General features: G+C 33.8%; 13 protein-coding genes, 1 long non-coding RNA gene, 5 other non-coding genes and 4 pseudogenes across 21 annotated transcripts; 10 read left to right on the top strand and 13 right to left on the bottom strand.

The window, feature by feature from the left end:
- Positions 1–12,104: 12,104 nt before the first annotated feature.
- Positions 12,105–12,177, top strand: TRNAK-CUU. Its single transcript has one exon. It is a non-coding gene; the product is annotated as a tRNA-Lys (tRNA).
- Positions 12,178–16,157: 3,980 nt separating this feature from the next.
- LOC120214076 lies at positions 16,158–16,318 on the bottom strand. The gene has a single exon (XR_005524835.1). It is a non-coding gene; the product is annotated as a U1 spliceosomal RNA (small nuclear RNA).
- A 16,866-nt stretch (positions 16,319–33,184) lies between these two features.
- Positions 33,185–33,257, top strand: TRNAK-CUU. Its single transcript has one exon. It is a non-coding gene; the product is annotated as a tRNA-Lys (tRNA).
- Positions 33,258–34,144: 887 nt separating this feature from the next.
- Positions 34,145–35,637, bottom strand: LOC120213897 (annotated as a pseudogene).
- Positions 35,638–40,780: 5,143 nt separating this feature from the next.
- On the top strand, positions 40,781–40,853 carry TRNAK-CUU. The gene has a single exon. It is a non-coding gene; the product is annotated as a tRNA-Lys (tRNA).
- Positions 40,854–41,661: 808 nt separating this feature from the next.
- LOC120212595 lies at positions 41,662–43,285 on the bottom strand (annotated as a pseudogene).
- A 1,283-nt stretch (positions 43,286–44,568) lies between these two features.
- Positions 44,569–44,729, bottom strand: LOC120214068. Its single transcript, XR_005524834.1, has one exon. It is a non-coding gene; the product is annotated as a U1 spliceosomal RNA (small nuclear RNA).
- Positions 44,730–47,787: 3,058 nt separating this feature from the next.
- On the bottom strand, positions 47,788–48,860 carry LOC120213280 (probable ribose-5-phosphate isomerase 3, chloroplastic). Its single transcript, XM_039211451.1, has one exon. The coding sequence runs from the start codon at positions 48,714–48,716 to the stop codon at positions 47,892–47,894; it is 825 nt and encodes a 274-aa protein (XP_039067382.1). The 5' UTR covers positions 48,717–48,860; the 3' UTR covers positions 47,788–47,891.
- Positions 48,861–49,299: 439 nt separating this feature from the next.
- LOC120212585 (PITH domain-containing protein At3g04780-like) lies at positions 49,300–51,691 on the top strand. The gene is made up of 8 exons (XM_039210849.1): positions 49,300–49,415; positions 49,668–49,754; positions 49,936–50,059; positions 50,236–50,284; positions 50,373–50,430; positions 50,545–50,591; positions 50,683–50,760; positions 51,372–51,691. Exons 1-8 carry the CDS (start codon positions 49,374–49,376, stop codon positions 51,418–51,420), a joined length of 534 nt encoding a protein of 177 aa, XP_039066780.1. The 5' UTR covers positions 49,300–49,373; the 3' UTR covers positions 51,421–51,691.
- A 13,681-nt stretch (positions 51,692–65,372) lies between these two features.
- LOC120213271 (probable aldo-keto reductase 1) lies at positions 65,373–67,335 on the bottom strand. Its single transcript, XM_039211442.1, has 7 exons — positions 67,193–67,335; positions 66,926–67,093; positions 66,644–66,847; positions 66,390–66,562; positions 66,176–66,272; positions 65,941–66,094; positions 65,373–65,779 (listed from the first exon to the last, which is right to left on the bottom strand). Exons 1-7 carry the CDS (start codon positions 67,253–67,255, stop codon positions 65,586–65,588), a joined length of 1,053 nt encoding a protein of 350 aa, XP_039067373.1. The 5' UTR covers positions 67,256–67,335; the 3' UTR covers positions 65,373–65,585.
- A 2,209-nt stretch (positions 67,336–69,544) lies between these two features.
- On the bottom strand, positions 69,545–69,952 carry LOC120213888. The gene has a single exon (XM_039211936.1). It carries the CDS (start codon positions 69,950–69,952, stop codon positions 69,545–69,547), a length of 408 nt encoding a protein of 135 aa, XP_039067867.1.
- Positions 69,953–73,157: 3,205 nt separating this feature from the next.
- Positions 73,158–75,958, top strand: LOC120213264 (light-inducible protein CPRF2-like). Its single transcript, XM_039211429.1, has 6 exons — positions 73,158–73,574; positions 74,328–74,424; positions 74,572–74,761; positions 74,952–75,027; positions 75,130–75,255; positions 75,337–75,958. Exons 1-6 carry the CDS (start codon positions 73,245–73,247, stop codon positions 75,661–75,663), a joined length of 1,146 nt encoding a protein of 381 aa, XP_039067360.1. The 5' UTR covers positions 73,158–73,244; the 3' UTR covers positions 75,664–75,958.
- LOC120213256 (pentatricopeptide repeat-containing protein At3g18970-like) lies at positions 75,768–77,465 on the bottom strand. The gene has a single exon (XM_039211419.1). The coding sequence runs from the start codon at positions 77,437–77,439 to the stop codon at positions 76,024–76,026; it is 1,416 nt and encodes a 471-aa protein (XP_039067350.1). The 5' UTR covers positions 77,440–77,465; the 3' UTR covers positions 75,768–76,023.
- Positions 77,466–81,630: 4,165 nt separating this feature from the next.
- LOC120213247 (auxin-responsive protein IAA16-like) lies at positions 81,631–84,004 on the top strand. Its single transcript, XM_039211407.1, has 4 exons — positions 81,631–82,042; positions 82,636–83,034; positions 83,646–83,707; positions 83,907–84,004. The coding sequence occupies exons 1-4, from the start codon at positions 81,801–81,803 to the stop codon at positions 83,945–83,947; spliced, it is 744 nt and encodes a 247-aa protein (XP_039067338.1). The 5' UTR covers positions 81,631–81,800; the 3' UTR covers positions 83,948–84,004.
- A 2,011-nt stretch (positions 84,005–86,015) lies between these two features.
- LOC120212573 lies at positions 86,016–86,836 on the bottom strand (annotated as a pseudogene).
- A 2,698-nt stretch (positions 86,837–89,534) lies between these two features.
- Positions 89,535–91,086, bottom strand: LOC120213242. Its single transcript, XR_005524778.1, has 3 exons — positions 90,181–91,086; positions 90,107–90,112; positions 89,535–89,716 (listed from the first exon to the last, which is right to left on the bottom strand). It is a non-coding gene; the product is annotated as an uncharacterized LOC120213242 (long non-coding RNA).
- Positions 91,087–91,625: 539 nt separating this feature from the next.
- LOC120213197 (26S proteasome non-ATPase regulatory subunit 10-like) lies at positions 91,626–95,321 on the bottom strand. 3 transcript variants are annotated; one of them, XM_039211347.1, is made up of 13 exons: positions 95,178–95,321; positions 94,903–94,965; positions 94,636–94,806; positions 94,395–94,526; positions 94,160–94,299; positions 93,920–94,006; positions 93,723–93,848; positions 93,362–93,499; positions 92,875–92,946; positions 92,614–92,715; positions 92,231–92,401; positions 92,060–92,139; positions 91,626–91,768 (listed from the first exon to the last, which is right to left on the bottom strand). In XM_039211347.1, exons 1-13 carry the CDS (start codon positions 95,206–95,208, stop codon positions 91,714–91,716), a joined length of 1,368 nt encoding a protein of 455 aa, XP_039067278.1. In that variant the 5' UTR covers positions 95,209–95,321; the 3' UTR covers positions 91,626–91,713. The 3 variants fall into 3 exon arrangements, with proteins under 3 accessions (XP_039067278.1, XP_039067271.1, XP_039067285.1); XM_039211340.1 differs by having other exon boundaries at positions 91,628–91,768; positions 93,347–93,499; XM_039211354.1 differs by lacking the exons at positions 91,626–91,768; positions 92,060–92,139 and having other exon boundaries at positions 92,268–92,357; positions 93,347–93,499.
- Positions 95,322–96,178: 857 nt separating this feature from the next.
- LOC120213233 lies at positions 96,179–105,500 on the bottom strand. Its single transcript, XM_039211388.1, has 3 exons — positions 105,487–105,500; positions 96,417–96,907; positions 96,179–96,258 (listed from the first exon to the last, which is right to left on the bottom strand). The coding sequence occupies exons 1-3, from the start codon at positions 105,498–105,500 to the stop codon at positions 96,179–96,181; spliced, it is 585 nt and encodes a 194-aa protein (XP_039067319.1).
- On the top strand, positions 97,747–100,158 carry LOC120212643 (receptor-like protein kinase ANXUR1). Its single transcript, XM_039210877.1, has one exon. The coding sequence runs from the start codon at positions 97,747–97,749 to the stop codon at positions 100,156–100,158; it is 2,412 nt and encodes an 803-aa protein (XP_039066808.1).
- LOC120213225 (histone H1-like) lies at positions 104,027–104,985 on the top strand. Its single transcript, XM_039211378.1, has 2 exons — positions 104,027–104,210; positions 104,301–104,985. The coding sequence occupies exons 1-2, from the start codon at positions 104,109–104,111 to the stop codon at positions 104,814–104,816; spliced, it is 618 nt and encodes a 205-aa protein (XP_039067309.1). The 5' UTR covers positions 104,027–104,108; the 3' UTR covers positions 104,817–104,985.
- Positions 105,501–106,882: 1,382 nt separating the features above from the next.
- LOC120213218 (protein WAVE-DAMPENED 2-like) lies at positions 106,883–109,473 on the bottom strand. Its single transcript, XM_039211367.1, has 6 exons — positions 109,227–109,473; positions 108,122–108,353; positions 107,877–107,950; positions 107,613–107,706; positions 107,347–107,529; positions 106,883–107,250 (listed from the first exon to the last, which is right to left on the bottom strand). The coding sequence occupies exons 2-6, from the start codon at positions 108,347–108,349 to the stop codon at positions 106,972–106,974; spliced, it is 858 nt and encodes a 285-aa protein (XP_039067298.1). The 5' UTR covers positions 108,350–108,353; positions 109,227–109,473; the 3' UTR covers positions 106,883–106,971.
- A 752-nt stretch (positions 109,474–110,225) lies between these two features.
- Positions 110,226–111,159, top strand: LOC120213878 (uncharacterized protein At2g34160-like). Its single transcript, XM_039211927.1, has 5 exons — positions 110,226–110,291; positions 110,409–110,478; positions 110,654–110,716; positions 110,786–110,850; positions 110,940–111,159. Exons 1-5 carry the CDS (start codon positions 110,226–110,228, stop codon positions 111,030–111,032), a joined length of 357 nt encoding a protein of 118 aa, XP_039067858.1. The 3' UTR covers positions 111,033–111,159.
- A 4,709-nt stretch (positions 111,160–115,868) lies between these two features.
- LOC120213190 lies at positions 115,869–120,032 on the top strand (annotated as a pseudogene).
- The last annotated feature ends 10,009 nt before the right edge of the window (positions 120,033–130,041 follow it).

The following is a 130,041-nucleotide window of genomic DNA, read 5'->3' as shown; positions in this document are numbered from 1 at the left end:
AGCCATTGTTACCTTCAGCCGTCGTTCGATCTCCTTGTATTTTACCAACTGGTCGTGATTGATGTTCTTATGTAGTGGAGAATGGCTCTCACCCTCCCAACGCAAGAATAACAATAGGTAAAATTTGAAGTGTAGTAAGTGGAAATAATTGAAGTTGACACTTTTGGGTAGGCGGAAGACATTGGCTTGAAATTATGAAGCATATAGTATTTTGAGGATGTATTATGAGTCAACTGGAATTTGAGAACTGACAAAAATCATCAGAAGTTGGTATGATATCAATATAATTTCATTCATTTTCTTTTTTTTCCTAAAATTAAATATTTTATTAAGACGTACTGATTACAACTCTACCACCTTTGCTGCTTTGGTTCGTCATACCACACAATTAAATGTACAAGGAGTTTTCAATTTGAGATAAAGAACAATTTGGATGGAGTTGCACAGCTACACCATATTTGTTAGATTCGGGTGTGGGTGCCGGACTCGGTAATAATCCGACATGAGTATCTAAAACATCTACACCCCATTGGTGCCTCACATTGTCCATAACGTCGCTGCTATTGTAATGAGCCATGCACTTCTTTGTAAACTGAAAACGAAATATATAATAATGTAAACGAGCTTCATTTTTCTTAAGTACGGTATCTGAACTTCTTACGAATATCTTCAAGCTTTTACAAGTATTTAGGGGTCTTAAGAAGCTTAGATATGAGCTTCTTACGAATAAATAGTACCTTAACACATGACTCAACAACATTCCCAAATTTATCAACTCTTTTTATCAACTCCTTCCTTTCCACGAGTCCTCTGATGGACTAGAGGAAGTTATTCGGCTGCTCAGAAGGACAAAATCTCGATTTCTATCCTCCGAAGTCTCTCGAAGGTAAACTGGTCGTCCTCCCTCCTCCTGAGATTTTAGAAGCCGGTATTTCCGAATGGAAACTATCGCTAGTGGGACAGATTCTCGAGGTTTCTCCTAGCTTTGCCACAATCCAAAGAATCTTAAACAATTTATGGAGCAAAGCACTTAAGGGTTCCCGATTACAAGTAAGTATAATAGGTAACAATCTGTTCATATTTTCCTTCTCTTCTGAAAATGCTACGAATTGGGTGATTGAGAATGGCCCGTTGCATGTGCATAATAATCCCTTAATTCTAAGGAAATGGGAACCAAATCAAAAAACCCTAAGCTTTAATCTGTCAAAAATTCCAGTTTGGATTCATTTGTTCAATATCCCCCTCGAGCTTTTTTCTAAAACTGGACTTAGCTATGTCGCCAGTGCCATAGGCGTTCCCATTTTCATGGACAATATAACTGCGTCTAAATCCAGATTGGAATTTGCTAAAGTATGTGTCGAAATTGGGGCTAATGATAAAATTCATAAATATGTTGATGTTATGCTTAAAGATGGACAAACTTCATCGGTTCTAGTTGAGGTTCCTTGGCTACCTCAAGATTGTAGAAAGTGTAATGTTTTTGGTCACAGTGAAAAAGGGTACGTGAAACCAAACCCTTCATCTATTGTTAGCCAAGTATAGAAACAAAAAGAATCTATTGTTTCTAACTCTAAAGCCCCTGTAGTGGAAGGCATTGAAGCTTTACAGGATCCTGATATTACTAACAATGTCTCTGCTGTCAACACTGCCATAGTTGTTGAAAATTCTTCTATTCATATAGAAGAATGTTCTGTTATTGCAGCAGCAAATAAGGGTTCTGATCTCCCCTCTGCTGTTACTACTGTCTTTAGTGAAGTAGCAGCCCAGAAAGAACCATGCCCTGTTAACTCTACTACTGCTAATTCCTCTAGTAATATTCAGTACTCTGAAGTTAAAGTTTCAAAGTCCTTTATAACTGTTGGGTTTAATAGTGATAAAAGTAGCACTAGCACTGAGACACAACCTGCTATTACTGAAAATGACTTTACTTCTAATATTTCCAATGTCTCTGCTGTTGTAAATCCTAAAAACATTTCTGAAAACACTTAAAATTTAGAAGTTGTTTCTACTCAATCTGCTCCTATTAAAAAGGGTAGAGGAAGACCTCCAAAGGTTAACTCTAAAGTCCCTCTCGCCGGTTCAAAGAAAAGATTCGAACTATTAAACTCAGTTGATGATATCCTTACTTTCTTAGATAACCAACAAAGAAAAGTAAGAACTTCTTCTTTGGGAGTAACAACTCTGGTAAATGAAATAAAATCAAAAAAAAGAAAGACCTAGTTGAAAAATCTAAAAGTCTAAATGTAGGGGGTGAAATGGAATCTTCTCCTTCCCAATGAATTTAAGCTTTTGGAACATAAGAGGATTTAACAATCCTCTCAAACAAGAAAAAGTGATCCATAGAGCTACTCAGAATAAAGTAGACGTTTTATGCTTATTGGAGACTAGAGTTAAAGTTGAAAATTCTGAGAAAATTTTAAATTCTAAATTCCCTAAGTGGAATATCAGTTCAAATTACGACTATGCTATTAATGGTATAATTTGTTTGCTTTGGAAAAAAGGTCTTGATTTCAATGTTATTTTTGTTTCTGACCAAATTATCACTGTTAAGGGCTCCTACAATGGCTCTCCTTTTTTCTTATCTGCTATTTATGGTAGCAACAATGGAATTGTTAGGAGGCATTTATGGCACCAATTAAAACATGTAAATTCTTCTGTTTGTCAATTCCCCTGGATAATTGGTGATGATTTTAATACTTTCTTACATTCTTATGAAAGTTCTGATCATGATTTTCTCGGTCACTATATTACTGCTGATATGAAAGATTTCCAAGATTCTATTCAAGAGTTAGATCTTCTTGAGCACCCTTTCTTTGGTCCTACTTTCACTTGGAGTAACAAGCAGAAAGATTTTTTCCTTGCTAGGAAGCTTGATAGGGTTCTTATTAATTCTTACTGGGCTTCTTACTTTCCTCTCTCTTTTGTGGAATTCCTAGCTCCTGGTATCTCTGACCACTGTATGGCTATTGTCAACCTTTCCAAAGAGTCTCCTTTTAATAAACCAAAACAATTCAAATTTTTTAATTTCTGGTCTGGTCACCCTTGCTTCTTGAATGTTGTGAGGAACTTGTGGCTCCCTAATGCTCCTGGTAATCTTATGTGTGTCCTCTTTACTAAGCTTAAAAGACTCAAAGCTGCCCTTAAAGAGTTTAACAATGAAAACTTCAATAATCTCCCTAATCAAGTGAAAGTTAAAAGAGCGGAGCTGGAATTGAAACAACTCCGTACCTTAAAAGGTGAGAATGGTACTGAAAAGGAGATTATCATTCAAGATGAGCTGAAGACTCTTGAAGAAGCTGAAAATTTATTCCTTAAACAAAAGGCAAAAATTCAGTGGATTAAAAATGGTGATAAGAACACTAAATTCTTCCATTATATTCTTGCTTTTAAGAATAAGAGAGACAACATTCGGGCTCTTATTGATGATAACGACAATCGTTTGGAATCTTACGATGATATGGCTAAGGAAGTTACTTCATCTTTTTCTAACTTGCTTGGTTCTGTTGACAACAGAGTTAAAAGCATTGATCCTTCTTCCCTTAAAGAGCTGTTGAATTTTTCTCTCCCTTCTGAAGCTGCTTCTGCTCTTGTTAAGGATATTACTAATAAAGAAATTCAAGATGATTTTTTCAGTCAAGGGAACGATAAAGCCCATGGACCTGATGGTTATTCTCCCTGTTTCTTCAAGAAGGCTTGGTCTATTGTGAGAGACGAAGTCTTGGCTGCTGTTAAGTATTTTTTCCATAACAACTTCATGTACTCTGGATTTAATTCCATTGTCATTGCCCTTGTTCCCAAAGTTCCAAATCCTCGATTTGTTAAAGATTACAAACCTATCTCTTGTTGTTCAGTTTTTTACAAAGCCATCACTAAAATTTTAGTTAAACGATTGGCGGAATTTCTCCCTGATATTATCTCTTTAAACCAAACTGCATTCTTCAAGGGTAGGAGCATTATTGATAATAACCTTCTCGCCCAAGAATTGGTCAAAGGTTATGGTAGGAATTATATTTCTCCTAGATGTTCCATGAAGATTGACCTTCATAAGGCTTTTGACTCCCTCCATTGGGACTTTATTTCCTCTATTCTCAAAGCCCTCAATCTTCCTCCAAGATTTATTGCTTGGATTGAGACTTGTTTCACTCAAGCTAGGTATTCCATCTCTTTTAACGGCTCTCTTATTGGTTATTTCAAGGGAGCTAGGGGTTTAAGGCAGGGTGATCCTCTCTCCCCTACTCTTTTTGTTCTTGTCATGCATGTTTTATCTAAGATGCCTAATTTGGCTGCTGCCAAAGGAGTGTTTGGTTACCACCCTAAATGCAAAAGGATTGGCCTAACCCATATTTCTTTTGCTGATGACTTAATGATCTTCTGTAAGGGTAATGTTGACTCTATTATGGGTGTCTTAAGTGTTCTTGAACTTTTTTATGAAATCTATGGGATCCACCTAAATTCCTCCAAATGTGAATTATTTTCTGCTGGTTGTTCTCCAAGATCAGTGGATTTATTTCAACATATTTCTGGTTTCAAAAAAGGCAGCTTACCTGTGAGATACTTAGGTATTTCTCTTGTTACTCGTAAACTTACTGAGAAGGATTGTGTCGTGCTTATTGAAAAAATTAAACAGAGGCTTTACCATTGGTCTGCTAGAAATTTGAGCTACGCTAGTAGACTTGAACTAATCCACTCTGTCCTTTTCAGCGTCTCGAATTATTGGTGCAGACAGCTTATCCTTCCTAATTCTATTCTTGCCAAAGTGGTCCAACTCTGCTCTAGATTTTTCTGGAAATGTGACGACAAGCCTGCCAAAGGTGCTCGAGTAAGCTGGGATTTTATCTGCTTCTCTAAAGCCGAAGGTGGCCTTGGCCTAAAAAACTCTAAAATCTATAACAGAGCGTGTTCTATTGATCTTATTAGGAAAATCTTAGCGGGTCATGACTCGCTTTGGGTGGCTTGGTTAAATACTTATGTTTTCAAAGATCAAGATTTTTGGAATTTTGTTGCAGGTTCTAATGTGAGCTGGAGTATTAATAGACTTCTTAAATTGCGTCCTACTGCCCTCAGCATCTTCTCCTCTTCAAGTTCTCATAGACTAAGAGATATTTGGGAATCTATCCGTATCAAAAGGGAGAAAGTTCCTTGGCAGAATCTTATTTGGTTTCCAATGCACATTCCTAAATTCAGTTTGATTGCTTGGATGTCTTTGTTAAACATATTACCAACTAGAGATCGGCTGCTCAAAATGGGAATTTCAACTGATGAGACCTGTGTTAACTGCAGAGACGAACAAGAAACAAGAAACCATATTTTTTGCCAATGCACTCTTGTTGCTCGACTTTGGAGCTCAGTCTTATCGCTTAATGGTATGAAGAATACTTCCTCAACTTGGGAAGAAATGGTTAATCGGGCTTCTTCAACTTGGAAAGGGAAATCCTTACTCATCACAATTCTGAAGATTTCTTGGACAACCTATATTTACACATTGTGGGAGGAAATGAATCACAGAATCTTCCAAGGCCGTCACAGATCTACAGATGAATTGCTCAACGTTATTATTGAAGCTGTGCGAATCCAACTTAAGGGTAAAAATATTAATAGAGCTGATATAATTAATTCAAACCTATGTATTGCTTGGGGTATTACTTAATTAATCTTTGCTATTATAATAGTTGTGTATAATTCTTTTGTATTGATTGGTTGATTTTATTTTGTAGTAGAACACTGCTCTTTGGATAATAAAATTTTGATTTATCCAAAAAAAACATAAAGTAAATAAAAGAGAACAAGAAGAAAAATAACAAGATAGGTAAAAAATAGAGATACAGGTTTATCGAAACCGAGAGATAAAAGAAATTCGAACCTAAGAAAAATTAAAAGAAAAAGTACTACCGGAAAGGTGGATCATCACCACCGTTTCTGTTTGATGATTCCCACAACAAATGCGAGAATCATTTTGTTTACTGGTGAATTGAAATATAGATTTTTCAAAAATGACTGCAATTTTACCAGTCTTTTATTGTAATGTCAACTGGAGACGACAAAGAAAACAACACCATGACCATTCTTTGCGTTTTCTAACGAACCAAACATTTCACTAGAATCTGCAACAAACAGAACAACACCATTCATCATTTCTAATCTGTTGAAGCAAAAGATAACACACTACAGTTGATTCCATCGATGCATAAAAGATAGGTATATCTATTTATACCTTTCTTGTTCTTCTTCTTGTTTTTGTTGGAGCTGAAATCTTTACCATGATTCATAAGCTTAAATGCAATACGAAAATGAAGACGAGCATCAACAATGGTCTTAAATTAAGTTCGTCTCTCTTCATCCCTTTAACCGTCAACTTGTTCTAATCCATGACATTCTTTATATAATTGGATCATGAGGCTGTAAAACTCTTGAAATGATTAAAGTTCAAAGATTAGTGTCTAGATTTATAATTTGTAAAAAATAATAATAAATGTTCAACAAAGGTTAATTACATTGACGATCCTTTATATTTTTGGTCTGTTTTATTTTTGTTTCTATTTTTTAAAAAGTAACAATTTAGTCACATATATTGTAAATTTATTATATTTTGATCATTGAATCGTTAAATCTTGATAATTTAATGATCTAACACGTTAAAAGAATATCAATTTTAAATTTAACCTCTATACTTTTAAAATTTTATTTTTTTCACCCTCATCATAAAAAACCTAAAAATATATTTTTTCTCCTAAAAGATCACTCTTCTCTAACCCTAACTTGCATCCTTGTCGGTGTCACCATCGCATTTAGACATCGCCACCGTTTCATTTAGTCATTGCTGCCTTCAGACGTCTTTCAATCTCCTTGTAATTTGCAGGTTTCATGTCCTGCGTTGGAGATGTTGTGATTGTACGAAGTGAGTGGCATTGAAAAGATATAGAATGATGATAAGCTTTCTGTAATGTCTTTTGGTGTTCAAAGTTTAACACATTTCACCGTGGATAAATTCAATGCATTGAAGTATGTATTCACTCCATCCATGGTTAAAAGCTTTGTTCAACTCAAACCACTTAATGTTGATCATTGTGATGAATTTGAAGAGGTAATACAAGGAGTATTAGGAGAAGAAGAAATGATTAGCAGTTTGTTCCCTAAACTTGACTCGTTGGTGCTCTCTCAACTTCCCAAACTAAAAAGATTTTGCTATGGAAATAATATTTCAATTGAATTTCCCTCTCTAAGGAAATTGAAGATAGGGTCATGTCCTGCTTTGAAGACATTGCTTTATGATGATACAAATATTGCTGTAAAGAGCAGTGCCAATATCTCATTTGATCAGCCACAATATATTTTCAATGAGAAGGTATGTATTAATCTTCAGTTTTTAGTTAAACATATTTTATGGTAAGAAATCCAATTTTCTTAACCTAAATATCTTGGTGTTATGTTTTCTTCTCTCTTCTATGTTAATATATATTAACTAATACATTGGAATGAATTATTCATGCACACATGTAGGTGATATTTCCTGTGCTAGAGGAATTGCATATTGCATACATGGACTACTTGGAAAGGCTATGGCCCAACCAACTTGTTCACTAATCCTTTTCCAAATTAACTTCCATTACGTTGATGGGTTGTCCTAAGCTATTGAATGTTTTTCCGTTGGGTATGTTGATGAGACTTCATGGGCTTAACCAACTGAAGATATTTGATTGTACAACAATGGAATACATAATATCTGAATCCCTACACCAAGAAGAAGGCAACAGCAGCAATATGCAATTATTTTCTCCACAATTCACTCAATCGAATGTTATTTCAATGAAGTTTTGGTATAATTGATATATATATATATATATATATATATAATATATATATGAATCATAAGTAAAACTGTGATTGTTGTCCTAAAAATGTTCCTTCAGCGTTGGGACGTTGGATTTCCTTCACAACTTATTGTTAGGTTTGGACCGAGACGAATACAAAATTGTATGTTAAGAGGTATAAATTTAATGAATCATATTAACATTTTTTATGATCCAAAATTATAAAATTTTAAGAAAATGTGAAATTATATTATTTATAAAGCACATAAAAATAAATAAATTATATATAAATTTAAAATTTCTAGAGATGCGATAATATATCTTTGAATAGCTGAAGTTTGGGTATCAAAACCGAGGCCTTTCCTCAAGGTTGAAAACGGGCCAAAACTAATTACCCTTATATTGGCTGACTACATAGGTCGATTAGTCGATGCTTATATATCTCCACTCCTTACCCTATAAACATGTCACAATATCAGCCTTTATATTCGACCCAATACGCCCATACTACTACGTAACTCATTTAAAAAACAAGGGTAAACTATCTAATTGGTCACGAAATTATTATTAAGTTCTTAGTTTATCACTATCTTTTAATAGACGTTGATGTTACGTTTTTTTATTGCGGTCACCGGATGTTAAAAATTTAACAAAAATAGTAACATGATTCAGTATAATGATAATTTTAACTCCTTATATCTATGCAATATATTAATTTAATTTTAAATTTAAATAATTTAATAAATTTAACCCTGATTCAAAATAGTCATCAAATATTTGAATAAAAACTCAAAAATTTCAATCTCTCGTCCTATTTCTCTTACAATTCATCTTCTTCGTTTATTTAAATAACTCTGCCCAATGACGATACGTGGAACGGTGGGAGGTGGTGGGGCAATTGTACCCTCTCAAGTACGAAATTAGATAGTTAAAAAATATAAATAACAACAACAACAACAACAACAACAAAACCCAATTCCCATATGTATGGGGTAAGGGGGAGGTAGGGTAGTAGGCTGCCCCCAACGCCAAGTTGGGAGTAGTTTCCGTGAAAGACCTCCGACAGTCAGAAAATTAAAAATATAGATAAAATGCAATGCATGTATAAATAAATACATAGCTAAACAGTATTCATATGCAGTCATTAAAATCATATGTGCGTTTGTAATGGGAATTAATCCCTGTAAAATAATCCCTGCGAAAGAATCTCTGCATATAGACAGAAACATAAGACCCAGCTAAATTTAAAAGAGGAAACATGAAGAGAATGATAAACAAACGTCAACGATATCAAGCCCAGTTCCAATCCTTCATAAATACCAATAACAGAAACGTATAAAAAGTAGAAGTCATGGAAATTACTACAAAGGCATTAAAAGAAGACAGAGATGATACACCCTATAGATGTGACCCACACTACTCGACTACCCTAGTTTTTAGCCTCCATATTTTCCTATGAGAGGTCATGTCTTCGGTAAGGGCTAACTCCATCAAATCAGATCTCAAGCAGTCTTCCCACTTCCTCCTTGGTCGTCCTTTCCTTCTGGCACCGTCGACTGTAATCGACTCTACCCTCCTGACCGCATCCGACGGTAGTCGCCTAAGGATGAAAATATAAATAAAATACCTAAAATATAAGAAAATTAAATTTTTTTTAGAGGTATGTCAGTACCCAACCCTCTCCATCCATTCATGAATATTTTGATATTTAAACTCAGATTTTAAAGGATGAAAATTCAATGTTAGGATTATTTTTTTTTGTTGATCATGAATATTTGAGAATTGACAAGATGGTTTGAAAAATTGAATGACATAAAAAAAATTAGATAAGAAAGCATAATAGAACATTGAATCGCATAGATTCAATGTCCCCTAGATCTAGAGTTATAAGTATTTAAGTGACCAATGTTTGAATGATTTTTGTCCCAATTTGCTTTCTTTTGTTTTCTTTCAATCAGAGGGACACACATGTCACTCTTTAATTGGTGGAAATAAATATATTAAATTAAAATAAAGTTAGTTCCTCAATCGAATGGTGACACATGACATGATATGTGACATCATTCGATTGGAAAATTAATTTTATTTTAATTTATTAAAAATATGACTAAATTGAGAGAATATGTAAATAACAAGGACCAAATGTGTAATTATATCAAAATATTTAACTGTTGTTAATTGCAGTTAACTCAAGGTGACCACATCTTGATTAAATAAAAATGAAAGTAAACATATCTTATGTTTTTTTTAAATAAGAGATTAAAAATAAACAAAATATAAACATAAGTGATCATCCGTATAATTAATAAATAAAGACTCTAACTGTAGTTAAGAGGTTAATTTAATATATACGTCCTTTTAAAGTTACAATTTACAAGTGTAATTACAAATATAATATATATTTACATAACTATCACGAAAATTAACCATTACAAAGTACAATCATACTAATAATGAGAATATATTCAGAAAGGGCCCAAGTGAATTTTTTTTTTTGTTGTTGAATGAAATTAGAAATACAATAATGAAATTGGATGGGGTTACAAATTGATAAGTTTGACTTAGCCTTGTGATGATCAAATTATTTCTGAGCCATCCGATGAGTGGGCCTCCACAAGATGCACGTGCGTCAGCGCATTTTTCTTGGTTGCATATGAGACCATCACATGTGACACTGATGTCAGATGCAATGGATTCTATCTATGCAATTTCTCTAACAAAGAAATCTTATTTAATCATAACAAAAAAAATTTAACTATCAAGTAAATATATAATTTTCCATAATTATATTATAATAAATAATGGTTGTGATGATTGTGATCAATGAAAAATGATAAATTTAAAATTTAAAATTAATATTATCTAAAAGTTAATTAAAAAGTTTGAAAATTAACAATAAAATAAATTTAAAAAATATTAAAAATATATATATTTGATTTGATTTTTGAAGAAAAAATTTATATTTGACCTAACAATCTGAGACAATGTCTAATTATGTTTTTAAATATTAATTAAATTTATATACTTTTAAATTATGCATATAAATATTAATTAAATTTATATACTTTTAAAATATTTTATTAATAATAACGTAATATGGTATTATAACAATTTCAAAATTTTGCAAACATCATAATCATTGATTAAAAAAACCAAGGAAACCCAAGAGTAGACATCTCAGAAACAACCTGCCCACATTCTTCTTGAAAGTGAACATCTCTGCACTGTGAGTAGCAATCACCAACTAATGAATTCAGTGAATGTAAATGGTATTAACCAAATTTGACGAAGCAAAAAATGAATTCGTGGACGTGCATCTTCAGGGAACTGGGGCTCTTGTGATCGCCCTTTAGCCATGGTAACGAAGAATCCTACAACACACTGATTTTTTTTTCTACAAACCTAACAAATAACATGCAAAAGTAGTACCTTTTGCCAAAAGTTTAATGGTATTTGGTGTAGGTTACCCTACTTTAAGAAAAGTAAACACTTTGATTAAATCAAGTAGAGGAATATATTGAGATTGGAATGGAAGTAGGAGAGTTGATACCTTTTCAACCAAGAGAAGTGGTGAGGAGTCAAGTTGTCCATTGTTAGTGGTGATAACTTGTGTACCAAACATCTTCATTTTCCTAAACACTCGAATGATGCTAAGTCTTTTAACATAGGCCACTTTTTGGTATGCTTACTACTCGAGTTCCGGTGGACTTCAAAGCACAAAGGATCAGCTGATCGAACTCGAAGGTGAGAATCATTTCCAATTCCGATCCTAATTTCCTCTAGTCTGGAAACAATCTCCTACACTCCACAGCAAGCTATTGCTACATCACTAAGTCGTGGAAGGTCTCATGTTACTGAGACTGGAAGTACATTCTTCAGGCTAGAATTCCCTATAGGATCGTTTTTCCAAATATATTTCAATTTTGATAAATTGGTATTGGCTCGATATTGAAGACTCTTCGTTGAGCGCTTACGGGTAAGGCCGTAAGGAAGTTGTTTCTTTTTCTCCATGCATGTTTAAACTTTCCACTTCGGTTTCAAATACTTGTTGTAAACAACCACTAGGATTGTTATATATATATATATATATATATATATATATTTATATAGGAGGAAAATGAAAGAACTTTAAGCTAGGCTCTCATTATGCACTGAACCTCCAAAGAGAGTCAAGATGGAAGCTAACCTAGCATCGGATGTCTAATAGTAGCATAGATGAAAGGATACTGCTATACACTTTGTGCCTGGACTCTCTTATCTCTTATTTACCTAACAACAAAACTGTCTGAGCAAATAGCCCGTCTAGCTCAGTCGGTAGAGCGCAAGGCTCTTAACCTTGTGGTTGTGGGTTCGAGCCCCACGGTGGGCGATTTAATTTTTTTTGAAAAAGCCACAGAACTCAAGTACTTTTTGCAGTAGCTGAACTGGAGGAGTTGTGGCATCGTATCTAAGATCCAACTTGAAGTGACCATCTTAAGAACGAGTGGTAAAGTTTTAATAAAGTTTCTACAATTACATAGAGAATCTGGTCTGGTTTCCAATGGTCAAGCTTTAACTTTTCGATGGATTAGGAACGTAGCAAGGGGTAAATTATGTTGATATTTGTGGCTTAAATATACAAGGAAGGGCTAAACCACTTGCCTAAAACATATTCCTCACTTAATCATTTATATCTTCAGTTCATTTCAGTGTTTTTTTTTTTACTTTTAAATTGCCTTTGGCCACCAAACTAGAACGCCGAAGTTTTAGGTTGTAGTTGAGAGTTGAGGTTTTAGGTATCTTGACACAACAAAGATTATACTTGGCCAAATAACAACAGCTTGTGGAGCTTCAAAAAAAATTGCACTACTGATAAAAAATAATATACATAGGTGAAATGATTCTGATATATGTCATTTTCATTTCATTAGTTTAACCAAATATAGATCATCAACAAAAAATAATTTGTGTTCCAAACATCTTCATGGAGTTCCGGTGGACTCCAAAGTACAAGGGAGGATAGCTGATCGAATTCAAAGGTGAGAGTCGTTTCGGATTCGGGTTCAGGAGTGTTGGAGCCTGAAGAATGTATTTCCAGCCTCAATAGACATATACCTCCCACGACTTAGTGATCTTTAAATAAAACTAAAAGTATCTAAAGAATTGAAGATGGGATTTTCAAGAATAAAAGGATAAAAACAAATTTATTGCTGAAATTTTGGCCAATATTTCCTTCTACCATACAACTTTAGCTTGGGAAGGGAGAGAACAAATGTAGTGATAGGGTTAGAATGAGCTCATACTGAACATCTCTATGTCACTCATTTTACAACACACAGATGCAACCAATGATTTCCATATTGAAATGTCCGGCAGCATCCCCTGACTTACCATCTCTTCTAACCACATCACAGCTTCATATTGCCTACCTATTAAGCAAAGCCCCTTTATAAGTCCATTATAAGTTTCGGCACCCGGCCGATGTGATTTGATCAGCATCTCCTCCAAAACCCGACTTGCTTCGACATATTTACCATCTTTGCACAACCCATTAACCAAAATGCTATAACTTTCTTTGCTGGCTACACAACCAACCTGCTTGGTCATTTTCTTCAAGTATCGAACGGCTAACTCCGAATCCCCCGCATCACAAAGACATTTCAATATGGTGTTATACAATCTGACACTCGGAACACAAGTTCCTTCCTTGATATCCTCTTCGATTACTCTGATTACTTTGATTACTTCAAGCTTTGTACATTGGCAATGATGGGAAGAACCCTCTCTTACGCATTTCATCGAGAACTTTATCACCCTCATCGATACTACCTTCATTATATAAATCAATGGCCATAGCACTATAGCTTAAAGGGTTCTTTTGGGTTGATATAATCTGAGAGAGATGCGTTGGGGTTAAAATTCTCGGCCGTCTGATTCCCATCGCCAGCACAACTATCTTCAACCTTGTTTTTTGCAGTTCAATGCTTGCAATTTTTTTTATATCAGTGAGACATTTAATCAAACAGCTGGAGGGCTTGCCGTGATTTCATTTGATTTCAACTCAACGTGAGGAGCTCGCCTTATTTCGGCCTGAGCTTCAAAGATCGGAGAACCTTGGTGTGGGTGTGGTGGTTGGCAGACCTCAAAATCAATCAGATTTCAAAGAAAGAGTAACTTCGTGCTTTCAAAATTGAACCAAAATGAATCTAAATTCAAACATTGGGCAAAATTTGATATCCAGACTTTTAGATAAAAGTGAAAAACATTTAAAATACTGGTGACATGAAAGAAAGAAATAATATTATTTTACATTAATCAATAGATGAAAAATAGGGTATATTAATCTGTTGGCGTGTTTGATTCAAGTCATTTCATATTACTAGGAGAATGGAATGTTTTTCCCCGTTTAGTTGGCAACCATTCCTAACATCCGATAATTTTTTATTCCTAACAGTAGTATTTTGGGGGTATATTATCAGGAATGTGATTACACATTCTCTTAAATATTTTTGAAAAATATCTTTCTTCTGTCGTTGAATAAAAAAAATTCTACGAAAATTAAATTATAATTTTATCCTTAAACTATTTTAGATTTACAAAAAAAGTCTATAATTAGAATTTTATATTAAGTTCGTGGGTTAAAATAAAATTTTACCCTTTCGTTAAACCTATTTATCTTTTCAATTTTGTAAAAAAAAATTATATAAATTTTATGAATTTAAATTTTTTTAAGAAAATATATAAATTAATTATACTAAAATTATAGTAGAATTCAACTTGTTAAAAAACAAATATATAATAAGGATAATTTGATAAAATATGCATTCCAATAATCTTTTATTCCTTTAACCAAACACTGTAATCTTACATTCATGCTAAACGAATCAAACACAAAATACAACATTCCTAGTAATCTTATTCCCACCGATAATCTTATTCCCGCTGGTAATCTTATATTCCGTGAACCAAACGCACCCTAAGATCACTAAATCATGGGTAGGTTCTATTTTAACTATTGAACAAAACATTTTATCGATTAAGTCACTAAACTATCAAATTGGTTTAATCAAGCTATAGTCCATTAACGTCTAATAAAATTGTATTAAATACACTTAAATTATGTTATAAATTCTAAAGTACTATTCAAATTTTAAAATATTCTACTTGAATCCTTAAAGTATTAGTATTATATATTGTTCTGTCAATCTAGCCATTGGTTTGGGTGTCATATGTCAACTCAAGTATGACATAAAACACATATAAAACATATAACATAAATAGGAATTTATAAAAAGAAATATCTTGCATTTAAACAACTACACATTGGAATCATTGAAGTATGTGGAAGTTATATGTCTCGACAAACTCAGTTACTGGCGATGTTAGTCGCAGTATGAATAATTCAGAAGTACGTTGTTTTTCAGAAGACAACTATGTCTATGATGGTGGTTTGGTTTTTATGCTCTTACATTTTGTTCCCAAATGCTGACTTGAAGATAAGCTTGGTATTGGTACAAACTTTTGGCCCATCTAATCTAATTGGTTGGCATTTTTTCCAAACATTTTAGGCAACCGTTAAGCAACGCTTAATTTGTTGTGTATATGTTTGTCGTTTATCCTCTTAGAAGTTGTATTACTATCTCCCGGATTAAAACATTCCGACATGCATGGTTTCTGATCAGAGAGTTAACATTGTCCTAACACCAAAGGTATCAATTTTTGAAACATTTGTGTGCATATACCGGTGTTTGAAACTACATGGAAGTTGTCATGACTTGATAATATTTCTTGTTTCAGATCCAACTGGACCAGAGATGTGTGATGTGAATAATATTACCATTTGATACGTAATTGAGATTCTGCAGATATGAATTTGGTCTAACAAAACTAATTTACCAACCCATGCTTGCACCGACACTATCTATGTATCAGGGACGGAGCTCCCAAAGAATAATTTGAGGTTGAGTTACCTCCGTTCTAGTCATAAGAATTCGAGTATCAAGATGTCTTTACCCTAACAAAAAAATGCAACTTCAAGGCTTACATATATGCCTCAACTCAACTTTGGGACGGAATTATATAAAGAATTCAATTCCATCCTCATGTACTAGTCAATTTCCATTTGAACCTTCATTTCATTGTTTTTTAATTTTTACTGTGTTCCATTACCACTGTCGTATTCTTCAGCACCGACCATCAGTGTTAGGTTCCCAAAGTGATTCATCGGCAGATTCAACATTCTGGATGAGGTTAGCAATGTATCAATTTTAATTTTTAAATGTATTAAAGAAGGAAAAAGCGGCGGATTATCATACAAAATCGAGCATTTATTAGCCCATGATCGAAGCAAAATGTTCAAACTAACATTGGACGAGGGCTGCGCGAACGCAAGCCCCCACTGCCACAAATTATGATGTAGGCTCTCCCACATGTGGAGACCTTAGGCGAGCACCTCTCCCAAGTGCAGTGGAGATCACTGACCTAGGTCATGGGCCTTATTGATCTCCCATAGACCCCATCCAGGTAAGTATGTTTAAATGGAGCTATGTGCCTCTTATTTATTAACTCCAGCTCATGGTCCCTCCTATTTCTCACTTGATATGGGATTGAGCTTCATCCTGATTCTCCACTTCCCAACGACTATAATTTTATTCCTTCTTTATTTCTTTTTATCTCACTAATTAAAAATGGCTGCAAATCATACATTTATCATCTTTCGATTCATCATAATCTAAGTGAGACATTAGAGTTTACAAAAGCTTTCATCAATGGTATTGGGGGGAACCAACTTGTTCAGTATTCCTTTTCCAAACTAACTTCCATTATGTTGATGGGTTGCCCTAAGCTATTGAATATTTTTCGGTTGAGTATGTTGATTGTACATCACTGGAATATATAAGATTTGAGTCCCTACCCCAAGAAGAGGGCAACAACAGTATACATTTATTTTCTCCACAATTCAGTCAATCGGATGTTATTTCATTCGAACTTCCACGTATGACATCCTTAACTCCTATATAACTGCCAAATCTAAGGGTATCCATCAGAAAATGCTTACTATAAATTGGATTTCGTTGAAGAAGATAAGAGTGGGTGAATGTCAACAATCCCTGTTTTGAGTGAATAAGGTATATTCATCCAAGGCAATTAACCGTGTTTCCATCCTACTTGTTCCCCTTGCTATCCTTACCAAATCTTCAAACACTTGAAATACTGTGGTATGAATTTTAAAGAGATATATTATCTTGTAATCACCTTAAATTATTTAAAAACTACTTGATATTAATAAACTGATCAAGAAGTGGTTCCAATGAAAAAGAAATGATCTTCCCTTAGGTGGCTCGAGTCGAACAATATTACTTAAGGTACACTATCTGGTTAGTACTTAAACTATAAGTTTTGGTCCGTTTTAGTACCTAAACTTTTATTTTTTTTCAAATACATACATAATATTTAATTTTTGTTTTATTTTAGTATCATGCCGTTAAAAACTTAATGGATGAGCTTATTGGCCATCTAGTCTACAGTTGTCAATCATCACATTCGTCGGCTGATGATAGGGGTGTTCAAACGGTTAATTCGGCCACCGGCCGAATTTCCATTAATCGAATTAACCAAACTTTTTTTCTCTAACCGTTAACCAAACCGAATTTTTTTTTGAAAATATTAACCAAACCGAATAAAGTTTGGTTATTTCGGTCAGTTAACCGAATTAACCCGAATATTTTTAATAATTTGTAATTAGATTAATTTGAATATAATAGAAGTTTTTTTATTTGAGTTAAAATTTAATTAGGTATTGATAATTTAATGAGTATAGTGTGGTTAAAAAATTTTATGAGTTAAAATTTGAACTTAAAATATGTATTTAATATATATAATAATTTAATATTTAATAAATTTGGTTAATTCCGTTAATTAACTTATTTTGAACCGAATTAACCGAGTATTGAAAAAAGTATTAACCGTTCCTTGACCGAACTAATTCGGTGGCCGACCGAATTAACCGAACTAATTCGGTTCGATCGGTTAATTCGATAAAAACTAAAAAATAAACCCCCTAATTGATGAAGCCCAAACTTTTCAGCCCACACCTTTTCGACCTGAACGTGATTTTGGCATCTGTTTCATTAAGTAACGCCTCAATCTCCCCAAATTGATGAGGGACTCTTCAGTGATCTAGCACGCTAAAAGAATATTAATTTTGAATTTAACCACTGAAACTTTTAAAATTTTATTTTTTTAACCCTCATCATAAAAAACCTAAGTATATTTGTCTCCTAAAAAACAACTTCTTCTCTAACCCTAACTTGCATCATTAGCCATCGTCGCAATTGCATTTAGCCATTGTTACCTTCAGCCGTCGTTCGATCTCCTTGTATTTTACCAACTGGTCGTGATCGATGTTCTTATGTAGTGGAGAATGGCTCTCACCCTCCCAACGCAAGAATAACAATAGGTAAAATTTGAAGTGTAGTAAGTGGAAATAATTGAAGTTGACACTTTTGGGTAGGCGGAAGACATTGGCTTGAAATTATGAAGCATATAGTATTTTGAGGATGTATTATGAGTCAACTGGAATTTGAGAACTGACAAAAATCATCAGAAGTTGGTATGATATCAGTATAATTTCATTCATTTTCTTTTTTCTCCTAAAATTAAATATTTTATTAAGACGTACTGATTACAACTCTACCACCTTTGCTGCTTTGGTTCGTTATACCACACAATTAAATGTACAAGGAGTTTGCAATTTGAGAGAAAGAACAATTTGGATGGAGTTGCATAGCTACACCATATTTGTCAGATTCGGGTGTGGGTGCCGGACTCGGTAATAATCCGACACGAGTATCTAAAACATCTACACCCCCTTGGTGCCTCACATTGTTCATAACGTCGCTGCTATTGTAATGAGCCATGCACTTCTTTGTGAACTGAAAACGAAATATATAATAATGTAAACGAGCTTCATTTTTCTTAAGTACGGTATCTGAACTTCTTACGAATATCTTTAAGCTTTTACAAGTATTTAGGGGTCCTAAGAAGCTTAGATCTGAGCTTCTTACGAATAAATAGTGCCTTAACACATGACTCAACAACATTCCCAAATTTATCAACTCTTTTTATCAACTCCTTCCTTTCCACGAGTCCTCTGATGGACTGGAGGAAGTTATTCGGCTGCTCAGAAGGCCAAAATCTCGATTTCTATCCTCCGAAGTCTCTCGAAGGTAAACTGGTCGTCCTCCCTCCTCCTGAGATTTTAGAAGCCGGTATTTCCGAATGGAAACTATCGCTAGTGGGACAGATTCTCGGGGTTTCTCCTAGCTTTGCCACAATCCAAAGAATCTTAAACAATTTATGGAGCAAAGCACTTAAGGGTTCCCGATTACAAGTAAGTATAATAGGTAACAATCTGTTCATATTTTCCTTCTCTTCTGAAAATGCTACGAATTGGGTGATTGAGAATGGCCCGTGGCATGTGCATAATAATCCCTAAATTCTAAGGAAATGGGAACCAAATCAAAAAAACCCTAAGCTTTAATCTGTCAAAAATTCCAGTTTGGATTCATTTGTTCAATATCCCCCTCGAGCTTTTTTCTAAAACTGGACTTAGCTATGTCGCCAGTGCCATAGGCGTTCCCATTTCCATGGACACTATAACTGCGTCTAAATCCAGATTGGAATTTGCTAAAGTATGTGTCGAAATTGGGGCTAATGATAAAATTCCTAAATATGTTGATGTTATGTTTAAAGATGGACAAACTTCATCGGTTCTAGTTGAGGTTCCTTGGCTACCTCAAGATTGTAGAAAGTGTAATATTTTCGATCACAGTGAAAAAGGGTACGTGAAACCAAACCCTTCATCTACTGTTAGCCAAGTATGGAAACGAAAAGAATCTATTGTTTCTAACTCTAAATCCCCTGTAGTGGAAGGCATTGAAGCTTTACAGGATCCTGATATTACTAACAATGTCTCTGCTGTCAACACTGCCATAGTTGTTGAAAATTCTTCTATTCATATAGAAGAATGTTCTGTTATTGCAGCAGCAAATAAGGGTTCTGATCTCCCCTCTGCTGTTACTACTGTCTTTAGTGAAGTAGCAGCCCAGAAAGAACCATGCCCTGTTAACTCTACTACTGCTAATTCCTCTAGTAATATTCAGTACTCTGAAGTTAAAGTTTCAAAGTCCTTTATAACTGTTGGGTTTAATAGTGATAAAAGTAGCACTAGCATTGAGACACAACCTGCTATTACTGAAAATGAATTTACTTCTAATATTTCCAATGGCTCTGCTGTTGTAAATCCTAAAAACATTTCTGAAAACACTTAAAATTTAGAAGTTGTTTCTACTCAATCTGCTCATATTAAAAAGGGTAGAGGAATACCTCCAAAGGTTAACTCTAAAGTCCCTCTCGCTGGTTCAAAGAAAAGATTCGAACTATTAAACTCAGTTGATGATATCCCTACTTTCTTAGATAACCAACAAAGAAAAGTAAGAACTTCTTCTTTGGGAGTAGCAACTCTGGTAAATGAAATAAAATCAAAAAAGAAAGACCTAGTTGAAAAATCTAAAAGTCTAAATGTGGGGGGTGAAATGGGATCTTCTCCTTCCCAATGAATTTAAGCTTTTGGAACATAAGAGGACTTAACAATCCTCTCAAACAAGAAAAAGTGATCCATAGAGCTACTCAGAATAAAGTAGACGTTTTATGCTTATTGGAGACTAGAGTTAAAGTTGAAAATTCTGAGAAAATTTTAAATTCTAAATTCCCTAAGTGGAATATCAGTTCAAATTACGACTATGCTATTAATGGTAGAATTTGGTTGCTTTGGAAAAAAGGTCTTAATTTCAATGTTATTTTTGTTTCTGACCAAATTATCACTGTTAAGGGCTCCTACAATGGCTCCCCTTTTTTCTTATCTGCTATTTATGGTAGCAACAATGGAATTGTTAGGAGGCATTTATGGCACCAATTAAAACATGTAAATTCTTCTGTTTGTCAGTTCCCCTGGATAATTGGTGATGATTTTAATACTTTCTTACATTCTTATGAAAGTTCTGATCATGATTTTCTCAGTCACTATATTACTGCTGATATGAAAGATTTCCAAGATTCTATTCAATAGTTAGATCTTCTTGATCACCCTTTCTTTGGTCCTACTTTCACTTGGAGTAACAAGCAGAAAGATTTTTTCCTTGCTAGGAAGCTTGATAGGGTTCTTATTAATTCTTACTGGGCTTCTTCCTTTCCTCTCTCTTTTGTGGAATTCCTAGCTCCTGGTATCTCTGACCACTGTATGGCTATTGTCAACCTTGCCAAAGAGTCTCCTTTTAATAAACCAAAACAGTTCAAATTTTTTAATTTCTGGTCTGGTCACCCTTACTTCTTGAATATTGTGAGGAACTTGTGGCTCCCTAATGCTCCTGGTAATCTTATGTGTGTCCTCTTTACTAAGCTTAAAAGACTCAAAGTTGCCCTTAAAGAGTTTAACAATAAAAACTTCAATAATCTCCCTAATCAAGTGAAAGTTAAAAGAGCGGAGCTGAAATTGCAACAACTCCGTACCTTAAAAGGTGAGAATGGTACTGAAAAGGAGATTATCATTCAAGATGAGCTGAAGACTCTTGAAGAAGCTGAAAATTTGTTCCTTAAACAAAAGGCAAAAATTCAGTGGATTAAAAATGGTGATAAGAACACTAAATTCTTCTATTAAATTCTTGCTTTTAAGAACAAGAGAGACAACATTCGGGCTCTTATTGATGATAACGACAATCGTTTGGAATCTTAGGATGATATGGCTAAGGAAGTTACTTCATCTTTTTCTAACTTGCTTGGTTCTGTTGACAACAGAGTTAAAAGCATTGATCCTTCTTCCCTTAAAGAGCTGTTGAATTTTTCTCTCCCTTCTGAAGCTGCTTCTGCTCTTGTTAAGGATATTACTAATAAAGAAATTCAAGATGATTTTTTCAGTCAAGGGAACGATAAAGCCCCTGGACCTGATGGTTATTCTCCCTGTTTCTTCAAGAAGGCTTGGTCTATTGTGAGAGACGAAGTCTTGGCTGCTGTTAAGTATTTTTTCCATAACATTTTCATGTACTCTGGATTTAATTCCATTGTCATTGCCCTTGTTCCCAAAGTTCCAAATCCTCGAGTTGTTAAAGATTACAAACCTATCTCTTGTTGTTCAGTTTTTTACAAAGCCATCACTAAAATTTTAGTTAAACGATTGGCGAAATTTCTCCCTGATATTATCTCTTTAAACCAAACTGCATTCTTCAAGGGTAGGAGCATTGTTGATAATAACCTTCTCGCCCAAGAATTGGTCAAAGGTTATTATAGGAATTATATTTCTCCTAGATGTTCTATGAAGATTGACCTTCATAAGGCTTTTGACTCCCTCCATTGGGACTTTATTTCCTCTATTCTCATAGCCCTCAATCTTCCTCCAAGATTTATTGCTTGGATTGAGACTTGTTTCACTCAAGCTAGGTATTCCATCTCTTTTAACAGCTCTCTTATTGGTTATTTCAAGGGAGATAGGGGTTTAAGGCAGGGTGATCCTCTCTCCCCTACTCTTTTTGTTCTTGTCATGCATGTTTTATCTAAGATGCTTAATTTGGCTGCTGCCAAAGGAGTGTTTGGTTACCACCCTAAATGCAAAAGGATTGGCCTAACCCATATTTCTTTTGCTGATGACTTAATGATCTTCTGTAAGGGTAATGTTGACTCTATTATGGGTGTCTTAAGTGTTCTTGAACTTTTTTATGAAATCTATGGGATCCACCTAAATTCCTCCAAATGTGAATTATTTTCTGCTGGTTGTTCTCTAAGATCAGTGGATTTATTTCAACATATTTCTGGTTTCAAAAAAGGTAGCTTACCTGTGAGATACTTAGGTATTTCTCTTGTTACTCGTAAACTTACTGAGAAGGATTGTGTCGTGCTTATTGAAAAAAATTAAACAGAGGCTTTACCATTGGTCTGCTAGAAATTTGAGCTACGCTAGCAGACTTGAACTAATCCACTCTGTCCTTTTCAGCGTCTCGAATTATTGGTGCAGACAGCTTATCCTTCCTAATTCTATTCTTGCTAAAGTGGACCAACTCTGCTCTAGATTTTTCTGGAAATGTGACGACAAGCCTGCCAAAGGTGCTCGAGTAAGTTGGGATTTTATCTGCTTCTCTAACGCCGAAGGTGGCCTTGTCCTAAAAAACTCTAAAATCTGGAACATAGCGTGTTCTATTAATCTTATTAGGAAAATCTTAGCGGGTCATGACTCGCTTTGGGTGGCTTGGTTAAATACTTATGTTTTCAAAGATCAAGATTTTTGGATTTTTTTTGCAGGTTCTAATGTGAGCTGGAGTATTAATAGACTTCTTAAATTGCGTCCTACTGCCCTCAGCATCTTCTCCTCTTCAAGTTCTCTTAGACTAAGAGATATTTGGGAATCTATCCGTATCAAAAGGGAGAAAGTTCCTTGGCAGAATCTTATTTGGTTTCCAATGCACATTCCTAAATTCAGTTTGATTGCTTGGATGTCTTTGTTAAACATATTACCAACTAGAGATCGGCTGCTCAAAATGGGAATTTCAACTGATGAGACCTGTGTTAACTGCAGAGACGAATAAGAAACAAGAAACCATATTTTTTGCCAATGCACTCTTGCTGCTTGACTTTGGAGCTCAGTCTTATCGCTTAATGGTATGAAGAATACTTCCTCAACTTGGGAAGAAATGGTTAATTGGGCTTCTTCAACTTGGAAAGGGAAATCCTTACTCATCACAATTCTGAAGATTTCTTGGACAACCTATATTTACACATTGTGGGAGGAAAGGAATCACAGAATCTTCCAAGGCCGTCACAGATCTACAGATGAATTGCTCAACGTTATTATTGAAGCTGTGCGAATCCAACTTAAGGGTAAAAGTATTAATAGAGCTGATATAATTAATTCAAACCTATGTATTGCTTGGGGTATTACTTAATTAATCTTTGCTTTTGTAATAGCTGTGTATAATTCTTTTGTATTGATTGGTTGATTTTATTTTGTAGTTGAACACTGCTCTTTGGATAATAAAATTTTGATTTATCCAAAAAAAAACATAAAGTAAATAAAAGAGAACAAGAAGAAAAATAACAAGATAGGTAAAAAATAGAGATACAGGTTTATCGAACCCGAGAGATAAAAGAAATTCGAACCTAAGAAAAATTAAAAGGAAAAGTACTACCGGAAAGGTGGATCATCACCACCGTTTCTGTTTGATGATTCCCACAACAAATGCGAGAATCATTTTGTTTACTGGTGAATTGAAATATAGATTTTTCAAATATGACTGCAATTTTACCAGTCTTGTATTGTAATGTCAACTGGAGACGACAAAGAAAACAACACCATGACCATTCTTTGCGTTTTCTAACGAACCAAACATTTCACTAAAATCTGCAACAAACAGAACAACACCATTCATCATTTCTAATCTGTTGAAGCAAAAGATAACACACTACAGTTGATTCCATCGATGCATAAAAGATAGGTATATCTATTTATACCTTTCTTGTTCTTCTTCTTGTTTTTGTTGGAGCTGAAATCTTTACCATGATTCATAAGCTTAAATGCAATACAAAAATGAAGACGAGCATCAACAATGGTCTTAAATTAAGTTCGTCTCTCTTCATCCCTTTAACCGTCAACTTGTTCTAATCCATGACATTCTTTATATAATTGGATCATGAGGCTGCAAAACTCTTGAAATGATTAAAGTTCAAAGATTAGTGTCTAGATTTATAATTTGTAAAAAATAATAATAAATGTTCAACAAAGGTTAATTACATTGATGATCATTTATATTTTTGGTCTGTTTTATTTTTGTTTCTATTTTTGAAAAAGTAACAATTTAGTCACATATATTGTAAATTTATTATATTTTGATCATTGAATCGTTAAATCTTGATAATTTAATGATCTAACACGTTAAAAGAATATCAATTTTAAATTTAACCTCTATACTTTTAAAATTTTATTTTTTCACCCTCATCATAAAAAGCCTAAAAATATATTTTTCTCCTGAAAGATCACTCTTCTCTAACCCTAACTTGCATCCTTGTCGGTGTCACCATCGCATTTAGACATCGCCACCGTTTCATTTAGTCATTGCTGCCTTCAGACGTCTTTCAATCTCCTTGTAATTTGCAGGTTTCATGTCCTGCGTTGGAGATGTTGTGATTGTACGAAGTGAGTGGCATTGAAAAGATATGGAATGATGATAAGCTTTCTGTAATGTCTTTTGGTGTTCAAAGTTTAACACATTTCACCGTGGATAAATTCAATGAATTGAAGTATGTATTCACTCCATCCATGGTTAAAAGCTTTGTTCAACTCAAACCACTTAATGTTGATCATTGTGATGAATTTGAAGAGGTAATACAAGGAGTATTAGGAGAAGAAGAAATGATTAGCAGTCTGTTCCCTAAACTTGACTCGTCGGTGCTCTCTCAACTTCCCAAACTAAAAAGATTTTGCTATGGAAATAATATTTCAATTGAATTTCCCTCTCTAAGGAAATTGAAGATAGGGTCATGTCCTGCTTTGAAGACATTGCTTTATGATGATACAAATATTGCTGTAAAGAGCAGTGGCAATATCTCATTTGATCAGCCACAATATCTTTTCAATGAGAAGGTATGTATTAATCTTCAGTTTTTAGTTAAACATATTTTATGGTAAGAAATCCAATTTTCTTAACCTAAATATCTTGGTGTTATGTTTTCTTCTCTCTTCTATGTTAATATATATTAACTAATACATTGGAATGAATTATTCATGCACACATGTAGGTGATATTTCCTGTGCTAGAGGAATTGCATATTGCATACATGGACTACTTGGAAAGGCTATGGCCCAACCAACTTGTTCACTAATCCTTTTCCAAATTAACTTCCATTACGTTGATGGGTTGTCCTAAGCTATTGAATGTTTTTCCGTTGGGTATGTTGATGAGACTTCATGGGCTTAACCAACTGAAGATATTTGATTGTACATCAATGGAATACATAATATCTGAATCCCTACACCAAGAAGAAGGCAACAGCAGCAATATGCAATTATTTTCTCCACAATTCACTCAATCGGATGTTATTTCAATGAAGTTTTGGTATAATTGATATATATATATATATATGAATCATAAGTAAAACTGTGATTGTTGTCCTAAAAATGTTCCTTCAGCGTTGGGACGTTGGATTTCCTTCACAACTTATTGTTAGGTTTGGACCGAGACGAATACAAAATTGTATGTTAAGAGGTATAAATTTAATGAATCATATTAACATTTTTTATGATCCAAATTATAAAATTTTAAGAAAATGTGAAATTATATTATTTATAAAGCACATAAAAAATAAATAAATTATATATAAATTTAAAATTTCTAGAGATACGATAATATATCTTTGAATAGCTGAAGTTTGGGTATCAAAACCGAGGCCTTTCCTCAAGGTTGAAAACGGGCCAAAACTAATTACCCTTATATTGGCTGACTACATAGGTCGATTAGTCGATGCTTATATATCTCCACTCCTTACCCTATAAACATGTCACAAGATCAGCCTTTATATTCGACCCAATACGCCCATACTACTACATAACTCATTTAAAAAACAAGGGTAAACTATCTAATTGGTCACGAAATTATTATTAAGTTCTTAGTTTATCACTATCTTTTAATAGACGTTGATGTTACGTTTTTTTATTGCGGTCACCGGATGTTAAAAATTTAACGAAAATAGTAACATGATTCAGTATAATGATAATTTTAACTCCTTATATCTATGCAATATATTAATTTAATTTCAATTTTAAATAATTTAATAAATTTAACCCTGATTCGAAATAATCATCAAATATTTGAATAAAAACTCAAAAATTTCAATCTCTCGTCCTATTTCTCTTACAATTCATCTTCTTCGTTTATTTAAATAACTCTGCCCAATGATGATACGTGGAACGGTGGGAGGTGGTGGGGCAATTGTACCCTCTCAAGTACGAAATTAGATAGTTAAAAAATATAAATAAAATACCTAAAATATAAGAAAATTAAAATTTTTTAGAGGTATGTCAGTACCCAACCCTCTCCATCCATTCATGAATATTTTGATATTTAAACTCAGATTTTAAAGGATGAAAATTCAATGTTAGGATTATTTTTTTGTTGATCATGAATATTTGAGAATTGACAAGATGGTTTGAAAAATTGAATGACATAAAAAAAATTAGATAAGAAAATTTTTGTCCCAATTTGCTTTCTTATGTTTTCTTTCAATCAGAGGGTCACACATGTCACTCTTTAATTGGTGGAAATAAATATATTAAATTAAAATAAAGTTAGTCCTTCAATCGAATGGTGACAACAACAACAACAACAAAACCCAATTCCCATATGCAATGGGGACATCATTCGATTGGAAAATTAATTTTATTTTAATTTATTAAAAATATGATTAAATTGAAAGAATATGTAAATAACAAGGACCAAATGTGCAATTATATCAAAATATTTAACTGTTGTTAATTGCAGCTAACTCAGGGTGACCACATCTTGATTAAATAAAAATGAAAGTAAACATATCTTATGTTTTTTTAAATAAGAGATTAAAAGTAAACAAAATATAAACATAAGTGATCATCCGTGTAATTAATAAATAAAGACTCTAACTGTAGTTAAGAGGTTAATTTAATATATACGTCCTTTTAAAGTTACAATTTACAAGTGTAATTACAAATATAATATATATTTACATAACTATCACGAAAATTAACCATTACAAAGTACAATCATACTAATAATGAGAATATATTCAGAAAGGGCCCAAGTGAATGTTTTTTTTTTTGTTGAATGAAATTAGAAATACAATAATGAAATTGGATGGGGTTACAAATTGATAAGTTTGACTTAGCCTTGTGATGATCAAATTATTTCTGAGCCATCCGATGAGTGGGCCTCCACAAGATGCACGTGTGCCAGCGCATTTTCTTGGTTGCATATGAGACCATCACATGTGATACTGATGTCAGATGCAATGGATTCTATCTATGCAATTTCTCTAACAAAGAAATCTTATTTAATTATAACAAAAAAATTTAACTATCAAGTAAATATATAATTTTTCATAATTATATTTTAATAAATAATGGTTGTGATGATTGTGATCAATGAAAAATGAAAAATGAAAAATTTAAATTTTAAATTAATATTATCTAAAAGTTAATTAAAAAGTTTGAAAATTAACAATAAAATAAATTTAAAAAATATTAAAAATATATATATTTGATTTGATTTTTGAAGAAAAAATTTATATTTGATCTAACAATCTCAGACAATGTCTAATTATGTTTTTAAATATTAATTAAATTTATATACTTTTAAATTATGCATATAAATATTAATTAAATTTATATACTTTTAAAATATTTTATTAATAATAACGTAATATGGTATTATAACAATTTCAAAATTTTGCAAACATCATAATCATTGATTAAAAAAACCAAGGAAACCCAAGAGTAGACATCTCAGAAACAACCTGCCCACATTCTTCTTGAAAGTGAACATCTCTGCACTGTGAGTAGCAATCACCAACTAATGAATTCAGTGAATGTAAATGGTATTAACCAAATTTCACGAAGCAAAAAATGAATTCGTGGACGTGCATCTTCAGGGAACTGGGGCTCTTGTGATCGCCCTTTAGCCATGGTAACGAAGAATCCTACAACACACTGATTTTTTTTTCTACAAACCTAACAAATAACATGCAAAAGTAGTACCTTTTGCCAAAAGTTTAATGGTATTTGGTGTAGGTTACCCTACTTTAAGAAAAGTAAACACTTTGATTAAATCAAGTAGAGGATATATTGAGATTGGAATGGAAGTAGGAGAGTTGATACCTTTTCAACCAAGAGAAGTGGTGAGGAGTCAAGTTGTCCATTGTTAGTGGTGATAACTTGTGTACCAAACATCTTCATTTTCCTAAACACTCGAATGATGCTAAGTCTTTTAACATAGGCCACTTTTTGGTATGCTTACTACTCGAGTTCCGGTGGACTTCAAAGCACAAAGGATCAGCTGATCGAACTCGAAGGTGAGAATCATTTCCAATTCCGATCCTAATTTCCTCTAGTCTGGAAACAATCTCCTACACTCCACAGCAAGCTATTGCTACATCACTAAGTCGTGGAAGGTCTCATGTTACTGAGACTGGAAGTACATTCTTCAGGCTGGAATTCCCTATAGGATCGTTTTTCCAAATATATTTCAATTTTGATAAATTGGTATTGGCTCGATATTGAAGACTCTTCGTTGAGCGCTTACGGGTAAGGCCGTAATGAAGTTGTTTCTTTTTCTCCATGCATGTTTAAACTTTCCACTTCGGTTTCAAATACTTGTTGTAAACAACCACTAGGATTGTTATATATATATATATATATATATATTTATATAGGAGGAAAATGAAAGAACTTTAAGCTAGGCTCTCCTTATGCACTGAACCTCCAAAGAGGTTTCAATTATGAAGCATATAGTATTTTGAGGATGTATTATGAGTCAATTGGAATTTGAGAACTGACAAAAATCATCAGAAGTTGGTATGATATCAGTATAATTTCATTCATTTTCTTTTTTCTCCTAAAATTAAATATTTTATTAAGACGTACTGATTACAACTCTACCACCTTTGCTGCTTTGGTTCGTCATACCACACAATTAAATGTACAAGGAGTTTGCAATTTGAGATAAAGAACAATTTGGATGGAGTTGCACAGCTACACCATATTTGTCAGATTCGGGTGTGGGTGCCGGACTCGGTAATAATCCGACACGAGTATCTAAAACATCTACACCCCCTTGGTGCCTCACATTGTCCATAACGTCGCTGCTATTGTAATGAGCCATGCACTTCTTTGTGAACTGAAAACGAAATATATAATAATGTAAACGAGCTTCATTTTTCTTAAGTACGGTATCTGAACTTCTTACGAATATCTTCAAGCTTTTACAAGTATTTAGGGGTCCTAAGAAGCTTAGATCTGAGCTTCTTACGAATAAATAGTACCTTAACACATGACTCAACAGCATTCCCAAATTTATCAACTCTTTTTATCAACTCCTTCCTTTCCAATAGTCCTCTGATGGACTGGAGGAAGTTATTCGGCTGCTCAGAAGGCCAAAATCTCGATTTCTATCCTCCGAAGTCTCTCGAAGGTAAACTGGTCGTCCTCCCTCCTCCTGAGATTTTAGAAGCAGGTATTTCCTAATGGAAACTATCGCTAGTGGGACAGATTCTCGGGGTTTCTCCTAGCTTTGCCACAATCCAAAGAATCTTAAACAATTTATGGAGCAAAGCACTTAAGGGTTCCCCATTACAAGTAAGTATAATAGGTAACAATCTGTTCATATTTTCTTTCTCTTCTGAAAATGCTACGAATTGGGTGATTGAGAATGGCCCGTGGCATGTGCATAATAATCCCTTAATTCTAAGGAAATGGGAACCAAATCAAAAAACCCTAAGCTTTAATCTGTCAAAAATTCCAGTTTGGATTCATTTGTTCAATATCCTCCTCGAGCTTTTTTTCTAAAACTGGACTTAGCTATGTCGCCAGTGCCATAGGCGTTCCCATTTCCATGGACACTATAACTGCGTCTAAATCCAGATTGGAATTTGCTAAAGTATGTGTCGAAATTGGGGCTAATGATAAAATTCCTAAATATGTTGATGTTATGCTTAAAGATGGACAAACTTCATCGGTTCTAGTTGAGGTTCCTTGGCTACCTCAAGATTGTAGAAAGTGTAATGTTTTCGGTCACAGTGAAAAAGGGTACGTGAAACCAAACCCTTCATCTACTGTTAGCCAAGTATGGAAACGAAAAGAATCTATTGTTTCTAACTCTAAAGCCCCTGTAGTGGAAGGCATTGAAGCTTTACAGGATCCTGATATTACTAACAATGTCTCTGCTGTCAACACTGCCATAGTTGTTGAAAATTCTTCTATTCATATAGAAGAATGTTCTGTTATTGCAGCAGCAAATAAGGGTTTTGATCTCCCCTCTGCTGTTACTACTGTCTTTAGTGAAGTAGCAGCCCAGAAAGAACCATGCCCTGTTAACTCTACTACTGCTAATTATATGTAAATAACAGGGACCAAATGTGCAATTATATCAAAATATTTAACTGTTGTTAATTGCAGTTAACTCAGGGTGACCACATCTTGATTAAATAAAAATGAAAGTAAACATATCTTATGTTTTTTTTAAATAAGAGATTAAAAGTAAACAAAATATAAACATAAGTGATCATCCGTGTAATTAATAAATAAAGACTCTAACTGTAGTTAAGAGGTTAATTTAATATATACGTCCTTTTAAAGTTACAATTTACAAGTTTAATTACAAATATAATATATATTTACATAACTATCACGAAAATTAACCATTACAAAGTACAATCATACTAATAATGAGAATATATTCAGAAAGGGCCCAAGTGAATGTTTTTTTTTTGTTGAATGAAATTAGAAATACAATAATGAAATTGGATGGGGTTACAAATTGATAAGTTTGACTTAGCCTTGTGATGATCAAATTATTTCTGAGCCATCCGATGAGTGGGCCTCCACAAGATGCACGTGCGCCAGCGCATTTTTCTTGGTTGCATATGAGACCATCACATGTGACACTGATGTCAGATGCAATGGATTCTATCTATGTAATTTCTCTAACAAAGAAATCTTATTTAATTATAACAAAAAAAAATTTAACTATCAAGTAAATATATAATTTTTCATAATTATATTATAATAAATAATGGTTGTGATGATTGTGATCAATGAAAAATGATAAATTTAAATTTTAAAATTAATATTATCTAAAAGTTAATTAAAAAGTTTGAAATTAACAATAAAATAAATTTAAAAAATATTAAATATATATATATATATATATATATATATTTGATTTGATTTTTGAAGAAAAAATTTATATTTGATCTAACAATCTCAGACAATGTCTAATTATGTTTTTAAATATTAATTAAATTTATATACTTTTAAATTATGCATATAAATATTAATTAAATTTATATACTTTTAAAATATTTTATTAATAATAACGTAATATGGTATTATAACAATTTCAAAATTTTGCAAACATCATAATCATTGATTAAAAAAACCAAGGAAACCCAAGAGCAGACATCTCAGAAACAACCTGCCCACATTCTTCTTGAAAGTGAACATCTCTGCACTGTGAGTAGCAATCACCAACTAATGAATTCAGTGAATGTAAATGGTATTAACCAAATTTGACGAAGCACAAAATGAATGCGTGGACGTGCATCTTCAGGGAACTGGGGCTCTTGTGATCGCCCTTTAGCCATGGTAACGAAGAATCCTACAACACACTGATTTTTTTTTCTACAAACCTAACAAATAACATGCAAAAGTAGTACCTTTTGCCAAAAGTTTAATGGTATTTGGTGTAGGTTACCCTACTTTAAGAAAAGTAAACACTTTGATTAAATCAAGTAGAGGAATATATTGAGATTGGAATGGAAGTAGGAGAGTTGATACCTTTTCAACCAAGAGAAGTGGTGAGGAGTCAAGTTGTCCATTGTTAGTGGTGATAACTTGTGTACCAAACATCTTCATTTTCCTAAACACTCGAATGATGCTAATTCTTTTAACATAGGCCACTTTTTGGTATGCTTACTACTCGAGTTCCGGTGGACTTCAAAGCACAAAGGATCAGCTGATCGAACTCGAAGGTGAGAATCATTTCCAATTCCGATCCTAATTCCCTCTAGTCTGGAAACAATCTCCTACACTCCACAGCAAGCTATTGCTACATCACTAAGTCGTGGAAGGTCTCATGTTACTGAGACTGGAAGTACATTCTTCAGGCTCGAATTCCCTATAGGATCGTTTTTCCAAATATATTTCAATTTTGATAAATTGGTATTGGCTCGATATTGAAGACTCTTCATTGAGCGCTTACGGGTAAGGAAGTTGTTTCTTTTTCTCCATGCATGTTTAAACTTTCCACTTCGGTTTCAAATACTTGTTGTAAACAACCACTAGGCTTTATGATTAGAGTTTGCAGCCCTTGAGTTTTCGGATTGTTAGAAAGAATATATATATATATATATATATTTTTTTTATATAGGAGGAAAATGAAAGAACTTTAAGCTAGGCTCTCCTTATGCACTGAACCTCCAAAGAGAGTCAAGATGGAAGCTAACCTAGCATCGGATGTCTAATAGTAGCATAGATGAAAGGATACTGCTATACACTTTGTGCCTGGACTCTCTTATCTCTTATTTACCTAACAACAAAACTGTCTGAGCAAATAGCCCGTCTAGCTCAGTCGGTAGAGCGCAAGGCTCTTAACCTTGTGGTCGTGGGTTCGAGCCCCACGGTGGGCGTTTATTTTAATTTTTTTGAAAAAGCCACAGAACTCAAGTACTTTTTGCAGTAGCTGAACTGGAGGAGTTGTGGCATCGTATCTAATATCCAACTTGAAATGCCCATCTTAAGAACGAGTGGTAAAGTTTTAATAAAGTTTCTACAATTACATAGAGAATCTGCTCTGGTTTTCCAATGGTCAAGCTTTAACTTTTCGATGGATTAGGAACGTAGCAAGGGGTAAATTATGTTGATATTTGTGGCTTAAATATACAAGGAAGGGCTAAACCACTTGCCTAAAACATATTCCTCACTTAATCATCTATCTTCAGTTCATTTCAGTGTTTTTTTTTTACTTTTAAATTGCCTTTGGCCACCAAACTAGAACGCCGAAGTTTTAGGTTGTAGTTGAGAGTTGTGGTTTTAGGTATCTTGACACAACAAAGATTATACATGGCCAAATAACAATAGCTTGTGGAAAATTGCACTACTGATAAAAAATAATATACATAGGTGAAATGATTCTGATATATGTCATTTTCATTTCATTAGTTTAACCAAATATAGATCATCAACAAAAAATAATTTGTGTACCAAACATCTTCATGGAGTTCCGGTGGACTCCAAAGTACAAGGGAGGATAGCTGATCGAATTCAAAGGTGAGAGTCGTTTCGGATTTGGGTTCAGGAGTGTTGGAGCCTGAAGAATGTATTTCCAGCCTCAATAGACATATACCTCCCACAACTTGGTGATCTTTAAATAAAACTAAAAGTATCTAAAGAATTGAAGATGGGATTTTCAAGAATAAAAGGATAAAAACAAAGTAATTGCTGAAATTTTGGCCAATATTTCCTTATACCATACAACTTTAGCATGGGAAGGGAGAGAACAAATGCAGTGATAGGGTTAGAATGAGCTCATACTGAACATCTCTATGTCACTCATTTTACAACACACAGATGCAACCAATGATTTCCATATTGAAATGTCCGGCAGCATCCCCTGACTTACCATCTCTTCTAACCACATTACAGCTTCATATTGCCTACCTATTAAGCAAAGCCCCTTTATAAGTCCATTATAAGTTTCGGCACCCGGCCGATGTGATTTGATCAGCATCTCCTCCAAAACCCGACTTGCTTCGACATATTTACCATCTTTGCACAACCCATTAACCAAAATGCTACAACTTTCTTTGCTGGCTACACAACCAACCTGCTTGGTCATTTTCTTCAAGTATCCAACGGCTAACTCCGAATCCCCCGCATCACAAAGACATTTCAATATGGTGTTATACAATCTGACACTCGGAACACAAGTTCCTTCCTTGATATCCTCTTCGATTACTTTGATTACTTCACAAACTCTCCCTTTCTTACTCAAAGCTTCTGCCTTTGCTTCGTACATTGGCAATGATGGGAAGAACCCCTCTTACGCATTTCATCGAGAACTTTATCACCCTCATCGACCCTACCTTCATTATATAAATCAATGGCCATAGCACTATAGCTACCCATACTAGGAACTCCACCTCTTACTAAAGCTTCATGAATCAAGCGTTTAGTAGCTTCTGTATCTTCCCCATCTCTGCATTTTTTTAAATCGAGTCGTCGTCGAATACTCTTCGGAGCTTTTAAACCCTTCCTCAAAACCTTCCCAAGGATTTCTAAAGCTTCTTCAACCTTCCCGTCATCGCATAAAGCATCCAATAAAATCCGATAAATCACAATATCTTCACCACTACCCTTTTGGGAGATCCTCCAGAACATTGAATATAACAAATGATTAGCCTCAACTAACATCCCATCATCACATAAACCCTTCATTAAAATTCTGTATCTTTCTCTATCAGGGTAACAACCTTAATCCATTTCCTGGAAAATATTCAAGGCGAAATCGGATTTTTTGAATCGACAAAGCCCTTCCATTAACAAATTCAATGATTTCACCCTGGATTTCACTTCCAACCTCCAACAATTATCCGAGAAGAGCTGATAAGCAGCTTTGAAATCAGACTCTTTCAGCACTGTCCCCAAAATGGTATTAAAAGATTCAGTAAAGTTTACGCAATTGAATTGAAGAATGGTGTTAAAGAGATTCAAAGCCTCATTTACCATCCCAGCACTTGCAAAAGTTATGATTGCAGCAACAAAAACTGAATCTTTGCACTCACAAGAATCGTTTTTCATTTGATGGATCACTTGTTTCATCTCTAGAATTCGACCGGAGTTGCCCAGAATGTTGATCATGGTGGCATAAACGGGACCATTGTGACGATAGTTGGGGTATTTTTGATGGGCTTGGTTGAAGATTTGGAGCGCAGTTAAAGGGTTCTTTTGGGTTGATATAATCTGAGAGAGATGCGTTGGGGTTAAAATTCTCGGCCGTCTGATTCCCATCGCCTGCACACTATCTTCAACCTTGTTTTTTGCAGTTCAATGCTTGCAATTTAAGTTTTTTTTTTTTTTTATATCAGTGAGACATTTAATCAAACAGCTGGAGGGCTTGCCGTGATTTCATTTAATTTCATTTGAATGTTCAAATACTCTGTAGTCACTGGTGCTTGAACTAATGACCTTTAAAGATAATTATCATCTCTTTAATCACTAAGTCGCTTAATTGGTTATGATAAATTGAAATTTTAAGTGTTAAACATAATTACAATTTTTTTATTTTTTTTATGAAAATTATGTTATTTTTGTAAAAGATTTGGAGATGAATTGGCTAAAATCAAATTCGGAATTATGTGTCAACCATGACTAAAGTAATATGCTTTGTCATTACACAACAAACTTGATTAAATCCATTGTTAACATCGTTACGCTGAGATGATTATAAAGTAGTATATATTCTAAATACTTTCAGCTATTTGAAAATGAAAGTTCAACCGTTCTGTTGTAGTGACTGATGCTCGCACTCGTGACCTCTAAGATCAATAACAATTTATTTAACCACTGAAGTAAGTTGGTTCGTGTAAAAACTCAAGCATTGAACGTTGAACTCAAAACTCAATTTATATTTTCATCTAATTAAATTATTATTATTATTTAATTGTGCATTTAATATTTTTATTTCATCTTTCTAAAATATATAATCAAGATTCAAATCTGATTGAATAACCCAATTTTTGAATCAATCTTAAGAAAATGTACTCTCTTTATTACTTTTAAATAAGTTTTGGATGTTAATTTGTTTTTTACAAAAGGAAGGAAGGGCAGAGGAATTGGGCAAATAATATAGGGTAAACTACTTATTTGGTCACCTATATATTATTTAGTATTTATTTTGGTCATTTAATTATTAATTTTTTTAAATTTACATCTAATGTTTTTTTTGTTTTGTTTTGTCACTTATTGTTAAAAAACCAATAGTGATGTTAATGTGTCATCATAAGATAATATTATCTCAATATTGAAAAAATAAAAAGTATCACATCAACATCATCATTTAATTTTTAACGACAGATGATCAAAATATAACATTATATATAATTGTTAAAAAATAATAATTAAATGATAAAAAATAAATTAAATAATAAAAGTGACAATAAATAATTACCCTATAATATGTAATATAATTACATTTTTCTATGATGAGATGGCCACTAGAAACAACGAGAGGGAGAAGTCAAATCAATGGTCAAAGGAAAAGGGTGTTTGATTTAATTTAAAAGAAGCATTGGCTTAGAACTCGGATATAGTTCCCGCTTTGTATGCCATTAGGCATGACCCGTCTTAATCATTGCCATTATCATTTCCTCCTTTTGTTTTTAAATAATCATTCACTCTCCATATAGTTGGTATTAAGCACAATTTGCTTATTTATTTATTGTTGGACCATCCAATCTTTTTAGTTTGATTAATATATAAATAGCGGTCATAATCTTATGTCTGACACACGTAAAAATTCATTATAAATACTCGTAATTAAGATTAAAAACGGAGCAAACACATTTTATGACTACCCTTCTTATTACTCTATTTCTTTCCCATGATCTATCATTTTCTTCACCTAAACAATGATTAACAATCGTCCTCTCACTAATCTCGATTCTCTATTCGAATTGAAAAAGGTGAATTGTTCAAGATCGATGAGTTTTTAATTCAAAATTAAATTTGGATCATATCTTTTCACTATTTAACAAGTATTTGTATGATTTAATTTATCTGGCAAATATAATATTATTATTTATTTCAAAAAATTAAATAAAATTTGTTTGATGTTACTTGTAATATTAGAAGTTGAGTAAACTTAATTCAACATGTACGAACGCAGCGGTGATGTTAGTGTTGAACATTTTGTTTTTTGGATATCATTAGTGGCGTTAATTAATTGGACAGCAAGTGCATGTATGTGACCAAATCATGTTTGTGAGTGAGTATCAGACAAAGATTGAGTTTTCAGTGCACGTTATAGGTGGTGGGTATGTTGGGATATCATACGACACTAAGGGAGATTTCTTATTACATGGTCAAAGTGTTGTCGTCATCTCGATTCAAAGTGATCCAACTATACATATAATTATATATTAAAATTCATATTAAATGAATTTTAGTTCAACCCTCAATATTATGGTGAAAATTTAATGGAGATTTGGATTATATTTTAGAGGATTTAATTCTGATTATTCTCAATGAAGTTTTGGTATAATTGATATATATATATAGTAATCATAAGTAAAACTGTGATTGTTGTCCTAAAATGTTCCTAAAGTGTTGGGACGTTGGAATTCCTTCAAACCTTATTGCTAGGTTTGGACGGAGACGAATACAAAATTGTATGTTAAAAGGTATAAATTTAATGAATCATATAAAAAATTATGATCCGTTATAAAATTTTAAAAAATATATGAAATTATATTATTTATAAAGAACATAAAAAATAAATAAATTATATATAGATTTAAAATTTCTAGAGATACGATAATATATCTTTGATTTTGGGGTGGGATTGCAAGAGAAAAGTGAAATGAATAGCTTAAGTTTGGGTATCAAAACTGAGGCCTTTCCTCAAGGTTGAAAACGGCCCAAAATCAGCCTTTAAATTCGACCCAATACGGCCATACTAATACGTAATGCATTAAAAAACAAGGGTAAACCATCTAATTGGTCACGAAATTATTATTAATTTATTAGTTTATCACTATCTTTTAATAGACGTTGATGTTACGTTTTTTTATTGCGGTCACCGGATGTTAAAAATTTAACGAAAATAGTAACATGATTCAGTATAATGATAATTTTAACTCCTTATATCTATGCAATATATTAATTTAATTTTAAATTTAAATAATTTCATAAATTTAACCCTAATTCAAAATAGTCATAAAATATTTGAATAAAACCTCAAAATTTTCAATCTCTTGTCCTATTTCTCTTACAATTCATCTTCTTCGTTTATTTAAATAACTCTGTCCAAGGACGAAGATACGTGGAACGGTGGGAGGTGGGTGGGGCAATTGTACCCTCTCAATTTTGATGGTTTAATTAGTTCTAGATCGTTAATATTTTTTAAATTATTGTAATTAAACTATTGCCCCTCCAACTTTGATAGTTTAATTGGTTTTAGGTCAAATAACAACTTCTTTAAATTTTATGGTCTATTCAATTTTAAAGATTCAATTTATTTCGAAATCAAACAATTTATCCTCTTATAGTTCAATCCGAACTCCAAGCGTTATATCCTAAAAACAAGTTTTCTTAAATAATTCACTTCGAAAATATAATTCTTAGAAAATTAGATAGATTAAGGTAAACTAAACCATTAGTTTGAATGTTTTCAGGACGAGCACTAGCGATTGTACATGATACGCATTCATTGTCATATGGTCGAGAGTTTTTAGAACATATACTACCACTTGTACGCACCCTAGATTTATCGACAAAAAGTGTTTGGAATTAAATAATTCATCTAGGGATCTCAATGGTAAAAGAGAATGTTATTTTCCCTAGAAGTCAAATGTTCAAGTAATTATGTTTATAAGATATGTATATTATCAATTGATTAAGAAATATTTGAACAAATGCTACATTATAATCACCTTATACTATTAAAAATGTTTAGAATTAAAATTAATATGATATCTAATTAGAGGAAGTAGTACGTAGGGACGGGGTTGGTTTTTTTATCTGATCGGAACTTAGATTTGAATTTTATATATTTTATTCATCATTTGATCTGATATGGATTTAAAAAAAATTATTTGATTTTATTTTTGAAGTAAAAAATTATATTTGATCTAACAATCTCAGACAATGTTTAATTATGCATATAAATATTAATTGGATTTATATATTTTTAAAATATTTTATTAATAATAACGTAATATGGTATTATAACAATTTCAAAATTTAGCCAACATCATAATCATTGATTAAAAAAACCAAGGAAACCCAAGAGTAGACATTTCAGAAACAACCTGCCCACATTCTTCTTGAAAGTGAACATCTCTGCACTGTGAGTAGCAATCACCAACTAATGAATTCAGTGAATGTAAATGGTATTAACCAAATTTGACGAAGCACAAAATGAATGCGTGGACGTGCATCTTCAGGAAACTGGGGCTCTTGTGATCGCCCTTTAGCCATGGTAACGAAGAATCCTACAACACACTGAATTTTTTTTCTACAAACTAAACAAACCTAACAAACCTAACAAATAACATGCAAAAGTAGTACCTTTTGCCAAAAGTTCAATGATATTTGGTGTAGGTTACCCTACTTTAAGAAAAGTAAACACTTTAATTAAATCAAGTAGAGGAATATATTGAGATTGGAATGGAAGTAGGAGAGTTGATACATTTTCAACCAAGAGAAGTGGTGAGGAGTCAAGTTGTCCATTGTTAGTGGTGATAACTTGTGTACCAAACATCTTCATTTTCCTAAACATTCGAATGATGCTAAGTCGTTTAACATAGGCCACTTTTTGGTATGCTTACTACTCGAGTTCCGGTGGACTTCAAAGCACAAAGGATCAGCTGATCGAACTCGAAGGTGAAAGTCATTTCTGATTCCGATCCTAATTTCCTCTAGTCTGGAAACAATCTCCTCCACTCCACGGCAAGCTATTGCTACATCACTAAGTCGTGGAAGGTCTCAATTCTTCAGGCTGGAATTCCCTATAGGATCGTTTTTCCATATATATTTCAATTTTGATAAATTGGTAATGGCTCGATATCGAAATCTCTTCGTTGAGCGCTTACGGGTAAAGAAGTTGTTTCTTTTTCTCCATGCATGTTTAAACTTTCCACTTCGGTTTCAAATACTTGTTGTAAAGAACCACTAGGCTTTGTGGTTAGAGTTTGCAGCCCTTGAGTTTTCGGAATATTAGAAAGAATATATATATATATATATATGGGTGGAAAATGAAAGAACTTTAAGCTAGGCTCTCCTTATGCACTGAACCTCCAAAGAGAGTCAAGATGGAAGCTAACCTAGCATCGGATGTCTAATAGTAACATAGATGAAAGGATACTGCTATACACTTTGTGCCTGGACTCTTTTATCTTTTATTTATCTAACAACAAAACTGTCTTAGCAAATAGCCCGTCTAGCTCAGTTGGTAGAGCGCAAGGCTCTTAACTTTGTGGTCGTGGGTTCGAGCCCCACGGTGGGCGATTATTTTAATTTTTTTGAAAAAGCCACAGAACTCAAGTACTTTTTGCAGTAGCTGAACTGGAGGAGTTGTGGCATCGTATCTAAGATCCAACTTGAAGTGACCATCTTAAGAACGAGTGGTAAAGTTTTAATAAAGTTTCTACAATTACATAGAGAATCTGGTCTGGTTTTCCAATGGTCAAGCTTTAACTTTTCGATGGATTAGGAACGTAGCAAGGGGTAAATTATGTTGATATTTGTGGCTTAAATATACAAGGAAGGGCTAAACCACTTGCCTAAAACATATTCCTCACTTAATCATCTATCTTCAGTTCATTTCAGTGTTTTTTTTACTTTTAAATTGCCTTTGGCCACCAAACTAGAACGCCGAAGTTTTAGGTTGTAGTTGAGAGTTGAGGTTTTAGGTATCTTGACACAACAAAGATTATACATGGCCAAATAACAATAGCTTGTGGAAAATTGCACTACTGATAAAAAATAATATACATAGGTGAAATGATTCTGATATATGTCATTTTCATTTCATTAGTTTAACCAAATATAGATCATCAATAAAAAATAATTTGTGTACCAAACATCTTCATGGAGTTCCGGTGGACTCCAAAGTACAAGGGAGGATAGCTGATCGAATTCAAAGGTGAGAGTCGTTTCGGATTTGGGTTCAGGAGTGTTGGAGCCTGAAGAATGTATTTCCAGCCTCAATAGACATATACCTCCCACAACTTGGTGATCTTTAAATAAAACTAAAAGTATCTAAAGAATTGAAGATGGGATTTTCAAGAATAAAAGGATAAAAACAAAGTTATTGCTGAAATTTTGGCCAATATTTCCTTCTACCATACAACTTTAGCTTGGGAAGGAGAGAACAAATATAGTGATAATGAGCTCATACTGAACATCTCTATGTCACTCATTTTACAACACACAGATGCAACCAATGATTTCCTTATTGAAAGGTCATGCAGCATCCCCTGACTTACCATCTCTTCTAACCACATCACAGCTTCATATTGCCTACCTATTAAGCAAAGCCCCTTTATAAGTCCATTATAAGTTTCGGCACCCGGCCGATGTGATTTGATCAGAATCTCCTCCAAAACCCGACTTGCTTTGACATATTTACCATCTTTGCACAACCCATTAACCAAAATGCTATAACTTTCTTTGTTGGCTACACAACCAACCTGCTTGGTCATTTTCTTCAAGTATCCAACGGCTAACACCGAATCCCCCGCATCACAAAGACATTTCAATATGGTGTTATACAATCTGACACTCGGAACACAAGTTCCTTCCTTGATATCCTCTTCGATTACTTTGATTACTTCACAAACTCTCCCTTTCTTGCTCAAAGCTTCTGCCTTTGCTTCGTACATTGGCAATGATGGGAAGAACCCTCTCTTATGCATTTAATCGAGCTCTTTATCACCCTTATCGACCCTACCTTCGTTATATAAACCAATGGCCATAGCACTATAGCTACCCATACTAGGAATTCCACCTCTTACTAAAGCTTCATTAATCAAGCGTTTAGTAGCTTATGTATCTTCCCCATCTCTGCATTTACATAAATTGAGTCGTTGTCGACAACTCTTTGGAGCCTTTAAACCCTTCCTCAAAACCTTCCCAAGGATTTCTAAAGCTTCTTTAACTTTCCCGTCATCGCATAAAGCATCCAATAAAATCCGATAAATCACAATATCTTCACCACTACCCTTTTGGGAGATCATCCAAAACATTGAATATAACAAATGAACATCTAACCTCCCATCATCACATAAACCCTTCATTAAAATTCTGTAACTTTCTCTATCAGGGTAACAACCTTGAAAATCCATTTCCGGGAAAATATTAAAGGCGAAATCGATTTTTTGAATCGACAAAGCCCTTCCATTAACAAATTCAATGATTTCACCCTGGATTTCACTTCCAACCTCCAACAATTATCCGAGAAGAGCTGATAAGCAGCTTTGAAATCAGACTCTTTCAGCACTGTCCCCAAAATGGTATTAAATGATTCAGTAAAGTTCACGCAATTGAATTGAGGAATGGTGTTAAAGAGATTCAAAGCCTCATTTACCATCCCAGCACTTGCAAAAGTTCTGATTGCAGCAACAAAAACTGAATCTTTGCACTCACAGAAATCGTTTTTCATTTGATGGATCACTTGTTTCATCTCTAGAATTCGGCCGGAGTTGCCCAGAATGTTGATCATGGTGGCATAAACGGGACAATTGTGACGATAGTTGGGGTATTTTTGATGGGCTTGGTTGAAGATTTGGAGCGCGGTTAAAGGGTTCTTTTGGGTTGATATAATCTGAGAGAGATGAGTTGGGGTTAAAACTCTCGGCCGTCTGATTCCCATCGCCAGCACAACTATCTTCAACCTTGTTTTTTGCAGTTCAATGCTTGCAATTTGAGTTTTTTTATATATCAGTGAGACATTTAATCAAACAGCTGAAGGGCATGCCGTGATTTCATTTGATTTCAACTCAGCGTGACGAGCTCGCCCTATTCCGGCCGGAGCTTCAAAGATCGGAGAACCTTGGTGTGGGTGTGGTGGTTGGCAGACCTCAAAATCAATCAGATTTCAAAGAAAGAGTAACTTCGTGCTTTCAAAATTGAACCAAAATGAATCTAAATTCAAACATTGGGCAAAATTTGATATCCACACTTCTAGATAAAAGTGTGAACATTTAAAATACTGGTGACATGAAAGAAAGAAATAATGTTATTTTACATTAATCAATAGATGAAAAATAATAGGGTATATTACTCTAAGGTCACTAAATCATGGGTAGGTTCTATTTTAACTAAAACACCAGATAAGTAACATAAATAGGAATTTAGGAAAATAAATATCTTGCATTTAAACAACTACACATTGGAATCATTGAAGTATGCGGAAGTTATATGTCTCGACAAACTCAGTTACTGGCGATGTTAGTCGCAGTATGAATAATTCAGAAGTATGTTGTTTTTTAGAAGACAACTATGTCTATGATGGTGGTTTGGTTTTTATGCTCTTACATTTGTTCCCAAATGCTGACTTGAAGATAAGCTTGGTATTGGTACAAACTTTTGGCCCATCTAATCTAATTGGTTGGCATTTTTTCCAAACATTTTAGGCAACCGTTAAGCAACGCTTAATTTTTTGTGCATATGTTTGTCGTTTATCCTCTTAGAAGTTGTACTAGGTTTCTGAAAATTCTTAAAATTGAGATTTCAGCTGCGTATTACTATCTCCCGGATTAAAACATTCCGACATGCATGGTTTCTGATCAGAGAGTTAACATTGTCCTAACACCAAAGGTATCAATTTTTGAAACATTTGTGTGCATATACCGGTGTTTGAAACTACATGGAAGTTACCTCCGTTCTAGTAATAAGAATTCGAGTATCAAGATGTCTTTACCCTAACCAAAAAAAAAATGCAACTTCAAGGCTTACATAGATGCCTCAACTCAATTTCCATCATTTCATTGTTTTTTAATTTTTACTGTGTTCCATTACCACTGTCGTATTCTTCAGCACCGACCATCGGTGTTAGGTTCCCAAAGTGATTCATCGGCAGATTCAACATTCTGGATGAGGTTAGCAATGTATCAATTTTAATTTTTAAATGTATTAAAGAAGGAAAAAGCGGCGGATTATCATACAAAATCGAGCATTTATTAGCCCATGATCGAAGCAAAATGTTCAAACTAACATTGGACGAGGGCTGCGCGAACGCAAGCCCCCACTGCCACAAATTATGATGTAGGCTCTCCCACATGTGGAGACCTTAGGCGAGCACCTCTCCCAAGTGCAGTGGAGATCACTGACCTAGGTCATGGGCCTTATTGATCTCCCATAGACCCCATCCAGGTAAGTATGTTTAAATGGAGCTATGTGCCTCTTATTTATTAACTCCAGCTCCTGGTCCCTCCTATTTCTCACTTGATATGGGATTGAGCTTCATCCTGATTCTCCACTTCCCAACGACTATAATTTTATTCCTTCTTTATTTCTTTTTATCTCACTAATTAAAAATGGCTGCAAATCATACATTTATCATCTTTCGATTCATCATAATCTAAGTGAGACATTAGAGTTTACAAAAGCTTTCATCAATGGTATTGGGGGCTTTTGTAACAAAGTGTGCTGGCTCAATTACCATCGAAATAATCAAGCTCCGCTTAACTTGAAAATGAATGGTTATAGAATGTTGAGAATTTGGACAAATTGTTTTCAATATTTTCTTGCTTTTCGCAGTGAACCAGTTCAATATTTAGCATCTCAGCTCGGTTCATCCATTTTGCTTCAAAAAACATGCGTTGAAAAATACTGTCTTTCTTTGATAAAATTGCAAGCTTAATATTTAGCAGTCTATTTCCTAAACTTGACTCGCTGGAGCTCTCTCATCTTCCCAAAATAAAAAGATTTTGCCATGGAATTGGATATTGTATGCATGGACAACTTGGAAAGGCTATGGCCCAACCAACTTGTTCAGTAATCCTTTTCCAAACTAACTTCCATTATGTTGATGGGTTGTCCTAAGCTATTGAATGTTTTCGGTTGAGTATGTTGATTGTACATCACTGGAATATATAATATTTGAGTCCCTACCCCAAGAAGAAGGCAACAGCAGACAGCAGTATACATTTATTTTCTCCACAATTCAGTCAATCGGATGTTATTTCATTCCAACTTCCACGTATGACATCCTTAACTCTTATAAGACTGCCAAATCTAAGGGTATCCATCAGAAAATGCTTAATATAAATTGGACTTCGTTGAAGAAGATAAGAGTGGGTGAATGTCAACAACCCCTGTTTTGAGTGAACAAGGTATATTCATCCTAATTCCTACACTGTTTATTACTGCATGTCCTCGTTATTGTTGTTAATAAATAAATGGGAATTGTGCAGTTTACGTTTCCAAAGCTGCATGAATTGGCTTTGGGATGGAATTATAGAATGAAGGAGATATGGCATTGTCATGGTCAACAATTTGTATCTCACTGCTTTCCCAACCTGAAAGATGTCAGTGTTCAGTTTTATCCTAGGCAAGTAACTGTGTTTCCATCTTACTTGTTCCCCTTGTTATTCTTACCCAATCTTCAAACGCTCGAAATATGGCACTGTGACTTTAAAGAGATGATATTCCAAAGTGAACAAGGTGGTGAGGAAATGTCTGCAATGGGTGTTACTCTCTCTTGTAACTGAATTAAGGCTGCGAGATCTTGATGAATTGATGCATCTATGGAAGGGAAAGGAAGGATTCCAGAACCTAAGGATTTTGGTTGTGGAGTCTTGTCCCAAATTAATCAATCTGGTTCCATCCTCGGTATCTTTCCGAAATCTGGTGACTTTGAAAGTAGAGAAATGTCATGGAATCATTAAATTAGTTACGCATTCCACAGCCAAAAGTCTAGTGCAGCTCAGAGAAATGAGTATAGAAAATTGCAGAAATATAGAAGAAATAATACAAGGAGGGGATGATGATGAAAATGATGTATATCTACCAAAGCTGGAGAGCTTCTGCTCATCAGGGACTTATAACTTCGGGTTCCCATCCTTACAAACTGTACGTGTGGAAGGTTGCCCAAAGATGAAGATGTTCTCTCAAGGACACTCAAACACCCCAATGTTGCATGAAGTAGTACCATATTAGGGGGCAAATGAAGGGCATTGGGAAGACAGCCTTAATCGCACAATACAACTCTTCTGAGAAAAAGATATATTTATATTTTTCTAAATTTAATTTCCTTATTATTTACTAGTATTTTACAAACTGGTTTGCAAGGGGAGGAATGACTTCTTAAGATTTTATTGAACGGATTAATTGAGGAGGATGTAATTACATGTATCATCTAGAATTTAGACAAACGTTCATTATTCTAATTAAATTCAAGTTGTTGGCTATGGGTGTACATGATAACCTAGAAACTTACATTTAAATTTTGTTTTTATCTACTGATCATTCCAGAATGACATGGGAAGAAGAATATGAAAACTCTGGAGAATATCAAAAGCATATCCTTCAACTTCTAATACCCAAGTAACCCTAAATTCCTTCTAATTAATTGTTCTTCTCTTCTCTTTCATGACTAATATTAATATTTTAAGATAATGAATGTATGCAGAATCTCTTACAGGAATTTTCAAATTTCATCAGAGATGAAAACAAATTTTCAACTTTTAACTTCCAATGACTTGAACCAAGTAAGCTCATAAAAATACATGTAATGCAAATGGTATTTCTTACCTTCAATAAGATAGTTTCATATGCTATACTTATTCTGAATTGAAGGGTAAGATGACTTTTGAAATGGTGGATTTCAAGGATTGTGAAATTGACGATCTCAAAAATACTAAAGAAGATTAAGGTGATCCTTATAAACTTCTTACTGTTTGAGTTAACTCTGTCTTCTACTTGTATGGGAAAAAATAGCCCTTACATCTTCATTTTGGCTCAAATATTTCAGGCCTTGAAAGTTCCTTTCATAGAAGCAGTCATTGGTGACTGTTTTTTGTCTCAATATATCTAACAGTGACTCTTCAAAGAGTTGTAACTATTTTTTTATTACCCCTTACTTTTAGTTGTATCACCTAATGTAATGTTTGGTTTGTTTTGATGAAGTATGATGATTTAGAAGTTATCCATTTCTTATTTCTAAGTTTTGACTGTTAATTTGCTGTAGGACATTAATGAAACTGGTAGAGATGATTAACTTAGCCTAAAGTTTGACAGTCATATGCAGTGATGAGTTGCTTGGATCCCCTTTTTCTGCCTTGATTAAAAATTTGTTGGCTTGCGAAGAACGAATAGTTTGAAGGTAAAAATATGGATTGTTAAAAGTTGATCCCTTCACCAGCTTAAAGCTTTTGACGATGGGATTGTTTTATATTAGCCAATTGTTATACGAAAAAAATATTGCATCTAAAAGAATGATAAAACTACATATTCATTAACAATTCAATTCAGTTCCAAAATCCCCCTCAATTATTCAACATTTTGCAACAAATTCCCCAGAAATCTCTACCTATATAAAATCACTTGGTCATGACCTCGACACCAGTTTTCCCAGCAATGATAACAGAGGTAGCCATCCCCAGAAACAACCCATGTTCCACCACACCTTCCAAGGCAGAGATCTCTTTCCCAGCTCCAAACCCATCTTTAATCGGATTCTGGAAATACAAATCCACAATGTAGTTCCCATTATCAGTCACATAAGGTTTTTCACTTCCATCTAACCTCAAATTTGCTTCACAACCCAGCTCTTTAAACAGCCCTTGGAGTCTAACCAGATTGTATTTCCAGCAGAACTGCACGACTTCAACCGGCATGGCTAAACCGCTCCCTCCGAGCCCCGAAACAAGCTTGCTATCGTCGGCCACGACGATGAACGAAGACGAAGCCGCTTCGACCATTTTCTCACGCAAAAGTGCGCCTCCTCGGCCTTTAACCAGGTCGAGGTTGGGGTCGACTTCGTCGGCGCCGTCGATGGCGAGGTCGATGTGTGGATGAGAGTCGAGGGTCGATAAGGGGATGTTGAGCGACGCGGCTTGTTCTTGTGTTCTTTTCGAGGTTGGGATTCCTATGATGTTGGAGAGTTGGCCCGTGGAAAGGAGTTGGCCTAGTTTGTCGACCACGAAAGCCGCCGTCGAGCCTGTTCCGAGGCCAAGGATCATGCCGGACTTGACTGACTCGACTGCCTTGTCGGCCGCCAGTTTCTTGAGTTCATCTTGGGAAAGCACCGGGGCGGCTTGGGACTTAACGGAGAATGGTTTATAGGTTGGGGTGCGTAGGTTAACAGGGGTGCGGTGCAGGATAAGAGGGTTGGTGAAGGTCTGGTGGTGGGATAAGGAAGCCATTTTTGCCTTTTTTTCTGGTGAATTGAAAGGAAAAGACTCAAAAGAATGAAAATGGGGCTTTTGGAATTTGGATTGTTTGTGGTCAGTGGCTGTTGTATTGCTCTGATCTTCGGTGTTTGGTGAAAAAAGGTTGAAGCTTGAAGGATAAGGGAAAAGGGGTTGATGAGATTTGGTTGGTTTACTTTGTTAAATGAATTCTATTGGGTAAATTAAAGTATGACTAAATTGATTAAATATATAAATATTGAGAACTAAATATATAATTATATCAAATATCTTAATTCACACGTCACATATTCTTTGTTAAAAGTTAATTGTCGATAGCTTAATGGTTAAGTGATCTGATTGATAAAATTAAAATATCAGTGATCAAAATAAAATGGGATAATAGTTAAATGGTCTCTCATGTCGTTTACTCAATTTGTTTTTTTGTTGGTGGGGAGTTCCTCTTGGCTTGGGCTTTGGCCGGGCTTGGGAATTTGGGTTGGATATCTATACTGAATATGTTTCAATAAAAGAGCCTTCTTTCTTCTCTAAAATTCTCCCTTGAATATAAAGGTCTCGTCTCCAACTTTCTCTCCAATTATTTTCTTTGGTACTTCTTTTTCTTTGAAAAGGCAGTTTTTATATCAGCACTCTCATTAACCTCTTAGACCAATGGCAACCGCTGAATCAGCTTCTGCAATTCAAAGAAACCAAGTGAGTGTTCCAATCTTGGAAGTTTCTGCCTTTCTGGATACCCTTTGTTTGGTTTCTGAGAAAACTTGAGAAAATTGGGGGGAAAGCAAGGAATCTTGGCAACTGATTATCGTTTGGATGGTTTTCCTTTTTCTTAGCTTGAAAAGATCCGTTTGTTACTATGTATCATGAAACTTTTCATCACAGATTTTTTTGGTGTAACTGTAAGAAATATTCTTTGAAACCTTGATTGTGATTTTTTTTTATGATTAGGTTGATCTCTTGGACTTCATTGATTGGTCTGGAGTTGAATGCCTTAACCAAAGCTCTGGTCACCTTCTGGCCAATGCTCTCAAGCAGGTAACTCTCTTCTAGAAATTCTTGTTTGCTATTGAATTATTTAGGCAGATTTTTGTACTTTTTTGCTGGAAAATTCATGGTTTTACTTCACTATTTTAGGGTTTACTTTATATTTCAATGTATTTATCTTGTCAAACTTCGTGGGATTATGAAATAATTAAGTTTGATGGTCATAAATTAGGGTTATAGAGAAGATGAAGGATTGAATCTAGAGAGTGATGCAGACGAACAGCTTTTGATATATATCCCTTTCACTCAAGTCGTTAAACTACATTCCATTGTTGTTAAGGGATCCGAAGAGGAAGGTAATGTATCTTTCAACTTGTACATTTATGCATCTGAATATCTTAACCATGAATTTGATCTCATTGAACCCAAGTTCTATGGCTTATGACGAGTTCTCAAATTGTGCCCTACAAACTTTTCTTCAGAGGTTGTTGATTGTTGTATAGTATTTAACCATTAAGATTGTCTTTTGCAGGACCTAAGACGGTGAAACTTTTTACAAACAGGCAGCATATGGGGTTTAGGTAATTTCAAGGAATTATCACATTTTCCGAATCGGTTTATTATGCTTAAGAACATTTCATTGATGATATTGCACTGTACTTAATGCAGCAACGTCAATGACTTCCCTCCAAGTGACACTGTCGTTTTATCGCCAGATAATCTTAAGGTAGCTCTTTTTCTGGCCGTCTTTCCATTCTCAGGAGCTACAATGTAGTAAGGGTATTTTAAGAAATCGTCGTGAATCGAGAAACCTTATAACATTCTCTCTCTTTTTTTGAAGGGAAAACCGGTAGTCGTGAAGTACGTCAAGTTTCAGAATGTCCGTAGGTATGTTTATAGTTTACACACTAAGTACCGTGTTTAGTCTTTATCTTCATTAAGTAAAATAATGTTAGTTTTACTTTATTATGTTTATCAGCTTGACCATATTTATCGAGGACAATCAGTCGGGTTCTGAAATCACTAAAGTTCAGAAGATCGCTTTGTATGGATCAACGTAAGTTCTTAATAATTACAATCGCTGTTCTCTGCATTTTTTGATGTCATTTTCATCTTTAATGTTGTCGAACTTTGATAAATTCTAGTTTACTAGTTCCTCCTTAGTATCAACATATTGTTCAAGGCATGGACTTATGCTTTAGTCACATTGTCTTTCGTTTGCATGAGGAATAATAGTAATTTGTTTGTATCCTTTCGATTTCCGAAACAATTTGAACCAAGAGCTTTCCTGCATTACCTAAAACTAGTAAAGCAAAGGGAAGCAGATGTAGAATAATTTACAACATATCCTCTCCTTTCTTCTTATTAGCAACTAGTTTTGGATTTTTTTTTTGTCCGAGTTTCTAATCATCTCAAAGCTACGATGTAAGTCCTAAAGAAATGTCCCCCGTCATGTGGTTTCAACCCCTCTATGTTCCCTGATTTATCACAATTGGTTAATGACATAAATTTATTATCGTTGCACAAAATAATGATTGGGTTAGGGTATATTATGTCATTTGCATTTTCTCTCGTTGTTGCAGCGGTAACGAGATCCGACTTACTCATACATATATGTGCGTATACATAATGAGTGTAAAATATGTTGAAATTTTGTTGGTAATTCAGGGTGGAAACGACAGACATGAAGGGGTTGAAGAAGATCGAGGAACATTGACCCTGAATGGAAAATTAAGAACATGGATGAACCCTTATGGCTTTGGGACACTAGTAGCATTTGTTTTCATTTTCTTGTTTTAGTTTTCATCACTAAATTACTTTGATGGAAAAAGAAAAGAATATAAGAGAGCACCCGAACTGTGAAAATACTAAATTATGTGACAGCATCAACACTTTCACATGGAATTGTACATGTTTAAAGTGGATGTGAACTTCTTTGATTGATAACTCCTGCCTTAAAAATTTTGAGTTTGATTCATATTGTTCAAGCATACAATGTTATCTCTTCAAGCTTTTCCAAGGGTAAATATTCATTTTGGTACTTGCACTTATTTTTAAGTTCAATATTTTTCTATCCAATCGAATACCCAAGATATTTTTTTTGGTCCCTTGATTTGACATTGTATGTTTTCCGCTGAAAACGTTTATCAAGCATCTGGGATCTCCGTTCATCCAGAACATGCCAGTTCGATCCTCTGTCGTCACTTCCTTCCACAACCCTGTTAAGATAATGACTAAAACGTTAATCAGATCAAAGATCCGCATGATCCGCATAAAGATTTGTACCTATTAAAGGTAAAACCGCAGTTCAGGGAAAAAACAGAACTTCAAAACTAAAAATGATATTTCACTAAACCTAAATGTTGTACTTAAAGGTAAAGAGAATGCTTAGAGACCTAAGCAGATCATTCCAATTCATTGGATCTCGTTCCGGGGCATCATTGGCAGACATTAACTCATAGGACACAAGTTCCTGCAAGTTGCCCGATAATTTGTACATAATCCAACAACCTACAAGACGAAATTCAAATACTAGGAGATATGATATTTAATGAAAACATATCTGCAGATTAGATGCCTGAGAGCATGCTAGTATTGCATGGCATTAAGCATTAAAACCTCAGGTCATATACAAATAATAACTGCAAGAAACTATGCTCTTTGTTCATAGTACCTTTAGCACCATTAGGTTCCTCCCATTTAGACATGCGAGTTTCATCAAATGCTGATGTGGCCTGAAAATTTTCAGTGGAAATTTTAAGATAATTTCTATAGCACGGGTGAACACTTCATATTCAAATGTTAGATATAGCCATTATTACTTGCAATCCCAAAAGGAAGCTCCTCGCCACTCGCAAGGACTGCTCCAGAACATATTCTATTCAATCTTAGAAGCGGAAAGGTTAGTGAACCTTCACTAAAGTTGTCACATTTGCTAAGATCGCTGATCAGTTCATCCAAAGCGTGCAAGGCAGCAGGCAATGCTAAAGCAGTTGGAACAGAGTCAACGGCTAAGCATACGGTGACAGTGCCATTACTATCCAGTTCACTCTTCAGTGAAAGAGCATTAAAAATTCCTTAAAGGAGGGCAGCAACCGATGCAACAAAGATGTGCCAACAATCAAGTTCGACTTTAAAGAAGCTCTCCTTTTTTTATATGTAATTTCTTGAGATCTACAACGGTTGCTCTAATAACCTTGAGAACTTCAACACCTTTTGATGCAATTACAGATTCGACAAGCTTATGAAGTACAGAAGAAAAAGCATTATGGATTTTTGTGACGTGCTCGTCTCTGCATATGCAAACTTCACAAGCAGATGAACTCAGAGAGTCGGTCCCAAATTCTGATCTGCAATGCGCCATATAATAGCACAACTTCGAATACCCTTTTTCATATAATAGCGGTCTGTCATATATTGCTTCACATGGATCAAGATGCATCCACCTGTACAAAAATGAATGAATAATTAGTTCGTGAAATGGCCACATATTTTAGCCTCTTTGTTACATAGGCATCAACTTCTCCAGTACTCGAACAATTTGTTAGGCAGGCAAAAAGAAAACCAAAAGAAATGCACCAGCCGGGAATCGAACCCGGGTCTGTACCGTGGCTGTATGTTGATAGGATTTAATAAATTATTTTAATTTATAAAACAAATTAGAAAGATTACTTCTCAATTTTCATTAAAGATGAAAGAAATAGCTGCTCCAAAAGAAATTGGACAATTTATGACAAAAATGAACAAATAAAGGACTAATCGTTGATCTGCACATGACAATAAATTATGTTAATAATTTATGTTTACAATATTTAGAGAGAAATACTAATCAAAACCAGATTTTGATTCTATAATTTTTTTTATTGAGTCAATTTATAAATTGGAGAGAATAACTTACATGATCATACAACCCTTCGCTATTGTATCCAGAATTTACTACTAATATGTCCAGTACCAAGTTATGAACTTCTTCTAGTCTTTCAATGGTTTCAATTGTCGGAGAGTCCGATCAATCAAACCTCATTATGTTGCTGCAGACTTTGCATCCATGTTCCTTCAAGTTGAAACCTTGCGCTCCTTTGGTGGTGTATTACCAAAATTCTAGTGGAACTGACTTAAGCTCACCCGCCACCTCATTTATCGGAACCACAACGGAGATTTCTTTCAAATCTTCTTTGGTGAGCTTTACTTTCAGTGAATCGTTGTTACTGTCAAGACTCGATTTCGTTGTTACTGTCAAGACTCGATTTTGTCCAAGTCCTCTGCTTGAAACCTTGGGAAATGTGGCTTCAAAGTAAAAGTTGGCAATCAATTTAGTATGCAAAGGTTCGAGGACAGGTTAAAGACAAATAAGTTAGTTTCCCATACCAGAAAACTATTTGCAGGCAAGGTTTCCACCACTCCTTTTCCACTAAAGAAACCGCGACCGAGGGGCTATATGGAACAATCCCAGTTCCAAGTTGCCTGCATAAACGAACACATTTAGATTGGCATTCACAAATTAATTTAGACCACTGGTGCTTTTTTGATGAAATTAATTTAACATATTTTATATTTCCTGTTTGATATATATGTTAACAATTTAGATTTAGTATTTAGATGAAAGAAAAGAGACTAATTTACATTGCTAGTCACTCAAGTTAATATCCGTTTGTATAATGTTCATAAAACGTTAATTTAATTTCAATTTTCATGTGAATAACAAAATTTTAATTGATCGAATTACAACTTTAAATATTATATTATGAATAAGTTATGTCATTTAAATCGACTATATTAAATAATTATAATATAAAAACTATCATGCTTAAATAAAATTGAAAAAAAGCTTCAAAGGTTCCTATATTTTTGGAGAAAAAAATTAATGTGACCATCGTATTATTTTTCTTTCAATGTGACCCTCCAATTGAAAAAAAAAAATCAATATGACCTTTTGATCAACGATTTTCATCGTTGACTGTTATGATGTTGAAGTAGCATTTCAAGGTGCTGATGTAATAATCCATGGTGCTGACATGGCAATTCATGGTGGTTGATAACGTGACAAATGACATGACAGATAGACTACCACGTCAGCACTATAGACCGCAATGTCAGTATCGTGAACCGTCACATTAGCATTATACGGTCAATGATGAAAAACGTTGGTCAAAAAGATAACATTGAGTTTGTTTTATGAGTTGGAGAGTCTCATTGAGAGAAAAAATAATACGAATACCGCATTAGTTTTTTTTCCAAAAGTGTTGGAATCTCCAATGCCTTTTTGCCAACAAAATTTACGTAATTGTTAACCATGAGATCAGAGATGCGTAATGACCCTACCATCACAAGAGCACAGTTATACTCATGGTTGCATCATATGGGAATCAAACCCAGTCTGTACCTTGGCAAGGTACTATTCAATCACTAAATGATCGATGCTTTCTCGGACATATGTTTTAATAAAAGTTATATGTTTGATTAAAGTGTTATTTTCCTTTTTCGTTTTAATAAAAGTTTTTTTTTTTCCATTTTCCTTTTCACTTTATTTTACTTAGCTAATTTCTTTATACCTGAGATCTAGTAATGAATCAATTTTATGCGTGAGAATTGAACATCACTTAATTTCCTTCGGGATATATTCTCATTTTTATGGTTTATTAGTTTGGCAATCAGTCTTACTTATAAATTTTAAACACTTTTAAATAAAAAAGAGTTGTTGGTCTGGATTTGTTTAAATATATAGTTGGGAGGAAGGATCGACTTCTAGTGAACAATGTTGTGTGTTGTGTGTGCTTAATATTAAACGCAAATGATGTGCAAGTATACACAATCACACAAGTGATGAGTGAGTATCGTATCCACAAGGATTGGTGGAAATTTATAAGTTTAGTCAAAGCAAATAACAACTTTATCTAAGTATAGTTAAGATGATAATATATACAAATGATTATGCCTAGCAAATGAAATGTTTAAGAGTGGAATTAGAATGGTGGTACGATGGGTAGCAAATGGAAATGTCATGGCAAAGGAAATGTTTATAGTTTGAATAGGTGAAAATGTCAAGGCAATGCAGAATGGTAAATACGCAGAATAAATTAAATAACTTGATAATCCTCAAACAGGAAGCTTCTACAGGAATAAATGGTGGGAAATCACTTAGGAAACTTAAAACTTATCTCTTAAGCTGATTTAGTCTTCTAGTGTCTTACTTGTTCGATGGAGTTTACTAAATATGTTCTATGATATCTCTAGTCTAAGAACCTAACAGAATAGGATGCAACGACATCTCTTCTCGACCTGAGCAGTGACACAATAAACCATTGATTACGCTTTACCCCTCTTAGTCATTGAAATCATAGCTTAGTTTCTCTCGAATACTAAGGTATTAGGTTATAGTAATTAACTACAACCCATTGTTTATGTTAATCTTACTTTAGTTTCTCTCGAAAACTAAAGAATTAATTATTATGTTTCTCTCGAACATCTAGTCTTCTACTTAAGAAATGGACACTCTTATGCCTTCTACAATATTAAGAGATAAAACACTCATAAGAAAAACAAGTAATAAGCAAAAGAGAACATTAATCAACCATTCAAAACAAAGCTTAAAGCATCCATCAATGAACTACATCAAATATAGTCTAGTTCATGGTGGGGTTAGAATAAACCATGGAAAGTCCCAATTTGTTCATTCGTTCCTTGCAAGCCAATCGAAGATCAATCATAAAATGGAGCAATGGTTGGAGAAGAAAACAATAGATGGGCACGACCGATACTTCTTTCGAACCACCACGAACGACCACAACGCCTCACCCCTCTCGGATGCAAGCTTCACTCCCTCGAGCTTCACTAATGGAGGAACGCCACTAAAAACGGACGAGAAAAGGGAAGAAGTTGAGCTCGTCAATTGAGGAAGAGAGAGTTGGAGATGATGATGAATTTTGATCCCCTTTTCTAAAATGATGTCATTTTCTTTATAAATATAAGGAATGTACTTGGGGATTTTTTTCCAAATTTCCCATCATACCCCCAAGTACACTCCAAATGCATGAAGATTGATTCCATAGGTGGCAGTGGGTCCTATTCAGGTGGTTACCAGCACAAAACACGTGTTAATAATAGTTTTCATTTGTGAAAATAACTTTTTATCCTTTTCTGCACCAGAAATGCCAAGGCATTGTAGTCTACTTCAACAACTTGTGATGCCGCGGCATTCTTCTATGTTTGCCTTATGCTCCTTGTTTCCTATACATCACCAAATAGCCACACCTTTTCCATCATATAGAAAATTCATAAGTAAAATGCAATGGCAAAGTACAACCACCAAAATGCAACTATATGAAACTACATGCACCTATAATGACCTATATGAGCTTTTAGACAATCAATAACTTAAGTGAAAAAGTTCTTAAAAGTATCCTTTTTACGGAGTCATCAAAGACACTTACGACGGTCCATTAAGGAAAAACGAGATCATATTTGATTCTCATCGAGATAACATAATACGAGTTGGGCCTTTCTAGTACTTAATTCTGATTATTTTAACGACAATAATTGTGGTTAATCGAATCAAGAATCATATATCGAATATAGACTTGGGAAGATCGGTTACATGAGAGAAGGGCAAGTTACAATGGGTTGGGCCTTTTGGACTGTAACCGACATGAATCCCGGAGAAAAAAATCCATTTTGATGATCAATAGAATTGAAACAAAGCTAGCTCTAGGTGATTTTCTTATTATTATTTTTAATATTTATTTACGCTTCCATTTATTTTACATTGATCGTTATTTTTTTACTTTCATTTTCTTCATCTCATTCACGCCAATCCCCATTTATTTATATTTATTTTTGTTACAGTTTCCTGGATTGAAACTGACACAGAATTGCATTAGAAATTACTAAGTCCCTGTGGATCGACCCTCTTTACTATACTATTTTTTTATTTTATTTGAAGAGGATTATTTTATTTTGACGAGTAAAACGACGCTTGTCAAAATTGGCGCCATTGTCGGAGACTTCAGTAAGTTATTGATATTGTTTTGTTTTGATCTATGACCAGGTCGTCGAGCTAAACGACGTTAAACAAAGCGTTTTCATGGGAGGCAACTTATTTTTAATTTCGTTTCTTTTATTTTTCTCGAATTTTAAGTTTTCTTCTTTGATTTTATTGAGTATTTCTCTTATGTTAATTTCTATTTTAATTATTCAGGTGACCTGATGAATTTATTCAAGCTTAATCAGAGTCAAAAGTGGTGTTTTCAATCGAATCAGACATTTTATTCGGACCCCAAATAGCAGTAAATAAAAAAAAAGTAGAATGCAACGTTTCATTAAACGACGCACATTAGAAAAGCTATGTGGGGCATGGCGCACGTTAGCAAACCCCCCCCCCCAATTTCATCACTTTTCTATCGCCCATTTCAACACAATTTCCCCCCAATTTAAAACATTTCCTCAACATGTTTGACCAGCGAACCTTTTCCTTATTTTTCAAATACCTTTAGACCCTACCTTATCACCTCCCATAAATCCCAAACTCACTCAACTTTTTTCCCTTTTTATTTTTCTTTATTCCACACGTGACTTAACACTTTTACATTTTTTCTTCTTATTTTCCTTTCCTCATCCGATTCTTCCTTTCTTCCACCATATCTTTTCTTTTTCTTTCTTTCCCTATAGCCACCGTCGATTACTAACATCGCTGCCCCCACCGACGTCGATTCACTGATCCAATATTTGTGCAAGTTCCGAGCAATTTCGAACCGACCCCACCTCTTCCTCCTCGTTGTGGTGGGCATCGAGAGCAAGCACACATGCCTCCACCTCCCACACCCGTTCACGCCCCATCGAGAGCAAGTACGTACATTCTTGATAGTTGAATTGCATGAGTAGGAATTTAATTTGACTACATTGTGACGTTGTTTGATTTTGTCGATTGAATTTCGCCTAACTTGACTGATGAACACACTTTGTTAAGATTTGAGCCTTGAGAATGTTTCTTAATTTTTATGCTTGTTTTATTTTTTGAGTGTGTTGAACTAAATTTGAAATTCTAGAACTTGTGGCATGATACATTTTGAGACTACACAAGAAATTTGGTGCTTTGATTTGATTTGGGCATTAGGATTCACCCCATTTTTACCTGATAAAAAGCTTACCATTTTCTTCTCCATTCGTGTACTATTTTGAGCCTATATATGCTTCTTTGTTTTCAGCTCAATCTAAAACCTGAGCCTTTCGTTTATCCCTCTCTTCCACCCTTGTCAAGACAAAGAGTATGAATTGAAAGTTGTATGAACATGTTCCACGAAGAAAAAAATAGAAAAAAAAGAAAAAACCCCAAAAAACCTAAAAGGAAAAAAGAAAAAAAAATACTTGTTTGATTTTTTTGTTGTAAATATTTGGTTGTTTCATTTGCCTTGTTGTTGTTTCATTTATTTTGTTTTGCTCGTGGACTTGGTTGAATTATTTGAAGCATTCTTTGTCTCGATTATGAACCTCATTTTTAGTATTTTTCCCCTTACCTTTACATATGCCCCATTACACCCTTTTTCTTAAGACCCAATGATCTTTGCATCTTATTTCTTCTAACTAGTGGATAATTGATTATGTTACAAACCTATGGAAATTGAATCCTAGTAAGGATTTGAGTTAGGTTGAATTTTAATTGATGAATGATTGGAAGTTGTAATGTTGTTTGATTTACTCCTACTTGTATTCATTCACTTGAGTGGTGTTTTGATTCAAATGGTTATTGTGAGCTTGATTTTTATAATTTGCTTTAGTATGAAACAGATTGGAGGAAAGTAGATCGAGTTCTTAACTAGTTTGATCAAAGCATGCTTAAGGACAAACATGGGACAAGTGAGGGGAACTTGATGAGCGTTTTAAATTGTCACTTTTTACTTGTTAATTTCCCCATTTAATGAATTTATTACTGCTGATTTAGGTTCTTTTTTTTATTTCGTGCATAGGATTGCTTTCTAGAATCAACAGGTGTTATTCGTATTTTTTATTATCTGATCGCGGTTGAAGACATTGGCACAATACTGGACACGATACGGTCTGACGTGACAGTTTTTAGAAGGTCCAGTCAGCATTCTGGAATTAAGTTTGAATTTAAACATTTGGAATTATCTTCCAAATTTTTAGGATTATATTTTTTTAATTTCCATGTTATCTTTAGGATTTAGAACCCTATAAATACCCTAATTGGGGTATGGCTTAGACATCTTCATCTTTATCATCATCTTGGTTACTTCGTTTTCGTTTTAATAAAAGTTTTTTTTTCCTTTTCACTTTCTTTTACTTAGCTAATTTCTTTATAGCCGAGAGTTAGTAATGAACCAATTCCATGTGTGAGAATTCAACATCACTTAATTCCCTTCGGGATACATTATCATTTTTTTGGTTTATTAGTTTGGCAATCAACCTTACTTACAAATTTTAAACATTTTCAAATAAAAAAAGCTAGTTGGTGTAGTTGTTGTTTAGATATATAGTTTGGGAGGAAGGATTAGCCTGTGGCAATTCGACTTCCTATGAACACATTTAGCGGTGATCCGCTAAGGAAAAACGAGATCAGATTTGATTATCGTCGATGGCATAATTCGAGTTGGGTCTTTCCAGTACTTAATTCTGATTGTTTTAACAGCAATAGTTGTGGTTAAACCACTCAAGAATCATCTTTCGAAGATAGACTTGGAAAGATCGGTTACATGAAAGGAGGACAAGTTACAATGGGTTGGACCTTGTAGACTATAACCGACATGAATCCCGGAGCAAAAATCCATTTCGATGATCAATGGAATTGAAACAAAGCTAGCTCGAGGTGTTTTTCTCATTATTATTTTTAATATTTATTTATGCTTCCATTTATTTTACCTTGATCGTTATTTTTTTTACTTTCATTTTCTTTATCTTATTCACGCCAACCCCCTTTATTTTTATTTATTTTTGTTACAGTTTCCTGGATTGAAATCGACACGAAATTGCATCATAAATTACTAAGTTCCTGTGGATCGACCCTCTTTACTATACTACCTATTTATTTTATTAATTTGAAGAGGATTATTTTATTTTTGATGAATAAACCGACGCATGTCACTAAGAGACTAAGGTAACACATTCACAACTCTTTCATACCAATTGTGAGTCATTAGAATGCATTCTAGTTAGAGAATTGAGTTATGAAGCATGATTGAGCATCTATGGTAGATTCCATGTTTTTCCCTTTTTAGCATGTCCTAAAGCCTTTTTATGACCTTTGTATCACACATAAGATTTTAATAATGTTTGGGGACGTCAGTATGGTATCTTGGGTAACTTTGGAAGTCAAATTCGTGCCAAAATAGGGCATTTCTAGGTTTGGGTATGGGTACTAGAAGAACATTACTAATATTATTCTTGCGAGGAACAAAATGAGGGAACTTTAGTATAGGATTATCGATACTCTTTCATTGAGTATGGATACCGTAGGGCCAATTTCGAGACTCACGAGAGGGGTATTGAGATAGATTTTCCAGTAGCCAATTTTGGTATTCATACTAACGAAGAGTATCGATACTAAGGGTAGAGTATTGATACTCCCAATAAGAGTATCAATACCAAGGTATTTTTCAAAAACATCGATCCCAAATTTAGTATTGATATTCGGAATGGTATCGATATCGTAACTTGGGAGTATCAATACACTATTTGAGAGTGTTGATACTATCATTTTTACTCCAGTTGAAATTAGCCGTAGAGTATCGATACAAGGTGGAGTATCGATACTCAAGAGTTAGTATCATTACCGAGAGGCCTAGTATCGGTACCATCGTACATTTTAGGGCAATAATTTCAAGGGATTTACAAAAAGTATTGAGGTACCCAAGGACTTCATAATTACTCTCAAATAAAACTACAAGTGAGAAACATGATAATAATCAATTAAAGCTATAAACAAGGATCATCTAGGATGATATAAAACTAGCATTGGTTGATGCTCGGGAAACAATCAGGACACCCGAGTTACTTTAGTAAATGATATTGGTTTTGAGAAATATAATTGTCCGGATATCCTTAGGTAGTGCGCGAGGCACTTTAAAATGACTAACTAGGGCACAAGGCCCGAACACTTACGAGGGGTGGGTTAGTCGGGTGTTGTGTCTGATGTAGAGATTTCAGATCTCACCCTAATTAGACTAGAGGTGTGTGTCTTGAGATGTGTAACCCTCTAGCCACACCATGATTTACCCTAGAGTGCACTCGATAGCATAAGCATTTAATGAACATTCTTAGTATGATTTAGTTGTTAGTGTGACACTAGACTAATGAGCTCAGTATTCGAAATTTGTTTCCTTGTGCAGGTATTTAGGAATTTCCAATTCCGAATTCCCTGCATATATGAACACATTTAGATAGACATTCACACGGTTTGGCTTGCACCGGTGAAGTTAGTAATGGTTGGTAAAATGAGTCTCAAAACTAGGAGATGAAAAAGGACTAGTAGGGTTATAGTTTGGATTTGAAGTTAGTTTTTTATTCTTTTCAATTCTACCATAGGATATCTTCATCGCTCCGATAGATACACCAGCCAAGAATCGAATCTGGATATGTATTGTCGTAGGATACTATTCTATCACTAGACCACTAGTGCTTCATTAAAGCAGAAGTTTAACATATTCTATTTCTCCTTTTTTGTGAATGCGTTATCAATTTTGAGTATCGCCTTAGATTTAGATGAAAGAAAATAGAGTAATTTACATTGCGAGTCACTGGAGTTAATATCCGTTTTTATATTGGCCATAAACCTTTAATTTAATTTAATTTTATTTTGATTTTCATGTAAAATAAGAAAATTTTAATTGATCGAATTACAACTTTAAAGATAATACCATGAATAAATTATGTCATCTAAACTGGGGATGTCTAAGGTACGACAGAGCTAATATACGGTTAAGAAAAGGTTCTACCGGAAATGTTAATGTTTTTTTAACATTTCCGGTAAATCGCTACCTAAAACATTATTTTTTTACCGGAAATGTTAATATTGGACGCTACCTAAATTGTTATTTTTTCTACCGGTTTTTCTACCATAAATTAGGTAGCGAAATTAACATTTCGGTAGAAAAAATAATATTTTAAGTAGCGTTTTATCGGAAATATTAAAAAAACATTAACATTTCTGGTAGTGCATTTTTTTAGCCGTATATTAGGCTGCCGTATGGCATAACTATCCTCTAAACTGAATCCATTAAATAATTATAATATGAAAAATGATATATCATGCTTAAGCAAAATTTTATGTTATTGTTCACTATGGTACTATTCTATCACTAGCGACTCGTGCTTCTTTGATCACGTTTTTTAATAAGAAATTTACGTTCAATTAATATGTTATTTATTTTAGATTGATATTCTGTACAGATTTCAAAGGATATAACATAAATTTTCTAGCAAAATTTTAATGATTTACTTCTTCAATTAAAGCAGCTGATAACAAGCAGAAACCTGCAACAATGATACTGCTCTTAGTAGAAGAAACAACAGTGTTCAGCTGATAAACAGCCTGTTTGATAATCGCACAGCCCTAATGATTTGCTTTTATTTTGGTAATGCAGGCTTCTGCTTTCACTGATCTCTTTATGTATGTATCCGAAACTTAATACTACTCACCGATACGGACTTATAGCTATGGTTTTAGTTGTTGGAGAGTCCAATCACCCAAAGCCTCATATTCTGCTTCAGACTTCGCCTTCATGGCTAATTCAAGTTGAAACCTTGCTTCCCTTTGGTGGTGTGTTACCAAGCTTCCAGTGCATTTGACTTCAACCCTGTGGCAGAAGATAGCCAGACACCTCATTTCTGGGAACCGCGTCCGAGATTTCTTTCAAATATAAACTCTTGTTTTCATCCAAGTTCTTTACTTGAAACATTGGGAAATGTGGCTTCAAAGTAGTTGGCAATCAGTTTACTATGCAAAGGTTTAAGGATCCTAAAGACAAATAAGTTAGTCCCCATACCATAAAACTATTTGCAAGCCAAGTTTCCACCAAAGAGATAATGGTTGATAATCGAAGATGAAAATAATGGTTTCACTGATCGATGAATTCCTTTAACAAGACAATAACAATAACAAAAGCATGAAATCATATCAATGTGATCCGCAAAACCGGGAAGCAGCTGCCATTGAGATTGAAAATATAAAGAGTTTGTCCAAGCATGTACCTTTCCAACCAAAATTTTATTAGTTTTGGGTCCATAGATATCTGATGTATCAAAGGATGTGGTTCATCTATCGAAATTGTTCTCGATAATCGATATGCCAACATCTTCAGGAACAGGATCATTTTATGCTCCACTAGGCCCCATACAGCCATACCCCAACTTTGAAACCTACCCAAAAGAAAAATCATGGATCTTAATCCAAAATCTACAGTGCAAATCATCAGTTGAACCAAAAAAGGAGGATCAGTTGTAAAAATGATAAGAATTAAGGGCATATGTGCAACTCAGAAATAATTTTTCCCTCGACTACTATAAGAAGAGAAAAATCTAAATTAAGTCCTTGACTTTCCTGTTTCACACTAGGAATCTCAATACTCTAGTGCTCTTCAGCCATCTTTTGATCTTTTTTTTTTTTTGTTCTTTCTTTTGTTAATGACCGAGGACGACTATTGTAAGTGTTATCAGGCTTATTAAATCCAGAATCTTCATCCTAGTTGTCTTAAACTCTTGATTTTTCAAGTTGTTTCTATAGTAGGTTTAAGTATAGATTAAGGTCATAACTGGTTGAGTTGCCATACCAGAGTCCAGAAAACTAATTTCAGGCACCTTTTGGAAATTGCCTTACTGTCAAAGAAACCACAACACAGACATCTCAAGACATCTCAAGACAGAAAGGTAAACCAGTTACAGTATGAAACAAGGAAAATATATGACTATGGTATTATGCATGTGCGGAAATAATTTTATGATCCTTTGAATTGCAGCAGTACGTAAATAAAAAAAGTAGCTCAGAGTAATTCGATTATGATCAATAGATCAGTTACAGTGATAACCCTACACACAACATCTTTTCATCATAGCTACACAAACATGCACCAGCCGGTAATCGAACCCGGGTCTGTGCCGTGGCAGGATACTATTCTACCACTAGACCACTGGTGCTTCGTTGGAGATGTAATTTAACATGGTGTATATGTCGTTTTCTATATTCGTGTTATCAATGTTGATATAACCCTGGGATTTAGATGAAAGAAAATAGAGTAATTTACATTGCGTAGTTAATATCCGTTTTTACATTGTCCGTAAACCATTAAATTTAATTACCAAGTTTAATTTCAATTATAACGTAAATTAAGAAAAATTTAATTGATTGAATTACAACTTTAAAGATTATATCATGAATAAATTATGTCATCTAAATTGATTCCATTAAATAATTATAATATAAAAACTGATTTATTGTGATTAAACAAAATTTTATGTAATTATTCACCATGGTACTATTCTACAACTAGGCTACCGATGCTTCCTTTACCATATGTTTTGATGAAAATTATATGTTCGATTAATGATTAATTTTCTTACAAAATTAATCATTTATTTCTTCAATTAAAGCAGCTGATCACAAGTAGAAACCTGCTACAATGATACTGCAGGTGGTAGCAGAAACAACAGTGTTCAGCTGATAAACAACCTGTTTGATTATCACTCACAAAAATCATACAACCCTACTTATTCGTTTTTATTTTGGTAATGCAGGTTTCAGCTCTCACGGATCCCTTTATTAAGGTATCCAAAGCTTACTACTACTCGTCGATGCGAACTTCTAGCTATGGTTTCAGTTGTTGGAGAATCCAATCACCCAAAACCTCATATTCTGCTTCAGACTTTGCATTCATGGCTATTTCAAGTTGAAACCTTGCTTCCTTTTGGTGGTGTATTAGCAAACTTCCAGTGCATTTGACTTAAACTCTGTGGCAAAAGATCGCCAGACACCTCATTTATCGGAACAGCGTTGGAGATTTCTTTCAAATCTTCTTCGGTGAGCTTTACTTTCAGTGAATCGATGTTACTATCAAGGTTCTTGATCTTGGTTGTTCCTATAAAACAAAGTGGAAGAACTAGTCAAAACTTTAGTCCTGGTGCTATTATCTAAACAAGGCGACATTTAGTATATATGCAAGTGTTTGGCACAAGATTTTCAGGCCAATTATGCTACTTCTGCAGTGACTTTCAGTTGAAATGTCCGCACGTAACTCACCAGGAATCGGTACTACGTCGTCCCCTTGATGAAGAACCCAAGCAAGTGCTAATTGTGCAGGGGTACATCCATGCTTCTCAGCCAACTTCTCGATTTTTGCATATAAGATCTTGTTTTTGTCTAAGTTTTCTCCTTGAAACCTTGGGAGCATAGACTTCAAAGTAGATGTTGGCAATCAATTTCCCATACAAAGATTAAGGATAGGTTAAAGACATAAACTCATTAGTTTCCATACCAGAAAACTATTTGCAGGCAATGTTTCCACCACTCCTCTGCCGCCAAAGAAACCGCGACCTATAGGACTATATGTAACGATTCCAATTCCAAGTTCCCTGCATGGATGAACACATTTAGATTGGCATTTATCGAACTTAGGAAACGAACAGAACATCGAAACTTAGTAAACTCTGCTTTGACTAAGTCTAAATGGTTCAAATACACAAACAAACCTGCAAAGGGGGACTATTTGTTCCTCGATATCACGAGTCCACAGCGACCACTCTATCTGCACAGCGGTTATCGGATGAACCGCATGTGCTCTCTTTATCGTCTCAGGGCTAGCTTCAGATAATCCTATGTACTTTATTTTCCCCTCTTCCACCAACTTCTTGAGTTCAGACATCTAAAGACATAAAGGCCCGCTATATGAGTATGGAACAAATTGAAGAGCTAATCATATGATGCTTTCAACTGCAGCACTTACTGTATCCTCTATAGGAGTATTGGTGTCAACTCTATGCTGGTAGTAGAGATCAATATAGTCCACATCCAGGCGCTCCAGGCTAGCCTCGATACAGGAACGAACATATTCGGGAGTACCGTTTATTACGACACCGGTTGCATCGAATTTTGCGATACCGAATTTCGTAGCTAACTGTACCTTCTCTCTTGGTAGCTGCTTCAATGCCTGGAAAAAAGGATATTGGTTACACAAGAACCATGATAGAAACATGAAACTACAAAGAAATTGTCCAAGCAAGTTTACCTTTCCAAGCAATATTTCATTAGTTTTGGGTCCATAGAAATCAGATGTATCAAAGAAAGTGACTCCTCGATCGAACGCATGCTTGATAATCGATATGCCGAGATCATCAGCAACAGGATCATTGTAAGCTCCACTGAGCCCCATACAGCCATACCCCAACTTTGAGACCTACACAAAAGAGAAAGAAAATGATTTTACAGATGAACTTAGACAAGCAGATCATGTATCTTAAGCCACAATTCAACAGAAAGACGAACAAAATCAAACCTCAAGTCCCTGAGTTCCCAGTTTCACTCTGGGAATCTGAATCTTCTGCTGCTGCTCGGCCATCTTTTGTTCTTTTTTCTTATTTCTTGTGTTAATGAACTGAGTTTTACTTGTTAGCAGAAGGGTATTATAAATATTAGGAGGCTTTACTTGATGATGACACGACTGTATATGTCATCCCATAGGTAATCCTCTTGACTATTTTTTTCGAGAAAATGTTCAAACTTATGCTTTGAAGAACTTAAAATATTAATAAGGACAAAAATTAGGCCAAAGTGGCGGAATAATCAAGTTATAAGATGGACGCCATTCAGCATTGTCAATAATGGCTGGCTGCTATATTTTACTTTATGTTGCTTCCACTTGGTGTGAATTTTAAAACATACATGGGTATATTTAATATTTTCCCAAATTTTCATAAGATATTGGGATTTTTTTATTACATTACTATTTAAAATGAAAAGTAGAATATATATATATATATATATATTCGTATATGTTCGTCCATTTATGTTCGATCGTTTATGTTCATTCATTTATGTTCGTTCGTTTATATTTGTTCATTTATGTTCGTTCGTTTATGTTCGTTCATTTATATTTAGTCAAATTTCTCTAGACTCATTTAAAATATTAAAACTCAATAAATTTTAATATGATACCCATAAATATTTTAAAATTCAATTAATTTTAAATACAAATAAAAAAAACTCAAAACAATTAAATAAAATATAATCCTAAATTTGTTAGGAAAGAAAAAAAATCTATTTTCATTTATGTTCATTTATTGTTTTCGTTTACGTTAATTTATTCTGTTCGTTTACATCCGTTCGTTTGTGTTCGTTCATTTATGTTCGTTTATCATTTACATGAACGAACACGAACAAGCTACATTCCTTAACGAACGAACATGAACAAGAAATTTTTTGTTTGTTTATATCCGTGTTCGTTCATTTGTTCAATTAAAGTTAAACGAACAAACATGAACATACCCCGTTCGTGTTCGTTCAGTTCGTTTATAGACCTATATATTATACATTCACTTATTGAATGTATTAAATTTTATATAAATAGTCATTAACATTGATACTACATTCAAAACTTTAAGTTCCGCCTCAGCTTTGAAGGAGACTCCAATATTGTCGTCAAGAAGCTTTTTTTCGAGTCATCGGATTTTTCAGAAATCGAGGCGATCATTGTTGAGATTCGAGGTCAAGCAAGGAGTTTGCATGTTTGTTCCTTCTGTTTCATTCTTAGAGATGGTAATCGGGTGGCACACTTTCTGGCGTCAGAGGCTTCGCTTGGAGATGCGGATCAGTTATGGATTGAGAAAGCCCTAGGGGAGCAGAGATGTTAGCCGCGGAGGACCGTCGATGGCTAGACCCCCTTAATCCCTTTCCGAGTTGGTTGTGCTTGGTTAAGGATCGATTTCTTTTCTTCTTTTCTCTTCCTGCGCAGAACTTTCATCGCTTCATCTTCCGTGACTTGTAGGAGAGTGAAAGACCCACCCTTTGTTTGCTCTCTTTGAGAGGACTCTTTTCTTTTTTATTTTTTTATTTTGCTTTAATAACTTATAGTTGGAACCCTTTAGCTTCTTTATTGTTTGTTTTGTTTTTCCAGACTGTTGTGGACCTTTGGTTTTTTCACGTGTTGCTTTATTTTTCTTGTGGAATAAAGTGTCGGCATTTCATGCAACTATCTTCCAATATAAAATTTTCTAATTCCATACTGATTTAGGATCATTTAATGAATTCAAATTGATCTTAATCATTAATTTATATGTATCTAACTATCTTCCAATAATGTAAAATTTAATATTTTTATACCATATAAATAGACACTAAAAGAATATAAAGAAATTCTTCTATTATACTGCAATTTGCAGAGAAATATAATATCTGCAAATTGCCAAATTGCAGCATCATCGAAGAACTTTGTATACTTTTGTCTTTTACAACTGGAGAATACAACCAATCCAATAACCATTTAGAATTGCCACGTTGACAACAGGATGGCCCTGGGCCCCAATTTTTGGAGTGTACTTCTTTTTGGTCCCTAATAATATTAAAAGTGAACAAATTGAACATTGCCCTTAAATTTATGGCTTAGATCTCTCTCTAAATTTCCAACAAATTCAAAATTAAATAAATTATACATCTTCTAATTTTTAAAAATTTAAATTGATAATTTAATTATCAAGACTTACAAAATTCCTTGTGTATTACATCTTTCATATCTGGTTTTCAGCTATAATTTTTTCTTTTGGATGAATTTACTACAAACTACCCTCAGAGGCCACAACACCTTAAAATGCCTATTATTTTGCTTCATCCAAATCATCGCAGTGTAACAATTTCAAACAAGGCGAAGCAAAGTTGATGACAAAGATCTCCCTTTCAACTGTCGATAAGCCCAAAAAAATTCCTCACTCCAATCTAGAGCACCTCTCGACAAATTGCACAGCCTCAACACACCAGCCCGAACAGCTTTAGTGAAACAACAAGTAAAGAACAAGTGATCCCTTGACTCCAACTCATTAGAACAAAACTCACACATCCCATCAATATGCAAACCGAAAGACAAAAGTCGAGCCTTGGTTGGCAGCCTATCTAGAACCGCCATCCAAGCAATCACAGAAAATTTAGGGACATGACCCAAGTGCCAAACGAGTCTATCCCAAGAAACTTTCTCACGATGCACTGTTAACTCATCCCAAATCATACGTAAGGAAGAAAAAGAATCTCCTAGCAAACCATGAATCATACTTGCCCTAACCCGAAGCTGTAAAAGACACCTCCAAGTCTAGTGACAACGCGACGTTTTCACTGTCAAATAAATTTATACTTAATCTCATTAAAAATAAATATAATAGTATAGGTAGAGTATGGGTCGATCCATATGGACTAAGGAAGATGCTGAAACGATTGTTCTTGATCTCTTATCTAGGCGAAAAATGCAAGTAAAGTAAAAAGGGGAGTTTGTTGAGAAATTGAATAAGCAAATAATGATTCAAAGGAAGATAAAGAATTGAAGAAAGTAAAATTAAAAACCAATATGATGAAATTAGCCTATTTTTCCTCCAGTTAAATGTCGGTTTGAGTCCGCAAGGTTCAATCCTTGTAGCTCATTTTCCTCTTTGGTGATTGACTTTCTCAAATCTATTTTAGGAATCACAATCATTGTTTGGATTAACTTCGACTATCGTTGTTAACTCAAAATAGTTTAAAAGTGTTTGGAAAACCCCGACTCGAATTATGTTTTTCTCTATGAAAGTTGAACTCGATCCCAATTTCCCTTGGCGTACCATTCGCTAAGTGTGTTCAAGGGAATTCAAATCAATTGATTCTATAATCTCAACGGTAAACCATAACGTCATCCAAGTCAAAATATATTTTTGAAGTGAAAGCGTTTTGATTTTAAGAAAGACTATCCGCCAATCTAATTTCCAGAAAATTGAGAATTTAACCCAAGAGGGTATGAGGTATTTTTTTATTCTCACGATTCAGAATCGAGTCGTCACTTTATCCTTTGACTATGGAAAACTTAGCTAAGTATGATAAAAATCATACTTAGCATTTTTTAAAAAGAAAACTTATAAAGAAAAATAAAAGAAGTAAACTTTCTAAAACTAAAGGAAAAAAAAAACAAGAGAATTGAAGATTGATTGATCTCAATGATGAATTGAGGCTTACCCTAATGGGGTATTTATAGTCCTCAAAAATCCTAAAAAATACATTTAAAATTAAAAAGATAATTCCTAAAATATAAATAAAATAAATCCTAATTTGAATTCAAAAATGCAGCTCAGTCTTTGGTCTTCACACTACTGCTGACTAGACATTCTAGAAGCTGCTGACTAGATGTCATATCAGCGAAGTCGTGCCCCAAGTCATGCCCACTAATCAGTCATGATTATAGAAAATAAAAAAATTGCACAATTTCATCAGTTTTAGCAACTTTTATGAAATATACTGTCATACATTGAAAATGAATGAAAAATCCAAGTTAAAAACTTAAAATAACTTATCAAGAAGTAATTAATCACAAAATAATGTATAATTTAAACACTAATCATCTAACTACATCCTTGGGAGCATGAAATCTGCCAAAAAGAATTCTTCACAACATACGCATGCACCCAAGCCACCCAAATAGACCCCTCTTTTAACAGCAACTTCTGAATCGAAAGAATACAGCAAGAATGATTCCAAACATTAAGATCCTTGAGGCTCAAACCGCCCTCGGACTTGGGACTACAAATAGACGACCAACTCACCCTTGCCCCCTTCATCGGCATATCATCACCCTTCCCAAAAAAACTGAATTGAGTGTTATACCCTATATTTATCATTAATGTTACACGTTGTAATCCATCACTATTTTAAAATTATTTCAACAATAAATTATATTACATTTTATTAAATTTTATTAATTTATGTTTGATTCTCTAACTATTCATCTTGGTTTTTGTTCATATATAGAGATAGAAATAAGATATGTAAATTTTTTTAAATTTTACAAGCTTTTGGATTGTCTGCGAGTAAAATTTGATAATAAATATTAACAGTAAAAATTAAGTAGATTTTTATGAGAAAAATGAATAAATTATTTTTAAATTCAAAATTCTAATTTTAACCATTAAACTCTGTTAACCTAACAATTTAATAGATATGTAAATTTGAAATATTTGATGTGTTTAAATAGATCTTGAACCATGTAATTACAGTTACCAGTCTTGGAAGATTTTTATACTTTTATAATTTACGACGGAGACAATACAAATTGTTTTTAGTTACAGGTGCAGATTAAATAATTAGAATTTCTTTTCTATTGAATATATTAACTAACTATATTTATTAAGATAACAATTTTTTATGAAATAACAATTCAAAAAATTATCGTTATTAATTTACGAAATGTATAGGAAAAACAAATGTTTTTCTTTTCAAAATCTATAAAAAAAAAAAAAGGGAAAATTTGTACGAACCAACTTACTTCAGTAGTTAAAGAAATGTTATTGTTCCTAGAGATTATGGGTTCGGGTATCAATGGATGTAACAAAATGATTGAGTGTTAATTGTCAAATGATTGAGAATATTTAGAACATATACTAATTTGTAATCACCTTAGCTTAATAAAAAAAGAAAAATTAAATTCTTCTATTAGTACCTACAATATATTTAAATTGTGGATTTAGTGTCTAATTTCTTGAAGTTTTGTAATTTTAATTCATATCTAATTATTAAATTGGCTAATGTACACAAATAGTCCCTGACTATAGTACATTGCTTTCTCCCGACTATTAAAAGTTATAAAATGATCCTACAACTATAGAAAGTTGCTTTTTCAAGTCCCTCAACTATTAAAAATTACAAAATAATCACTAAATTATTCATATGTTACAAACTCACCATTCTCTGTTAAAAAACAATCGTCTGAGCTAGTTAACACATTGATTGTAATACAATAGTCGTTTGAGATTCTGAAATCAGATTTTACTATATCTCAATCAGCAGATTAACGTTAAGCTCAGATTGTCGTCAATTTTCTAACGAAAAATGATAAGTTTGGAGCATATGAATAGTCAAGTGACCATTTTATAACTTTGATATTCGAATGACTCAACAAAGTATTATTCTAGAGTTAGAGGAGCACCTTTTAACTTTTAATGGTCGAGAGATTTAACAAAGCAACGGCCTATGGTTAGGGGACATTTGCGTATTTTACCCTATTAAATTTGATAAGTCAAATCATGTTATTAATCTATGTATTATATGTAAGATGTAAATTTAATTTAATTATTCTAAATTTATATAATTCAATCATATTTGTTTCCGTAACTTATCCGGACAGAAGATAAATTTTGACGAAAAAAAAAAAAAGGAATACCATATCCATTTAGAGAATTTTAATAGGCCCACGTTTCAATATATTAATTAAAAGTAAACAAAAATTCTGACAGAAACTCTGAATGCCAATCTATTTGACGCGAATCTGAATCAGCAGGTGCATAAAACGACCAAAAAACAACCCCCGAACCACCAAACCAATCACAATGGATAGAGTTTTCTCTGTCGAAGACATGTCCGACTACTTCTGGTCTTCATCCGCCGCCGCAGCCGACGACGATAGAGATAACAAACCCGGTTCTAAAATGAACCGCAGTGCTTCCGAGTGGGCTTTTCAGCAGTTCCTTAGAGAAGAAGTTGATAACAAAGGTGGAGATCATAACGAAGAGGAGGCGGCTAAGGAGGAGCTGAAGAACAAAAATGGGTGTTTTGAAAACAATAATAACAGCAACAATGTTTCTGCTGATTTTGAGGATTATCAGGCTGTTCTTAAGAGGAAGCTTAACTTGGCTTGTGCTGCTGTCGCCATGTCAATGGTAAGTCTTTCCCATTCTTCATTTTTACTTTATTTTTTGTATTGTTGGATGATGAGAAAAAGTTTGGATCTCTAATGGTGTTTCTTTTCTTTTGCAAAAGATGTGATTCCTTTTCTGGGTTATGTTTGGTCACTGAGAAAATTAAAAAGGGTGATTTGACATTTTGATTTTGCATTTTGGGTTACTAAATAGCTAGAATTCCTCTCCTTTTTTTAGCATTATTGGAGTCGTTTTCTTTTCTCTTTATTTCATTTATTGTGATTGGTACTGGATTTTCTTTCGTCTCGATTTTGGTTAGAATTTGCCAAATTGGAATAAATTTGCCAATTTGGTTGGACTATATTTTTTTAATGATTTTTTAAGGGTATTTTATTAGAAAAGTGTGTATTTCCTTAAAACTCCTTGTACCACAAAGAGCTGGAGATTAGTCAAGTATGGGCTGTACTTGGCTTGCCTTGTTCCTCATGATACCGTGATACAAGCTATTGACTCTGTAATTAGCTGGAAACTATAAGCATGTTCTAAAACTTGTGTTCATGTATCGGAAGAGTTTTTTCCGATGAACTGAAAGCCGATGCATGCTTGCCACTCTTTTCTCCAACTCAGTCAACCAAGCTCATGGTTATAGTTTTAAATCTTTTGATGCATCTGTTCAATGCATCTTTCATGTTGCTTTGTCATCAGTTTAACATTATGTGAATCCCTTTCGCTCTTTAAACTTTCTACTGAGTATGTTATGCACATTTCAAACAGGCATCTATTGCAAAACACCAAGATTCTGCTTCTAGAGCAGACAGTAGATCACAGGCATCTAATGCTGCACAATTGGGATCCAAAATCGTTTCTAAAGGTAGAAATTCATCTTCGAAGCTTCTTACGAGCAACCGTTCTTCTCTGCTTTCTTATTGGTTTTCGAATTTCATAGCAGCATGTGAATTCGAGTTCTCAAGAGTAATGCAGTCTTATGTGTTGTATTCCTGTTTCACTGAATATATAGGAGTCGGTAACAAGGATGATAATGCTGCAGTTGGAAGTTCTTTTTTGAATGGAGAGAAGAAACTCGGAGCTCAGGTGAGGCCGAGCACAAGTACGGGATCATCGATAGAACAGTCAGAAGACGATGAAGTTGAAGGCGAAAACGGAACAATGGAGAACATGGATCCTGCAGATACAAAACGTGTAAGAAGGTAACCATTGGTTCTTCTTTGAAGTTGCTGATATTTTACTGGGTGATGCATGGCTGAGATGCATTTGGCATAAAAAAATATTTTCATTAAACTTCATGAGAATGTTCTGTTCATTAATAGAACAAATTAATCCTACAATTACTTACTTTGTTGTGTTTTTTTCCTGCCAATTGATCGTATGGTTGTTCAGGATGCTTTCAAATCGAGAGTCTGCTAGGCGTTCTCGAAGAAGAAAGCAGGCTCATTTGACAGAACTCGAGACACAGGTCTTTTGCTTATCCCTGCCCTTTGTTTTGTTTTCTCCGCTTTTTGTCTTGTTTCAATTCCTTCTTCGAGTTATGAATGTCCTAATCCATTACTTGTTGTAGGTTGCTCAACTAAGGGTCGAAAATGCAAACTTATTGAAGCGTTTGAATGACATTAGCCAAAAGTACAATGCAGCAGCTGTTGACAACAGAGTTTTAAAAGCCGATGTTGAAACATTGAGAGCAAAGGTAAGTTAATCATCAGATGTATTCAAGATGTTTTGGAAATCACTTCTTAATACTATGTCCACTGGTAACTTCTTTATATAGGTAAAAATGGCTGAGGAGGCTGTCAAAAGAACAACTGGTTTGAACCATATGTACCTTGCCTCACCCGAGATATCGACAATGGGCGGAAGTCCCTCTGATACATCAACAGATGCTGCTGTCCCAGTGCATGATGGTCCAAAGCATACCCTCTATCATTCAGACAATCCTATCCCCACTCATGACCAGAGAATCAATGATGCACTCGCAGATATTTCTTCAGTTGAAAACATACAATCAAATTCTGGAGGATCTGCTGTAACAGGAAACAAAATCGTACAGGCGGCTTCTTTGCAGCGTGTGGCTAGCTTGGAACATCTGCAAAAGTGAATCCGTGGGGGTGTAATCCCCTGTGGATCCCAGTCAAACGGGAAGCAATAGGAGCAAAGCGCAGAAATAGAGCCTGAAGAGAGTTACTGAAGAATGCCTTGGAATTTGACTAAACTATGCTATTATTTCTGGTTTAACTAGGGGAAACAATGCTATTCTTTAGGTTAATTGTGCAGCAATGGAAACTGCTAGATTAAACCTTTCATTTAATCATGTGATATCTGCTGGAAAGCGACTAATCTATATGGTGGTCGATTCTACCACTGCCATTTCCATAGCATGCTGTGGACTTTTCGATACATCTTGTTAGCCTTTCTTGAAAATATGCTGTGCTATTTTTTTCATTATCGGATTAACTAATCATGGTGATTTGCTGATGGTCTGTATGAAACTACCACCAGGTTTGGTTTCTACCCTCTTCAATTTCATCTTCTTTCTTACCATCTCCACTTGCCGCCACCTTCCACCAGAAGCATAAACATTTGATAAAGCTATATAATCTTCACTAGTAACAGGCACATGAAGAGAACTGTTTGGTGGCTCTAGCCGAAGCAGAATCTTCCCCACTCTCTCAGCCAATGCAAGATCTCCATGAACATTACAGGCACTTAATAAACTCCGCCACAATATGGCATCGGGTTTGATTGGCATCTCTATGATGAAATCGTAGGCTTCGTTTAGATATCCCGCCCTGCCAAGTAGATCAACAATGCAGCCATAATGTTGTATCCGTGGCTTGATACTGAACCTCTTCCTCATATTGCGAAACAAGTGAAGTCCCTCTTCAACTAGCCCAGCATGGCAGCAAGCTTGAAACAAGCTAGTAAAAGTCACTGGATTAGGTTTAATACCAGAATCCTCCATTGCATCCAGAAGCTCCAATGCTTCTTTTCCTCTCCCATGAACAGCCAAGCCAGTTCCCATGGCAGTCCAAGTCAGAACATTTTTCACTGTTATTACCCTAAAAATACATAGAGCAGTATCAATGCACCCACATTTTGCATACATGTCAACAAGACCAGTTCCAATAAAAACATCATTCTCAGGCCTACAGATTGTCTTCACTATAAAACCATGAACACAAGCCCCACTGTACAGCTCTCCTAATTGAGAGCAAGCTGAAAGAACACAAACCATGGTAGTATCAGTAGGATTCTGCCCAGAAACATCATCCAACATGTCTCTAAACAGCACCAAAGCTTCAATGCAACATTTCTTAGCTCTCTCCCTCTGTGAAATATAGCCTTTAATCATCGCATTCCAAGTAACACTGCTTCTCTCAGTCATTTCATCGAACACCTTTCTTGCTGAAAAAATATCCTTATTATTCGCACAGAAATGAATCAGTGTAGTCCTTACCAAAAGATTTGACATGAAACCGGATTTAAAAGCTTTCACATGAACTTGTCTTCCTAACCATAGTGTTGACAACGATTGCGATCTAGCACAAGCTCCAAGCACGAAAATATAAGTGAAATCATCAAAAACTAAGTGCCCTTTTGAAACCCAGTGGGCAAAAGTGAAGATTGAGTCCCTGGGTTTGCTGCATCTTAGCAGAGTGTTGAAAAGGAACAAACTTTGGTCGTGAAAGTGTTGGAATATCGATCGTGCATATTGGGTATTTTGTGGAGAGGGTGAAAAGCAGTAGTTTTCAACTAGTTTGGCAAAAAAGGAGGGATCTTTCAGGCCATTGGTGATTAACTGGGCATGAATTTGTTTAATTTGGTGTGAAGCTATTGGTTTTTTGAGGTTTAAGAGAAGCAGTAAGTTTAACATTGGGAGTAAGTACCTTCTTTAAGGGATTTGAATGACAGATTATTATCATCTTGTTCTTTGGTTTAGAGTTATCACCAAAATAAAATACTACTGATAAATAAAATTAAAACAGATTATGAAAAAAATAATAAAAATGGAAAATTTTTGTTCATTATATCAACACGATTTCCTTAGAAAAATTTATATTTCTTATTAAATATTAATTTTATAATCCCTGATTTTTCATTGGAGATCTTCCACAGTAAAAATATTTTTCAATAATACTAGTACACCATAGTCTCAGAGTATGATAATTTAGTGATGTATCAAGTACCTGATACATCCCTAACATGGGTACAAGATTTTTAAGGGGTACGATTCGTTAGAGAGATTTTTAAGGACATATCAGTGATATTTGATATTCAAGAGCATACCTAAGATTTCGTTTAAGATTTAAATAATAATAAAAAGATATAGATGAATTAGGATGTGATTTTATTTTTTTAATTAGAATGTGAATTAGTATTTAATTTCTCATACAAAAGAATATTCTTCAATCTAAAAAGTTAGTGGAATAACGTTGGTGTCGAAACTTCATTGCTCTAATCTTTGACTTTCAAAATATTAGGACTACATACTTCATCATCTTGTTGTGAAAAAAATTAGAATACTTATTCTTTCATGACTCTTTTTTTCATACACTCTTTTAAAAAGAATAAGTTGAATCCAAGTCATGATGATTTAGTTTACATCCACTCTTACAAGAATTAATGAACATCCTGTATTAAAAAAACATAAAATTTGTAAGCATTTCATGTTAGGTTAAGTTAAAAAAATAATGAATTTAATACATATTATAATAGGGTCAAGAACTTACTCCCATGGTACATCTCCAACCAACATCTTTATCTTCATACGTAGGCACAAATTCTGACCCATTGTATCCTTCCCTTTCTGAATATTTACCAGCTTTGAACTTGAATATGTCTTCCATGGCCTTAAGCAATTCTGGGGTATCCCTTGTAAATTTTTAATATCTATCTTCCTAAGATAAGCAGCTCCATCCATGCTAACTTTGACGTACATTCCACTTGTTTCGGCCTCGGTTTTCTCCGTTCGAAGGCTGTTTTTACGGTAAGATCGGGTCGGTGGCCAACCTACGATTTGAACCCTGCAATGTTAATTATGTAAAAGAAAATGGGATTATTTAATTTTGTACTAGTACAAGGACTAAATTGATCCGTTTAATAGCATAGAATTATTTTGAATCACTCACTATATTGGAGAGACTAAATCAATCACTAATATTAAGACCGACTATAGAATTACTATATCCAATTTATTGATCAACTAATTCAAATCGAATTTTATAGAGATTTATTATGGGAGTGATCCTCCCAATCTAGTTTTCTCCGTACGTAAACACTATGATAAAATAATAATAATAATAATCAAACTAAAATTCAATTTATATATTTTTTTCAATTTAACATAAGGTGGAAAATGCATGGAATATTTATAGGTTTATATACACGTATGTGGACAATGATAGACCGAGGGAACATTTGGAGAGAATCGTTCCTCAAAAATCTCAAATTTTAATATATTTTAGTTTTTTTTTTATTATTAATAATATATTTTTTAATAGTTCTGATTGATTACAATGTAGTATTTGTTTAGAACATTTTTAACCAATTGACAACGCGCATACACTTTACAAACGTAATTGTTTAAACTCATGATCTTGAGAGAATAACAACATTCTTTTTACTACTGAGGTCATTTGATGTGTTCATTAATAATCTATTTTCGTTCTCTCTAAAATTGTATAACTTCGTCATCTCCTAAAATATTTTAAGTTCTTCCTCTAACATAAAATCTCGTGTCGGTGTATCAATACTCTTACTTTATTGTAAGTAAATGAATAGACATCCTAACCATAATTGGAAGAGATGAAAGCAAGTATGCAGGGGTTCAATGCACCTATAATTTCCAATCTCTTTCCCAATAAATACTTGTTAGGGTACGAGGGCGACAATTCACCCGTGAGCATTGCATGGCCACGTTTAGGCCTTAATTGGCAAGATGTGCGTAGGATTCGATGATAGGAACATGATTAGAGAATATATAAACGAATATGTTTATGAAAGTTAAACAAATTGAGCACAAACACATTTAAAAATAGACAAACGAATATAATATTAAAATTTTTAAACAAACATGAATCGAATATTATCTTAAAAATAAACAAACATAAACATTACCTTATTTGTTAAAACTCTACTCATTTACAGCTACTAACCTTTGATTCTATCATATATTTAAGTTCTAAAGTCAAAAAGTGTCTATCGCCTTCCTTGTTATATGTTACTAATATTGACTTTTCTATTTTATTGTTCCCAACAGGACTACATGAGAATGTCTTGGTTAGATAAATAGTCAGCATCTCACCACCTAAACCTAATTGTCGACACCATAATTTCTTCGAAAAATGTTAAATATTCTAATTTATGATGAATGCATTGAATATTATTGACTAAGAAAATAATAGAAAAAAGAGTCCACATAAATAAATGTAAAAAAAATACTGAAAGAGTGAAATTGATTTTTTTATAAAAAGAATAAATTAGAAAGATATAATATTTTCACGGTATTATCGACAAAAAGACCCGTTTGTGGATGAAAATAATTAGTTAACGAATTACTATCACCATAAACAAGAATATTTGTTATCATAAAATGAAACATCAAGGGTTAAAGTGATCAAAAAATAAGAGTCAAAGTAATTATTTAATTAAACGTTAAATATATTTTTAATCTAAAAATGTTGGAGATCAAAATACTCTTAAAAAAAGCTAAAATAATAAATTTCGTGGATATTGGAGTCTAATTTTAGTTATACCTATTATCAAATGGTCACACGTGTGGTGTCTTTGATAGATGTTGACATTGTTTTGGTTATGTGGTTTTAAGGGTGCACACGTGTGAAGCAGAAGGGACGGTGACAGTGGGCTTTGTGGGCCGGACATCCCACACGATTAGCCTTGTAATTACTCATGGTCCCACATGATTAGCCTAAATGAATTTCTTTTAATAGTTTGAGATTATATGGGTGATATATATTTATAATTTTTTATGTATTATATATATATATTATTGACGTGTCTGTTTGAATAACACTCTTTTTAATTAATAAGATCAACTTAGTAAAAGAAAATATTCTTATTCAAAATTTTAAGCTTTATAATTAAGATTGAAATAGTGATACATAATTATAACATGTAGTAAGTAAATAGAATTAGGGGCGGAACTAAAAATTTATTATATCGGGAGTTAAAGTATTTTTTATTTTTCATAAATATAATTTTTTTAATTGAGTGTGGCATGATAAATTTTTATTTATTTATTTTTGAAAAAATATTTTTACTATATTAATTAATAATTAAAAATATAATTGACGGGGCCAAAACTCCCCTTGCCCTCCCCTTGTTCTGCCCATGCATCAGACATTTAATTGATTTTCAATTTTATTTATAAAATTAGAAGTTTTATGGTTAAACTATAAAATATTATTTTTTTTATATTGTGTAATATAATAATTAAGAATGAAAAAAAAATCAATTCAATTCGATAATAATGAACAAAAATTCCTTATTTTTTTACTCAATTAAACTTTTTATGACTATAATTGTATTTTGGATAAGCCCTTTTCATAGCTTAGTCTAGTAGTTGGTGTCTCATTGTATTTTGCATTGGGGAAGTCAAAAGTGCAATTTTCCACATGCAATATATTTAATGCAAGAAAAGGACACTATAGTATGTCAAAAAGGATAAAAAGATCTTTATTTCAACATATTACTTTTTTTATAAATTCTAAATTTAGTTATAATTTTATTTAGAAGAAAATAAATGACTTATAATACCTACTCTCATATATGACCTATATAAAAAAATAAAATAAATATTTTGACAAATATACCTACTCTCATATATGACCTATAATGCAACGATATACAATACATAATACCTTTTCTTAATAATATAAAACTAACGAAAATGTTGATTTTAAATCATGGGTCTTATTTAACATCACTTTCCCGACACATCTTGGACGGTCGAATCAACACTATCTTCCGCTTGGCACAATCTTCACCGTCCATATGCCACAAAAATAACATTCCGAAACCATATATTATCTTTTAGACAAAAACCAAATTTTGGCCTTCTCAACACTTTCATATTATTCCTCCACCAAAACACATCAAGAGAAACAAAGAGAGAGAAAAAGATAACACACACAGAAGAAAGCACAAGGCAAGTAGAGAGACAAGCAAAAGATTGAAGTCGGATCGATTTTGGGTTTTTCACGTATCATTGACATAATGAGTGGCGTTATGGGTTCGAATCGTGACGAGTATAGCACGATTAATTTTGAAGAGACCGAGTTACGTTTAGGGTTGCCCGGAGGCGTTGAAAACGACAACGAAACGGCCAAAAATAATGGGAAAAGAGGCTACTCGGACATGGTTGATTTGAAGCTTAACCTTTCAACAACAACAAAGGAAGCATCGGTTGATGAAGCTGAGAAGATGAAGGAGAAGAACACTGCAAAGCCCTCTGCAAAGTAAGCTACCATTATTATATATTTCCTCTTGCTTCTGGTGATTCAATATGTTCTTGGTTAGTTACTTTTATTTCATAAGAAAATATATGTTCATAACTTTTTTAAATAATTGATAAGACATGTATCTTACTGTAATTGTTCGAACTTAACCTATAGAGAAAACAATATTTTTTTTCACCCACAATTTACAATTTTGAAAGAAGAAAACGTAAAGTGAGCGTGAACAACCATGAGCATATTTTTGGGCGACGAAAAGTTTTAGTCGGTGAAAATTCATTCTGATACTGTTATTGATTGTTGAATGTTAGTTTCAACGTTAAAGAAGATGAGTCTTGAATGAATATTGGCCTTGTAAAGAGGCGTAAGCAGTCTTAAGTGGGATATTTGGTGGCTTTCATAGTTTGTCGGGAAAAAGACGAAAAAAACAAAACAAAACATGTGGAAACTTTTCTTTTTCCCGGCAACCAAACAATAATTCAAAAGTTTAGCTAAGCTACCAAACTTTAGGTAAATGATAATAATAATTTTTCCCAATATTTTTATGTTATTTTCTCGCTAATGATCTTATGGTAAATTTGAATATCTGACTTCAGGACACAAGTAGTCGGATGGCCACCGGTCCGGTCTTTCCGGAAAAACATCATGACGGTTCAGAAGAACAACTCCGGCGAGGGTGAGAAAGCCGGAAGTGGAAGCAGCGGCAGCACGACCGCCAAAGGCGTGCCACCAGCCGCGTTAATTAAGGTCAGCATGGATGGTGCACCATATCTACGCAAGGTAGACTTGAAATTATACAAGAGTTACCAAGAACTATCAGATGCCTTGGGCAAAATGTTCAGCTCCTTCACTATTGGTAACTGTGGAGGATCACAAGGAATGAAAGATTTCATGAACGAAAGCAAATTGATAGATCTCTTGAATGGTTCTGAATATGTTCCTACTTATGAAGATAAAGATGGAGATTGGATGCTTGTAGGTGATGTCCCATGGGAGTAAGTTAATTTCTAACTTCAATTAATATTTTTTTTAAGTTACATAAATGGTCTCCCGATATGACGTTGGTTTGTTGAGTCTTCCAATTATAGAATGTTGCTTTGTTAAGCCCTCGATTATGAAAAGTTACAAAATAATCTCAAACAATAGGACATAGCTTAGTTGAGTCTCTCAACTATTAAAAATTATAAAATAATCAACTGATTATTCAAATGTTCCAAACTCGTCACTTTCTGTTAAAATTTTAGTGGTCTTCTAATTTAGACATTAAGATGTTGACTGAGATATGACAATCTAATCCCATAACAGTTTGAATTGTATAGTCGTTTGAGATTTTGGGATCATATTTTATTATATCTCAAGCAGCAGGTTAACTTCAAGCTCAAACGACTGTCAATCTTATAATGAAAAATAATGAATTTGACTACTTTGTAACTTTAAATAGTCGAGAGATTCAACAAAGTTGAGCCCTATAATCAAAGAATTATGCTGTAACTTTTAATAGTCAATAAATTCAACAAATCAATGCTTTATAGTCAATGTATCATTTATTTACTTTACGTTTTTTTAATTGATTTCATGATACACTCATTTTCTACTATCATTTCAGGATGTTTGTTGATTCATGCAAACGTTTACGAATCATGAAAGGATCTGAAGCAATTGGGCTTGGTTAGTTATTTAATTTTACACAATATCATGATAGTTTGATTTAAATCTATTTAAAGATCGAATCATTTCTTTAATCACTCTGGACTCGATCTGATTATGATCCGATCCATGAATATTACTCTATTTTGAATTGATAAATTTTATATAAATATGCAAAAGTTTATTAGATGATTTGATTAATTTTACATTGGAACTACAGCACCAAGAGCAGTGGAGAAGTACTGCAAGAACAGAAGCTGATGATAGTTTTATGACACAACAATATCAGTTGAGAACCAAGTAAAGCAGAACATCAGACTGGTTATCGAGAAGGATAGAGCAGGGAGTTTGAATGCGTTCATCATCAGCATGAAAAAAGAAGAAGAAACTATTAAGAGACAATAAATCAAACTGTCTATAAGACTTTGTTTTAATTTCTTCTGTCAAGGCATGGCTTGTGTAGTAATTAATAAACCTAAAAATATTATTATTAATGTTTTAAATTAGTTGTCGTGAGCTTTCTTTTATTTTTCTTTTTTAATTCGCTCCTTATTTTGTAATATTTTTGCATGTGGTTTCTTTTCTTTAATGTAATATTATATGAAAAGATTCTTGCAATGTGCATTATTTTATTTAGGATGAATTATATAATGTTTTATTGTAATTAGTTGAGGAGACAAACGAACAAGATCCATGAACAAAGTGATAAGGAAGACAGCAACGCCATGTGCACATGGCTGTAACATTTAAGAATCAATTAGAGGAGATACGTAGAAATTATTGAGAAAAAGACAATGAAAAAGCCATCACAAAAGAAAGTAAAAACATGAGAAGTTGAAGGAGAAATAAATATCTTCTACAAAATTACGATGTATGTACGAATTAAAATTTTGGGTAAAGTACACAAATGGTACCTAACTATAGGATATTACTTTGTTGAGTCCATCGACTATTAAAAGTTACAAAATAATCTCTCGATTATAAGACGTTGTTTTATTGAGTCATCTGACTATTTAAAGTTACAAAGTGGTTACCCAACTATTCATATGACACAAACTCATCATTTTCTGTTAAAAAATTGATGGTCGTCTAAGCTAGACATTAACTTGTTGACTGAGATATGATAAAATCATATTTTTAATGAAGTTGCGTTATTCTTTTTGTTGTTGAACAAAATCCAGCTTCCAGCAGCGATAGTAGCAGAAAGATGTAAGACGATTGAAACAAATTTGGATAAATTTGCATCAGACTAATAACGATCAATCTATAGCAAAAGCAAACCATGATATAGCTTCACAGTTGAAAATACCAACAGCATATCATAGTCCCAATAACAAATCAAAATAGCTTACTGGCATTCAACCCTTTTTTCATACCAGTAGCAGTTCCCCAACATTATCACACCAAACTAGCTAACAACGTACTAAAATGAACAGAGCAACTCGCACCGGTCAATACAGTGTAATAGCCAAACTAGTCATATCAAATAGCTAAATCAGTGAAACACAAACCGACAAACTGTAACAATGGCATCAACGGGAACCAAAGAAAGAAAATAAATCACCTATAAGAGACAGGTCGATTGGACGATAGTCGATGAAGTGCATCTGAAACTAAACAACGGGTGACAAACGAAGAACGACACTCCAAGAAACCAATGTCATTTACACAACGACGAATAACATGAATTGACAAGAGTAATGTCAGTAGTGAACCAGATCTATTCAAAATGATTACTACTCTTGAGCAAAGCAATGATATATACCGACCAAATGTACGAATTAAGGAAAGGAAGAAGTAGAGACTATGATCAAGCCATTAGTGGCTTTCAAGCTTGCAATATTTGTACTACCAGTACACTGTCAAAACATAAATGTGTTGTTGAAATTGTTAACTGATCAAGTGTTCAAGGAATGAAAAAAGTGTAGATATCGATCAAGACATTAACAACTTTTAAAGCTTAAAATCCACAATTGAACAACAAAAAGAAAAGAAGAAAGAAAACTTCAAGAAATTCAAAATCTACCAAGTCACTACCAGTAACCAAGTTTGGATTTCAATGTACAATATCTTTTTCAACTCTTCCTTTTCGATTTATTCCAAATTTGTTATCTTTTGATTCTGATTTCTTATTTGGTTTTCATGGAAATTCAATTTGAATCCGATCATAAATTGTATCTTCATCCACTGGATACGTCTGACACTATGCTCATTTCTCATCAGTTGACTGATATTAAGAATTATAGTATATGAAGTCGATTAATGCAGATCGTCTTCCATGGTATTCTTGTCATGGATCATAGCTTCGATGATAATTTTAACGCACAGATTTGCTACTTTGATAAAATATTTGAAGTACAATTTGGTAAGAAACGAAAACAAACAAAAAGCAGGAACCCAACATTTTTTTTTAGATAATTCATCAAAGGGACAATCCAGACTCTTCATCCTCTTCAAGACTAGAGACGTAGATAAATACAATGCCCAAATTAAACCAAACACTCCAAAAAGGATCCATCCCAGCAGGTTGTTACTTAAACCAAAAGGAAGTCCTGTTCCTTCCGTTGACAGTCTCTCATCCACCAACGCCGTGGCCGGTGCAGCCGCCGTCATCGCCACCGCTGCTGCTACCATCATCGATGCCACCATGCCGGGATCCGTGTTGTGCCCTTTCGAAGATGGCTTCTGCTCTAGGCTGCACCTAACCTTACCCCTTGTAGCCATAACAGGCAATCCTAAACACACAATACCATGCATGACAAGGACAAAATCCAGTTTTAAAGACATAAAATATCCATGCAAGATAGGAACGGATACAAGATTTTACGTTCCAAGCCTCTCGCTCCATCGTTGATTCGAGGCAAAATTTAGACTTGAAAGAACTAGAAACTTACCAAGAACTGGGAATGACAGAACTTTGTTTGAACCTTTCAAAGTTGCCTTAGGCAACACTGCTGCAAAGCTGCAAACTGTTGTGGTGGCCATTTCTTTGAAATCAATTGGATCGAAGGGGAAGACCCAAGGAAATTAAGTGTAGATTTATATTATCTTTACACAAATGTTAATGGAAGCGGCAAATAGTCCCCAGTGGTGAATGTTGTAAGCAACGGTGTAATGGTGGACATAAGGGAACCACACAAAGTGGACGAATAAAAGCTTTGAATTTTATATCCTTAATTTTTAGATGGACCAACCATTTCGCTTCACTTGTCACTCGGATTCAGTGAACAAAACTATTAAATCTTTAATTTTCGAACAACATCAATTATAAGATATTTAAATGAGTATTATAAATTGATTAAAAATCTCTAAAACATATATTATCATTTATAGTCGTCTTAAATTAATAAAATAATAATAACAATAATAAATTAATAAAATAATAATAACAATAATAATTTTATTAAGTAATTAAGCTAAAATTCATATTTATGTATTGTAATTGTTTGATTCATACTCGTGATGATATGTGTTTATGATATAAAATAGGAGTATTTTATTCTTTTAGACAATTTTTTTATTTTTATTTTTAATCTCGTTTTTCCTCATTTTGTTATAAATAATTCTAATTTTGTTCATACTAATACTAAAAAATTAGAACTAAAATCATCTATAATTATTATCAACTATAAAATTCACCCTAAAACCCACAATAAATCTTTAAAAATCCATACTTTTCTATTTTTTTATTAAACTATATCTCCCTAATTTTGCCTGCATTATATAAAACCTATGGTATAACTTTACCAAACTTAATGGAATGTAAATTGCATCTCTTATATATAAATATACATACGATTAAAGGGTGTGTTGTTCTTCCTTAAATTCTCGGGTTCAAATAGTTGCGTATGCAAATGTATGCATTGTTAATGACTAAAAAAAATTATAAACATATATTATCTTTTGATAATCTCCTACCATTAAAAAATAAATATATACATGATTGTATAATAAAGGTATGGTCTAGCCTTATCTGTTAGGGGAAAGTAGAAATTGAATTAAAGATTAAGTGCCCTTGTATTATGTAAAATACTTTATGAAAATATTTTTTCAGTATTTAGTTTAAATAAAATAAATTTATCGATGTTAAATCAATTATAAGTCGATAAAAAAAAACCTGCATATCTCTGTGAAATGACTTACTGAATTGTTTTGGTAACTAATTTCCCTTTCTCAATTAACTTAGACGGTGTAAATAAATTTGAGTAGAAAAAAACTAAATTACATCGATATATATATATATAAGAAATGACCATCCAGCTCAGTTGGTAGAGCACAAGGTTCTTAACCTTGGAGTCGTGGGATCGAGTCCCACGGAAGGTATTTCATAATTCGGAGGTCTCCTACGGAAGCTGTTTTCAATCTTACATTGGGGGCATCCTATTATCTTATCTCTCCCTTACCCCATTACATATGGGAATAAGGGTCAGCTAATTATATATATATATAAGTTAATTATATTTTTTAAATATTTGATACGTTAAACAAAAAAGTTTTAAGAAAAAAATAAACTAACTTACACCCATATAAAATAGTTAATAATATTTCATTAACTAAATTATTGTAATATTTTAAAATAATAATATTAATTTTTTTCATAAATAATATTATTTATCATATTTGGTATAATATTTTTTTTAAATTTTATCAAATAGCAATAAATAATTTACCCACATCATCCAAACTCCAAAAAATATTTTTAAAAAATATTTTTTAGAAAAAATACAATTTATTCTCCAAAAATTATTTTCAATGAAACAAATAAACTTGGAATCTTAAATAAAAAATCAAAAACTATTTTAATTAGTGTTGATGGAAATAAGTTTAACCCATCGACTATTAGTGGTTCACTCCACCTGATTTGGACAAAGAACCGTGAGTAATAGAGAACGGTTATCGACCAATTTCCGATACGGATAGAGTAGATTACCATAAGGAGAATCGACGTCAAACTTGTTCTTGTTAACAATTTGATGCGGTGAGCGTGGACATTTAAAGACGGATCCCCCGATCGAAACAACGAAAAGCCACATCGATACGTCGGTGGCTCAACAGAATACCAAACCTTCCAGGATTTCAGTTTACCCTTACTAAATAAATATGTTTTTCTTAAGGCGACACCCCTGTCCCTACTTCTCATTGTTCATCTTCTTCCAAGCACCGTTCAAAAGTAAATCTCTACATTATCTTAATCAATAGCACTGGAAACAACAATGGCATTTGGGAATCTCGACCCATTTTCGCTTTCAATATTTAACGCAGAATGATCAACATGCAAGCCTACTCCAGCTTGTTCCATGAAGCTGCTCCACTTTAATTCTGACCCCACTTACCTCAAAACCCTAAAGGTCAAATTAATCGAAACTTTTCTCATGCATACTACTTTCTATCAGTTCCACAACTTTGCAAATGCTTACCTTTTTTACAGCCAGCAAAGCAGCCAACACATTCCAGGTGAATCCAACCTTTTTAATTCGATTCTAAAGATAAAAATGTCATGTCGCTTTTAACAGCGGATGTTAGGTATGATTTTAGAAAAAATAGTTGAATGATCAAAATGGAACTAAAGTGATGGTCACTAAACATGTAGTTTACCCTAATAATTAACATAGCCTGCAAGAATTGTAGAACAGGCAAAGCTTATATGCTAAAACAAACCAGTAGCATAATCTGCCAGTGTTTAAGAACTTAAGGTTATCAAAACAAACATTATGAGACATGTTCTGAGACGAGTTGAAAGAAAGTTGATTGATCATTAGATTCATTCTAAACAAGGTTACTTCCAGAATAAGTATAATATGGTAGCAAAGTAATCACCTCAAAGCTCCCATGCCAAAACTGCAAATTTCATTTAACAATCATGTTAATCAGCCAAAATACAGAACCCAACATTACCATCAAATAAGCAGAGCCACACATTCTCCTATATTTCGAGAATATGCAAACTATTGAACCGCAAAATATCGCCACTTTCGAGATTCAATCAATGAGTACAAAACTTGTTATATCCAATTCTAACCCAAGCGCCAACTTTCTTCTTATTATACCTCCGGAGATACTCTTTCACCAGCAACAAATCATCCGCCCATCAAAGCCTCCGGAGGTACTCTCTTGAATTTGACAAAGTCTTCGGGGTCTCGTATCCTCCATCCAGTCATAAACACTTGACAATACCATTGGCAAATCTGAGAGATCTGTCAACACCAAATCTACTATCAAACAATCACATACGTGTACTGTATCAGTCTACCGATAGTCATGAATGATAACTCTAAGCATGACATCAACATTGAGGGTCAGTATATAAATCCTTTGCAAGACTGAAAGTGTGTTCAAACCTTCTCAACTCTGGATCTTCTTCAATACACTTCTTTGGCTTAAGACCTTCTATCCTCTGTTCAAGAACAATCGTCTACGAACCTCCTACTAAACTAGGAGTGAACCACCTGCGGCTGACACACCCCCACATTTTATCATCAACACTTCTAATAAACGTGAAAACTAGAACGATCAAGGGGATCATCTCATGAATGAAACAAGTCATGCATCAAATAGGAACCACTAAAGGGATCATACCAATGCCTCCCACCCTACACCCACAATCTTAAACAATAAACACCAGGATCAAAAGACACCATATGATCCCGTAACACAGTTCAAAACAAACCCCAAAGACCACAACAATGTCAAACCTAAAAACAACAAAATACCAGCTCAAGTTCAATTTCAAACAACCACAAGGAAACTTCATGCACCTCAAAATTTAAACTAATAACACCAAACCACAAGCCATACCTCAACCAAAATCCTAACCACTAATGAAAAGACCAATTCCTCCCCTCCAATCAACCCCCATAACACAACTTTGCAAGAATTCAACACCAAAAAGATCAAATCAAATCCTATTATATCCAGAAGTGGGCCTCAAAGGCATACTTCCAACAACAGAAGGCAACCCATCTTCCTCCTCTTCACCAGGAAGAAGACCCAAACCTTCAGTTACTCTAAAGGCAGCATGAACGCCAATAACAACGGCCGCAATAATCAACCCCACTAACACATTAACAACCACATGCGTCAAAACCAATAAAAGCACAGTAGCAAAACTCAAAGCCCCCAAAACAACATTATCACCCACTGTTCTGTTGAAAACGACAACTGGGTTGTCGTTAAAGAGATACAAGAACCACCAGAGAGATTAATTTAAGCCCTTTAGCTTGGATCTTTGAAAGGTTTCTTCTTTTCTGTGAAGAAAATTATTATTATTATTTTCCCATAAATTCTGACATCAGTTTCTTTTTGTTGAAGACTTTACCTGGGAAACCTGTTCTGCAACTGGAATTAACATATAAAAAGGAAAAAAATTAAAAAATAGGAAATACCTAATAAAATTATTTAATTAAATACATCTATAATAATATTAATTATTCTTGTCTTATTAACGTATAATTCCAATTCAAACAACATTTTAAATATAAAAAATATAATTTTAATAAAATCTCATCATAAAATATTTTCTATAAAAAAATTGACTGAAATTTAAAATTCAAGATGATATATTATTTGATATTTTTTTATCAAAAATATATTATTGGATACTTCTTCATGTTTGCACGATTTAAATTGATATTTATATTTTAATTTAAATTAATACTTTAAACTTAACCTCTTACACATACTTTATTCTTAAAAATATTTTTTTTAGCAAACAGGTACCTAAACTATACCACTCTATTATTTAGGTACTTTAAAAAACACCACATGCTTGTTTTGGTAATAAAGATCTTGATGGAACTATTGGGAGGAAAACAAAAGCAAGCAAACCTCTTTCATTTGTGATAACAAAAGAAAAAGGCATCCGCAATTGTAATAATACATAAAACATTTATAATCATTGATCAAATCAAGATGAATGAAAATATAGAAAAAGCATGCAATTCTGGTGGATAACTCCTAATGTACATTCTCATGTTCATGGTGCATTCATCTTCTCAGTTACCATGGTGCTATTAGCAGCCAAGTGTAAACTAAGATTTTTCCTTATTTTCACCATGAAACTTCCTCCCTGCTTCAACAGCTTCCCTGTAAATTTTGCAAAATTAATCAAAGAAATTTTATATATATATATATATATACAGCCAACACATAAATTAAACTAGAACATTTTAGTTGCCTACGATCCTATATTACTTGGACTTGGGTGTGAGTGTCGGACATGCATGTATCATGTCAGTCAAAGAAATATAGCTACGCATACATACAACAAGAATGTTCCTTTATCGAGATAATTCAAGATGTTCATGTTCATTTGGCATATAGCATTCATATTCTTATTTTTCAGGGTCGAGAAGATAAGGCGATGAGATTACAAACCTAAAAGCAGTTACGAGTTCTTTACTTTCAGGGTTGAGCTGCACACCCTCATAAAAGGCATTGGCTGCTTCATCATATTTCTGCAGTAAAAAGGAATGGCCGAAAATGGTCAGATAACAAGAATGACAATAGTAGAAACTTCGACAAATAGGCTAATTGATAGTAACATGCCTGCAACAAATGCAGGGCGGCACCTTCCCGATAGCAAGCTTTTGGCCAGTCTGGTCTTAATGCTCTGCAAGCCTTTGCATCAGAAAACGCCTGCTCAGGTTGTCCCAAGAGAATCCAACAAAGGCTCCTATTTGAAAACAACCTCGCATCAGTTGGATTGAAATCAATTGCCTGTAAATGCATCAAACAGAATACATTATACCACATGATTAAGACACATAAGATCCACCAAATGCCAGAAAACTCAGTTTCCTTCCTGTAATGTACCAGGCTTAGAAATCAGTGCTAGCATATGTGGTTTCATATCGGTTGATAGGAAAAGAACCGAAAAGCAAAGTGGAAATATTGTTAATGAAATTGCACCGGATGAGATTACGCCTTACTTGTGTATATGCATCTACAGCTGTCTGAGAATCTTTTCTTTTGAAAGCCTCATCTCCTCTTGACTTGGCTTCTGCAGCTTTCTGCTTTGCTTCAGGCGCCACCTAGATATATCGTTTAAGATTTTATGAGAATAATACATATGTTCTTTCATTACTTCAAACTCTCAGATATAATATCAAATATAGATTCGAAACAGGAAAACTACAAAAGCAACGGCTAACCACAAAGAAAAAAACCATAGAATAGAATGAAGAAGACACCTCAGGAAGATCCCTTGTAGGCAATGTGGTGTCCCTTGTTCCCATAGCTTCCTTCAGATTTTTCATTTCCTCCTGCACAATTCACCTCGGAGAAAAACTATGAACAAATACCGTATATAAACATTTGCATTCGAAGAAAAATACGAAAGTTGCACAAAGTAGTACAAGTGGTTGCAATCCACTTAAATTTGATTGATACTAAAAAGTAACTCCAAGCAATACCAGCCAAGTTTTTCATTAGTAAGGGATTTCCTCTTCCATCTGATAAGATATGTAATCAATTTCTTAGCACATCTAGATATCAGCTGAAATGCATTCTTAAGTTCACCGTACAAAGATGTAATTGGTTGAATTTTTTCATGTTGTCCATGTGAGACTTGAAAGGGACATGAAAAGAACAGATGACGAACACTTCCTTAAAAAGCACAATATCAAATGAAAATAGGAGTAAAAAAATAAAGATAAATGGTACCAGTTGTTTGCTAGCTTCAGATTGCATGTATTCAAGAATCCCATCTACTGTCCACTCTGGAATGACGTCAATCCTTGATGTTAAAGGAAAAAGAATCTCGACAGCCTTACGTTGACCTCTGGCTGCAGCAACCTGTATGGGCTTCTCTCCACCCTATTATGAGATGTGCAAATAAGAAATGGAGAATAAAACTTCTGCTCAAGGTTCCAGTTCAAAAAGAAAAGATGAGCTGCTTTAAATAACAGTATGGTACTGCACCAGATACGTAAATGTAACTTCATACTTCCTTACTAGTAAATTCATACAGATCAACAAAGGGTCCTTTAAAGCAAGATGACGATTATTGTCCGAAAAATGAATGCATTAGTGATCTCACCTCATCAGTGACATTAGGATCAGCTCCAGCTTTCAGTAAGCTGTTTATTAATTCCGGGTTTCCATGATCTGCCGCAATGTGCAATGGGGTTGTGCCACCAGCTGTAATATTTACTTTGGCACCGGCCTGAATGTGAGGAAATACAAAAGTTTCATCTTGCAAGCATTACATAGTAGAGAACTAAGAAAACACGAAACCTGAATCAGCAAATCCAAGCATGCAAGTGAACCTGCTGCTACAGCTGACAATAATGGGGTGACATTATCCTCAGTTTCAGCATTAGGCTGCGAAAGCAATCATAATAAACAGAAAAATATTAAATCACATTTAACAAAACTATTAAAAACAAGAGCCTCAAAAGAAAACAAAGAAATTATCTACTTATAATTTCCATAGTATCGTATTAAAGTATTATATAACATGCAAAGGGGACATACATTAGCATTATGCTCTAACAAAACCTTTACAGCATCGTGTTGACCATGGCCAGCAGCCCAAACTAAAGGGGTGCCCGCATCACTTTGAGAATCGACCTCAACGCCCATAGCCAGCATATGCTTCAGCAACTCAATATTCCCTGCAAGAAAAGAAGTAGTGAATTTGAAGTAAGAGTTCACAAAGATTACTTAAGAAGAAAATTATTAAGGAACACACAAGGTAAAAAGAACACACCTATTCCAGCTGAATGATGCAATGCTGTGGCACCTAAGTCACTGGGTATAGAAGGATTCGCACCGCGTTCTAGAAGGTATTTTGCGGTGAGAGTATGACCTTGTCGTGCAGCATGAAGAAGAGGAGTCTCACCTGGATTTTTAAGTAATTTAAGAATGTAAATCAAAACATCTTTAGTTCACAAAAAACAAAGTACTGAGAATATTTTGGCCATGTATGCTGTAAAAATTCAAATGCATACCATCTTCATCTCCGGTGTCAACATCAAGCTTTAATTCTTCCAACAAGAATCTGCACACTTCAGTCTTGCCCTCTCTTGCTGCGAAATGAATTGCCCCTCGTTTGTTCGCATCCTTAATATCCGCCACTGTTTTCGCCAGTCCCTTCCCGTCATCAAGTTGAGCCGCAATCTCTACTCAAAACAATCATCCAAAGATTAAAAAAACATTTTAGATTAACATTTAACTATTGGTATACTAAATTAAAGACAAAACATGAATTGACTTACTCTTGAGCAGATCAAGATTCCCAGTGCAAGCTGCATTCAAAAAGTTTTGAACTTTCTGCCTCACTGCAATAAAAAAAAATTCTCAAATTCAAACTCAAAACTATTGAAATTTTTGCTTTCAGAACACAAAAAACAGAATAAAATTCTTCAACCAAACTACATTTAACCCAGAAAATGAATCCCACTAAATTATGCAATTTTTTTGCCCCAAAAGCCAACAAAGAACAATGCAAAGCTGAGTGCATAAAACACAAATGGCATAATAAAGTGGGAACCTTCAAGGGCAGCTGAAGCATCAGGAGCCATGGCTACTGTTGCCTTTGTAAAACCCTATGCAGAATGCTTTCTATTTTGTATAGCTTTTTGGTGGGTTTACTCTTCAAGTAGAAAAAAGTTGCGAACTTGAAATATTGGCTAGAAAGATGTTGCTGGATCTTATAGGGCAAACACTTCACAAGAGTTCTAATATTTGCCTTTGTTTCGGGTAAAATACAATAGAGATTATAAATTATTCTCAAATGATCATTTTATCTACTAAAAGTTAAAAGGTTATGAAATGGTCATTAAATTTATCAAACTATTATAAAATGATCAATGCATATTATAATATATTGTAAAATTTTAATAAATTCATTGACCATTTTTAAAGTTTTGATAAAATGTAATGATAATTTTATAAAAAAATCGACAAAGTTAATGATTTTTTGTAATCGTTAAAACATTTTAATGATTATTTTATAAAATTTAAAACTTTAATGAGTAAAATGATATTTTAATACAGTTTAATGACCTCAACATACTTTACCCTTTGTTTATAAAAAACTTGTATGGTATGTAAAACAAATATGATTGAAGAACACAGATCTAAAGTTATTATTTCAACTAATGATATCTATCCAACAGTTCATAGTTTTATCTTTCCGGGGCCGAACATGGCCTGGTGTTGTTTTACATATCTTGACACAAAAATTTGGAAGAATTTCCATGGCTAAAAGACCTCGAAATGCTTCACCATTTCCCTTCCTGTTACATCTTCGGCTTTACCCTCGTCTTCTCTGACTATAATCTCTTTTGCTTCCCCGCCCTCCGGATGGACGAGAGATCAGACGGGTTACTTTCTATGTATTTTCTATTGATAATAAATTTTCGTCTTTAAAACCCTATAAATTCGTCATCTCCTAAAATTTTTAAAATCCGTCTCTTGAGGTGTAAAATCTTGGGTCCGTGCCTTCCTTTTTCTTCTGCTTCTATGCAAACAATCCAACCCCCAACATTTTTAATATGATTGCATCACGGAACATGCCACAGCCTGCGCCCAATGCCTTAGCTTTGTCTTCACTAGCTGAGGATCTTCCCCTGCAAAAAACAAATAGCACCACATTTCTTATAATATATATATACAGACACGTATGTATATATGTATGTATATACATATGTACGTATGTATGTATGTATGTATGTACGTACGTACGTACGTACGTATGCATGTATGCATGTGTGCATTGAAACATTACCTGGGCTACAAATCATCCAATCCGACTCACTTCGAGGACTTCCGAAAGAAGATGACCGATCACCGAGTGATACTGTTGACGACGAGCTTTGGCTATGAGGGGTCGAAACTGGACTCGGAGAAAGCTGGCGGTTCACGGCGAAATAAAGGTCTAGAGCAGGCAGTGTGCTCGTTAATTTTTGGCCATCTTCTTCGTTGAATCCAAATCCGAGCTCTATGCACCCTTTTAGTTCTTGCAGGTCTTCACCAGTCAAACTATTATTATCACTGATCCAATTCTTTTCTCTTTCTTGACGAAGAATCTCGAGGCGCCTTCTTTCCCAAGCAATGTCCCGGGACGTCTCGACCATCGATAACTGCTTCGACAGATATATCTTGTTCTTCATCAATGGTGACGGCACCAATGACATCCGTTCCAAATCTTCTGCGTCTGAGTCGCATAAGGACGTTGACAACGATGAAGATGATGACGATGACGATGTGATGGCCTCGCTTCTAAGCTTTCTGTCCACCATTTCCTTATGGAAAAAGAAACAAACGTTGTTTTCTCAAAAGGAAATACAAGTTTTTGTACCGATTTTCTTATCTGCACCAATGGGGATACCAGGCATGCCACTAAAACACAAAACGCTTCTTGTTTCTCGCCCGTAATCGAACGGAACGTGAACGAAAGCCCGTTTTCTCACCCTCTAATCGGCTGCAGAAGCAACTCGAGCTAATGCGGCCGAGCAACAACAGAGAAAAAAAAGTGAAGGGATGAGACCGAGCAAGTTCTGAGTTCTGTGTATTTGTTTGAGGCTTTAATGGATGAACAAAACGTATGGAATTCGTTAAGGAAGATTCAGTTTGTTATTCAACATTCCATTTGTAGCTGTTGGTTGTAACCTCCACAATGTTATATTTGGACCAAAGTTCTTCCATGTCTGTTGCACTGTATTCTACTACAAGTTTCTGTTCTTACTAGCAACAGATTGATACCAGGTAACTAAAAGAAACCATTATGTTCAACAGAATCAAGTAAATTTGTTGAAATAAAAAAAAAGTTCATAAAAACACATCAAGTAAATTTACCAACAGAATAATACATTTTGATACCAGATGACTAAAAAAGCATTATGTCCAACAGAATCAAGTAAATTTAGGGTTCTTTTCTGTTTTCTTTTTTGTAAGAATGTTCAACTTCCTGAATTGTTTGTGTTTCCATGGAAGAATAGAGATTATTTAATGTAATAAACTTTAAGACCAGAGAATGCAAGGGAGAATCAAACTAGGTTAGGGCATAAGGAGAAACATCAAAGATTTGGTGTTTTTCCTTGCCATTTTCTAACACCATGAAAGAAGGACAACATTCTTGGCTATCTATTGTTTGGTTTTGTCTCATCTGCAATGCCTTTGTTCTTGTTTCAAGCCAGCCATTGGCTTTGAACTGCAATTCCAAGGGTGGCAAAGATGAAGATGGAAGAAAGTGGGAACCGGATGAGAAGTACCTTAAATCATCCAATGGTTCAACCCTGGTTCAAGCTGGATATCAAGACCCTTCCCTTCTTTCGAAAATCCCATACATGAATGCTCGAATCTTCACGTCTCTGGCGACGTATGAGTTCCGGATAAAATCGGAGGAACGGTACCTGATCAGGTTTCATTTTTACCCTTCAGGTTACTCCAAATTCAATATCAGTAATTCATATTTCTCTGTGACTGCTGGTGGAGTCACCCTGATGAAGAATTTCAGTGCTGAAATCACATGTAAAGCCCTCACACAGGCTTATCTCGTTAGAGAGTACTCATTGGCACCTTCGGATTCCAAGACTCTAACCATTACCTTCACACCTTCTAAGAACTACACCAACTCTTTCGCATTCATAAACGGGATCGAATTGATCGCCATGCCGAATCTGTTCGGCATGACGGGTATGGTGGGATTGGGATATCTAAAGGAAATCGATGTTTCGCTCGAGAATCTCCAGGCGATGTTCAGGCTGAATGTTTGTGGACAGACTATTCCTCCTAGCAAAGACTCTGGTGCTATGTATAGGATTTGGTATAATGATGACCCTTACATTTTCGGTTCTACATTGGGTATCTGTACTGGGGCGCCAAAAGATTTAAAGATCGATTACGGAAAGTCGTTGCGTTCTACGGCTCCCGAAGATGTTTATCGGACGGCTAGATCGATGGGAGAAGATGCGGGACTGAACACGAAGTTCAACCTGACATGGATATTTCAGGTTGATGCCAATTTCATATACGTTGTAAGATTTCATTTCTGTGAGTTCGTATATGACAGCCCGAATCAAAGAGCTTTCAATGTTTACATCAACAATAAATCTGCACAAGTTGCACCACATCCGGTTGATTTAATTGACTGGACACGCAAAAAAGGTGCTCCAATTTACAAAGATTATGCAGTACATGTTGCTGATGGTCCAGGTGATGCAATGATTCTGATACAAATGACTCCGGCGACCGAAATGAAAACGCAGTTCCATGATTCTCTGCTCAACGGGGTTGAAATATTCAAGTTGAACGACGGAAACAAGAACTTGGCCGGACGCAATCCGCACCCGTCGTCCATGCTTCTTAAAGCGGTGACAGAGCAGGAGAGGTCTTTCGACACCAAATCCGACAACAATAATGCTGTAATTGCAGGTGCTGCAGCAGCTTTTGTGCTGGTTGCATTGACGGTTTTGGCCTCCAGGAAGAGGAAACAAGAGGCTGGAGTCGAGGCGCATACGTCTAGCTGGTTACCGGTTCGTGGGAACTCCCATTCAAATGAAAGCAAAGATGGAAAGAGTCATAATAGCCACGCTTTGGCATTGGCTCAAGGCCTTTCTCGCCATTTCTTCATATCGGAAATCAGACAATCCACGAAGAACTTTGACGACTCTAACGTCATCGGAGTCGGAGGTTTCGGTAATGTGTACAAAGGAGTTATCGACGGAGGCACCAAGGTGGCTATCAAGCGATCCAATCCGACATCTGAACAAGGCATTAACGAGTTCCAAACCGAAGTCGATATGCTTTCGAAGCTGAGACACAAGCATTTGGTCTCGTTGATTGGTTTCTGCGAGGATGGTGGCGAAATGTGCTTGGTTTACGATTACATGGCTCTCGGAACTTTAAGGGAACACCTTTACAGCAACGAGGAAGCTCATCTTTCATGGAAACAGAGGCTGGAAATCTGCATTGGAGCAGCAAGGGGACTTCACTATCTCCACACAGGAGCCAAGTACACCATCATTCACAGGGATGTAAAGACAACAAACATTCTCTTGGACGAAAAATGGGTTGCCAAAGTTTCCGATTTCGGGCTGTCAAAAACTGGTCCCGAAATGAATCAAGGCCATGTAAGTACAGTCGTAAAAGGTAGCTTTGGTTACCTTGACCCCGAATACTTCCGAAGACAACAACTCACGGAGAAATCCGACGTTTACTCCTTCGGCGTCGTCCTATTCGAGGCATTATGCGCTAGGCCAGCTCTGAACCCTAAACTTCCGAAGGAACAAGTCAGTCTTGCAGATTGGGCACGCCATTGTCACAAGAAAGGAACACTAGAAGAGATCATCGACCCTCATCTGAAAGGGAAAATAAAACCGGAATGCCTAAAGATATTCGCAGACACGGCGGTGAAATGCCTATCCGATCAGGGAATCCAGCGGCCTCACATGGGCGACGTCCTGTGGAACCTCGAATTCGCTCTTCAGATGCACGGAACCACAGAAGCATCAACCGAGGCAGAGTGATCTTCAATTGAATCAAAGAACTTAACAATCAAAGTGCCATCTTCTCTCAACTTGTACAAGAATCCTGTGTTGATTAAACTTGTTTAAATTTACAGTACAAGAATCCCCATTGTTCTTCAGTGATGATCAAACAATGTTCAGTGAAGGTTTAGTCTCAACAATAATGCAGAGGTTAAAATCTTTTGTCATTGCAATGTTCATTTCCTCCAACTTTAACAATTATATTGTATTTATATTATGTTTACATCCATACCTAAGAATAGATTAAACTGTTGAGTTGTTTAGCTACTTGAATTGTTTTCCCTTGAAACTTCAACGAGGATGTTATGGTTTGATTATAAAAGTTTATGATTATTAAACAACGGTCCGTTATTAGAATAGAAGATGCTATATGATTGGTGACAGTATCGTCCCAAATTATTATTGCACGGTTGTAATATTTATAATGACCGTAATAACATCCGGTATACAATATATGCAATTGTCTACCCTCGGGTTGTATGATTCTTCTATGAGTGAGTTGTAGGGATGTTTCAAGTTGTAGTTTGGTAATAAGCTGATTTCTGCTACTAGCAGCAGTATATGATTAATGTAACGGGTATATGATCTACATGAACGGCACAAGATATTATATCAAGAGATAACTTATAAAAATTTTAAAAAATAAAAAATATTATCAATAAAAAAATATAAAAATTAATTAAATTAAATAATAATTTGAAATTTCTAAAATACGACCGCACTATGAATTTCCTTGATCCATATATAATCCATATCTGATTATATATTCTGTACCTGAGCAGAAGCATGTGTTCAATTTGAGATAGTCTTGCAAAATATAATTATTAGTGCACGCCTTAATATTGACCAACTCCAACTTCACTTCATCTTCAAGCCTCCATATTTGGCAATATATGTAACACCCTAATTCAGTTAGATCCGAAGATATATTGATTACAATGTTACACGGGACTATCGAAATAATGATCCAAAATTTTCTTTTAAAACTGTTTGTAAATCTCTGAAATTTAGACATTCATAATGTAATATAAAAACATAATAATAAATTAGGTTTACAAATAATGTGGAGCTCCCAAAATACATCCACAAAATAATACAAAATAATAAATTTTAAAAGAGTTACGGCTGAATACATAACAAGGTCCATAACAGTACATGCGCTTTAAAGATGACTCAAGACGTACTCTAAAAGGTCTTTAGAAATCTGAATCGATTGCACCAGAATATTTGATGACGATAGCTCCCCACGATCTGCTCCCTAAGAACCTGCGCACGGAACCACATTTCGAACGCTGAGCTTACGAGCTTAGTGCCTCACTAAAAATTGTACTATACAATATGCATTCACTAAATGAAATGACAAGTGGCATAGGCCTGAATATACAACTACTGGATTGCTAATTTGTGGTTGGCATCATGGTGGGGTTGAGAGATTCTGCATCTCGGAGCTCATGCACCACTCTAACACTATCGAAGCACCATTGGGTACTCTTGGGTCAAAACACATTGAGTTTCGGTTAAATTGCCATCCCTACTCCTTAAGTTGGAACTATGTGAATGAATCCTTATATATATATATATATATATATCAATAAATGAATCAGACTTTTTTGGCCCAATAGGGTTTTAGAATTAAAAAAAAGAGGTTTTTATTTATCCTCAACTTCTAATTAGAGATATACGGCATTTGATTTACTGTCGGGCGAACTGAAAATGTATTTTTTAATGAACTCGGATGAGTGGGTCCCACATGGGTCATTAATTTATTATTTTTAAGCGGACTCGTGGGCAACTATTATAGTCACTTAGAACTCGAGGTGACGAGTTCCATCGGATTTTTGCATTATAGTCGTTGGAGTTGAGGCTATAAATAGGGTTTGGGTTTTGATTTTTCATCAAACCCTAAATCCAAAAAAATATAAAAATCCTACCTTATGTGAAAATCCTGAAAAATGGTTTCTCAAGCAGACATGTTGCACCTCGACAACGTCCATATTTCGTCGATTGAACTCCGACCGGAATAAGAACGGAGTATTCATCAGCGCAGGAAGACTTCGAGAGATTCGCATCAGTGGATGTTGATATATCTTTAGTAATTTGGTCTATTTCCAACCATATTTTTACGTGGCTTCAAGGTGTACCAAACATTGATTGAGGCTCTGATCGAACGTTGGCGACCCGAGACATACACTTTCCATTTCTCGAGTGGTGAAGCGACGATTACTTTGGAAGACATCGCTTACCAACTCGATGTTCCTGTGAATGGAGCTCCCATGTTGAGGTGGAACAATTACGACCCTAGGACGTTGGTTTACCAAGTTTTGGGAAAGTTGTCACCATCCGTGTTCATCGATGACTATCGGGTACGGATGATGTGGTTGGAGTCTGAATTCCAAGTGACAGTCAACTTTATCGAGGACGAGGTTATTTTTGCGTTCTGAGCATATCTTTTCCAACTGATCAGAGGGTATTATTACTGGATAAATTTGGTAATTTGGCGCACACTGTGTATCTCCAAATATCAAATGACATCACTCAATACCAGTTGGGGCTCGACGATTTTAACCTTTTTTGTACCGGGAGATTTGCAAGGCTGTAATTGTCGAGCGGAGTCAAAAAGTTGATGTAGCAAGCTGTCTAATATTGCTATAATCCTGAGCTTGGTATCGATTTTCTTTTTTGACACTGATTACAACAACTCTCTTGTTGAAAGGTAATTTTTTTAACTTTTTTTTTTAAATTTGATTAACTTAATTATTATTTTATTTGTTTTTAATCTTTTTTATTTTTAAATATTTTAGATGATTCTATAAAATAACCGAGACGAAGTTGTTGGGCGCATTGCAAAAGATATACGAATGAAGATTGACATCGTTGGTCAATATATGATAAACATTTGTTCTTTTATTATTTTTTTAAAACTTTTAAACTTTATATATATTAGCTTTGATATTTAATATTTACAATTTTATTGGCTTCTCGTATGCTTACGACGAGGGGTATTATTACCGGATAAATTAGGTAATTTGGCGCACACTGAGTATCTTCTAATATTAAATGACTTCACTGAGTGTCGCAATACCAGTTAGGGCTCGTCAATTTTAGACTTTATGTACCGGAAATTTTGCAAGGCTGCAATTGTCGAGTGGAGTCGAAAAGCTGATGTAGCAGGCTGTCTCATATTGCTACAATCCTAAGCTTGGTATCGGTTTATGTTTTTGACGCTGATTACAATAACTCTCTTGCTGTAAGATAATTTTTTAAACTTTTTTTTTTAATTTGATTAGTTTAATTATTATTTTTATTTGCTTTTAATATTTTTTTAAATATTTTAGATGACACTATAAAATAACCTAGACGAAGTTGTCGGGTGCCACTACAAAAGATGTACGAACGAGAATTGACATCATTTGTCGATATTCGATATACATTTGTTATTTTATTATTTTTTTAGAAATTTTAAATTTTATAAATATTAACTTCGATATTTAATATTTATAATTTTCTTGGTTTTCGTATGCTGACGACGAGATTTTCATTAGAAACCTTGGATCTTTAACCTAAAAATTAAATCAAATTCCATAGAAATACATTGAGCAAAAATCAATCTACATTAGTTTAAAATCAACTCAAAAACACAATCCCAAACTCTCATTTTCACTTGAAACTACCTACTTCCCTTTAAGCCTTCACGATCCGCACCTTATCCGAAATCCCAATCTCAACCGTTGATAACAATCCAATCCAACGGTCAACGTTTAAAATTTCGAATGGAGAAATCGATCTGCGTCACTTCCTTTTCCACCACTTAGCTTTCTCTATTTCCCTTATAAACTTCCGTCTCTTAACAGCCATCGAGTAAAATCAACATAATACAAAACAAAAGAATTCCAAGTCTCTTACGGCTCGTAAGATTGTTTTGCAGAATCATGGCCGCCGCTACTGCCTCTGCCGTGGCTCCCGTCGCGAAGAAGAAAGCTGCTGGGGCTAAGAAGCCGAAATCTGCTTCTTCTCATCCTCCATTTCTCGATGTATTTTCTCCCTCTAGAAACCCTAGATAATTCCATCTTCGTGCTTTTCTTCGGATTTTAACTCGAATTTCTGTGATTATCTTTTTGCAGATGATTTCGGATGCAATCCTTTCGTTGAAAGAGAGAACCGGATCGAGCCAGTATGCAATTGCGAAATTCATTGAAGAAAAGTATAAGCAATTGCCCTCGAATTTCCGAAAGAATTTACTTGTTCAGTTGAAGAAGTTCGTTGCTTCTGGAAAGCTCGTCAAGGTCAAAGCCTCCTACAAGCTCCCTGCGGCCTCCGCCGCTGCCAAGAAGCCTGCAGCCGCGAAGCCTAAAGCTGCCACCTCCGTTACTGTGAAATCGAAGCCAAAGGTAGTGGTAAAATCTGCTGCAAAACCGAAACCGAAACCGAAAGTTGCAACTCCTGTTAAGTCAAAGGCTAAAGTTGCGGCGAAACCTAAGGCTAAGGCTAAAGCTAAAACTAAAGCAGTGACTAAGCCATCTAAGGCGGCGAAGACGGCCAAAACAAGTACGCCGGCGAAGAAGAATGCCGTGATGGCGAAGAAGCCTAAGAGCGCGAAATCGCCGGCTAAGAAAGCGGCCAAGAAGGCGAAGAAATGAGGTGGATTATTTGTTTGTTTGCAAGGAAGTTGTAATTTTGGTGGGGAAATAGGGGTAGTTTTGGAATTGTGGACTGATACGTCTATATAAATATTTATCTAGTGTATTTTTTGTAGGTTGTTTTTATGACTTCATAAATTATGGTGTAATCTGAGCTTTGACGAGGTAGTTAAATGAGAAATAGCAGTTGATCTTAGAACAATTATTTTTAATGTCAACAAAATATGATTAAATATCAATTTTACACTTATCTACATTTTGGGGTTTCATAGACGCTAATAATGTTATCAGACTTGGGGTGCAAATTTTTAAATGTTGTTATTGGCTTAGTATGTGTTATTAATCTATTTGGAATCCAATTTAGTACATAAATTTCTAATTGTATTATCCCCCTACAGATGTTAAATATTTATTATTTTTGTTTTTGGATGTTTATAGAAGATAAAAATTTATTAAAATAGAAATCTTTCAAAAATTCATAACAATATTATTTCATTAAAAAAAATCAAACAAAAGCAATGGGATAGAATCTGAGTTAAAGAAAAATAATGCAATATTTATTTTCTTCCCTATAATGATATCATATAAAATTATTAAATTTAATATTAAATCAAATATTAAAGTGTTGAAGTAGATTATCTATTAATTAATAGTTTTATTTAATTGTTACTTAACTTTAATCATCAATTCATTTGTATCAATGACTTTTAATTTTATCAGTTATAATATTATTACATTTAATTATATCACTTCGTTATTTTTATCATTGAAGTCTTTAAATTGTTTTCTTCGTTGGCAGTCAAGCACTACATGTTATCGATTACATTTTAGGATAAAGTCAATATCAAAATGTTCATATTTCATTCATTTTTTTTATATAATTGGCTTTTATGATTACTTACGTCTTTAGAAGTATTTAAATGTTCATTATCAAATAATTTAAAATTTATTAAACAAATATTACATTATAATCACTTTAGTTTAATAAAAAAATTTAATCAATTCCATTGAAAATAAGCAGCACAAGAACTTCAAATATTTTTTTTTAATGTTTGTGTGAATCTTAACAAAATACATATTTGTGAATTTTAAAATCATATAATATTAAAACTTCTAACATGGTAGATAAATGAGTCCATAATTCATTCTATCCAAGATATTCATTCTCAATTCTAACTAGGTTTTTAATAATCAATTTCTTTAAAAACAAGCAACATAAGAACTTCAATTTTTTTTAATGAACGTCTATATGAATCTTAACAAACAATATATACATGTGTGGGTTTTATCTTAAATCAATTAATGAAAAATAAATTTAAAATTATTTTTATAAAAATAATTACTAACCGATATGATATATTGTTTCTTCATACTATCAAGAACTTTATGGTTAATATTAATTATAATTTTTTTTTCATTTTTCAAATTATTAGATCGTGTCAACACAAATACAATTAGGGGCAAGCATTAGATCGAGTCGAGTAAAAAACGTTTCAAATTATTCGAGTTGACAAATCATATTTTATGACTCGAATCTAACTTGAATTTTTTTTATTCGAGTTGAGACGAGTCGAATTGTTCGAGTTTGTATACAAATTTAATTGTAATTATTTATAATATAGTACGGATTGATTCTAATTTTTTGACTTTCTATAACCATATAAGATAAATATATATATATATATATATCACATTATAATGTTTTTAATATATCAAATACAATATAAAATTTTAAAATATATTTACAATATTTTAAATAATGCATTTTGAAGGTAAAATATTGATGAGGGTATAAAGGAGTTAAGTAATTGATGAGAAGAAAAAATTTGCAAATAATTGCAGTTAAATGATCAAATTGAATAAAATATAAAGTTAAGAGATTAAACTATATATATATATATATTAGTAACAAAATAAGAATTGAAGTTACATAGATATTCTATAGTGGTATATAAGCATGTAGTTCAAATTTATTAAGAAAAACATACTTAAAATAAAAGAATACATTTCACATAATCACAAACCACTTCTTTTAAAATAAAAGAATACACAAATCATTGCTGCTGACAAGAAGACAGCCTGAATTCCTTTCATGACATCCATTGGAACTCGAGAAATTCAAGACCACTTCACCGGTTATGAGTTCTCGTGATGCTCATGACTGAACGGCGAGCTTCGTAGGAGAATATTTCGTCGAATCCTTTACCCTTTTCACTCCATCTTTCAACTTTCCACCTCCATTACTCACCACTCCATTTTTCTGACCATTACTTTTGAGCTCATTTGCAGAATCGGGTCGTTCTCTATGGTTACCGAAGCTGTGGCAGTGACCCCCGCAGCAAGCTTTCGGCGTTTCTTCCTCGGATAAGTGGACCATATCGCCACAGCTCTTTCTTCGGGTAAGTTTTGGTGACTTTGGCCGAGTTAATGGCAGCTGAAATGAAATAAAAGCAGGAATGAATGTTTCATCATCCACCAAAGCTGCATGAAATTACGAGGCCTCAACATGAGAAAAGGTTCAACAGAATACCTTCTTCAGTTCAACCTTCGGTGCAGGTCCTTCGTAGTAGAAACGAGGTACCGGATTTGCTTTGACGAACAAGCTCTTTCGCAGGTGCTTAAGTTCTGCTTCTTGTTCTTCCTGCTTAAGGGCCTCATACTGCTGTCTCTCGGCCTCCAGAGCTTGGTGTTTTTGTTCTAACTTCTGGTAAAACTGGATTGACAGAAAAATATAAACATTGTCAATTGTTTGATCGAACAGAATGCGGATACCGATTGTTTGATTGAAGAATGTACCTCCTTCCGTCTCTCAGCACGTTCAGCGCTTCTAAATGTTGGAGCGGTCCCAATTGTTAACTTTGATCTAGAAGTTCGAACAGATGCTGTAGTTCTAAACAAAGCTAAGGGTAATTCAATTAAAACAAGAACAGATAACTACAATACAAGTACACAACAAACCTTTCTGCTAGAATAGTTTGATAAATGAAAGAGAGTTTTGACAGGGAAGTCCCTCGACAATAATTAAAAACATAACTGCAAATAACATCGAATAGAGGATATGAGGAAGCGACAGACCAATTATCCTCGTCATCAGCATGCTTCCTTGTCATCAGAGTAGTCTTTGGAGAGTTTGTCTGAAACAAATGTAGAAATCTAGAAGATCAGCACCTACTGAAGATAAAAAGATGAAAGGCTCTAAGTGACTGTCATCCTCTTACCGGTCGAGCCTCTCGTATAGACTGAAACATGTTCAAATCTAAAAATCCATATGGTATTCACATGTTCAATTCGAGAATCAAAGTTACCTCAGAATCTTTAGTACGGGAAGGTGTAGATTCGGAATTTGTGGTGCCATTTCCACCAGCTTTGGAGGGACTGAGGTGTGCTTTATTATTTCCACCACCAGGGGATTTCAATGCAGTGGTGTTTAACTTCTTGCCATCAGTGCCTTCTGAAATTCCCGGATTACCATTTGAATGCACCGCACCGGTTGGCTTATTGGCCATGCGCACACCTGTGACTTCCCTCCCCATTACACTACATTAGACATAAGCTAAGCATCAGAATGGTATGAAAACACATTAAGCTTAACAAGATACACAACATTCAAAATAAACATGCACATGAAAACAAGTTCCCATGAAAACATGCACATGAAATCCTTTCACTTTGTTTTCAACCTTGGGATACAACAAAAAGGTTCCCATAGAAGAACCTGGAAGAGGGTTTATGGAATCACATGGCACATGAAATGAAACCTTAAAATACAAAATTATAAGGAATTTAGGACACTATTTTAGTATGCAAAGATGTCTCCTTCACAGAAACAGAAAAAGGAAAAGAGAAATGAAGATCCGTGAAGCAGAGGAGTGAGTTACCCAAAAGAAATTTATTTATTAATTTTTAGACCAAATCAAAGAATCCTTCCAAGAAAAATGAAATGAATCATGCCACAGCAAAAACATGAGAGAAAAAAAGTTCAACAAATCCAAAAAACTTTTAGACCAAAAATTAACAACCAATAGAATGAAATCTTTTTGCAAGACTCATCATTTCTTGGGGGGGGGGGGAGAATCACAAGAAGCAAACATAATAACAAAAAGAAAAATACTCCACATTAAACTTGAGAGAGCTACAAGAATTCCGAAAATTTAACACTTTTAGTCCAAACTGACAGAACCCAGAATAGGAAAAACCTCAAATTCAACAGTCTTCGTTTCTTAGAGAACCTTCACATGAAAAAAAAGAACACGATGAGCAAGAAAAAACCCAGAAAACATGATGAGAAAGAAGAAATATACATTGAAAAGTTGGAAATCAATTAAACGGATCATATCCACATTGGTTTTATTAAAAGGAAAACACCAAAACTCAAAAAAGATAAGAAGTTTGTTATAGGTATAGACTTACAGTTTCTTTTCGAAGCTTGATCTGAGAAGAGCTTGAAACCCTGTTTCTCCCCCACCTCCTCCCTCTCGTTTTCTTTCTTTACAGATTCTCTCTCACTCTCTCCTTCTCCCCTATCTTAGTCTTAATAACAGACGGTTTTCCTTATATTTAGCTCTCTTTCAGCCTCAGAAAGCTGTGTTTTAAATTTTTCCTTCATAATGTCCAGTTCATGGTTATTTATAGGTGACCGTTTTTTCAGTTTTTACATGCTTACTTTAACGCCATCCTTTGTTGGTTTATACGATGTTAATTGTTTTAAATAAGAGTTTGTTTTTGAGTTATCTAAAATATTATTGAAAATGTTAAACCATAAAGTTTGTTTGACATATAGAAGATTATAATGTATTATTCACAGACTATAATTATTTGAAAACTAAATTTTATTAATTTTATGATATAATTTTTAATATTAAAGTAAAAATGTTCATTTGATAATTTATAAATTATTCATACACCATTTAGTTTATTGAACATATATAATATTAAATATTTTGATACATCGAATATTCATTTAAAATTAATATATAAATATAAAAAGCGTTGCATATGGTAGATATGTAGGTCACTTGGAAGCGCGTGCTTGATACGTTACGAAGACTTGTTATCATTCCTCTCCATGGTCAATGCAAAGTGATTTAAGCATACGCATTTAGGCACATTTCCTATATGATCCCATCAATATTGGGGGACCAATGCCTACATTCACAATAGTATATGGACCAAATTGAAACAAAGATTTAGGGAACATACTTGATTTGGAATAGTTTGTGATTAATATGTTAGGAGTTTGATTAACTGTTGGAATAATAATTTCTCCTAAAGGAGATGAAAGATTGTTCAACAATGAAAATATCGATTGTTTCGATATTAACAAATATTGATGTTAATCTGGATTTTTTTTTCATATGTTTCATACAAGATCATGTTTTCGACTGATCTTGGCTTTGGGTCTTCTTTAATATGTCAAATCTTCAGTTCATTAAAGATTTCGAGGCTAATTGTGATCATTTGTCCTTGCAAATGTTTGTAATAAATCTGTGGTTATAGATCTAAAATGTAACTTCAAAGATGGAACTTTTATTATTTCCAAGCAATTAAATGTGAAGTTTTATGATCATGGTCTAGCTTTGCTTCATGTTTCAGTTTTGTTTCCTTTTGATGCAGAGATACATTCAGCAGCATAATGAGGTTGAGCTTTCTGCCTTGGGCATGGGTACATTTCTCAGTTTTGTTTCTTAGCTGCAAATTATTGATTTCCTAATATTTTTACCTGTTTTGATGCTTCAATATCCATCTGGTTGTTCGTTGCCTATTCGCGTTTTCTGCTGCGAAAATCGATTCATTGTCGTAGCGCTTCCTGATTTTCCCACCTCAAACTTTTAATGCAGCAATCACTAGTGTCGTCACCATTGCTGAGGTCTTGAAGAACAATGGATTGGCTATTGAGAAGAGTAGGAATCATTTTTCTTTTCTCATCAAGCTTGGATAATTTGATATTGATTGTTTATGGAACGAAGCAGAAGTTTCGACATCAACGGTCAGCATGAATGACGAAAACAAATGGCGTGTTGTCCTAAAAGCCAAGGTGGGGTTTATATTCTTACAATCCATATAGTTTACTTTCTGGATTTGGTAGCTGAATTCATTCCGATCTCTAATTGCTCGCTGTTCCAGATCGAAATCGTGTTGGGGAAGTCGGACAAGTTCGACTTGCTGATGAATGCTTCCAATGCGGCACCGGAGACTGATACCAAAAACAAGGAATGACAACTTTAGTGCAGCTAAATATTTGATGTTCATTGTTGTAGTTCGATGTTCGAATTCTCCGTTACGTGTCTCTACCTTGGTTCTTGATAGTGCTTTCTAGCAGGAGTATAGGTAGGTATTGATCGAAACTTGTCGATTAGAGACAGCTTTTATAGAATGATATAAGAATGAGCAGTTTCCAGTTGTATGCTTCTCTCTGTTCTCTTCAAGTGTGGAGGGATCTATTACATTGTTTCTTTTTGAACTTGTATTTCTCGTTGTTAACACGAAAATCGATGATTGAATAGTCGATCTCACCCGAACTTTTCGTTCTTTTCTTATGTATCGGTGTCTTACGCGTAGCAAAAACATATTCGGATATGGTATATGAGGTTTGATCCTTCATATCAAACACTCAATCCAGAGCTTTCAAATGGTTCCAAGCTTCGAAAGCTTTTCTCATTATATTTATGTCTTGCTAATGTACTTTTTACCGTCACAAAGTAATGTGATGCTTTGTGTTTTCTGTCGTTTCCATGAACGGTGTTAATCGAATTTATCCAGCAATGGATTTAGTTTCCCATGATTTTCGTATATAGTATGTTTTCAACAATGGATTTAGTTAGATGAAGTTGGTGTCCATGATTACATGGTATGAAAATAGATGTGGATATCGTACATGACATAGAGACACACTTTACGTTTCTGCAGTCAAAATTTGTGTCATTTTTTAGTTTCCTAATACACAGATGCCTTGGGTTTTAAAAAGCATTTCCTGGCTCTATAAACCTTATTCAGGTTTTAATAGGGCACCGATTCGATACATTCTTCAGGAATGTCCGGTTGTCGTCGGCAACCTCTGTAGTCAATGGATTTGGAGGAATTTATTTGGTATGCCTGCTTGATAATCATGCTATCTGTTGTTTCTACCCTTTCTGCACTCTAAGAAATGCACTTTGCTTGTTTGAGTTGTACTTGTATGAAACCGGTCATGTGTCGAGTGTCGAGTTTTATTTCAGTAGTAAATACCATGGACATTCGGAATTGCTGTTGCCTTTGCCGTGGCTGGCAGTTGTACGGTTTGCCCTGTGCGCACGCTGTGGCAGCAATTCTCTCTTGCAGGCAGAATGTTCATCAATTTACCGGGAGCTGTTTCACTATAGCAACATACCGGAAGGCATATTCTCAAACCATTAATCGGATCCCAGATGCCAACCAAGCCGTTCAAGTTATCATTCATCCGATCGACCACAAAAGAAGCGAGTTCAAGCAGAAGATCGTGGCAGCAGGAAGCGAGTTGGGCATTGTAGCCGTTGCATCCATGGAGGATTTCATCCTCTCCCCTCAACACACTCTTGGAATTTATGTCCTTGTTCAAAAATTCATAATTCAGTTAGTTAACGGTCAAATCAATTTTCCAACAAGGACAGCTTTGTAACCTCAACTTGTCGTCATTGGTCGATCTCTCCTTCAACGCTTTTCCCGCCATTGGTCGGTCACTTGATTTCTTCACCGACCAACTCACGCCAATCATCAATACTACTAAAAAGTAACTATTTTTATTGTTCGACTCAAAGGCAGTGTTCTTGTTGCAATGAGCCATGGTTGCCAAAAGGCTATGCCAAAACATCAATGCGAACACGATCGACAGAGTTTCCAGCTTCAGGATTCGATATATCTTTACTGATTTCCATTGAACATGGTAAGTATGAGCAGAACAGAAGTGGCAATGTGTCTGCTTCGGTTAAAGCTACACATCGGAGAAAAAACAGGCCCGATCCATTGTCTCATGTATCATATAACTGATGCTTATAATAAGTTAGCTGTAGGTAGTAAAGGAAGACAAATATCTGGATTGCTTGTTGAACAATGTATTGGAAGAGATTCTTCTAGGCTTAGTGAAGATGTAAAGGTCTTATTGTCGCAATTATCTTCTCGAGGGATGGAACAATCGATGAACGGTGCAAGTCCGAGGATATCTATAAGTGGTGATGATTTAGAAGCATCTGATTCTTCTGCAATTAATGGAATAGAGATACTTCAACACAGGGTCTCACAGGAGAGAAATGAGTCTGGTTGGTCTATAGATGGAAGCATTGTTAGTGAAATCGAAGGCAAAAGTGTAGTCGATCGGCTAAAACGACAGGTTGAGCATGAATCAAGCAATGGACATGATTACTCGACTGCAAGAAGAGAAGGTGACGCTGCAAATGGAAGCCTTGCAGCACCTGAGAATGATGGAAGAACAAGCCGAGCACGATATGGAAGCACTACAAAACAACAACTTCCTTGCGGAGAAAGAAAAAGCGATTCAATATCTGGAAGCCCAGCTGGAGCTTTACAGGATGAAAGTCCCTAACGAATTCATGCCATATGACATGGTGAATCATTCGGAAGCTAATGGCATTGAAGAAAAGGCAAGCTTGCGTACAGATCAAGGTACCCAAAAAACTAACACCACGCCGCGGTTGAAGAAATGGAGAAGTCATTCGAGGACTGGATCAAGGTCACCATGAAGAATCCATTGTCTGGACATGAAAAAGGATACCATGAGGAACTCAATGCTTGAGGCCTAACTTAAAAACACTATAAAGGTGAGTGCTTTGATTTTCGTCTTTTATCTCGTTAATTAACCCAAAATCATTGGATTTTTAGCTAAACTTAGTGGTTTGATTTGAGTGATTGGGTTTTGTACAAGGTTGTGATGATTAAGTGTCAAGTCTAAAGTTAAGTTTGATATGATGAAATCAACCCAATAATGTTGTAAATTAGAATAGATCAACAAGTCCAAGTTTGTTTGTGATTGCCTTGGTTGTCATGTTTTTGCATTGGTCAAATTCTGCCATCGGTGCCTAACTTTGCATAAGTTTTGGATTTAATCTCTATACTCTGATACTGATAGTAGAATTTGGAGATACTAATTTAAATCTGCAACTTACATATAGGTATGATACTAATAGTAGAATTTGATTTAATGAATTTGGTGGTTAATGCTTGAATTAAAAAAAATATAGGGGCTAAAATAATAAAATTAGAGTATATAGACTAAATATGTAACTTGAGTATAGTACAAGGAGCTAACAATAACATAAAAGTTAGGCTTAATATAAAAATAAGTGTCTTAATTATACTTAAAATTAATTTTTGATGTCTAAAGAACTATATATACTCAATTGTTTAATATTAAAGCTTAACGTAAAATTAAGTATTTAAACTAATTACTTAAAGAATTTTTTTATTAAAATACATGTTTAATTTTTTTGTCACTACACTTTTAGGTTTCTAACATTTTCTCAATTATAATTTTAGGTGCTTACACAATATCGATCATTAAAAAATCGTTAGGTGACATGTGTGATGTTTATATTTTAACTTAATGCAAAAATGAGTACTCAAACTATTTAGGTGCCTAAAGAATTTTTCGTTAAGAATATGTGACTAATCTATTTTCCGTTATACTTTTAGGTACCTACGCAATAACATTTATTAAAAATCGTTAAATGTCAGTATCATATTTATATTTTTTTAAAAACTTAACAATATTATTAATTTAAAAAACTATTTTTAAATTACAAAAAAAATAACCTGCAACCTTATCTCTCATTTTAACCTCATTATCAATTGTTGTCAGTCATTAGAGGTTGTCTTCGCCATCGTTGAACGATCACTCACCTATCGTCGTACCTCCACTACAACCATATCTTTTTTTTTTGTCGTCTCAATTCCTCTAAATCCATAAATCCATAATTCTAGTGCCCAAATCTCTAATTATAATATCAAATTTATCATTTTCGTCCTAAGTTAACTTTAGGTATTTATGGAGACGATAGAGAGTGGTTCTGAATGCAGTTGGGGAGGGGAAATTGCACAGATGAGAGGGAAACACACTCATCAACAAACCTCTAAATATAATAAATTATTAAAAAATAAAATCATTTCATATTTTATTATTTCTCGTTACTTTAACATTTAAAGTTTTAGTTTTCTGTAATAAGAGTAAAATTGATATAAATTAAAAGATAAATATGTATTAGAACAGAGAAAAAGCCGGGTCTTTTGTAGGTTTATAATTCACTAAATATGAAATTCTATATTAAATTATTTTCCTTAAAAATAAATAATAATAACTTAACCAAAATAGAGAATTTGTTGCTAAATTCATGCGAATGTTTGAGCCCCACACATAGTATTTACTAAATTAAAAATCACAATTTTCAATTTTATTACATTTCAACCTTTATAAATAAAAATAAAATTTAAATATTCTTTTAAAAAAATAAGACTTGAAATGTATCTTTTATTATATAATTTATGGATACAATTAACAACATTAAAGTAAATTTCAACAAAACAGATATAAATGATTTTCTTCATTATTTAATTTAAAAAAACAAAAATATAAAACAAATCCCAAAGGTAAGAGTAGGGATGCACAAAATCGGATTTAAATCCGATCCGGATCGAATAAAAATTGATCCGGTTTTTTCACCTAATCAAAAAATCGGATTTTAAAAAAACCGGTTCGAATTCTAACCTGTTTAGAGGGTCGAATGGTGTAATCGGTTTTGATTTGAAAAAAAAATCAATTTTTTTAAAAAACATGTTTTTAATCCGATAAAAAATTCGCTTCATCCAAATAATCCTTCAAAGCTAATTTTTAAAAACCGGTTTTTTATCCGATTTTTAATCCGATAAAAAATCCAGTCGCCCAATTTTTTCTCAAACCGATTATACTATCCGATTTTAAAATATCCGATTCGATTTAAAAAATCAATTTTTTCCAAATCTGATTTCAATTTTTTTTCTTCACAAAATCGGATATTCCGATTTTTTGTTCACTAGGTTAGAGGGTGGGGAAGGAAAGGAAAGCAGTTGTCGCCGTTCTCCTTTGGAGCCAAAAAATTTTCCCGAGAAAGTGACAGAAAATAATGCTCCAACAAGGCTCAATGGCAGTGTTTTCGAGCTCCACTGAACCGGTTTTTGTTTTCAGGCCATCTCAGTTTCGTTCTCAGCCAGCAACACCTCCCTCATTCGGCTTCTTCTTTAAGTTTGCCGCCGCCGCCAAGACCCGCCACCGTCGCCTCCGACACTCTTCTTCCTCTTCAAAGCTCTCCCTTACCATCCTCGCTTGTTGCGCCTCACGTGACTCTCACGAGACTGACTCCTCTCGCAGGTTTTATTTTATGTCAAATAATTTTTCAATTCATCACTTTTTTTTATTTCCTTTATGTTTTTTTTAATGAAAACAAAAGAACATAAATTTTGGGTCTGTTTTGTTTTTATGAACTATTTACGTTCAAGTGTGTGTGTGTGTGTGTGTGTTTTGTAGGAAGGATGATGCTCATGCAGCTCATCTGGTTCATGGACTATCCGAAACGATTGTTGGTGTATTAGGAGGAGGCCAATTGGGTCGTATGTTGTGCCAAGCAGCTGCCAAGATGGCCATTAAAGTCATGGTTTTGGACCCTTAAGAGAATTGCCCCGCCAGTGCCCTTGCTTATGATCGCATGGTTGGCAGCTTTGATGACAGTGCTACTGTTCAAGAATTTGCTAAAAGGTCCAAATTCGATAACGAAAATATGAAATGATATCCTTTATTTGTTCTAAATAGAATATTTACATTCATAATCTGTTTCTTGGTAGTTAGATGTGGAGTTTTGACTGTCGAAATCGAACATGTCGATGCTGCCACTCTTGAGAAGCTTGAACAACAAGGAGTGGATTGTGAACCTAGAGCTTCTACCATTCGAATTATCCAAGTAATTTCCTTGGGCCTTTTTACTTTTGAGAAGTACAGATGTTTGTCATAAATTGCATCGATTTTCTTTTGATACTTGAATGGATGTTAAGCATGATTATATTTTCCATGATTAATTATTTTGCTGGATTTACTATCTTACAGTATAAATATCTCCAGAAAGTTCATTTTTCACGGCATGGCATTCCACTTCCCGAGTTTATGGAGGTTTTTTTGTTTTGTTTTCTTTAAGATCATTTTATTGTGCTAAATTTCATTAAAAAATATATGGATATAATGATTTCTCTATACTGATAAAACAGATTGATGATCTAGAAGGAGCCAAGAAAGCAGGTGTACAGTTTGGCTATCCTCTTATGATTAAGAGCAAGAGATTAGCCTATGATGGGCGAGGAAATGCTGTTGCAAAGAGTGAAGATGAACTTTCTTCTGCCATAGATGGTAACGAACTTGCTACTAGAACGGATGTTTTAGTTTTTTTCTTCTTAATTCATAATCACTTTAATTTTTTTTGAAGTCTTGGGATATCTCTAAATATTTGTAAAAAACTAAAATCCTTGTTGTGGCTCCAATTCCAAGCCTGTTGGATCTCATCTCGGCTTTAATTTGTATATATGTTGATTGTATCAATCTTTACTGGAAGAGCTCTTCTAGTTTGATGTAGATGTTTTCATGATGGTTTTCACTTGAGATTCGAGAAGTGGTCTTGTTTTCTTTCCTTTTCTTTATTAGTATCTAATTATGACCTCTAACCTGTTTGTGAAATTGAGTATAAAATTAAACACTTCCTTTTCCGGTTTAAAGTTTTTTCATCTTTACTTCAGCTCTTGGTGGATTTGGCCACGGCTTGTATGTTGAGAAATGGACTCCTTTCGTAAAGGTGGGTGTCGAGAATGTGCTATTGACTTTTTTATTTTCCTTTTTTTCGTTTATGTATTTTTGACATCTTCATACTCACTTTGTAGATGAGGTATGTTCCAAACTGCCTGATATGATATATAGAGATAATTGCTATTTGTGTATAGATATTGTTCTCAATAGAACTGATATTGCTTTTAGGAGTTGGCTGTCATAGTAGAAAGAGGAAGAGATAACTCTATCCTCTGTTATTCGGTTGTCGAAACTATTCACAAGTAAGACATTTGGTTTTCTTTCTTTTTATCTTTTTTTTCACTTTACCTTATTTCATTATGATAATTAAGCATTATGTGATTTTACTAACATCTAATTGTCATTGAATATGAACCATAATTATAAATTTGTGATTTTTATAGGGAAAACATATGCCATATTGTTAAGGTGTTTTTGACGAGGGACAGTCAGGTGTACATCTGCTATCTTTACGAGTGTCTAATTCCACTCCTAGATGGCCAGCAATTTATGGCTTTCACTGACTTATTTTTATTTCAACTAGATTCTACTAAATGAAGTAGCTCCAAGACCTCATAATAGTGGCCATCACACGATTGAGTCCTGCTGTACATCACAGTATGAACAGCATTTGCGGGCTGTTGTCGGTCTTCCTCTTGGTATACATCCATGAAAACTCCAGCTGCTATCATGTACAATCTACTGGGTGAGGATGATGTGATTTCCTTCTCTTCTTTTCCGATAACTCCCACACTTTTCCACTTTTGTGTTTCTCATGATATACTAAAAAGTTCGTACACGAGTATAATTTACTGAAAATTTCTGTTATCCTTGTGCATACAGACAGTGAAATGGTTTCTCAGATTTGAGTTGCACTAAAAATTGTATGGTTTCAGGGAGATCCAGGTTTCAAAATGGCAAATCAAACTATAGCAAGGGCACTGGAGATTCCAGGGGCTACAGTTCATTGGTACGATAAGCCAGGTTAGGTCTGCTTTGAGTTTCTTCGGGCTTATAATACCTTTCGTCTTTTTCCCCCCTTTCTCGCACACAATTGGTCTTGTTAATTGTCTGACATGATTTCCTCGCCACCCCAGATATGAGAAAGCAAAGGAAGATGGGTCATATAACTCTTGTTGGCCCTTCCGTTGGTGTTTTAGAAGCACGGCTGAAATCAATGCTGAAGGAAGAAGGTTATGAAAATCCGAGTGAAGGTCAGTTGGCTAGAGTTGATGCTTGAACTTCAATTTTGTTGTCAGTTTGTTTTGTCCAGTCAGAAATAGGCAGACACAACTGAAACTGAAATGTGTAGAGATTCAAAACTACCAATGATTGGTTTTACTGACGTATTGCTCCCTTTTTGTCGCTAAATGCAGTTGCACCACGTGTTGGGATTGTGATGGGTTCGGATTCTGATCTTTCAGTTATGAAGGATGCAGCAAAAATCCTAAATATGTTCGGGGTGTCAAATGAGGTAGCATTTTTTATAGCTTGGAATTTTCATTTCTAATGAGGCATTTCCACTTTGATTCCATTGATTAATTTACTTGCAGGTAAGGATAGTCTCGGCACACAGGACCCCTGAACTGATGTACACTTATGCCTCCTCCACTCGGGAGCGAGGCATTCAGGTTATCATCGCCGGTGCTGGTGGTGCAGTTCACTTACCAGGTTAGTTATAAATGAAACGATTCTTTGACATCATTATCCAACATGCATCAGCTATGTTAGTGACATTAATAAGGTCTGTTTTGAATTACAGGTATGGTAGCTGCACTTACACCTTTCCCTGTTATCGGTGTTCCAGTTCGTGCTTCTACACTGGATGGAATAGATTCACTCTTATCAATCGTGCAGGTACACTCAAACTCGTACTTGATATTTACATTTCCCGAATGCTGGACGTTTATACTAATTTTAATGATACAGATGCCAAGGGGTGTTCCGGTTGCGACGGTTGCAGTAAACAATGCAACAAATGCAGGATTGCTGGCAGTAAGGATTTTGGGAGTCGGTGATGCTGATCTATGGACGAGGTAGGTTCCCTTCTCTCGTTATATAACTAAAAGATCGCGTATCCTAATTTTGATCTGCGTTTTTTGGCGAACTTATTGCCAGAATGAACCAGTATCAAGAAGACACAAGGGACTTCGTCTTGTTGAAAGCCGACAAGCTACGAAAAGACAGTTGGGAAGCTTACTTGAACCGGTAAGAGTATCGAGTTACTCGATTTTCTGCAATACCTTAATGAAATTAACCATATAAACAAATGAAAATCAAATAACAACTCCTGCATTTCTACTTGAGACATCATAGCTACAGTGTCCAAAACAAGTTGGAAAAATGACAGAAAATACAAGAATTGATGGCGGGGGTTTACTTTTGTTGTAGTAAGCTAATTCTTTTCTTGTCTATCGAGTTAATAACTTTGTTCAAGGAAGTGAACTTCAGTAACTTGTTATTTGTTGATGAATTTTGATCTCTTGATCTTGTCCAAGAGTATCGTTGTTGTGTTGGGTTTTAAATATGAGTGAACTAATACATATATACAGATAAAACTGATTGAACTCATCATTTGGGGAGAATATTTCATTTACTTCTTAAATTCTATGAATTTACATTTGAAGCAACTCTGGAAAAGTAACATGCAGATGTGCAAAACCTAGAATATATGCTTCCAAGTTCCAATGGTGCTTTCTTCAATGGGTATTTACCACCTTTTTCTTTAGAGATTATTTTTATTCAAACTTTAATACATTATATTAGTCTGTCAGTGATAATCAGTGTTCTTATTTCAAGTCTTAATGTTAAATTTATTATAATCGCTTGATTTTAACGCCAAATTTATTTATTTATTTAAGATTAAATAATTATCGCTGTCATTCATTGATACAAAGTATTATATTAAGAACATGATCAAGTATTATTAAGGTTGAGTAAAAAAAATTGATTTGAATTATATTCTTAAGGATCACTTTTATCTATGTAGTAGACTTAGTGTATCATTTTATTTCATATAGTATTTTCACATTAATTTAGTTCTCGAAATTGTTTAATTACATCATCCTATAGTTTGCACCATAAATCTTAAACCCTAAACTTTAGTCATCGACTCTTGATTCTTAAACCCTAAACCCTAACATAAAATCCTAAACAATAGTGAATATTTTAAACATTGATGCAATTGAACAACTTCGAGGGTTAAGTTGATGCGAAAAAACAAAAGTGATAAATTAGGTTTACTATATGGGCAGAAATGATCCTTAAGCCTGAGTTATAATATTTAAATGGTTAATAGTTCATAAATTTTAAAACTATGGTTAGCTAAATCAAATCAAAGTTGATTTTTTATTTAATTTATAATTATTTTTAATTATTTTACTATTTTAAGTATAAATACGTTTTATGAGTCTAAAATACGTTTGCAAAATCATATGACATAGACTCCTTCAACTTTGTTTCACAAATCCAACAATATTAAATACGAGTGACATTATTAAATGAAGTTCGCTATACTTATTTTTAATTTCTATTGGGTATAATACATAAATAGTCACTAAACTATATTAAAATACTTTTTTAGATATTAAACTTTCAAAAATTATAAAATTATCAATAGTTTATTTTTTATTTATAATTAGGGACAAAAAATATTTTCATTAATTTAACATGCCATTACACCCCCTTAATGACAATAACGGAGTCTAACGACACAATTATTATCTCTTTTTCTATTAATTTAACATGTTATATTATCCTCTTAATGATAGTTAACAGAGTTTAATGACATAATTATCATCTTATTTTTCATTAATTTAATATATCACAGCACTACCCTAAAGGTAGTTAACGAAGTCTAATGTCATTGTGAACATTTTATAACTAAATTAAAAGTTTAATAATTATATTAAGCATAATGTCAAAAAAATGCCATAATGTTGATTAAATAATAATTTTGGTCCCTATTTTTTTTTTTTTTGCATCATTTTGACTCTTAATTTTCTATTTTAGGAGAAAAACCCTTAATGTTTGGCTGAATAGTCACTTTAATCCACCAATAGAGCAAAAGTGTCCATATTTTAGAGCGTTGATTATTTATTGACTAACGATTTTCATCCATATAAAAGCTTTTTACCCTAAAATAAAACATTAGACCAAAATATTTCAAAAATAATAGGAACCAAAATAATGTTTTATTCAAAGTTATGAATATTTTTTTTTGGCATTATACCATTATTTATAATTTTGAAAATTTCAATATCCAAATTATGATTGTAGTATAATTTAAGAACTGTTTATATACCTTACCCTTCATTCATATATCATTATATTATAATATTAATCTTGTCCTATTAGTGAATTAAATGTATAATTTAAGGATTATTTATATTCTTTACTCTTCTATCATATACAATTATGTAATAATATTATTCTTTCCCTATTAGTGGATTAAATATAAATGATACAGAACTCACGAAGTTACCTCAGTAATAAAAGATAATGTTATTATTTTTTAGGTATTACGTGTTCCAACAGTTATTTTAGGTTAAGAAAATTTTGAACATAGACTACCTCATAATCACGGTAGATTGTTTATAAAATAAATATATACATAGTATATGTTTATACGTGTTAATATGGAATTTAGTGTTCGGCTTCATTGAAGTTCAAGGTAAGTGTATTTGAGTAGGACTTCCACCGGTTTTTTCAAACCTTGGAAGCCTTCAAACCACGGTGTTTTAAAGAGTCGAAACATCCATTCCACATATTACCAAGACCTCATGCTTTTGTATAAATCCACCAACTCTCTCCTCCTCACACCCATCAAATTTTCAGATCAAAACCCCTAAATTCAAATCCTTTTTTGTTTCCATGACTATGGCTTCTCGTACAGCTACAGAGTTCACTGTTACATTCATTTTCTGTATCATTTTGTTCCACCACCATGTTTCGGCCACCAGGCCTGTGCCAACTGCACTCGACAAAAACCTTATAATTCAAGCGCTTCCGAGAGGTCCGGTGCCCCCGTCAGCCGGAAATCCATGCACCAATATACCCGGACGCAGCAACGGCCGGTGCACGTTGGCCGACATGGATGCCGTTGGCGGCGGAGGTGTTGTTCATCATCATGCGCCTTCACCCTTCCCTGGCCGGTGGCTCAGTCTTGACACTAATAAAAAATAAGATTTCGTCATTTTGATTGTCAGACGCAGAGAACTTGTACAGTTGTTTAACATGTAATTTCATGTTAATCGATTTCTAAGGAATTATCATAATGTTTGGAGACTAAATTAGGATTGAATGGAAATTTTATTTAATTACAAAATATTTTTAATTGTTAGATTTTACTAGTAAATGAATAAATAAGGTTGCCACGTATGAAATTTTATTTTTATTTTATATCATTTAGAAAATAAGATTTTAAAATATTGTGGAGGATTAAATAATATTGTCTAGCTTGCATTATATTAGCAATATTATGTATTCATTCATGTGTAGACTCAATTCAGTTGAGGAGTACTTTAAATCTTAATTTTTACATAATAATATATTTAAATTATGGGTAAAGTAAACAAATGTTTCTCGATTATAGAGTACTATTTTATTTAGTTGCTCGACTATTTAAAGTTACAAAGTGGTCCCCGATTATTAAAGGTTACAAAATGATCACTCAACTATTAATATGTTCCCAACTCATCCATTTTCGTTAAAAAATTGACAGTAGTATAAGTTAAATGTTAACATGCCGACTGAGATATAATAAAATATGATCTCAGAATCTTAACCGACTATCATATCTCAACCATCATGTTAACGTCCAACTTAAACAACTGCTAATTTTTAACAGAAAATAACAAGTTTGAAACATAATAATTATTCGAGTGATCATTTTGAACTCTTAACCGTTAAGAGACTTAACAAAGTAACATTCTATCTTTTTTAAATCAACCGTTTGTAAAGATAAAAACATCTAAAGTATTAAATATAAAAAAAATATTTTAAAATATTAAAATTTCAAAAAATTAAATAAAGATATGAGAAGGTATAATAAATAAATAAATAAATAAATAAATAATACAATATTAAAAATTAAAATTAAAAAATCTTCATTTATCTCATCAACCTGGATCTACCAATATTCTTTGAACATATTTCATTTAAAACAGGAATTGACCGAATCAAAATTGAAACGGCCAGTCCTAATATTTTGTCAACTAATACTAAAACTCTGTTTGACTTGAATAATTCTGTTTGACCGAATAATATTTTTTGAGTTAGCAATCGTTTAAATATTATAAAATTGTTAGTTGATTTTCTAAACTATTATAAAAATAAGGGTAAAGCACACAAATGGTCTCCCAGTTATAGGGTGTTGTTTTGTTGAGTCCCCGATTATTAAAATTTACAAAATGGTCTTCCGACTATATGATGTTGCTTTGTTGAGCCCTCCGACTATTAAAAGTTGTAAAATGATCACCCCCACTATTCATATGTTTCAAAGTCATCCTTTTTTGTTAAAAAAATTGGTAGTCATTTTATTTGGATGTTAACATGATGGCTGAGATTTGATAGCCGTTTGAGATTCTGAGATCATATTTTATTATATCTCAGTCGGCATGTTAGCATTTAACTTACATTAGTGTCAAATTTTTAACGAAAATGGATGAGTTGGGAACCTATAAATAGTCAAGTGATCATTTTGTAACCTTTAATAATCGGGAGACTCAACAAAGGAACACCTTATAATCGAGGGACCACTTTGTAACTTTAAATAGTCGATGACTCAACAAAGTAACAGTCTATAGTCAGGGACCATTTATGTACTTTTCCCTAAAAATTAAAATTAAAATGTACTAAACTATTATAAAATAGTTATTAAACTTATCAAAATACGTTTCTATTTTAACATTGTGAGAGATCATTTTGAAATCGTTTAAGAAATTCAATGACAATTTTAATAATATTTAAAAAAAACCATTTGATATATAAAGACCATTTAATATAATTTAGTGATCTCTAATGTGTTTTACTCTATATATTTTTTAAAAAATAAAAAAAATTTAATTTTATTTATGGAATTTAAGAGATATTAATATGAGTAAACCATTTTCATATTAATTGTTAATGATAAACTTATCCTATAGGCTTGGAAGTGTGTGTCCCTAGGGATGTTAAAAAATGTGGGTCATAAATATAACATCTCACTACAGGCCCCTTTCTTAGTAGTCACGTGGTAAGTGGACAGATCAAATATTCCAAAGCTAAAAAAATATAATTTATATCAATGGTTAGATATGTCAACCTAATATTTGATAAAATTTTCGGTTTCAAACTTAAAATGTTATCTAATTTTTTAAATTAGTTCCAATATAATATTAAGAATATTTTAGATTACAACTTGAAATGTTACTAAATATATAACCTTCTCGGTTTGCAACTTAAAATGTTACTATAAAAATAATATTTTAAGTTGGTGCTCGTAACATTTTATATTTAGACCTAAATTATTATATGAGTTTTTGATCTTCATAGATTGAATATATTTCACGATAAACAGGGGCGGGGCTAGAGGGAGCATAACATGAGCGATGGAACAGGGCCCCAAAAAAATTAGATTTATTACAATAAAAATCTCAATTTTTTGTCTAACTCCATTTTAAGAGAAATGAACTCATTTTTATGATCTCCCTATTCCACACTGTTAGGATTTAAGTTAATAATATCATCAATCTCCCTATATATATTGTATTCAAGCTTTGCAATTTTTACTAAGAAAATTTGCAAAGGTCCCGGAATAGTAAGTGCATCTTTTTAAGAATTTACATAAGACCTCCAACGACCTAGTCTCGACCTTGACGATAAATTTCAATTATTTTACTCTAACTATCTTAATTTCGAGATTTACTGAATAAACCTAAAATGTTACATATATTAAAAATATTTTAGGTCGAAAATGATAAAATTAAATATCAAAACTCAGAATAAAATTTTTAATACTTGTCATGAAAATATATCTAACTTAAAGTGTTATATATTCAATAACATATTTTATTACAATTTAAATTGTTATATCTTATACATACCAAAACTGCAGAAATTTAGATAATGTTTTAAGTCATAAAGAAAAATATTACTTATATATATAACATTTTAAATTGATAATAGATAAATTATAGAATGAATCATATCGTATCATATTTTAGAGGTCACACGGCAGATTAATCCACTGGAACAACATGTGAAGGTTGTCATAAGACAGCACAAATCATGAATTGCCTGCCTTGTCATAAATTTGACTGCAAAACTTGCCTTATTTTGCACTCTTTCCCATGACTGTCCATAGCACCCCCACCAAGCCTATCCTCATAGCTACAAACTCATTCTTGCTGTGTTGGAGTTTTAACTTCACCTCTGCCGTTAATTTACTTCCCTCCCCCACCATTCATTCATGCCTACATTTAACGGTAAGTTTCCGGCTTCTAACATTTTAACATTGTCGTAAATGAATCTAGATTGATGTGTTTTTATTTATTTGTTTATTATAAAATTGTTTATATTTAATTTATTTTTATTTAAATTTTTAATATTATATTTGTGTTTATTTTTTTTAATTTTTAAATGTCTTCGTATCTATTTAGTTAGTGTTCTAGGATATATTTCATTAACGCTAACGAATATTTTAAGCTAAAATAATGGTAAAATTACACAATTAGTAATTAAACTCCTTAAGCTTCATAGTTTAAATTCTAAATTTTATCATGTATTCAATTTAGTCTATATATTCACTAATATTTAAAATGTAAACAAAAAGTAAACGAGTTTCTAAACGAGTTTGTTCGTGAACGTAAACGAACGAGTAGATAATCAAGTTTATTTACGAATATAAACAAACCGAGCATATCTTTATTCATTTTCGTTCGTTATTAAATGAACATAAAAAATTTACTCACTCATTTATTTCGATTAATATATGACGTAAACGAAGATTATATGAATAGTTTATCAAATACTCTGTTCATTTACACCCTAATTATATATAAAAGTTTTTTTTTAAAAATTTAATTCCAGGCTTAATATGCTTTTTAGTGCCTAAATTATATATCAAAATACGATTTGATGCATTTTACTAACAATAGGTGTAATGTTTTCAACGTTATACTTTAGGTAATTGAATCATAACGACTATTAAATTTGACCGTTATATGACACGTGTTACACATATAAAATTTTAAAAAGTATTTTATTTTAAGAAAACTTAATTTTATAATTTAAAAAAACCTCCAAATTATACATCTTCCACCATCGATTCGTGGTCATCACCATTGACACTGTTAGAGTCGTCTCGCCGCTGTGAACAAAAATCAGTCCCCTACCCACCGTGAAACTACGTCGATAGTTGTAAAATATCACGAAGGATCGCCCTATTTCTAGTTTTTTTCCCGATGTTTTTGACGGCCATAGTCACCCGTACATTACATGGCCACCACAATTGAATTTCTCCTCCTAGTCCGAACCAAACTCGATCGATGGTGACCCTTCGCCATCTACGGTGGGAGATGCGAGGGAGAGGAAAGAAGCTGAGTTTAATTTTTTTCTTAAAGTAACATTTTTATTATAAAAAAAAATAAAAATATAACAGCAGACAAAAAAAACATTAAACATCTATTGTTAATAAAAAATTCTTTAAACACTAAATTATATTTTAAGGTATTGTTGAAACTCTCAAAAGTGTATTAAGCATTTATTCTAATACAAATTTAAATATATGATCACGAATACTTAAACCTTATCGTCTGGGAATTTTGTTTATATTTATCTGCTATTAAATTTATAATTATATATATATATATTATAAATTTATTTTATTTTAATATATTTATATATCTGAATTATATTTATATTATTTTTATCAGTAACGGTTGATAAGGGAAGTAATTATGCCATATTATTTTAGCTACCAAAAAAATGCCATATTATTTTTATCAATAATGGCTAATAGGTGAGAGAGTAAGTGCATGCAAGAGTTATTTGTAGTATAACTATTAATTCGTTTAATAAGATAAGATATTAAATCTTTTAAATCTGTCCATAGATTTTAATTAATAAAAAAGAATATTATTTTTTAATGATATTGAGTTCAAATAATTATATCTATAATGTGTGTATTATTAATTAATTAAATTTTTAATAAATATTATTTTATAATTATTTTAGTCTATTAAAAATATATTAGTTTTTTAAGTAAAAAAGTTAAGATTTAAACTTTGACGCGTAAAAAATAAACTATATATAGAAATATAATTAAGAAATACATAGTAAATGAAAATTGAAGTGACATCTACTAAGAAAACATCATTATTTTAAAAAATAGAAAGAAAAAAAAAACGAAATGACAGAATTGGAATATGGATTACAAAAATGAATGCGAGAAGCTAACAATCCACCATGGCAGGGGAGACCATCATCAGTCATCACCACTAACCTTCATGGTCACTATTTTGCCAACCACTTGCATCTGTGTTGCGTCCTAGGTGGAAAGACAAATCCACAGGAATATTTTGTAATTAATTTGACTGACCCATTAAATCATGACGACTCTTAATATTAATGTTAAATATATAATCATATAATTATTTATAGATCAACTATATTAATATAATTAATAACAAAATAATTTTATCTCTAATAAATTACGTCAACTTACTAAAATTCATATCAAAACATCATAAGAGTATCTTACACCGTGACTTTGAATTTGTTTATAGGAAACATGAAGCAAAAGAGAGAATTTTGGAAGGAGTGGAAAGGACAGGCAACCCTCCCAACGGACGAGTCAGAGAAGAGACATGGCTCGGTGATTGATTGACTCCAACAGAGGTTCGAGAGAAGAAAAGAAAAGTGTACAGTTCGAGAGAAGAGATGGATTATAGAGTCAATTTGACTGACCCCCTCAAAACAAAAGGTTCCTATTCCTGGGGCAGTTGGAAATTGACTGGACAACACTATCTCCTTTGCATGTGAACCGGGGTCCCAGCAGTACTCTCTTTTCAAATCAATTCTCTAATAATATTTTAGGATAAACTACATGTTTAGTATCCCAACTCTCACTTTTATTTCATTTTGATCATTTAATTATTTATTCCAAAATATGCCTAACATTACGTTACAGTTTTATTTTGGTCACCTACTTTTTTTATTTTTTTTATTTTTTAATGATAGTGTGAATGTGTGATATTAATTTATGATGACATGTCATCATAATCGTTAATTTTTAACGAAAGGTGACTAAAATCAAATCAAAGTTAAAAGTTAGATATTATTTAAAAAAATAATTGAATGATTAAAACAAAATAAAAGTAATAATTAGGATACTAAACATGTAGTTTACCCAACATTTTGTTAACAATTTTTTATTCTTATTTTTTGGTAAATTTGCTGCATGACAGAAAAATCTAAGGTTAATTTATGGTAGATTTTAACTTAAAATCTTCCGTTGTATATTTTAAAAAGCTATATAATTAAAAATAATTATTGTTATAACCAATATTGTTATATGAGTTTATTAATTGGTAATTTTTTAAATTATAATAAGAATAATTATGTAATTTACATGATTTATTCTATTTTCATCCCATTGGAAGATATTTTCTCCCTCTCCATGGTGCAGTTTTGTTCAAAATCATATTTTTACTGTATCATATTTTTATTTCATCATTTAATTTTTTATAATATTTTATTGCTAAGTCTGTAACGTTATTGATAACATTATGGAAAAATATATATCTTTCTTCTCAAACTCATGTTTTTTCTGCTGTAATTCACCGAGATTAGAGTATTTTAAAAAAATTGAATGGTAGTGGTGGGAAAATGTATAAACATTGCACGTCTTAATTTCACACTAATCAAGCGATAAAAATCATAAATAAAACTAAGAATAATTCTGATTATGAAGAAGGTTAAAATGTTAGGTTAATTTTATAAAGAGAAAATCGCCTCAGTGACCAAAAAAAGTTATAATATACGATTTTAACCAACTTTTTTTGGATTTGCCAAAATGACCAACAAAATCGCAACGCGAAATAAAAATCGCAACGCGATCCCCAGAATCGCAAATCAGTTTCCAAAATCGCAACGCGATTCTTGAAAATCGCAATGCGATAGTACAAATTCGCATTGCGATTTTCCAAAATCGCAACGCGAATATGAAAATCGCAACGCGAACACATAAATCGCAACGCGTATCCGTAAATCGCAACGTGTATCCGTAAATCGCAACGCGTATGGGTAAATCGCAATGCGTATCCGTATATCGCAACGCGTATCCGTAAATCGCAACGAGAATCTGTAAATCGCAACGATAATCCGTAAATCGCAACGCGATATTTAAAGCGCCATTATAAT

This window comes from Hibiscus syriacus, unplaced genomic scaffold (genome assembly GCF_006381635.1).
Source record: "Hibiscus syriacus cultivar Baekdansim isolate YM2019G1 unplaced genomic scaffold, ASM638163v2 tig00000738_pilon, whole genome shotgun sequence".
In the NCBI taxonomy this organism is placed as follows: domain Eukaryota; kingdom Viridiplantae; phylum Streptophyta; class Magnoliopsida; order Malvales; family Malvaceae; genus Hibiscus; species Hibiscus syriacus.
The sequence above is the reverse complement of the archived record's forward strand: the minus strand, read 5'-3'. Positions and strand labels throughout refer to the sequence as shown.

What these genes read in the sequence shown, in the direction of transcription:
- LOC120213280 (XM_039211451.1), bottom strand. Translation starts at nt 48,716, where the DNA reads ATGGCTTCCTTATCCCACCACCAGACCTTCACCAACCCTCTTATCCTG.
- LOC120212585 (XM_039210849.1), top strand. Translation starts at nt 49,374, where the DNA reads ATGGCAACCGCTGAATCAGCTTCTGCAATTCAAAGAAACCAA. An exon ending in TAAGGGATCCGAAGAGGAAG is followed by an intron (nt 50,060 to 50,235) that starts GTAATGTATCTT and finishes TGTCTTTTGCAG; the next exon opens with GACCTAAGACGGTGAAACTT. An exon ending in AAGTTTCAGAATGTCCGTAG is followed by an intron (nt 50,592 to 50,682) that starts GTATGTTTATAG and finishes TATGTTTATCAG; the next exon opens with CTTGACCATATTTATCGAGG.
- LOC120213271 (XM_039211442.1), bottom strand. Translation starts at nt 67,255, where the DNA reads ATGGCCGAGCAGCAGCAGAAGATTCAGATTCCCAGAGTGAAACTGGGA. An exon ending in ATGAAATATTGCTTGGAAAG is followed by an intron (nt 66,848 to 66,925) that starts GTAAACTTGCTT and finishes CCTTTTTTCCAG; the next exon opens with GCATTGAAGCAGCTACCAAG. An exon ending in CAAATAGTCCCCCTTTGCAG is followed by an intron (nt 66,273 to 66,389) that starts GTTTGTTTGTGT and finishes TCATCCATGCAG; the next exon opens with GGAACTTGGAATTGGAATCG.
- LOC120213888 (XM_039211936.1), bottom strand. Translation starts at nt 69,952, where the DNA reads ATGATTCATGGTTTGCTAGGAGATTCTTTTTCTTCCTTACGTATGATT.
- LOC120213264 (XM_039211429.1), top strand. Translation starts at nt 73,245, where the DNA reads ATGGATAGAGTTTTCTCTGTCGAAGACATGTCCGACTACTTCTGGTCT. An exon ending in ATCCAAAATCGTTTCTAAAG is followed by an intron (nt 74,425 to 74,571) that starts GTAGAAATTCAT and finishes CTGAATATATAG; the next exon opens with GAGTCGGTAACAAGGATGAT. An exon ending in GATACAAAACGTGTAAGAAG is followed by an intron (nt 74,762 to 74,951) that starts GTAACCATTGGT and finishes ATGGTTGTTCAG; the next exon opens with GATGCTTTCAAATCGAGAGT.
- LOC120213256 (XM_039211419.1), bottom strand. Translation starts at nt 77,439, where the DNA reads ATGTTAAACTTACTGCTTCTCTTAAACCTCAAAAAACCAATAGCTTCA.
- LOC120213247 (XM_039211407.1), top strand. Translation starts at nt 81,801, where the DNA reads ATGAGTGGCGTTATGGGTTCGAATCGTGACGAGTATAGCACGATTAAT. An exon ending in ACTGCAAAGCCCTCTGCAAA is followed by an intron (nt 82,043 to 82,635) that starts GTAAGCTACCAT and finishes ATCTGACTTCAG; the next exon opens with GACACAAGTAGTCGGATGGC. An exon ending in GTAGGTGATGTCCCATGGGA is followed by an intron (nt 83,035 to 83,645) that starts GTAAGTTAATTT and finishes CTATCATTTCAG; the next exon opens with GATGTTTGTTGATTCATGCA.
- LOC120213197 (XM_039211340.1), bottom strand. Translation starts at nt 95,208, where the DNA reads ATGGCTCCTGATGCTTCAGCTGCCCTTGAAG. An exon ending in CTGTAGATGCATATACACAA is followed by an intron (nt 92,402 to 92,613) that starts GTAAGGCGTAAT and finishes ATGCATTTACAG; the next exon opens with GCAATTGATTTCAATCCAAC. An exon ending in GAACTCGTAACTGCTTTTAG is followed by an intron (nt 91,769 to 92,059) that starts GTTTGTAATCTC and finishes CAAAATTTACAG; the next exon opens with GGAAGCTGTTGAAGCAGGGA.
- LOC120212643 (XM_039210877.1), top strand. Translation starts at nt 97,747, where the DNA reads ATGAAAGAAGGACAACATTCTTGGCTATCTATTGTTTGGTTTTGTCTC.
- LOC120213225 (XM_039211378.1), top strand. Translation starts at nt 104,109, where the DNA reads ATGGCCGCCGCTACTGCCTCTGCCGTGGCTCCCGTCGCGAAGAAGAAA. An exon ending in CTCATCCTCCATTTCTCGAT is followed by an intron (nt 104,211 to 104,300) that starts GTATTTTCTCCC and finishes ATCTTTTTGCAG; the next exon opens with ATGATTTCGGATGCAATCCT.
- LOC120213233 (XM_039211388.1), bottom strand. An exon ending in TTGGATGATTTGTAGCCCAG is followed by an intron (nt 96,259 to 96,416) that starts GTAATGTTTCAA and finishes TGTTTTTTGCAG; the next exon opens with GGGAAGATCCTCAGCTAGTG.
- LOC120213218 (XM_039211367.1), bottom strand. Translation starts at nt 108,349, where the DNA reads ATGGGGAGGGAAGTCACAGGTGTGCGCATGGCCAATAAGCCAACCGGT. An exon ending in CCCGTACTAAAGATTCTGAG is followed by an intron (nt 107,951 to 108,121) that starts GTAACTTTGATT and finishes CATTTGTTTCAG; the next exon opens with ACAAACTCTCCAAAGACTAC. An exon ending in CGAAGGTTGAACTGAAGAAG is followed by an intron (nt 107,251 to 107,346) that starts GTATTCTGTTGA and finishes ATTTCATTTCAG; the next exon opens with CTGCCATTAACTCGGCCAAA.
- LOC120213878 (XM_039211927.1), top strand. Translation starts at nt 110,226, where the DNA reads ATGTCAAATCTTCAGTTCATTAAAGATTTCGAGGCTAATTGTGATCAT. An exon ending in ATTTGTCCTTGCAAATGTTT is followed by an intron (nt 110,292 to 110,408) that starts GTAATAAATCTG and finishes TTCATGTTTCAG; the next exon opens with TTTTGTTTCCTTTTGATGCA. An exon ending in TGGATTGGCTATTGAGAAGA is followed by an intron (nt 110,717 to 110,785) that starts GTAGGAATCATT and finishes GGAACGAAGCAG; the next exon opens with AAGTTTCGACATCAACGGTC.